This window comes from Nyctereutes procyonoides, unplaced genomic scaffold, assembly GCF_905146905.1.
Source record: "Nyctereutes procyonoides isolate TBG_1078 unplaced genomic scaffold, NYPRO_anot_genome, whole genome shotgun sequence".
Taxonomy (NCBI): Eukaryota; Metazoa; Chordata; class Mammalia; order Carnivora; family Canidae; genus Nyctereutes; species Nyctereutes procyonoides.
In genome coordinates this window covers 24,771,795-24,892,253 of record NW_026575120.1, presented here as the reverse complement: position 1 = coordinate 24,892,253, position 120,459 = coordinate 24,771,795, and the positions used below count along the sequence as shown (strand labels likewise).

General features: G+C 43.5%; 1 protein-coding gene and 1 non-coding gene across 6 annotated transcripts; both read left to right on the top strand.

The window, feature by feature from the left end:
- Positions 1–28,518: 28,518 nt before the first annotated feature.
- ACTR3B (actin related protein 3B) lies at positions 28,519–113,576 on the top strand. 5 transcript variants are annotated; one of them, XM_055335053.1, is made up of 12 exons: positions 28,519–28,658; positions 46,268–46,323; positions 61,470–61,594; positions 62,461–62,571; positions 73,089–73,184; positions 74,738–74,845; positions 77,513–77,656; positions 80,772–80,945; positions 82,678–82,770; positions 110,590–110,715; positions 112,020–112,103; positions 112,669–113,576. In XM_055335053.1, exons 1-12 carry the CDS (start codon positions 28,615–28,617, stop codon positions 112,762–112,764), a joined length of 1,257 nt encoding a protein of 418 aa, XP_055191028.1. In that variant the 5' UTR covers positions 28,519–28,614; the 3' UTR covers positions 112,765–113,576. The 5 variants fall into 5 exon arrangements, with proteins under 5 accessions (XP_055191028.1, XP_055191032.1, XP_055191030.1 ...); XM_055335057.1 differs by lacking the exon at positions 46,268–46,323; XM_055335055.1 differs by lacking the exons at positions 46,268–46,323; positions 61,470–61,594; positions 62,461–62,571 and having other exon boundaries at positions 28,549–28,658.
- Positions 65,718–65,822, top strand: LOC129516239 (U6 spliceosomal RNA). The gene has a single exon (XR_008665721.1). It is a non-coding gene; the product is annotated as a U6 spliceosomal RNA (small nuclear RNA).
- Positions 113,577–120,459: the final 6,883 nt, after the last annotated feature.

Here is a 120,459-nt window from a genome sequence, read left to right as displayed (position 1 = left end):
TGTAGTGTTAGGTTGAATGATTTATGTTCCAGTTAACCCGGGCACCCTGCAGCCAAAATTACCTTTACATTTTTCTTTTGCGGGTCCCTGCATAAAGCTCATACATTTCCACTGCTGTGAGGTAGACAATTAAGACAGTCCCCTCACTTCTTTAAGATAAAGATTCAAAGTCCTTTAGCAAATGGAACTAAGAGGGGAAAAAAAAAAATCCTCATAGTGCAGCCTACAGACAACTAGACAACACTGCCTCCTAGTGTCGAATACAGACACTGCTGGATGTGTGGACAGGCGGCCTCGGTCAGTTTGGAGAGGAAGTTTTCCCAGCAGGACTGAGTGTGGATTTACCCGCCAACATAAACACTATGGAGGTAAGTGCTTCATCAAAAATGGATCCCAAAACAAGGGACTTTTGACTTTTCATGATCAGGATTCAAACCAGGTCCACCAACTCATATGCCTCCATGACCCTGGCAGGTTGTTGTTGGATCACAGGAGCAAAGGCATGTCCCTTATAATGGCATCATCCTCTTTCCTTGAGTTTTAGAATGTTGTAGGAGCCCCCAAAACACCTCCAAGGGCTGCATCAGTTTGCATTGAAAGGATTCTAAATGGGACAGAAGAGAATATATTTTCCTTTTTATTCTAAGAGATTGCCAGAGCTGTGAACTGAGCTACAGAGTTTGCAAATATAGGCCAGTGTGTGTGTACCAGGGCACGATGGGTGATACCTGGGTGGGTCTCACTGGCGCATGACCTGTGCACACGGGGCTCCACTCTGAGGACGGGCCCGGCCTTGGTAAGACACTACTGACATGTGCTTGACATTCCTAATACTTTTTGAACCAGGGCCCCGTGTTTTCATTTTGCACTGAGATCTGAAAACTATGTAGCTGGTCCTTCCTTCAATAGAATTTGCCTCTTTTCTCTTCCCCCCATTTCCTGGCCAATTGTGTATTCTTGGAGCCATGCGAGGCCCCAGCATTGAGACTAAGAGTGTGTGTCTTCTTTTGAGAAGAGTCTTCAGTGGTCATCATTGCACCAACCCACAACCTGGGTGGCAAGGCTCAAGCATTATCGTGCTTTGTCTTATTTATCACCACTTACTGTATCCTGTGTAGTAACCAGGTTTATTCTTGCTCCCCAGATTTATTTTTTTTTTTTTTAAGATTTTATTTGAGAGACAGAGAGAGCCCATGTATGAGCAGGAGGACGGGCAGAGGGAGAAGGAGAGAGAGAGAGAATCTCAAGCACACTCCCCGCCGAGCACAGAGCCAGATGCAGGGATTGATCCCAGGGCCCTGAGACCATGACCTGAGCTGAAATCAAGAGTCAGACCTTTAACCCACTTAGCCACCCAGGTGCCCCTCCCCAGCTACATCTTTAAACAGTTACTCTGCTGGCAAAGCCAGTTGCCAGGTACAAAAGCACCTTAGGCTGATCGCTCTTTGGACCAGGGAGCTATTGTGCTCCATCTTCTTTACATCACAGATTTCCTTGTGCTTCTTGTCATCTCTTGTCTCCCTGCCCACGACTAGTGGGTTTGTGTCTGCCTCTGTGACTGTCTACCCAGCCACCTGTCATCTTACCTACCTGCCATCCTGTCCTCTTCCTGCCTACCCAACTTGAGGATCACACTCGGAGCTCCAGCTACATACCAGGCTCTCTTAGGAGGCTCTATACACTCATACCCTTTACTCTTTAAGGTAAGTAGGTTATTTCTTCATTTTCCACCTGAGAAAATGGAAGCTTCCAGGGAAGCTAGGTGAGGCAACCGAGCTGGAACCTGGCATCATGTTTTTCTGAATCCAAAGCCCATCTGTACTGCTTTCTGTACACCAGCAGTTTACAAAGGGTGGAACGCAGGCCAGCACGTCAGAACTGGTTAGAAATGCGAATTCTAGGCTCCCTGTCCAGACCTGCTGAATCAGGGACTCTGAGGCAGAGCCCTGTCCTGTGTGTGAATCAGCCCTTAGGGGACGTGCTCACGCAGGCCGTCGGGACCTGCTGTCCTACACCACAATGCGCCCCCTCTCAGTCTGCCTTCCCCTCTCTCTCCATCCTCGAGCTGGTGACCCAGATTTTGGGCCATCTTGTGGTCCCTCCTTGAATCATGGCCTCTTTCCTCCTGCTCCATCAGCAGGTGTCCACACAGAGGGCGGATTGACCTGGCTCCAGGTCCCTGCCTTCTGGTCTTCTCTCTACCTAGGAATCTGTGCTGCTCCAGGTTGGCACATCCCAAACCCAAATCATCCTTTCCTACCTCAACCATGCTGTTCCCCTCCTTTGTTTGGGTGAATTGTTTCCCATCTTTCCTGTGTACTCAGACTGGAAGCCAAAGTTCTCTGAGCCTCTTTGCTGTGCAGAAGCTCTTTTTCATCCACTCCTGCTCTTCTGGCTCTAACCCAGTTCTCGCAGATTCTCACCACTTCCAGCCCTCTACCTCTGCCCCTCTGTCCTGTGAATGGCTGTAAGAGTCATCTTTCTAAAGAGCTGAGCCCACCAATTAGATATAAAAAATGTCAGACCTTTGGTCTTCCCCTCCCCCCCACCCCCAGCTCTTTATGCTCCTTTTATGGCCTCTTCTTTGAATTGTAATAATTTGTGTCCCTGTCTGATGTGATGGCACAGTAAGAAAATGAGACTGGTTTCCAGAAGCCATTCAATATAATCAGCTTTAGTGCTTTTTTTTTTCTTTTAGTCACATCAACTGACTGATTAGACATCTGCTATTGGAAGAGAACTTGATGGGCATTACCAACATTTTTGCAGACCAATAACGAACATTCCCAATGACCCAGAACAAACTCTCAGTAACCCAGAAACCACTTTTCAGTGACTTTCAAAAAGAAAAGCTCTACTCGTTGAAAGCAGAAAGCTTTTTTAATGACCAAAGAACCACCTTTGGAAAAGTTGCCCTAGGGCCAATATAAGAAGTAGACAGATTCTCAGTATTAAGGCCTTAATGACACAATTACCACCACCCTCCTTGTTTCCTCTGATTCATTAAGCCCTTGGTTTCCATTAACTGAATCCAGTCCTTTTGTTTCTGGTTGAGGTAATAAAGAGTGAATGGCACCTTTCTCCAGCCACCCATTTGATTAGCTTAAAATGACCTCATACTAGTTTTACATACTAGCATGACTCAGCCTGATGTCATATAATCCCGCTAAATGACTGTTACTGCTTCCCCAGGCAATCAGCACCTTCCCAAAAGCTTTATTGGAGAAGATTCTTAAAAGCCTGCTTCTCCAACTCTTTTTTTTTTTTTTTTGGATGTTGTATAATAGGCTTTAGCATTGAGTTAATTGTCTCTGTTGACATATCAAGTCTTTAATTTATGGTGTCTTACGTACAAACAACTTGTTGAGAATGAGCCACCCTTACTCATCCAGTTTTAGTAAAAACTATGGTCCCATTAGAGTAAATGGAATAAAAAAAACTCCAAGAACCAATTTCCTCTGGTTAGGGAGTGTAAATCAGCATTTCAGTTTATGAATTATTAATAATAACACCTGACATTTGTATCACTCTTCTCGATTCATCAGAGCACTTTCACATTTATTATCTCACCTGACCTTCCCATAGTCCTTTCTGGTATATGGGGAAGGCATCATTAGCTACCCTTGTTGACAGCAAGGATGAGTGAGTTGACCAGGGTCAATTAGCTAGTAATGGCAGAAATTTCAGTCTTATGGTCCATGTAAGAAAGAAGTGGATACTAAGTTTTTCTAATTATTAATAAAGTAACACCTTAAAACTTTTTTCAGTGGACTGGTGACCTCAGAAATTAGAAGAGATAAGAGGAGGACAGATGAGGGAGAGAGAGTAACGTGGGAAAATGTCAACGGACATCAAATCTTAACTGTGCAAACCCGCGGAGAAATATATTAGCTTTACAAAATTAATGAGCATCAGTGGTTTCAAATTCACAACCTCCTCTTGTTACAGTAAAGTTCTAGATTTTTTTAACTTTATTTTTTTTTTGAGACTTTTATAATTGCTGCATCCAACATGGGGCTCGAACTCACAACCCTAAGATCAAATGTTGCATGCTCTACCAACTGAGCCAGCAGGTACCCCTCAATTTCTGAATTTTTTTAATATTACCATAGAGAACAGCTAGAGTTTAAATGGTGGGGATATTTTAAAAATTAAGCACTGTGAGCTCAATGAGAAAAAAGCATGCAACATGGGGAGAGAGTATTTCTGTATAGCAGCCAGAGTCCAGCTGACTTTAAGGAAGAAAAGGGCTTCTACTCTGTAAGGCCACAGCAGAACACTCTGCAGTACCCCCAGTGGCTCCCATCTCCTTCTCCAGGTTGTCAACCGGCTGTCGGGTGGTAAGCACCCACACATAGCTGTTCGTTATTCCTCTGACTTCCCCCTGCCCATGCTGGCCCATTACCCAGTTACTCTCATGTAAAAACTGTAAGGTTGAGTTGGAAACCTAGCAAGATTGACAATTTGGCATTGGTGTTGACAATCACGTGTTTTTGTTTTTTAAAGATTTTATTTATTTACTCATGAGAAACAGAGACAGAGAGGCAGAGACACAGGCAGAGGGAGAAGCAGGCTCCACGCAGGGAGCTGGACATGGGACTCAATCCCAGGTCTCCAGGATCATGCCCTGGGCCGAAGGCAGTGCTAAACCGCTGAGCTACCAGGCTGCCCATTAATCATGTGTTTTAAAATAATTTGCACTGGGGGTGCCCGGCTGACTCAGTTGGTAGAGCATGCAACTCTTGATCTCAGAGTTGTGAGTTCAAGCCCCACATTGGTTGTGGAAACTACTTAAAAAAAAAAAAAAAGATTTATGCTGAATATGCATCTTTTTGGGGATTTCTGAAGCAGCCTGGCTGGCTGGTGAATAATGATCAGTCATTCAACTGTTCAATGCACATTTATTTAGTGGCACCAGTAGTAAAAGCTTACATGTGGCAAGTGCATCACTCATTTCTAAAGCTTGTTCATAATTATTTCTAACTTCATTGCATAACCACTGACATAGGCCGACATCATAGGTATTATTCTTTTCAGCATGTGAATGAAGGGACTTGGCTAATGTCTCCATTTACCAGTTAATGATGAAGATATGCCAGGATGTGACTATTTTTACTGAATTCCATTGTCTGGGTGTGTCACTGTGAAAGGTGATTTTTTGTTTTGATTTGTTAATCATGGACTCTTTAAGGTAGGGAAGAAGCTGCAGACTTGTTTAGAGTGAAAGATAAGACAAATGCAACCAAACTTTAACCCAATTTGTAGACTAGTTTGTAGGGTAAATATGAAATGCTAATAAAAAAAAATGAGTAGGGGCATCTGACTGGCTCAGTTGGAGCATGTGACTCTTGATACTGGGTTGCAAGTTCAAGCCCCCTGTAGGTGTAGAGGTGTATTTTTACTTAAAAATAAAATCTTGAAAAAAATTAAAAATTTTTAAATTTTTTAAATTAAAAATTTTTTAAAAGAGAAATGAGTAAGAGTACCTTAGCATGGTAACTAAGGATTGGAAATGTGGTGTTTAAATTTTATCACTTTTTAATCTATCCTATATTACTGGGATATGACATACATTCAGTATACACAGTTCAGTGAATTTGTTCATATGTACTGTGATGTAATCACCCTCCAGAACAGGATCTAGACTATTTCCAGCACTTGAGAATGTTGTCCCATGTTCCTTCCCAGTCCATACCCACCTCCTCTAGCTGTAGTTAGGAGCTGTTCAGAATTCTATAACCATCACTTTGCCTATTCTTAATCTTCATATAAATGGAACCGTACTTTTTTATGATTGGCTTCTTTTGCTCAGCATGTCTGTGAGAGTCATTTATGTTGATGTGTTGTAGTGAGTTGAATGAAATGTTTGACAAGGATTCCTTTTACAGTTACATGCAAGTTGTGATTTTATTTTTTTTAAAATTGTTCACTAGTTGAACTAGATGCATGACTTTGGGTATCTGACTTCAGTGTCAAGGCGGACAGTAGTAATTTCCCACAGAGGGAAGACTGAGTTTGTTGGCAAAGATAATCATTTATCTCTCTAGATGTGCTTGAACTGGAGCTGCCCTTGGGGCACCCAGACAGGAGAGGAAAGAAGTAGGGGTGAGGCAGTGGCAATTTTGGACTTGGAAGCTCTAAACGAGTGACTGAGCATGATGAGCAGCACACAGAGGCAGGGCAAAGCAAGCACTAATTGGAAATGTTTCCTGCCTGGAATAGAGTGCTCCTCAAGCTTTGTACAACTGAGATGGAGAATCTTCCAAGTAATTTTAAAATCAACTTAAACAGCAGAATAATTACTTTCTACCTATGGATATTTGGGGAGTTGCACTTGACAGATTAATATAACCCTCTGCTGCAACTGTGTAATAATCAGATTAAACATAAGGAGACCAGCCTTTTCTTGTCACCAAAATAAATAACAGAACACTAATCTGCCAGTATTATTTGTCAGGGGGGAGGAGACTATTTAAAATCTTTTCTGGGGTGCGTGGTTGGCTCAGTGTCTGACTCTTGGTTTCAGCTCAGGTCATGATCTCAGGACCCTACCTCAGTGGGCTCTACCCTCAGTGAGGAGTCTGCTGGAGGTTCTTGCTCTCCCTCTGCCCCTCCTCCACCTGCTTGCACACTCTATCTCTCTCAAATAAGTAAGTAAATAAATAAATCTTTTTAAAAAATTAAAAATTGGGCAGCCCCGGTGGCTCAGCGGTTTGGCCCTGCCTTCAGCCCAGGGCGTGATCCTGGAGACCCTGGATTGAGTCCCACATTGGGCTCCCCACATGGAGCCTGCTTCTCCCTCTGCCTGTGTCTCTGCCTCTCTCTCTCTCTCTGTGTCTCTCACAAATAAATAAATAAAAATCTTTAAAAAAATTTAAAAATTATCCAAAACTTGAAAATAGCATCCAAAAGTGAGTGGCATGTCCTTTCAAAGGCATAAAGGTGTGAGAGCTCACCCAGGGTTTATCCAGGGCTATGCACTCTGGCTCAGGCTTTACTTCTCAGTACTCTAGGATAAGGCTCTAGCATAAGTGCTTGGCACTTTGCAGGAATATGCACTGTAAATTTTTCTTCAGTTATAAGGGTTTTTTTCTTCACTCATTAAATTTTCTAAATGTGGGATCCCTGGGTGGCGCAGCGGTTTGGCACCTGCCTTTGGCCCAGGGCGCGATCCTGGAGACCCGGGATCGAATCCCACGTCGGGCTCCCGGTGCATGGAGCCTGCTTCTCCCTCTGCCTGTGTCTCTGCTTCTCTCTCTCTCTCCCTCTCTCTCTGACTATCATAAATAAATAAAAATTAAAAAAAATAAATTTTCTAAATGTTATTTAAACCAGTTTTTCCCCCACAAAAAGCTCTTGTAAATTGAGGGTGTACCTTGTGATTAAGGAAATATTGTACTATTTCACTTGAATTTTACTTATCTCCTTGTAAGTAATCATATTAACTAATTCAATGTTCTAATTTTCCATTTATCCATCAAAGACATTGACCGACAGTAGAATGATATCAATGACTGACAGCAATCAATCAATCAATTATACAGCACAATTATGAGAACAAGGCTTGTCAGTGGATTTTAATTCTCTTCTCCAATGGAGTGACTGTTTTGATTGCTAGGTATCATGAGCAAAAGATACACACAATATTTGATTTTGATGGAGCATTTAAGTTCCATATTTTGAATAACACAGTAGCAACTATAAATTAAAAAACAGATATTAAATTTAAATGCCTTTGGATCCATGCTATTGTTCTAGATATGATGTCATAAAGTAAGAGGAGCAAATGGTTTCTTGCTAGTTACATGTCTTGATTTTGAGACTAATTCTGGCTTCTTGTTTCTCTTCCTCTTAAGAGCCAGTGGGATGAGAGTTTAAAGTTATTAGGATTTCCACTTGAAGGTGGGCTGAGAATAGACAATAAAAGTAACTGAAAATTAACATTGCTGCTTTTTAGCATTTCTGAGAACAGATGGTTATAATAGTCAGTGAAAATACATGTTTCTCCCCCATTTCATGTCAACAATGGAAAGCAAACTGAAATACACATGAACATGTTCTGAGTAAAAGGGAATATTTGAGCAAAGACTTGCAATTTCTTGTCTACTGTTTACAGGTAGTAATGAAATCAGAAACTACGGGAAGGTTTCCTTCAGGAGAAGAGAATAGGATGCTTCTTGAATATCTTTGTCCACATTTTTTCCAGACTGTTTTTATTCCTTTGGAGTGAGATGCCCATACTTGCTATTGATATGGCGAGTGTCTGTGGCAGCTCTGGTTTAACTCGGTGTCAGTTATTAGGAGTCCAAAGCAGGAAGAGTTGGTGCTGATAGACAAATTCAGCGCCTGGATTTAGAAAGTGAGGAAAAAGAATACAATTACAGATTCCAATCCAGTCCACTGAATTGCAATTCCAAAAATGTTCAGAAAGCCACTTGCAAAAATCTCAAATGTTGAGAAACAGTAAGTGTTGGTGAGCATGTGGAGAAAGGGGAAACCCTTTTGCACTGTTGGTGCAAATGGAAACTGATGCAGCCACTCTAGAAACAGTATGGAGGTTCAACAAAAACTTAAAAATAGAACTACCCTATGACCCAGCAATTGCACTACTAGTTACCTAAAGGATACAGAAATGCTGATTTGAAGGGGCGCCTGCTCCATTGTTTATAGCAGCATTATCAACAATAGACAAATTACAGAAAGAACCCAAGTGTCCGATTAATGAATAGAGGAAGAAGAGGTGGTGTATATACACAATGGAATGTTACTCAGCCATCAAAAGGAATGAAATCTTGCTATTGCAACAATGTGGATGGAACTATTATGGTATTATGCCAAGTGAAACAAGTCTGTCAGAGAAAGACAAATGTCATATGATTTCACTTATATGTAGAATTTAAGAAACAAAACAGATGAACATGGAGGGAAGGAAAAATAAGATAAAAACAGAGAGGGAGGCAAGTCATAAGAGACTTAACTCTAGAGAACAAACTGAGGGTTGCTGGAGGGAATGAGGGTGGGGGATGTGTTAAACGGGGGATGGGCATTAAAGAGGGCAGTTATTTGGATGAGACTGGGTGTTACATGTAAGTGATGAATCACTAAATTCTACTCCTGAAACTAATAGTACATTATATGTGTTAACTAACTTGAATTTAAATAAAAATAATTTTTTGAACTTGTACTATAGATTTATTTTGTGTATATGCCCTATACACACATACATTGTTGCACATATATGCTACTGTGTTAATATTATTGTAAAACATTCACAAAAAACAGAAATATAAAAGAATGAAATAATTTTTAAAAATATTTTATTTATTTATTTGACAGAGAGATAGAACACAAGCAGGGGGAGTGGCAGGCAGAGGCAGAGGGAGAAGCAGATTCCCCTCGGAGCAGGGAGCCAGATGTGGGGCTTGATCCCAAGACCCTGAGATCATGACCTGAGCTGAAGGCAGATGCTTAACTGAGTCACCCAGGTACCCCTGAAATAATATCTTTAAATAATTCATATTTAATTTCATCTATTAATGGAACAAAAAGCATTTTACTTTGTGATCGATTATGCTTCACTATTTCACAAGATCTTTATTTAACACTATGATAATTATTCAAAGTCTGGCATCAAATTTGGTTTCCTTCTGTGCTTGTTTTCATTACCGAAACTTGCCTGCCTTGCTGAAAAAGATATTTTTCACAAAAATGGAGAAATGAATGGCTTGTCTTTAAGCTCAAAGATTCTTTGAAGTACTCTACAATGAAATATCCACTGGGCCTATGTGCAGTACAAAATATTTTCAGGGCCGTTCTGCATCTCATCACAAAACTTCTGTGACGAGTCACACAATTTAAAATAGTGCCATCCATAGACCCCATGAATGCAAACAGGGGACTTCACAAGGGCTGCTGTCAGCTCCTGCAAATGCCCACTCTTCTTCCACTTTCCATCTGGGACACACGGCCAGCTAAGGCATCGGCATCGGCCTGTGTCCACCAAGCTATTAGATATTAGCAAAATTGTGTTTTGTTTCTGTTTATATAAAAATAGGGACAATCAGATTTCTTTATATTTCCCTTCAACCTCATAGATTTACTGACCTATATCACAGTTTGGAGACCAATGCTCCAGTAAAAGGGAGGTGGTCAAACACTCAATAGGTTGTAAAGGGTCCATGCACCAAGCTGGTCCATGCACCAAGCTTCGGGCGTGTAACCCACCATGATGATGGTAGCTCGGCAGGCTGCCAAACCCCAAGCCATAATGCAGTGTGCGTCAGGTCCCAGGAGGGAGGGCAAGTGAACAAATTCCTCACCCACCCACCTGGGATGAATGGAACTCTAATAGTTTTTAGTTTTTTTCCCTCATGAATTTAGGGATTAGGCAGGACCAAATTTAATGGTCACAGATCAATTCTGCACTTGGACAAAGCTATTGATGAGACGTTCAGTTCTTCACTTGGACAAAGCTAATAATAATAAGTCAAGAGAAAATAATTTTGAATGTCCTTTATCAGTTTCAAAATATGAGACGTTAAGCAAAGCACATAGCCTCCTTAGGTCTCAGCTTCCTTGTTTGCAAAGCGAAGGGGTTAGAAGAGGCAATCCTGCTCAAAGAAATCCCTTAATTCTACAAAATGAAAAGATAGTCTATGTTAACTACTTCTGCAAATTTAGTTCCATTCATAAATGCTATCTGTCCCTTCTTAATCCTTTATTTCAAACACTGCAAAGAGAAAATATCTAATACCTTTCTACAATCCTTTATCCATACCCTGTCATAGAAGCTGTATCTCAGAATTCAGAACTGTTTGGACATAAAAATGGTGCACATATTGGCCATTATGTAACAGCAGCAGGGTCTGGAGCAGACCCGGTAATCATTTACGCTAATATTTCTGCAGCAAAACATGTATTTTTTTACACTAAGTAGGATAAAGCTTAAAAACAGGTCACGTTTTACAGCCAAAAAGTTTGCCAGGGGGCAGAGTGGGGCCTGGAAACCCAGCTTTACCAGCTGGTTTGGGCACCTGCAGAAATCTCTATTCTTCGTAAGACTGAATACCAGTTTCTAGAACATTTCATACTCTTTTATATTTTTGCCTTTATAGTCCTGTACCTTCTATTCCCCAGACAAATAGCAAAGCCAAATACAAGGGGTAGCTGTTTTTCCACCTAGCAACTCATTTCTCTGACCCAACCGATTTAGCCTGAGAACATGGACTGTGTTTGCCTTTTGCCAACTGTGGGTAATCCCAGTGAAGGCTGTAGATGCAACTGAATTATTGTGAAGAAGGCTACTGCTGTTGGCGGGGTGTAAATGCTTCTGGTGACCCGTCTGCCTGTGTGCTGCTTGTGGGGAAATTCTAGGTAACCTGTATGATAAACTTCCTAAGAATGGAGAGAAGAACAAGAAGGAATTATCTGACTTGACAATTCTGGCAGAATCCTTGGTCCTCACTGCTGAGCGGAGACTTGTGCCACCAGAGTAGGGGTGGCGGGCAGAGGGGTTATTGCTATTTATTGAATGCGTAGCCAATGCAGGCACACGTGTGTTCTCCTTAACTTCCCATTTTTTAAAAAGGATGTTATTTATTTATTCATGAGAGACACAGAAAGAGAGGCAGAGACACAGGCAGAAGGAGAGAAGCAGGTTCCCTGCGGGGAGCCCGATGTGGAACTCTATCCCAGGACCCTGGGATCATGACCTGAGCGGAAGGCAGATGCTCAACTGCTGAGCCACCCAGGTGCCCTGACTTCCCATTATTTCCCCATTTTACAGGTGAAGGTATTACATTTCAGAGACAACGAGAAGCTTGCCCAGGGTAACTTAGATTGTAAGTGGCAGAGTCAGAACTCAAACCCACACCCCTATCCTTAATCATGCCTCATACCACCACCTGTGAAGACAGCACCCAGAAATGCCTTGTGGATTGACCATCTCCTCTCCATCCGGGAATGGAAACAAGTGAATACAAGTATCCTGCCCAGGGAGTGTGCTGTTTGGAGTCTGATCACTGTATTTGAACCTCAGATCCACCACAGCTTCTGTGTCTGTAAAGTGAACATCACAACGAAGCATCGATCTCACAGAGCCGCGGTGGGGATGGAATGGAATCACCCACGGAAAGCATTTAGTGCAGTGACGTATTTAAAAGTGTTCGCTGTTTTTATTATTAGACAGCTGCCAACTGACACATGGATTGAGCTCCAAAGGCTCATTTTCCATTTAGCTCTTTGAACTCAGAACGTATTTGCCCACGTAAAGAGTATTGAGCATTTGATGTGATGACCCATGAATACTACCTAGTGTGGCTGATGGAGCATCAGCCTGGATTTGCATCCAGAAGCAGGGGTGGGGGTGGGTGGGGCTGCTGCAGCATGGGAAGGTACGTACCCCAGGGATGTCCTCCTCAGGGTGCTGAGTGCAAGAGCCCTCACGCCGCCTCCAGCTCCTGCTCTCCTGCAGGTTTTCTGCCTCAATATGATTTCCTTCCTGCCGGGGTAATGAAATATTCAGGGCCTCTGGCAGTTGGCCAGACCTTAAAAAAAATAAACACCCCTTTCCTTCCCATCACCTTTCCCCTCTGCGCCCCATGGCTGGGGATCTCATTTCCTTGGTAGCTGGCTTAGGGAGGCAACCAGTAATTTATGGTGATAGGTGAATGCCCCCAGTCCCTTCCCCTTCCCAAAGTTGTTGACATTTTTAAAGAAATGGAATCTAGAATTTCAGGTGGTGACACAGAGAGCGAGCCCAGAATCTGTGTCACTGGGACACTTAGCATGCCCTTCCTACAACATTGTTTTGCGGCCCCTCTGACAGGATCAACTTGATCCTCACCTCCGTTTACTTCATGACACCTTGGCCGATGCTACCTGGAAGCTGACCAGCTGGCCCCTGAGGATCGTCTCCCCTGAGCAGGCCTCACTGTCCTCTTCACCTCTTTCCTTCTCCCATTCCCCTTTTTTTTTTAAGATTTTTATTTATTTATTTATCCATGAGAGACACACTCAGAGAGAGGCAAAGACGCAGCAGAGGGAGAAGTAGGGTCCTTGCGGGGACCCTGATGTGGGACTCGATCCCAGGACCCCGGGATCACACCCTGACCTGAAGGCAGATGCTCAGCCGCTGAGCCACCCAGGTGCCCCTCTCCCATTCCTTAAAGCAGTTTTCCCAGAGCCCCTGCAGTTTTTCAGATTGCTGCAAGGTGGAAAGACTCTGGCAGACCCTGGGACCCCTGACGGGGTCTGTGCATCATCAGTGGCTGAGCCCGGGATTGCCCATTATTTGTGGGACACAGGAGTACATTCAAGCCAGTGACAGAATGTGTGGGTTATGGATAACTGATGACTTGGGTACTTGTATTGTCTAAGCCCCGAATTGGGACATGCAATCTGACAAGAACAAATAAATTTATGGGGACAATGGGGCCGAATCATTGAAACTGGGATACGGGCCAAAGAGATGGCAGCTGAAAGAGCTGGGCGATGGTTGGCAAGGGCGGGTGGCAGCGCAGTGGGCAGGACTCTGACATTTCTGATCCCACGTCTAGACAGACACAGGGATGGGCGACCCAGCCATGCCTCGTGCCCCTTCCAAACATAACAGAGAATTAGTTCGTCTTTTTAATGGTGGTGGAGCTGTGATTGGTGCGTGGTCCTCTCTGATTAGCTCCTGGCCAATCTTTCTAACTGCTTCTTGAGCATGTTTCCCCGGACGTCCTAGAAGTGCCTCAACATGATCCTGCTCATCCTTCTCTGGGTTCAGGTCATGGCTTCACCATGCGCAGAGCCATCTGAGCTAAAAATAGCAATGAATTTCATCTTCCTCCTCCTCACTTATTATTATTATATTATTTTTAACCTAATTATTATTCCCTGAGACCTTTTGTTTCTACCTCAGAAATATCTCGTTTATCCCTTAGTGCCATAAAGATCCTCTATTGAGACTACCTTGGTGGTTTCCTTTTTTTCTTTTTTTTTTTTAAGATTTATTTATTTATTTGAGAGAGAGAGAGAGAAAGAGATAGTGAGAGCACAAGTGAGGAAGAGAGGGAGAAGCAGGCTCCCTACTGAGCAGGGAGCTGGACATGGGGCTCAATCCCAGGACCCTAAGATCATGACTTGAGCTGAAGGCAGATGCTTAACCAACTGAGCCACCCAGGCATCCCCCCTCCGTGGTTTCATAAATAATTTCCTCTTTTCCCCACCTCTTTGAGCCACGCACATATCCCTCCCTCCTAAAAAACCTTTGCCTGTTCATTGTCTAGAATAAAGTACACGTGTCATAGGATAGCATCGAAGATTTTTCCCAACATGGTTTCAAACCTTCTTTCCAATTTCGTCTCAGTCAATGCATCCTGTGATCCCTCACCCTGGACTACTAGCCATTTCCTGAAATAAGCTTCTCTGCCTCTGCAAATGCTACTCTTCTTTTCCCAGTTTCGTTATTTTATTTTTAATTATTTCTCCCTCAGTGGAGCTCATCCTAGTTCTTCTAAGCAGTGTTAACTGTTCTCAGGGCACCTGGGTGGCTCAGTGGTTGAGCACATGTCTCCCTTGGGCTCAGGGCATCGTCCCAGGGTCTGGGATCAAGTCCTGCATTGGGCTCCCTGCAGAGAGCCTGTTTCTCCCTCTACCTGTGTCTCTTCCTCTCTGTGTGTGTCTCTTGTGAATAAATAAATCTTTTTTTAAAAAAGAATTGTTCTGTCCCTGTTGCTCCCTAAAATGTCCCCCCTCTGTCCTCTCATGTTAACAGACCCACTTGTGCACACATCATCCTCTATGCACCCTTGTGGCTGTTCATCTTTAGACCCCAATCCCAGCATTTAAAAGGGACTTAATAAATGTCTATAAAATGTGTTGAAAATCTTTTACTTTGGCAGAGAGCAACTGCATCTTGGGGACACCTTCTTTCATATCTGTGAAGTTTGGGCCAGAATCTGCCACCCCCAAAATATGCCACGTTGGCTTACAATTATTTTGAGCTGAAGGTGATTAGGCAGCAGCTGCAGTAGGAACTCTTTGCTATCTCCCTTTCTGCTTAAAAGCAGGACATAAATTTCCTTCTGTGCAGGTGTTCCCCCTACCTGCCCCCCACCCCTCTCCTGAGTCAAGAGGAATGGAGCAACCTAATCCCAGGAGACAGAAAGTCAGCACTGAGATGAGTCTGCCTAAACAAACCTTACTAAATAATCCTTGTTTTCCATTAATTTCCCGGGATATTTACCTTCCCATAATTGACTGCCCAGAGAGGCCCAAACCTCTTTTATTCATCTTGTCACTTTCCCCCATTTATTGCCTTCTGTTAACATGGTATATAAGCTCTCAGTCCTAATTGGTTTTTAGGGTTTTCACTTCTTTTTTTGGTGAGGCTCCTTGTGTGTATATGAAACAAACCTTTCTCCTGTTCATCTGTCTTCTGTCCATTTAATTCATGTGTCTCAGTCACAAACCTAAGAGGGTGGAGGAACCATTTTTTTCTCTCCCCTACACTTCCAGCCGGGCAAACAAATGTTGACATACACGGTTCTCTTGTCCCTCACTTCCTGTCTCAGGGTACAATCCTCCCTTCTAGCCATGTGGCCCTTTTTAATGCCTGGTTGGGGGGCAGCTCCTTGGGGCTCCAAACTCTCCAGTGTGGGCCCCATGTCCTCTCACTTGCCCTTCACTGTGTTCTGACCATTGTCTCTCAAAGATGATTCACTTCGTGCTGATTCCTACTCAGCAATTATGGATAATAGGTTGATCTCAAGATAACTGCATTGCCATGGTGGGCTCTTGGAGAACTCATTTCTTGACTAAAACCTGCAAAGAATGGTGACGCTGGAGCGCTATGGCCAGGCTAGAGGACCAGATTGTCTGCATTTGGGAGGGGAGAGATAAGGGTGAGTTCAGGGGCAAGAGAGATGAGGGACAGAGTGGTGGTCCTCAGGGAGGCTCAGGCAAGTCAACCAGCAACCACAAAGGTGAGCTGCGGGGAGTCCAGCCTGGAAGCTTTGCCAAGTGAGTCTTGAAGGTGGAAACTGGGGAGGGACTCTTGAAGCAGAAGCTCAGGAAACTGTCTGTAGTGGGAGAGAGTATGTCCTGTTGGGCCGAGTATGTCGGGTCTGTGCGGATGGTGCATGGTAGAAGGGGGTGCGGGGTGCATCTGTTCTCCAAGTGGGTGGCTGCCTTCAGGCCAGTCGGTACACAAATCCATGAAGTGGCCAAATACTGGCCAGTTAAATGGGCTTGTTAAGGGGAAATTCACTCCGTATCCACGAGGAGGTGACTCTCATTTGAGTAGACACTGTCAGGTTTGGTTATGGTTCTCAGGCAGAAGATCCCTGCCCCTCCTTCACTTCATGTAACAAAAAGTGAGTTATTTTTCTTTTGGGGAGTGTTTAGTGAAAATGGTGCTTGAGTGAGGGGGTGCCTGGGTGGCTCAGTCGCTTAAGTGTGTGATCTCAGTTTTGGCTCAAGCTCAGTTTGGGATCAAGCTCTGAGCACAGTGCGGAGTCTACTTGGGATTCTTTTCCCCTCCCCCCTCTCTCCCCCTCTGGTCTCCTGTCCCTCTCCTTCTGCTCAAGCTCTCTCTAAGCTAACTAAATAAATAAAATCTAAAAAAAAAAAAAATGGTGCTTGAGTGAATCCTATAGTCCTTTCCTTCTATTCTCTCACTCCCCCACCTCCTTCCCTCCACAAAGAGTTCTTGGTTTGCATCATGTGCCAGGCCCCTGCTGGGTGCTGGGGATTGATTCAGAGCCAGGCAGGGTAGGATCCCTGTGTCCAGCAGCCTGACCTCCATTTCTCCCATGCCAGCTAGGGATGGAAATCAGGGTGACTGTCCTGGAAGCTTACCACGGTGACACCAGGTGCTAGGGCCAGCCAGCAGAATGGAAGAGCCAGGCCCTTTGTTAAAAAGATTATTAAGAATTTTGGGTTGGGGGCAGCCCCGGTGGCACAGCGGTTTGGCGCTGCCTGCAGCCCAGGGCGTGATCCTGGGGACCCTGGATCTAGTCCCACAGAAGGCTCCCTGCATGGAGCCTGCTTCTCCCTCTGCCTGTCTCTCTCTCTGTGTGTCTCTATGAATAAATAAATAAAATCTTAAAAAAAAAAAAGAATTTTGGGACGGTTGCAGCAGTGGAGTCTTAAACTGCTGCTTAAGAGCGTGGGGCCCTTCAGAGGGTGGCCAACACAGCCAGCCCTGCTGTGCACTGTGTTCCTGCCCAGTGACCCCAGGGGCAGAAGGGAGTGGGGAGGCAAGAGAGAGGCTGTAACAAAAGGAGGGGGAGAAGAAGGTAGCTGAAACCCTTCTCGGCTTCCATCCACACTAACCACCCACAAAAGGCCCATTGTCTTTTTTCTTACAGTAAGTGTCCTGATCCCTTGGTTATTTGCAGAATCACATCTCCACAGGGCCTTCTGTTGTCATCCTTCCAGTTTTTTATCATTTCATATAGGGGAGGACACTGTCTTCTGATTTCTATGCACCAAAGCTGGGTCAGGAGAAGGGAGCGCGTGGGGAGGGGTGTGAGGAAGGGGAGAAAGTTCTGATACTTGACTGAAGATGACATTTTCCAAAACTGGCCAGTGAGAATTTGATTGGCAGCAGTTCTGTTAGTTGACTGAGTGCTGAATGGAGCTGTGTATTCAGCTGTGAGATGGATGTCCCTACACGGGTGACAGGGTTCACTGTTAATAGACCAGAGGTGACCAGCTCCTGTGGTAGGCAGGTTTGTGGGAACCACAATCTGATTTTGTGAACTTGAATATCCAGACACTTCAAAAGTGTAAAACTGCAGTTGGACTAACTCCTGAGTGATAGAGAAATCTGTATCATGATGGCATCAATATTCATATTTATATATGAACTGTGGGAGAGAGAGAACATGAGCAACCTCCTCTTTGCCCAATAAGGAGAGTGTTGGGGAGGATTTCAGCTGAGACTAGTCTGAGCTACTGCTATTAATAACCATTTTCTTCTGGAAGCAAGACCTACAGAGGGGAACAGAAAAGATGAAACTTACTACAGTCTCTGTTCTAAAGTTAATTTTATGTGGGGTGCTGGCTCAGCCGGTAGAGCATCCGACTCTTGATCACAGGGTCTTGAATTCAAGGCCCACATTGGGCTTAGGGCCTACTAATAACAAAAAGAGTTAAATCTATTTTGTCTGATATAAGTATGGCGACTCCAGCTTTCTTTTGACAGGCATGATAAGTATCTCTCCATGCTCTCACTTTCAATCTGCAGGTGTCTTTAGGTCTAAAATGAGTCTTTTGCAGGTACCATATAGATAGGTCTTGTTTTGTTTTGTTTTTTTTTTTTAATTTTTATTTATTTATGATAGTCACACACACACACAGAGAGAGGCAGAGACACAGGCAGAGGGAGAAGCAGGCTCCATGCACCCGGAGCCCGACGTGGGATTCGATCCCGGGTCTCCAGGATAGCGCCCCGGGCCAAAGGCAGGCGCTAAACCGCTGCACCACCCAGGGATCCCCCCTGTTTTTTTTTTTTTTTTAATCCATGCTGTCACCCTATGGCTTTTGATGGAGCATTTAGTCCATTTAAGTTCAAAGTAATTATTGATAGATATGTATTTATTGCCATTTTATTATTTGTTTTAGGGAGAAAAGACAAAACTCAAGAACTAGATGGGTGAATTTTGCAAGGACAAAGTTACTGATGGGAGAAATGAGTAGTGATAGGTCTGTGTGGGCTGAACTGGAGCTGTGGGGTGGCAGACTGTGAGAATGAGCTGGTGGGAGGGGCTTTGGGCCAGTCTGCAGGGTGGGGTCCTGCAGGCCCTCACGCCCATCCCCCTCTTTCCTGTTTGCTTAGGAGGTCGCCACTTGCTTTAGGCTCTAAGTGATTTAGATGCCTGACCAAGGCTCCTCTGGAGGGGACTGCTTCCTAGGTGAGCACAAGTAAGCCCCACAGCCTTTTGCACGTTACGAGTGTAGAGCAACACACAGCTTTCCATGGGTGCTAAGTGCTTTTAAGTAGAGCTTACTTTCTTTTTCAAAGCAGAAATGAGGTATTCAGCTTGGAATGACTGAGAAATTTTCCACTGGATGGGTTGAAAACTAAGTACTGGGGCGCCTGGGTGGTTCAGTTGGTTAAGTGTCCAACTGTTGATTCTGGTTCAAGTCATGATCTCAGGGTTGTGAGATCCAGCCTCTTGAAACATGCTCCATCCTTGGTACATAGGCTGCTTAATATCCTCTCTCTGCCTCTCCATCTCCAGCTCCCCACCCCCATCCCTGTGCCTGCATGCGTGTGCACACTTTCTCAAAAACAAAAAAACCCAGGGGCACCTGGGTGGCTCAGTGATTGAGCATCTGTTTTCGGTTCAGGTCGTGATCCCCAGGCCTTGGGATCGAGTCTTGCATAGGCCTCCTTGCATGGAGCCTGCTTCTCCCTCTGCCTGTGTCTCTGCCTCTCTCTCTTGATCTCTGTCTCTCATGAATGAATAAATAAAATCTTAAACAAAAACAACAACAAAAAACTCCAAGTACTAATGAGGTCAACCTGAAATACTTGATTCCCATATAGCAATAGTAATTATAGCATTATAATGATAATAATTATCATTTATTTAATACCTGTCAGGTACCAGGCACCATTGTAAGCGTTTTACATAAATTATCTCTTTATTCTTCACACCAGCCCTCAGGAAGCAGGTGATATTATTTCCTTAATTTTACCAAGATGGAAATTGAGGCACAGAGAGATTAAATAACTTGCCTAAGGTCATAGATGTGTAAAATCAGTGCTGAAATTCAAACTCAGGCCATTTGACTTCAGAGCCTATACCTTTTACCATTATAAACTATTTAGCTCTGAATTAGACAAGCTTTAGCATCATGAGAATTAGGTGACCTCGGTCATAGGGAGAGCTAGTGAGAGGACACAAATGACTCAACACAGCTCATGTCTTATGAATGGCAAAATGTCTCAAATCTTAATAGTGAGGATCAGTTCATTTCAATGATTTTTAATACCTTAGTTATCATCCAAATAACCAGAATAGAGGTCATAGATTGTGGGCACATAAATCTAAGAATATGAGAATCACTGATCAGAGGGGAGCCAGGACAGTGAGGACAGTGTAATGGTGCTTGGCATTTTTGTAAACTCACCATGTGGCTCAGAAAAACCCTTCCTTACCAATAAGGAAATGAAAGCTCGGAGATAGTAAATAACTCATGCAGAAAACATATTTAAGTTTCTGAGATGGCATTTGAACACACCCACAAAGACTTCAAAAGCTGGGCTCTGTCCATACTCTAAGAAGTTAAAGCTAATTTTATACATTTTTTACTGGTATAAAGTAATATAACTGAAAATGTCTGGATTAAGAATACAGCATGATTTTTATGTTAACTGATGGCTATTTGTTATCAGTTACATGTACCAGGAACACGGTGACTCTTTTTTTGCAAACTGTTCTTGCTTAGAATTCATCTTGCACCTAAGGCCAGCACAAGGAATAGTAAGATAAGACATAGTTCAGATATGCATTGTTGTAACCAGAATTTTGGCTGATGCAAAGGCTTAGCTCGCCGGGGTCTCACTCCCTATCCTCCCACCTGCCACTGCTCGGTGCTCCACATCATTCACTATGACCTCTTTGAGTTTTCCTGCACAACATCTCCGGCCCAAAAGGACCAAGTTAACCTGTGGTGAAGATATTTTGAAGTGGCACAGTCTTGCTTTGTTCACTCTAGTCACATAAGAGACCCTGCTGTGTTGCTTCTAAAACAATGTTCTAGAATGAGCATCAATAAGAAGAGAGGCCCCTGGGCAACCGACTCCTCCAAAACCTGTTGCTTGCGAGGTTGCACAACTGCAAGAGACATTTGGACTTTGCTGTTGGCGGTACGCTCAGTCCAGAGTGCTTGGTGTCCAATTACACTGCTCAGCAGTTTTATTCCTATTGGTAAAAGAATTAGGTTTTTATTGGATGCTACTCAGTCTTTAAACATATAGTGATTGCCTAATGGAAACCCGTGGGCAATTGCTACTGGAAATAGAAAATATTCAAGGTGAAGAGCTCAAAATTTTCAAAATGTGTTTGGAATGTTCAAAGGACCAGGTCAGTCTGAAGGGCAGGCTGTTGGGATCCTTCCTGGCTCCCATACACATATTCTCTCTGTGCTTCCCAGATACTGGCATTGTGACGTGTTAGCATTTCCCTTTTTTCTCAAGAGGGCCGAAAGAAGGTGCCCAGAACAAAACTGAGTCTTTGATATATCCTAATTTGAAAAGTATAAGCCTCAGTTTTCTTATTTGATTAAAAGAGGTATTCATGGGATGTTGTACTGAAAATGCTTTGTAAACCAATATATTATCGTTATTCAGTTCACTATAGGAGTTGAATAGGACATTGTCACAAATGAAATTATAATAGTATTTGGTAGAACAGAGGGCCTTATTAATATGCACCTCTATAGATGGTTTCTAGAGTCTGACTGCCATCATAGAACTAGTGATTGATCTGATTAGAGACGTAAAGACGTACTCGCCCTATTTGACAAATAAAGGAAGTAGTTTCTAATTGAAATTGAAGGATGGGTGAACTTTAAATGGAGTCTTGGCAGATAAAGAGGCTAGGTAGGAGAAGAAGAATGTTCTAGACGGACCTGATGATACAGTGTTTGGTGTGTGGTCTGGTGTGCCCTAATGTGTTAAGGGCATAATGTGAGATGAAATTAGAAAGGTAACCCAGGAGCAGATGGTGGAGGACCTTGAATGCCACAGTCAGGATTTGTGTCAAATTCCCTGGTAATTCATAGGGATTTACCGAAGGCTGTGGAGAAATGTACAAGTCTTCTGTATTTTGCCATGATGCCTCTCATGTCAAAATAACTTGCCCAAGAGATGTCTTAGACAGGCAAAGCATGGAGACAGGGTGGCTCATGGGAAGCCACTGAATAGTGCTGCAAGATGAATTCTAAGCAAGAATAGTTTGCAAAAAAAAAAAAAACAAAACAAACAAACAAACAAACAAACAAAAAAAAACAGAAGCAGAGGAGAACTTCCAGTCTGGAGGTGGGAACACAGCAGAGTTTGTCCGAATACACCCATGTCGTAGGTGATTTCCTTATCGGTCCCATGGCTGGGGGCTGTTATCAACTCTCTGACACACTCAATGCATGCTGTGGCCAGTCAGCTCTGGTTTGGCCCATTTTCTCCAGCTGTTGCCAAGACCTCCAGGAAGCCCATTGAGTGCAGTGACAGGCCCTTCCTCTTAAAGGAGAATGCCAGCTACTTTCAAAGGAATGGGTACTGATTTTTTGGTACTCTTCTCTATTTGTGATCTCATGGCAACAGAGAACACACAGATCACTCCTGCTTAGAGTTCCGCGATTTAAGATTCACAGAGCAGTTGGGTGGGCAGTTTTTGAAGACAGCCTTTGGTTTTTGTGTTCTTTTTCCTTCTTGGCCCAGCACAACTAGTTGAATACAGGAAATTAAGATCACATTGTCTGGTTGCTCACTGATTAAACTGCATTAGATTGACAATCTTTAAGCCCTGATTATTTTGTTTTAAAATCATCTTCATGTGCATAAATATGCATCATTCCTAGCCTCAAAAGGTGTTTGTTAAAAGTTCTTTTGAAAGTAGTCCTGGGGCGCCTGTGTGACACGTCAGTTGAGCCACCAACTCTTGGTTTTGGCTCAGGTCCTGATCTCAGGATCCTAAGATCAACCCCCGCATTGGACTCTGCGCTCCGCGTGGAGTTTGCTGCTTATGATTCTTTCTCCCTCTCCCCCTGCTGCTCCTGCTCGTGCTCTCTCTCTCTCTCTCAAACGAATACATCTTAAAAAAAAAAAAAAAAGAAAGAAAGTAGTCCTGAGTTATTCAGGATTCAGAGTAGTAGTTGTAAAAATAGTCACATTATGTGCCGTAAAAGAGATGCTGAACTCTATACAGGAAGTGTCCTGGCTTCCACATTTCTGCCTGTTGGGAGAAAGTGGAGCAGGAGCCCTCGTTGGGGAGAAACATAATAAAGATATGCCTCTCTCTGCTTAAGAAAGCCAACCACAAATAGAATGAGTATAATTTTGCAAAGTATGTTGGAAGGAATAAACCTCTTTAGCAATATAATTAGTAGATATTGTACTCAAAGCATTCCTTGCAGAACATGAGGTTTGTTTCTCTGTGGGTATTTTGTTCTACCACTGTCAAAAGTGATGCTATTGGTCTCTGATGTATAGTTTATAGCCTAAGAAGAATAACACAGAAGGACATGTTATAATATATGGGGAAAACAGCAAAAGTACAAACATAGAAATTACGTTTAATGTTTGCTTTCATTTTTCATCAATGTTGCCTTTTTTTAAAAAAATTATTTATTTATGAAAGACACACACAGAGAGAGGCAGAGACATAGGCAGAGGGAGAAGCAAGCTCCATGTAGGAAGCCTGACGTGGGACTCAATCCCGGAACTCCAGGATCATGCCCTGAGCCAAAGGAAGACGCTCAACTGCTAAGTCACCCAGGTGTCCCTGTTGCTTTTGATGACAACAAAAAAGTAAATAAAAGCAAATATTATGTGTAATTGAGCTTTAAACATTTCCTGATGGCTTTTACTTATTCAATAATCATTCATTGATAGTGGCTACAGGATGCTAGGTAGTGTCTAACGAATTGGAGATAGAAGTATATAGACATGGCCAACATGCACATGAGAAAATGCTCTGCATCACTTGCCATCAGGGAAATACAAATCAAAACCACAATGAGATACCACCTCACACCCGTGAGAATGGGGAAAATTAACAAGGCAGGAAACCACAAATGTTGGAGAGGATGCGGAGAAAAGGGAACCCTCTTACACTGTTGGTGGGAATGTGAACTGGTGCAGCCACTCTGGAAAACTGTGTGGAGGTTCCTCAAAGAGTTAAAAATAGAACTGCCCTACGACCCAGCAATTGCGCTGTTGGGGATTTACCCCAAAGATACAGATGCAATGACACGCTGGGACACCTGCACCCCGATGTTTCTAGCAGCAATGTCCACAATAGCCAAACTGTGGAAGGGGCCTCGGTGTCCATCGAAAGATGAATGGATAAAGAAGATGTGGTCTATGTATACAATGGAATATTACTCAGCCATTAGAAACGACAAATACCCACCATTTGCTTCAACGTGGATGAAACTGGAGGGTATTAGCTGAGTGAAGTAAGTCAATCGGAGAAGGACAAACATTATATGTTCTCATTCTTTTGGGGAATATAAATAATAGTGAAAGGGAATATAAGGGAAGGGAGAAGAAATGGGTAGGAAATATCAGAAAGGGAGACAGAACACAAAGACTCCTAACTCTGGGAAACGAACTAGGGGTGGTGGAAGGGGAGGAGGGTGGGGGGGTGGGGGTGAATGGGTGACAGGCACTGAGGGGGGCACTTGATGGGATGAGCACTGGGTGTTATTCTGTATCTTGGTAAATTGAACACCAATAAAAAATAAATTTATTAAAAAAAAGAAGTATATAAAAGACTTCAACTACCAGGGAGCTCCAGTGTATGGGAGTGATGGAAGTGTAGCTATCACATCATGATGCCACCAAATACGGCAAAGGTGGAAGGGCACACTAGGCTCTTTGGGAGCACAGAGAAGAGAGTGATGAGCAGAGGGAAAGCTTCATGGAGGTGGCACAGCTTGAGCTTGGTCAACACAGATGACTTGTTTCAGTGACAGTTCCAAGCAGAGGCTAGAGGGGTGAAAAGGCATAGAATGAGTGAGAATATATGGTTTAACTGGGAAAATTATGAGCAAGGCAGCAATTATTGATTGCCATTCCCCTTCTTGTTGTTCAAACCCAATTCCAGCTAGGTATTGGCAGCCACAAGGTTCAGAGATGCAAGGTCCCTTTAATAGTGTAAGCCCATTGCAGTACATCAGTTCCCCTTACCGATGATCTGCTTTCAGTGTAGGCTGCTGTTATGAGTTGAACTGTGTCCCTAAAAAGACATGCTGGAGTCCTAACTCCTAGTACCTGTGAATGTGATCTTATTTGGAAAGAAGGCCTTGGTAGATGTCATCAAGTTAAGATGATGTCAATAAAGTGGGCCTTAATCCAATATGACTGGTATCCTTCTAAGAAGAGGAGAGTGCCATGTGATGATGCAGACACACGGGGAGAACACTATGTGAAAGGTAGAGGCAGAGATTGGAGTGATGCATCTAATAAGCCAAGGAATACCAAGGATTGCTGGTAACACTAGAAACAGAGAAATGCATGGAACAGATTCTCCCCTAGAGTCTTCAGAGAGGGTACAGGGTTGCCAACACCTGATTTTAACCTTCTTTACTCTGGAGATAATAATTTTTAAAAATATTTAATTTTTTTATTCATGAAAGACACACACAGAGAGAGGCAAAGAGACACAGGCAGAGGGAGAAGCAGGCTCCATGCAGGACACCCAGGACTCTGGGATCACATTCTGAACCAAAAGCAGATGCTCAACCGTTGAGTCACCCAGGCATCCCTGGAGATAATAATTTTTTAAAAAATTATTTATTTATTTAGAAAGTGTGAATGGGGGGAAGGGCAGAGGGAGAGGGAAGGAGAGTACATCAAGCAGACTCCCAGCTGAACACCAAGCCTGATGTGGGGCTTTATCTCATGATCCTGAGATCATGACCTGAGCTGAAATCAGGAGTCAGACACTTAGCTGACCAGGCCATCCAGGTGCCCCAAATGTTTGTTGTTTTAAGCACCCCAGTTTGTGGGCTTTGTTACCGTAGCCCCAGGAAACTAATTGAGTTGGGTTAATGAGACACAAGGGGAAGCAGCTAGGGAATTCCTGGAAGGCATTTCTTCCCTCTCCCTCTTAGAAAGAAATGACATTTGGGGGGATTTCCCCTGTCTTTCCATTACAGTTACTGGGTATGGAGCTGTTCCAGCCATCTCTGAACAGCAAGGGGATAAATCTGAGGACAAAGGCCATGTACAGAGCCTGGTAGGATGAGAATGTGCAGGCCTACTATGTCATTGAGTGGTGGAATTATCCTAGAGTTTCTGGATTTCGTATTGTATGAAATAAAATTGCTCATTCCTTGTACCACCTTAAGTTTTCTGTTATCTGCATATGAAAACATCTTAGCTAATAATGAAGGGTTAGTGGTATCTAGAGGAAATAATTGGGGCCAGGAAATCTTTATTTCCTACCAGCTGCTGACCATGGCCACCGTTCCCAATCAGTCTTAATGATTTATTTATTTATTTTAGAGAGAGAGCACAGGAGGAAGGGGCAGAGGGAGAGAGAGTCTTTTTTTTTTAATTTTTAGATTTTATTTGAGAGAGAGAGATAAAAAGCATGCCCGCACACAGAGGGAGAAGGAGAAGCAGACTCTACACTGAGCTGGGAGCCTGACAGGAAATACAAGATTTCAGGATCTTGACCTGAGCCAAAGGCCGACCGACCTACTGAGCCACCTGGGTGCCTCCCCATCCCCAATTAGTCTTATGCAGAAGGGACACTCCCTACAAAGGCACATGCTTTATTACTAGCTAGTCCCAGTTCCATGAAGGCTTCTTCCCCAGCAAAGCAAAGTAGGCTATATATGAGCCTTGAGGGTTTTGTACATATTTCCCACCCCACATGCAGCTACTCTCCACTCACCCTCTGGATTTCAGCTTAGATACCGTTGCTTTGAGAAGACTTCATTGGATCCCAAATTTGGGTTAGGTGCCCTGTTAATGGCTTTCTGGGCACCCTGGACTTGCCTCACCTTAGCATTTACCACACTGTGGTGTGGTTGCCTGTTTACTGTCTCTATCTCTCACTAGACTGTAAAGTTTGGAGGCAAATACCGTGAGTCCCTGCTTCCTGTTTCATGCCCAATATAATACAAAGCCTGCCTCGCAGTAGGCACTTGATAAATATGTACTAAGTGAATGAAAATAAGAGACATGGCAGTTTGCAATCCAGAGTTTACCTACAACATTCTGACTAGGGCCTCGAAACGCAGGAGCTGGGCAGGCCGTTAGCAAAACAAGTGAGAAAGTTAGTGTTTGTCCCTGGCTTTGGGGTCCTATTCTGAGATTCTTTCACCTTTCTGACTTATCATTTCCCTTCCATCTTCTACTCCTCTCTCCAATTGCCTTGGGGAGGAGGATGGAGAGGAATGATCATGGGTTACCTAGAATGACTAATCTATTACTACTTCTGGGGGAACACATTGCTTTAAATATTAAACTACATGGAACTAGGTCTCCAGAAAGCTCCTAAAAACTTAATGTCAAGAATTTATGATAGAGCAAGGAGCCAGAAGCAAGTGGGTAGGTGCTTGCCTACTTTGGGCTCCTCCCCCACTTTTTAAAAAAAATTATTTTTTAAAGTAATCTCTACACTCCATGAGGGACTTGAACTCAGGATCTGGAGATCAAGAGCCACAAGCTCTAGGGACTGAGCCAGGCAGGGGCCTCTGTCCCTGGTTTCAGTAAGAACTTTGGGAAAATCATGTTTGATCCTTAAAAACATTTCCCGTGATGATTTTTTTTTTTCCCCACGATGATCTTGCTGTGGTGTTACCTCCATCTAAGGTCACTGATTACATGGGTTTCCACCGTATTTGTTTCATCTTTACGGTGAAGGTTATTCATTCACTCAACAAAGATCGGATGCCCCGCCACGTACGCACCACATATGGTGCTGAGCACCAGGTCATCCTGGTGGAGCCTACAATCCGGTGGGGGCAGCTCTGGGCGAAAACACAAATCAATTAGTATTTATTTATTTTTAAGATTTTATTTATTTATTTATTTATTTATTTATTTATTTATTTATTTATTTATTTATTTATTTACTCGTGAGAGACACAGAGAGGCAGAGACATAGGCAGAGGGAGAAGCAGGCTCCATGCAGGGAACCCGATGTGGGGCTCCATCCCGGGTCTCCAGGATCACGACTTGAGCCAAAGGCAGACGCTCAACCGCTGAGCCACCCAGGTGCGCCAATCAATTAGTATTAAAATCTATTCCAAGCGCTGTCAATGAGAGCAAGATAGAGAAAGGTGCAGGGATCCCTGGGTGGCGCAGCGGTTTGGCCCCTGCCTTTGGCCCAGGGCGCGATCCTGGAGACCCGGGATCGAATCCCGCGTCGGGCTCCCGGTGCGTGGAGCCTGCTTCTCCCTCTGCCTGTGTCTCTGCCTCTCTCTCTCTCTCTGTGTGAACTATCATAATAAAAAAAAAAAAAAGAGAGAAAGGTGCAGGGAGGGGACCCAGTCAGGGTGGTTAGGGACGACTTCCGGAGAAGGTGACGTTCTAGCCGAGATTTAAAGGATGAGAAGGCTCCAGGCCCCGGAAACGGTGTCGAGTTTACCATAAGGCAGTTAAAAATAGCCCCCTACCGCTCCGGCAGCCTTATTGGACGACCGCGCTAGGCGGCGTCGCCGCCAGCAGTAAAGATGGCCGGCGGGCGGCGGGGCGGGGCGGGACGTGCCTGCGGCCTGATTGGCCGGCCGGGCAGCGTCACGTGGGCGGCCGCCGAGCATCCGGGCTCCCGGCGGCGGCGCTGCGGAGGCTCCCGGGAGCGGGCGGCGCGGCGAGCGGACGGCGGCGGCGCCTCCCGGGCCGCCCGCGTGGGCCAAGCGGCACGCGTGCCGAGCATGGCGGGCTCCCTGCCTCCCTGCGTGGTCGACTGCGGCACCGGGTAAGAGCCGCCGGCGCCCGCCCCGCTTCCGCGCGGCCTGCCCCCGCCCTGGCGCCGAGCACCTGCTCCGCGGCCCGCCCCGGCTCACCTGGCGGCCGCAGAGCGCCCCTCGCGGGGCCGAGCCCGGCCGGGCTCTGCGCTGGCCACCTGTGCGCCCCGCCCCCTCCTCTCGGCCCCGGGCCGCGCGCCGCCGCCGCTCACCTGGCCGGGCGCGGCGCTCGGCATCGGCACGCGCACCTGGCCTGGCCTTCCTCCCGCGCGCGGGCCCAGGCGGACCTTCCACCTGCCCGGCCGTGGCCCGACCTGTGTCCCCCAGTGCATGGCCTTTCTTGCTCGTCCTTCTTGACCACTTGTGGAGGTTTTCACGTCGCTCTACCGACTTGACACCTCGTGTGCAGCATGCTTTGCTGCCTCCAAGTGTTGAATGCCTCGCTCGGCTGAGCTCTTGCTTCAGTTTGCGTGCACTTGCCTTCTCGCTTAAAAAACACGTTAAAAAGGCTCCATTTTGAAAAACAAAGTCTAAATTTGGGAAAGCCTCTTTGTGGTGTAGTTTTTTTTTTTTTCTTCTTCTTCTTTACTTTTTGGTTGAGATGGTGTCTTTTGATGTTACATCGTGCAGAAGAGCTAGCTACCTTAGGAAATCTCCGGTTCAGTGGTCCAAGCTCAGCTGATTGTAGGAACGTGAATCCGTCTAGCTGGTAGTTGGGAAATTCAGGCATGCCTCCTTGCTTTGTAGATGAAGTACTCAATGAAATAACTCCTGAAGATTTTCCTACACGGGTTTTTTACAAATTTTTGTCAGAAAATCTTCCATGGCATGTTCACCTTAGCCTTGATTCTTTTCTGTAGAAAAATGCACTGGGTTTGGTTTCCTTGACAACCTTGTGGGGGTGTCTCTAATTTGTTACAGTCCATCTCCTACTGATCATGCTTTCCTTTTGCTGCTGAAGCCTGTACTATTGGTTCCAGGCTGGAAAAAGCTGCCTCTTGGCCTGTGCTAGTGTTTTTTGAGATAAGTGTTGTATCAGAAGTTTTGTGGCTCTTTATTTTAGAAGTTGTTTTGCTGCGGAGAACACAAGCCAAAATCAAAATTGATGTGGGAACCTGCCCCCTGCCCCTGAGTTTTTGGCTCCTTATGCATTCCCTCATCCCCTGGTAGGGGTCTTCATCCCATGCCCTCCTGATGTCTGGTTGTATCTACAGGGAAAGCAGCAGGTGAACCTGTTTTTTCCACATGTGCATGTGAAATTTTTGCTTTTGTATTTTTCAGTCTTGTAAACCTATTGAAATCTAAAGCATTTTTGGTAGTAGCACTAGGTAATGCCCGCAGAGTTTGTCAGTACCTTTAATATTAGTAAGCTGGAGGCTTCACTCCTTGTTCTTGCTCTGTCTAAAATGTGGTGCTGTTTTGACCTTTTGAGGTAAGTGGGAATGTACGTGGCTTACGTGGAGATACAACTTCATTATATCAATGTTTTATGACCCCCAAATCAATGCTTTTTTTTTTTTTTTTTTTTTTTTTGGTCTGGTGTGGGCTTTGGCAGTCTGTGGTAGACAGTGGCAGGGAATCTTCCCACTATGTTTCACGTGGATGTGTTCTGTTGTGGAAGCGACTGTGATTTACCTTGAATATCCAGGGTCCAATATTTGGTCAGAAGGAGCAGCCTGGGAGGTCATATCATCAATACTTCTTAGTTCTTATATTTCTCAGACAGTGGAAATTGTTTTTGGATTAACTTTTATGTCAAAATAGGATTCAAAAAGGGTAAAATAGATGTAAAAATAACTAGGACCAAGAAAAAGACCTAGGTAGTCATCCTAAACTGTAGACCACTGGTTGCTGTAGATGGGTCTCACATTTGGCCTTTGTCTGCCTGTCTGACAAAATTGTTGTCATCATTGTCGGTTATGCAGTTCTTGTCATCAAGGAGAAAGAGAAATAGCCTTCTTGGGTGAAAAGACTTTTTGTCTAGCACTAAATTCTAACAGAAAATTCACGTGGAACTATACATAGTGAATAGTAGTTATTTAGTAGACCATGTACCAAATGGTATTTTTTTAATAGTAAATAAATTTATTTCATCCTTGTAGCCATGCATGCTCCTCTGATAGTTGCTGAAACCAATTCAGTGACTGCAAGTGTGCCAGGGGCCAGGATAGTGTGGACCAAGGTGCCTGTTTGATCCAAAGATAAAGCTTTGTTTATTTAAAAGGATTACTATGGGCTGCATAGTTTTCAGAGAATTTTCCACAAATTCTAGTTTCACTTCTCTTGTCTTTTTTTTGCATTTTTTTTAAAAGTTTTTTTTTTTTTTTTTTTAAGCAATCTCTACACCCATTACAGGGCTTGAACCCATAATCCTGACATCAAGAGCTGAATGCTCCACTGACTAAGCTGGCCAGGTGCCCCTTTTCTTGCATTTTTAGACTTATTTTGAAAAAATTTCAGATCTGAAAAACTTCAAGAACAGTACCAAAAAACCTACTATATATGTATATATATTTTTTCTTTTTTTGGGGGGGGTGGGGAGTGGAGAGAGAGAATCTTAAATAGTTCCACACTGAGTGTGGAGCCTGACGTGAGCCTGGATCTCACACTCCTGAGATCATGAAGTGAGCTGAAATCAAGAGTCGAATGCTTACCCAACTGAGCCACCCAGGCCCCCCCTCTACTATATATTCTTCATCCTGTTTCACCAGCTATTAACATTTGCTTTATCATTCTCTGGATAGTCTATGCATATTATTTTTCTGCACTGTTTGAGAGTAAGTTGCAGGTATTGTGCCCTTTTGTATCAAAATACTTTAGCGCATACTGAGAAGAGGGGTTTCCTTTTATCCAATCACAGGCCAGTGACTAAAGTAAAAACGTCTGACATTTATGTGGTGGTGTTCTCTAATATGCTAAGACTCCCATGAATGGTCTAATTTATGTCTTGTGGACTCTTCTTCCCCTTTCTTGTCCAGCACTGCCTCTTGTTTGGTTGTCAGCCAGTCTTTTAGGTCTCATCCAACTGGACTGGTCCCTTAGCCTTTCTCTAGTTTTCAGGATGCTGACATTATTGGGAGCCAGTTGCTATGTATATTGTCCCTCAGTATCAGCTTGTCTGGTGTTTCCTCATGATAGATACAGGTTATGCATTTTGTCAGGAATACCACAGAAGTGACACCAGTATTTCTTAGTGCATCCCACCAGAATCTTCCCACCCCCAGCATGACTGAGATTTAATTGACATCTAATATTGTGTGAGTTTAAGGTATACAACATTTTGATTTGATATATTTATATATTGCAAAATATATAAATGTATAGCTTTAGCTCACATCTCCCTCACATCGCATAGTTGCCATTTCTTTTTTGTGGTGAGAACATCTAAGTTCTATTCTCTTAGGAACTTTAAGGTTTATAATACAGTATTATTGACTGTAGTCACTGTACTGTACATGAGATCCCTCTAGTTGAAAGGCCTAAAATAATGGTATGCCTCCTTTTTGATGTTCACTTGAATTATTTGGATAGGGTGATGGCCATTAGATTTCTCCACTGCATAGTTTTTCTCTAATAATGTCATTTACGGAGAATTGTTTTGAGCTTATGTAAAATACCTGTTCTTCCGTAAACTTTCACCCAGTAGTTTTAGTATTGATTGGTGATTTTTGCTGTAATTGATAATTGCCATGATGGTTGCCAAATTGTGATTATTTAACTCCAGTGATGTATCTACATTTCTTAGTTAATGTTTTACTATAAGGGCATACTTTTCCATTCTTCTCATCTATTTATTTATCATTTGTGTGGGTTATTACTTTACTCAAAAGGTTATAATCCATTATGTCATTCTTACTATATTCAACGGGTTATTATCAGTTATTGCCATTATTTGTTTTGAATGCTTAAATTGTTTGAGATTTGACCAATAAGAGCCCATTCAAACTGTTTTCTGGCATTCCTTGGGCATGTCCCTATATTTTTTTGAGCATGTTGTTATTATTAGTAGACTGCAATGATAGTCTTGTGCATGTGTACACTTTTTTGTATTTTTTGCTGGGTGTCTCTGGGAATGTGTTCTAGAAGTGGGATTTCTGGGTCAAAGAGCAATTGCATATATAATTTTGCTAGTCCGTGAAATCCCACTCAGCAGTGTGTATCCTTACCAGCAATGTATGAAAAGTACTTGTGTCTTCTTACAGACTCACTAACAGTATATTGTCAAAATTTATTTTTATTTTTATCAATCTAGAGAGTAAGAAATGATACTATAGTTTTAATTTGAATTTCTTCTTATGTGGGAAGATGGGCATCTTTTCTTTTGGTTAAGAGGCATTTACATTTCTGTGTTCTGTCTCGTCATTTCTCTAGCCCATTTTCCTGTGTGTTTTTTGCCTTGTGCTTTGATTTTGGAAGCTCTTCATGTATTAGGGTGTGTTGGAGATTCCGCAGACCGCTTCAGTGATTTGCTAGGATTGGTTCCAGGACTGTAGTGAAAATCAGCCAAGGGAAAAGGCGCATGAGGCCGAGTAAGGAGGAAACCAGGAGCAAGCTTCCAGAGTCCTCTCGCACTGGAGCCATGTAGACGCGTTTAATCAGCATTTGGTTCTGACAACACACCACAGAAGCTCAGTGAAGACCTGGTGCCGAGTTATCAGGCTGGCCATGGCACCCCTGTTGGGCGCAAACCAAAATTTTAGAGCCCCAGAAGGAAAGCAGATGTTCAGCTTAAACTATTGTTTGCATGGTTTAGGCACAGCGAATACCATTTAGGGAATGGTAGGAACCCTCCTGAAACCGGGGTTTCCAGGTGCCAGCCAGAAGGCCAAGCTTGCAAGCAGGACTTTCTAAAGAGAGCAGTCTTGGGCCTGTTAACTCTTTTCTGCATGTTGGGGCATTAGCTCTTTATGATGTAAGTCACAAATGCATTTTCTCTGTGTATCATTTGTCTTTTGCCATGCAAGGTTTTTTTTTTTTTTTTTTTTTTTTTTTTTGAAGAACCAAATTCATTTGCTTTTTCCTTTTTGTTTCTAGATTTTGAGTCATAGTTAAGCAAGTCCTGTCCCCCTCCATTCCCAAGCTATATGGTGTTTTTTTCTAATGGTTTCATTTTGCCCTCTGTATTTAAATCTTTAATACATTTGGAATGTTTTCTGGGATATGATAGGAGGGAAGGACCCAGTTGGAACTATTTCTGTCTTTTCCTTCTGGCTATCCCATTTATCTCAACATCATTTATGAAAAAAAAAAAAAACCTCTGTGCTTGAAGATGCTGCCTTTATTATATACTAAATTTGTCTGTGCACTTGTGTTTATTTCTAGATTTTGTTTTGAGTTGCATTAATCTATTCACACACCAGCACCACCACAGAGTTTTAATTACTGAGGCTTTAGAATGATTTTATACCTGGTGGGGCTGGCCTCTCCTACACATCTCTTTCTTTATTTAGGGCTTTCCAGTAAATTTTTGCTTGTTCCTCCAAATGGGCTAATAGCTTCTCTAGTTCCAGAGGGAGAATGCCTGATGGCATTTTTATTTGGATTCTATTTAATTTAATTTAGTGAGGGCCATTGTCTCTGTGATGAGTGACTCCTCCCGTGGAAGAACATGCATCTCTGTCCACTAGATCAGTCTGTGTTGTGTCTTTTAGGATACTGTGTTTCCCTCAGGTAGATTTCTTGTTAAGTTTATGCCTAGGTATTTGATTTCTGCTTTGCTATCATAAATGATGTCTTCTTTTTCATTATGTTTTCTGTTTTTCTTGAATAAAGGGTTTTAGTTTTTTTGTGTTAATTTTGTAAACTGCTATTTTACAAAATACTGTTGGGTTGTATGATTTTTCCCTAGATCTTTAGGGTTTTCCAGATATGAAATCTTTGGCAAACAGAGAAGGTTTTACCCCTTTCTTTCTGTTGGTAGGGACTCTATTTTTTTTTTTTGACACACTATAGTGACCATTACTTCCAAAATAATATTAAATAGGAATGGAGTTAGTGGACATTATTCTTTTGTTCTTTATTTTAGTGGAGCAGCTTCTGGTGTTTCTAAAATAAGATACTGACCTATGGAATGGGAGAAGATATTTGCAAATGACATGTTGCGAATATCTACAAAGAATTTATCAAACTCAACGCCCAAAAATCCAGTCAAGAAATGGTTAGAAGACATGAACAGACATTTCTCCAAAGAAGATCTACAAATGGCCAACAGACACATGAAAAAAATGCCTCCACATCACTCAGCATCAGGGAAATACAAATCAAAACCACAATGAGATACCACCTCACACCAGTCAGAATGGCTAAAATGAACAAGTCAGGAAATGACAGATGTTGGCGAGGATGCAGAGTAAGGGGAACCCTCGTACACTCTTGGTAGGAATGCAAATTGGTGCAGCCACTGTGGAAGACAGTGTGGAGGTTCCTCAAAAAGTTGAAAATAGAGCTACCCTACAACCCTACAATTACACTTCTAGGTATTTATTCAAGGGATACAAAATATATATAATGGAATATTATTCAGCCATCAAAAAATGAAATCTTGCCATTTGCAATGACAGATGGGACTAAAGGGTATTATGCTCAGTGAAATAAGTCAATCAGGGAAAGATAAATAACCATATGAGTTTACTCATATGTGGGAGTTAAGAAACAAAACAGATGAACATAGGAGAAGGAAAGGAAAAATAAGACAAAATCAGAGAGGGAGACAAACCAGAATAGACTCTTTTTTTTTTTTTTAAAAAGATTTTATTTATTTATTCATGAGAGATAGAGAGAGAGGTAGAGATATAGGCAGAGGGAGAAGCAGACTCCATGCGGGGAGCCTGATGTGGGACTCGATCCTGAGACTCATGCCCTGAACCAAAGGCAAACGCTCAACCACTGAGCCACACCCAGGCATCCCCAGTATAGACTCTTAACTCTGGGGAACAAACAGGGTCCCTGGAGGGGAGATGGATGGGGTAACTGAGTGATGGGCATGAAGGAGGCACAGGATGTGATGAGCACTGGGTGTTCTATGCAATGGATGAATCACTGAATTATACCCCTGAAACTAGATGATAAGCTATATGTTAATTAAATTGAATTAAAAAAAATAAGATGCTGGCTTTTGGGCTAGTGTGTGTGTATGTCTGCATGCACACATGCACACACATATGTATAATGTTAGTCTGTTTCTATTTTTTGGAATGTTCGTATGGGTGTTGGACATTGTCAGAAACCTTTATCATAAATGGAATGTGTAGTTTTTTTCCTAAGCCAGTTATGATGATGGGTTATGTTAATGGATTTCCTCATAGTGAACCACTACTGTGTTCTGGCATAATCCTCATTTGATTATGATGTATTTTTAAAAATTTTTTAAAAAGATTTTATTTATTTATTCATGAGAGACACACACACAGAGAGAGGGGTAGAGACACAGGCAGAGGGAGAAGCAGGCTCCATGCAGGGAGCCCAATGTGGGACTCCATCTCAGGACTCCAGGATCATGCCCTGAGCCGAAGGCAGGCGCTAAACCACTGAGCCACCCAGGGATCCCCTGTTGTATTATTTTTTGATGTGTAGGTAAATTGTCAATATTTTATTTAGATTTTTGCATGAAATAGAAGTGAGAGAATTTTGGCTGTTACATCTTAAGCTGTATCTTTCCTTTAGATTTAGATACATTTTTTTTCATTATAAATTTCAAGAGATTTCTATATTTTTGTTTTGAGTTTCCCCCATAACTCAGTATTTCTATGGTAGCATGTTTTAAAATGTTCAGGTGTAAGGGCCTGTTTCTTTTCTTTTTTAAATTTTGGTTTTAATCTCTAGTGTTACTGTGTTATGTTCAGAGAATGCTGTTTGCTTTATTTCTATTCTTTGGACTTCATGGCGGCTAAGGCCTGATCAGTTTTTTGCATGTTCTGCACTACGTGAAAATCTGTTCTGTATTAGTATGTCCAGAGGTCGACGTCTATCTATGTACGTGAGCTACCTTATTAATGATTTTATTTAGGTCTTCTGTTTTTTTCCCCCATCTTCCTCTGTGTTGGATTGAGCAGGGTGTGTTAAGTCTTCCATTATTACTTCCCCTTGTTTTATGAAAGGGACTGTTGCCTCGTTGAGTGCCTGTGTGTTAATATTTGTGTCTCCCTGAGCTGTTGCTCTAGTGTGGTATTCTGTTTCCAGGGGAGCCTTTCAGTGCCCTGAAAGTCTGAGATCTACTTTGTAAAGGATGGTTGAAAACATACCAAACAAACGCAAACTAACAGAACGCAGGTGTATTACATAAACACAATGTAAAAAGTTTTAGATGAAGCAGGTAGTTCATTTATTTATTTTGGGGTTCACATAATAAAATTTTGATTTTATCATAGTATGCACATTAATTAAGAAACTCAAAAGGTGCTCGGAAGCTAATGTGAAAACACATGGAGTGTTGTTCTGCCTACTATTCTGTCTTTGCCCAGAAACAGCTGCTTTCAGCTTTTAATTCTGTATCTTCCAGCCTTTATGGATTTCCATGTTTCTAAATAGAGTGCACTTCAATCTATCAGTTATCAATTTTTTACATCGTCTGTTGATTTAATGTTGTTAGATGATGGTTTAATTCTCTCATCCTGCTTTTGCCTTCTGTTTCTCCTTCCCTGTGCTCCCAATCGAAATGTATTATTGCATTTTCCAGTTGATTTGTGATCAGAGTTTACATTACTGTGCCTATGCAAACCTGTCCTCATTCATGGAAGTGTACTGTGTTTTTTCTCTTCAATTTTGTTTTTATGGAAGTTAATGATTGCCTTCCTTGTTTTATTTTCCTTATATCCACTGCCCACTATTTTCCACGTTTTCAGGTAGCCTGTGTCTCAGTGCTGTTTTCCATAAGGTTAATCACATTGCAGATCCAGTTGGTTTTTGCGGACTTCCGTCTTTTGCAGCCCTCTGTCTTTGTCTCTGGGGTGGTTGCTTCCCAGGGCTGCCAGTCTGGGACTATGCTTAGAACCTTGTAGGCCTTTCCTTTACCTTTCTCTTGGATTGAATCTGTTTCTCACGTCCATTCCTTCCTGCTGTCTGCTTTGGTCCCTGCTGGTGGTCCTTCAGTAGCCAACTTTGTGAGGCTGGGAAGGTAACCCAGCGGGGCAGTGGTTCTTGGTGGCTGCCTTTGATGTGCCTGTGTCCTGAGTCTCGCCTCTGCTCATCTGACTGGTGCACATTTGTCGTCCTGGCATCTTCTACCATCATTCCAGGCGTTCACAAACCTCTCTCTTGGGCGTTCTCTTCCAGGTCTTCTTTTTTGGTTTTCTCCTTCATTTTGGTAGAGAGCATCCTCCAGTAGCTTTCTGAGAAATGATGTGTGGGAGGTAAATTTTTAAAATGTCTTGCTTTTCTGAAATGTTTTATCTCTAATCCCTCACTTGGTTGAATTGTTGGGTGTAGTATTCCACGTTGGAAATAATTTTCCTTCAGAATTTTTAAGACACTGATTCTTTGTTTTCTTGCTTCTGGTTTTGCTGCTGAGAAGTTAGAAGACTTTGTAAATGACTTTGATTCTCCCGTTCTCCTTTCTGGGAGCTTTTAGAATTTCACAACAATGTGCCTTGAAGTGGGTTTGTCTTCATTGTGCTGGGTGTTTTGTGAGCTCCTCTAGTCTGGAGACTAGCCTCTCTGAATTATGGGTAATACTTCTAGATTATTTCTTCCTCCGTGGTAATACTTCTAGGTTATTTCTTCCTCCGCCAAGTGTGTGTGTCTGCATGTGCTTGTGGGCATGCTGTGTAACCTCTGGTTCCCGTGTTGAATTCTTGGGCTGTTTCTCTGATTTTCTTGTCTTTTCTCTCGTTTTCCATCGTCTGATCTCAGTTCTTTGTTTCTAGGATATGCCTCACCTTGTCTTCTAGCCCTTCTCTTCCATTTATGCTCTTATTTTCAATTTCCAAGAATTCTTTTTGTTTTCTAAATGTTCTTTTACTAGTATCCTCTTGTTTTGTTTCTTGGTAGTGGTATCTAATCATAGAAGTTTGAGGATGGTGTTTTTTTTGGTGGTTGTGCTGGTGAGGTCTTTCCCTATGTAAGTTTTGTTTAAGTTTTTTTTTTTTTAAGACACTTAAAAATTTTTTTTAAAAAAATTTATTTATGATAGTCACAGAGAGAGAGGGGGGAGGGGCAGAGACACAGGCAGAGGGAGAAGCAGGCTCCATGTAGGGAGCCTGACATGGGACTCAATCCAGGGTCTCCAGGATCACGCCCTGGGCTGCAGGCGACGCTAAACCGCTGCGCCACCGGGGCTGCCCTTTTAAGTTGGTTTTTGATTTGTGTGTTTTCATCTACTTTGTGGTAGAGGCTTTCCTCAGATGTTGGTAGTTTCTGGCTGTCTGCTCATGATGAAAAGTCAGAAAATTAAAAAGCTCATTGGTAAAAAAAAAAAAATAAAATAAAATAAATTTAAAAAAAAAGCTCATTGGACTCTCTGAATGTGTAGTTTGACTTACTGATTTTGAGCTTCACCATGGGTGATATAGGCAGGTCATTTACGGGGGTCTCCTGGTTTTAGGATCTTCCAGTTTTTTCTTTTGAACTGCTCATTTCTCCAGAGACTGTACTTGGGCTCCTTTGCCTGGAGGGCTGGGTCTGGGTGCTGGTGTTCTGAGAGCTGAAAGGGGGAGAGAGGAGGAGATGGGACAGGGTGTCTGAGCCATCACTGTTTATTATGGATGCAGTTGGGAAAACCTTTGTTGTCAGGATGCTGATGGTTTCACCCATGCCCAGTGATTTTGAGTCCAGAGACCCTCCTCCAGAGAGTGCTGGAGTCAGGGAGGAGCCATGGCCCCCAGCAGGGGAGGGACGCTCACTGGGTCCCGTGTGTGGACCCTTCATTTTCACTTCCACAGGCTGCCGTGCAGCTACCAGTTTTGGAGCCTTTTCAGATGCAGGTGCGTGTGTTGGGCTGGTTTGCAGCTTTTGCCTCTGTTTTCTTCTCCCAAAGCCAGTTAACACTGATCCTTGGCTCTCCAGGACCATATCTTTGGTTTTGCCTCCTCTTCTTTTCTTCTTATTGTTATGGCTTCATATATAAAAAAAAAATCATTTTGAGTTTGATCATATATTAATTTACAGTGTACAGTGTAGAGAGGGTATATGTTCTTTAGAAACTATAATTGAGATCTGGGGATATTTTTAGTTTTATCAGAACCATATTCAAGGCAGTTATAGTCACTTTTTTTTTTTAACTGAAAACCTTAGGAAGGAGTAGAGCTGTTTTGGCTGAAGTTTGGGGTTTGAGACTGGACTTCATAAGGGGTCTCAGTCAAAAGAACCTTCCTACAGGATACAGTTTGAAAAACACTGTTCTAGGATGTGACATTTCCACTTTTAAACATAGATTAATTGAGCTTAAGTTGTCACCTTCTGCTCTAGACACATGGTTGTAGGAGGAATTTTAACTATATATAAATATGTTGAGTTGACAGTAGTCAGATTAATTCTCTTGACGGCAGAATTGAAAAGTCTGTGTGTTACTGCTGTGGAAAAATAGTGGCGTTTAACAGAAGAGTGAAAGAAGCTTTGCACAAGGGCTGTTTAAAACGTTTGGGGCAAATGAGGATATATTTTATTTACAGAAAGAGACTTTGGAAGGATACATAAGAATAGGAGGTGGTGTAAGGCAGGAGTGGGGTGGACGGTATAGGATTGGGAGTGAGACTTCTGAATGGGTACCTTTTTAGGGTGTTTCGAAGTTTGAACTATGAGAACATACTCATTTAAAAGGCAGAATTGTAACTTGGTATTGCTTTATGCAGCTATTCACTCTGTTGCCATGTGGGAAAGGGTCTCAGGCCAGGGGTCTCACAGAGGTACTGAGTTTGAGAATGTGTTTTTAAGAATGATTGCCTACCTTTACTGTGCTGGCTATCCTTTTGGAAGATAGTGTTCAAACAAACAAAAATCAAAGGCTTTTACCATAAAAACTGTTGGTTTTGATTCCTTATGTACACATTTGGGAGAATTTGATTGACATGGCTCTTCCCTTTTGGATGAAAAGATATACATAGAACTGGAAGAGAAACAATATGAAATTTTAGTATAGCAAGAGGCTTTCACAGTGAAAACTACACAGGAAGTTGTTCAGGAAGATAATTGGTAGATTTGATCATCTAAACTGTCAACAGTTATATTCCAGGAAATGTGTAACTGGGAAAAATTGGTAATGTGTAAGAGCAAGGATTTGTATCCTTGGTACATGAGGGTTTGCGCAAATTGGTAAGATACTAAGGTCCTAGTAGAAAATTATCTAAAGATAGTATGTGGAAAAATATAGATGGCTCATATACCTCAAATAACATTTAAAAAATTATTTATTTAGAGAGAATATGTTTGTGTGTGCACGCATGTGTGAGCAGGGGGAGGGGCAGAGGGAGAGAAACTCAAGCAGACTCTGCCAGGACTGTGGAGCTCGTGTTGGGGCTCAGTCTCACGACCCTGAGATCATGACCTGAACTGAAATCAAGAGTTGGATGCTGAACCCACTAAGCAACCCAGGTGCCTCTCAAAAAACATTTAACAGTAAAGAGAATTATCAAATAATGGATCCTTTTACTTTTTGAATTATTTTGAAGTATTTTCTGGAAATGGTAGTATTTAATATTAGATAGGGATTATTGTGATTAACCTTTTATGGTTGAAGAAACTGAAGTATGGAGGGATTAATTTACTTGCCTAAAGTCACATAGTGCTGTGTTTTGAACTCAACACTGCAAGCCCCATTAAACTCCCTCATATCATAAATATATGCTATTTCAAGCAGTATAGAATGCCTATCTGTGTATGGCCATCAATCTGCCTCATTTTTTATGGTTATATAGCATTTTATGGAATAATCATTTACCTACTATGTCCTCTGTTGACGCATTTGGGTGTTTCCAGTGTTTTGTTGTTTTGCTGTTGTACTGCAGCAGTGGATGGTTTCTCTTCCTATCTTTGCCTACATCTGAGAGTGCTTTTGCGGGTAAAGTCCCAGAAATGTGCCATTTGGACAATGGGGTATATGCATTTAAAATTCTCATAGGTAATGTGAAGCTTCCCTGTAAAATGACTCTTCAGCCTTTTACTACCACCCACATATAATTTACTGCCACCTTCTTGAGTATTGGCCCAGATCTTGAGTGTTGGCCCAAATTTATGGGTGAATTTAATGATATTTGATGTTTCTTAAAAAAATATTCTTCTTATGTGAGAGTAAGGCCTGTCTCAATTTATTTGCCCGCACATATATCGATTGTTCTTGGCATACATCTCTCTACCCATGTCCATATCTCTCTCTGTGTAGTTTAGTCTTGAAGGTAGCATGATTCTGTGTTGTTGCCATTGTGAATGGGATCCTTCTATCCCATGTGTATTCTCACTTCTTGTCAGGAAAGTTGTTAATTTTTGTCTTTTATTTAGCAACTGGCCGTCTTACTGGATTTCCTGTTTCCTTTAATATTCTACTGAATTTCCTCAGACTGTCCAGGTCTGCAATGATCATGTACAAATAAATTTTTGTCTCTTCCTTCCCAGTGTGACTCCTTTTATTCTTTGTGATTCATATTATCTAGTGATTTCTAAGCACGTTGACCGTCAGAACCATGGGGTTGGGACAGGAGATGTAAAACATGCAAGTGCCCAGGTTCCTTGTCTGGAGATTTCCCATCAGTGATTCTAGGACAGGTACTAGAAATAGGTATTTTAGAAGTTTCCCTGGTGATCTGTTCAGGTTTGGTACATTTTTTCTGGAAGCCTACCCAGGTGATCTTAAACTTACTTGCTTGCCAGAGAAAGTAGACCATACTGCAATAAAAAAAAAAATCAATTTTAAATCTTCTTTCTAATAGGTAAACATTTTGACGAGTACTTTGAGGATTGGGGCCCTCCTTTCTTAGTATCCTCATAGTATGCCTGCTATATGTTTCTAGCTAGTAAACTACTTGGGATAAAAAAATGCTTCATTTCCATAAATGATGTCTTGAACACAGTCCATATTTAATAATTATGTTTTGCTTGTTGATTTTTTTTTTTTTTTTGGTTTTGCCCCTAAATGGTTGAGCCTCTAAGATTGCCTCTTAGATTGTCTCTAAGGGGGCATGCCAGTTAGCATTGGATTGTCCTCCTAGGAGAGGATTTTAGGATGAGCACTTTTTTTTTTTTTAAGATTTTATTTATTCATTCACTCATGAGAGACACAGAGAGAGAGGCAGAGGGACACAGGCAGAGGGAGAAGCAGGCTCCATGCAGTGAGCCCAACGTGGGACTCAATCCCAGGTCTCCAGGACCACGCCCTGGGCCAAAGGCGGCACTAAACTGCTGAGCCACCCGGGCTGCCCAGGATGAGCACTTGTTAGATTACATTGACAGTGTTATATTTAATGTGTTCTCATTGAAGTTTGGTAAGAGCCTGGGTTGATGAACATTTTATTAAAATTTTGAATGTCTTTTTTAAAAAAATCTTGTTAGACATTCATTACATTGTGATTATTCAAACTAACAACCTTAAGTATATTTGATCCTCTGTAAGGAGTTGCACAGAAAAATCTAAAGATATGAAGTTACCATAAGTGATCTGAATAGCTTATGCTTTTGCCACTATTTTTAATGGTTTCAGTTTTGATAGGGCGATAGGGGAGGATTTCATAGTAATTTGTTTATACATAAAAACATTAATATATCTTAATGTTAGTTTCCCTCACTCATGAAAATCGTTGTTTGCTTATTGTTGTCAATGCTTCGTTATCTGTGTGACTCTGTGACAGAGGCATCCCTTGAGGGCTGTCTGAGAACACTGTGCCTTCAGGGTCTCAACATTCCAGCACCTGCTGGCAAGTGGCACCTGGTGATGGTGACATCATCAGTATCCAGTTGAATTTTGGAGCTGTGGGTCTAAATGTGCACCAGCCCATTTCTGTGGTCTGACCTTTGCTGCTCTGGGCCATAGTTCATGATTTCGGGGGACAGTTGCGGAAGGATATCTGGGGATGTGCAGGGTTTACCTTTGTGCATTTTATTTCCACCACAACTTAAGGTAGTGTGTCTGTGGTGTGTAGAGTTGTGTACACCAGAAAGACGGAACGTGGCCACAGAGCATACTACGTGTGTGTTTTCTGAGCTTTTCAAAATTTTAAATTAGGAAATATTTCAAACGTACAGAAAAGTAATAATAGTAAAAAACCAAAACTTATGTAGATATAGCACTGTTCTAGTGCTTTCTCTGTTTCCCTATTTATTTATCAAGCTCATCCTGTGAAATAGGTTGTATTATTATCTCCGTTTTACAGATGGAGAAACTGAGATACAGATAGGTAAAGTAAAGTCACACATTTGGTAAATAACAGAGCTGGACTTGAACCCGAGCAGTCTGGTGCCAGAGTGCATGCCTGGTCTTAGCCAATACAATACATTCTTGACTTTCAGAAATATAAAAAAAATATAGAAATGATACTTAGTACCTGATATTAATAAATGTTAATATTTTACTGTATTCCAGGTTTTTTTCTTTTTTGGAAATAATTTCATCACACAAACAAGTATTTTGGCATCTAAAATGAAAGATTGTGCTAGATGATGGGTCTGGCCTTTTGTGGTTCCCTCCCCTTGTTTCTGACTTTTAGCATCCCCCCTCCCACTCCGTTCCTTTCCCCAGCAGTTAGACAGCAAGTATCTTTCCTTACGTTGGTAAGAACTCATTCAGCAGATATTTATGGAGTGCCTGGCACCATGCCAAGGGTGGAGGTACATCATACAACTTGTAATCTAACAATGTGGGAAGACAGATTTTTTTAAGTCCAAATTGCATATTTTTTAGAGGGGAGTGATGTGGCCTTTTAAAAAATACAGTCTTTATTATTTATTTTTATTGATGAGTAGTTAATTTTTTTTGTTATTTTTATAAATTTATTTTTTATTGGTGTTCAATTTGCCAACATATAGAATAACACCCAGTGCTCATCCCGTCAAGTGCCCACCTCAGTGCCTGTCACCCAGTCACCCCCACTCCCAGCCCACCTCCCAAAATACAGTCTTTAATTTGAGGAGTTTAGTGATTTCTGACCTACTTGTTTCTGTAGCCTTGGGTCAGCAGTTCAGTTTATTTATATTTATTGTCTGGAATATACTTTCAGAATGGTGATTGAATTGGAAATTTTAAAAAATTGAGTGTATATTGCCTTCCTCCTGGAAAGTCCCTGGGCCTGGGTCAACCTTGAAACCTCCCTTTGGGTCTGGTGAGCCCTGGAGTGGGGTCCACTTGGTTTGTGTGTCAGGTAACTTGTGGGACTTGGGGGCCCTCAGGTGGGTCTCAGAAACTTCTTGTAGGGTCCAGTGGGTTTCAGAGCTCTGCCCTGCCTAGATTCTTATGGCACCAAGACGTCGGATCCTTGGAGACTGAACAGTAGGGCGTAATTTAAATGGAGCTTACTTGCCATTTTTGGCTCACCAAAGCTCATTCATTCACTATGTGTTCAAAATTAGTAAAATTAGCATGTGGTAAAATACATAGAAAAATCATAAAAATGATTTATTAAATTTGAAATGCAATACTGCATCAAAAATTTTTAGTATTGAGCATCTTGAAAGAATTTATAAACTAGAATAAGTTAATAGAGCTACTTTCCACACCGCTGAGCAGTGTTTTTCTTCATTATAGGCATTACTGCAGGACGATGGCTCAGTTGTCCAGACTTTACTATTCATTACAGTAGCCTAATAAAGGAGGAGCTGATGAGTCTTTTCAGTTTTCAATTTTTTATTTCCAGCAGATGGTTCTCAGTGGCGGTCTCCCCCCTGCTACTTTTCTTTCTTTTTCTTTTATATATATATATATATATATTTTTTTTTTTTTTTTAAGAGATTTAGCAAATGCTTTTGGAACAGATAGTAGTATTTTGGCATTTGTTTTAGTTAAGACTTTTGGAATCCATCACACAGAGTATCTTGACAGAAAATGGGCTCCTTCTGAAATGAGATGATAAGAGATGCTCCTGTCATATATTCTCAGGAGGTGGCAGTAGCTGTTTCTAGACATATGCCATGACATTTTAAGAAAATTATATAATCATTTTTAAGCCCCCCTCCCCCCAAAAGTTCATGAAGTTTGAGAAGTACACTTCTTTGAGAGCCAACTCTGAGATTTAGCCTGCATATTTAGATTGTTTTTTTTTTTTCTCCTTTTTTTTTTTTTTTTTTTTTTCTGTTCACCAGCTGCTTGGCTTTGGGCAGCCGAATTAACTTCCCAGTACCTCAGTGTTCTCATCTGCAAAATAGGGATAATATTTACTTTCTTGACAGGATTTTTGTCAAAAAAGTAAAAGAGTGTAAAAGCACTTGTAAAGTTGGTAGGAATACACAAATATAACATGTGTTAATGCATGTGTGCAAGATTTTTCCCAATAGAAACAAGCATAACATTTTATGTTTTGATAACAGCTTGCTTGTCTGAAATGAGTGATTTGCAGTCATCATAAGCTTTATTTATTTATTTATTAAATTTCAATTGGATATTCTGAGGCTTGATATTTTAGGACTTGGAGAGCTTATAATTAAAGACGCTAATGGGATACAGGGGAGAGTATTATTATCTAAACCTGTGTTGATGACTTTGTGCTTTTAGGTATACCAAGCTTGGCTACGCAGGCAACACTGAGCCACAGTTCATTATTCCTTCATGTAAGTACAGCTCCACCCTCGCATTTCTAAAGGATTGGGGTTCTCAACATTCTGATTGTTTTTCCAGGCATATTAACTGACTTGCCATCTGCTTTTAGAAGACTGTTGTGGTGACTGGGGAGGGTTATTAATGTTGACACCTGGTTGCTGAATATGCTGTGGACTGTAGCTGTACCCTAACCCCCCGGCCCCAACTTTCTGACACTTTGTCTTCTGTTAAGCCCCTTGTCCCTGTCATTAGAGTTTCTGCTTTGGTGGTTGGCAGGGACTTTTCATTCAGCCATAAATGTCTGAGCTACTTTGAAGAGGTATATCTAGTCCTTTAAGGTTAATTTGTAATTTTAAGTAAGTGCAGTTTTTTTTTTAAGATTTTATTTATTCATGAGGGACACACACACACACACACACACACACACACACACACAGGCAGAGGCAGAGGCAGAGGCAGAGGGAGAAGTAGGCTCCATGTAGGGAGCCCGATGTGGGACTCAATCCCGGTCTCTAGGATCACGCCCTGGGCTGAAGATGGCGCTAAACTGCTGAGCCACTGGGGCTGCCCTAAGTGCAGTTTTATTAGCAACTCCATGGACTGAATATCCATTGTACTGTACTATTCACTTTATTGAAAGATCTTTTTTTTTTTTTTTTGAAATGAGAGGGCTGATGACTGTTTTATTGTGTTCAGAGTGTCTGCTTTTTTTTTTTTTTTTTTAATTTTTTCTTTATTTATTTATGATAGTCACAGAGAGAGAGAGAGAGAGAAGCAGAGACACAGGCAGAGGGAGAAGCAGGCTCCATGCACCGGGAGCCCGATGTGGGATTCGATCCCGGGTCTCCAGGATCGCGCCCTGGGCCAAAGGCAGGCGCCAAACCGCTGCGCCACCCAGGGATCCCAGAGTGTCTGCCTTTGATCAAATTTTAGTCGCTAAAGAATGATAAACTTAAAAGAAGAAATGTACTCACATTTTGGCAGGAGTGCCCCCTACCCACTCTTTGTTTCCCATGGCAGCTTCCAGGGTCAGGTCAGTTGTCTATAGGGCAGAATTTTTTCCTGAAACTATTTAAATTCCGAATTATTATTTGGAGGCAGTTGACCAGAGTAACGTATATCCATCCAGAGTGAAGGGAAACTCTGTCTCCTAAATGTACCTCTTGTGAGATGAGTTGTGATCTTAGAAATTGAGTTGTTACAGGGTCAGTGACGTTGTAATGACAGGCTCTTGTGAGCAGTATGGACCATGGAAAGCTTTGGAGAGCTGGAGACAAGGATCTTAGCATTTATTCAAGGGAAGACTAAAGCCTCTGTCGGGTTTCTTGAGCACATTTCATTTACCTCATTCTACATCCTTCCTTACTGGATGAAGTTAATCATGAATTTGATTTCTAGGTTTGAATACCTTGGTACCATGATGGGGTGTCCTCAATAAGAGGCATGATTCGTCTGCTGTATCTTTATTCACAATTCATAATTTAGTGTAATCATTCGCTAGGGCTGCCATTACAAAATACCATTACAGAAATATATTTGATCACAGAATGGAGGCTTAAAGTCTGAGATCAAGGTATGGTCAGGATTGGCTTCTGGTGAGGCCTCCCTCCTTGGTCTGCAGATGACACCTTCTCACTGTGTCCTCACATGGCCTCCCCCTCCCCCCCCTTTTTTTAAAGAAGAGTTTAATTTTATTTAATATTATATGTTCCCCAAGTTTTCTTTCTGTACAACACCACTTTTGGGACAATGTATGGCTAAAAAATAATATTCCACAATTTGTTAGATTCTACTCTAGATCATCTTAAAAAAAAAAAGGGAACAACACGAAGTCTCTAGAAGTTCAAAGACTGGTTGTTGACGTCCTCTCCCAACAGATGAGGAAGCTGGTCGTAATTTTCTTCTGTTAGCAGATTCTCTGATTTCAGCTGGGCCTTCCTGGTGCTGTCCAAGTTCAGGTGTTGGTGTTTTCTTTTAAAAAAGCCACACTTGAATAGGATGACTGTGATCATAATCAAAGCCAAAGAGAGGGCAGCCCTGGTGGCTCAGCAGTTTAGTGCTGCCTTCAGTCTAGGGTATGATCCTGGGGTCCTAGGATCGAGTCCCACGTTGGGCTCCCTGAATGGAGCCTGCTTCCCTCTGCCTGTGTCTCTGCCTCTCTCTGTGTGTCTCTCATGAATAAATAAATAAAATCTTAAAAAAAAAATTGTCAAAAGGCCTTTAAAAAAAAAAAAAGCCAGAGAGATCTCTGTTGTTTCTTCCTCTTCTTATAAGGCAACAGTTCATTTAAGTTAAGGCCCCACTTTATGACCTCAGTTAGCTTTGATTACCATAGTCTCCATCTTATAGTTTCCATCTCCAAATGCAGTCACACTGAGGGTAAGGGCTTCAACATAGGAGTTTGAGGGGACACAGTGAAGTCACAGTTGGCACTTTGTAGGCTAGATCGGTCTTCTGTGAATTTTATTATCACGAATGCCCTGGAACTTGATCATTCCATGCTGGATTGATAAATTGGACTTTCTGACTTCTCAGAGCACATTGGATTTTAACCTTGTTAAATGCCACAGCGCGAAAAGGCTGACCTTGCACCTTTTGCTTTAATGTGCTGCCATTTAAAACTGCCAGCAGCATTCAGCTGGCTGGCCCATTTAACCTGTCATCATTAACAGGGAGGAGAACTGAAGTCACTTATTAGCAGGATTTCATTCACTGTCAGACAGCAAGGCAGCTCTCAGATTGGTGCTGTCAACCTTCACAGTAGCAGAAGCTAGAAAGAGCATAAAAATGTCAGAGGTAGGAGTAAGAGTTATATTGTTGGCTACATTTGTTGCAAGGGATGGAGAAAGCCCCAGGAGGCGAGGTGAGAAGATGTTTGGGCAGAAGTGATGATGTTGGACTAGGTAGAGGGCTTGGTTACTGCAGGCTGTTGGCTTCACTGCTTGCCTTAGTTCTGGAAGCTGAATCATGTTTCTGGCTCTAGAGGCTCTGTTTACAAGGTGAAGTTCAAGTCACACATGCTGAGGTGGCACCCACAGAGTAAAGGTGGAGCTTGTGTGGATGTGTGGTAAGGCTCTCTGATGCTGCTGGACATGGAGGCGATACACATGGGGCATGTGAAGAATAGTGTTCCGCTGGTGTTGGAAGTCCCGGCTCTGAACAGACAGTGGCAGGAAACGTGGTTGGAAATGTGGAGGAGGGCCAGATCATGAAAGACTTTGTCCTCTTAAGGAATTTTAATTTTATTTTGCCTCTGGGAATTTTTAGATTGTTCCTTGAGGGGCTCCCCTGGGCCTGGCCCCCTGGGCTGGAGAGGTACTGAGCCCCGTTTCGTCTTGTACCTGATTTGTTTGCACTTGTGTGCAGGATTTTCTTGATTTTTTGAAAGGTTTTCCCTACCTTTTTTTTTGTCTTTACGTTGTTGGAGTATATTGAGAGTCGTTGAAAAGTTTTCTGCAGAGGGATAAGTATATGTGGTGATCACATCTATGGAAGGAGCACGTGGGAGGTGCAATGAGGGATCAGGGGAAAGTAAGTACATTTTAGACATTCTGTGTTTGAAGAGTTCAGTTGTAAAGGTACTATAGGCATCAGGTGAAAGGTGTCATGCTCAGGGGAAGGTCTAGACCGAAGATGGAGACTGAGCCCAGAGATGTTTTCATTTTTTTTTTTTAATTGAAGAGTTCTTTAAAATTTTTATTTCAGCCAAAAAGTTTTGCAGAAGATGATATTGCATAGACCCATATACCCATCACCCTGAATGAACAAATGCTGACCTGATTTCATCCTGTACATATGTAGTAAACACACGCATCAGAGTGGGTGTGGTCCTCTTCCTCTGCCTCCAGCCCATCCCCTTCCTTTCAATCCCTGCTCTGCCAGGTACTTCCTGTGGCCGGTATGTTCTACCCTGACCTTCTAGGTGCAGAGCTTCTTAGCTGTACGTAGCATTGGTCTGTCGTTTAAATATTTCCAAATGATACCGTACTGTAAACCACTTTCTGCATTGTCCTTTAAAAAGAAATCCCTCAATAATGTGTTTTTAAGATTTATCAGTGTTAATATCCTCAGTTCTCCATCAGAGTTCTAGCATTTGAACCTCAACAATTTTTTTTTTCACCTGGGCATTTTCTAGTTTTCTCTATTATACAAAATGGTGCAATAAACCTCTCTTTATCCACATGTGCTAGTTTCCCAAGAGAAAATAATGCACATGTTGTCCGGGTGTGCATCTCTTCAGCCTTATCAGCTGTTGCCAGACTGTGCTTGTTGTGTTGATTTAAACTCCCATCACCGGTGGCAGAAGGTTTCTGTTTCTGCACAGCTTTGACAATAGTTGATGTTGGTAGACTTAAATTTTCACCAGTCTCATGAATGTGCATTTGTCTGATGACTAGGTTTTATAAATTTGCATTTATAACGTCCACTTCTCTAATGACTAGTAAGGTTGAACACCTTTCATTGCCTGTTCACATCTTTGCCCATTTTTCTGTTGCATTTTTTGGTCTTTTTTATGGAGTTTTATGGGGCTGTATTTGTATACTTTGAATATTAATTTGTTGCAAATATTGTCTCCTACTTTATGACATCTTTTTAAATGATTTTTTAAATGTAGAAATTTAAAATTTTGATATAGTTAAAATATTCAGTATTTTCTATTTATAATTTCCATTTAAAAAATACATTTCTGTTCCAAAGTCATAAAGATTTTCTAAATTTTCTTCTGATAAAATTTTGAGTTTATTTTTTGAATATAGTGTGGGATACTTCTTTTACTTATTTTCCAAATGGAAAGATACTTGTCCCAGCACCATTTATTAAAGAGTGAATTTTAATTTGTCATTCCTTTTCAATCATAGGTACCATATATGCTTGGTAATATTTCTGGTCTTTTATTTTGTTTCATGCATACATTTGTTTATTTCTGCTCCAAATTCATGCTATCTTAAATACTTTTATTTTAGCAAGTGTCTCGATATCTGGTAGGTGTGGTTCTTCCTTCTTTTTCTTTCTCAGAATAACCTTGGCTATTCTTAGACCCTTACTCTATATAATAGATTTTAAAATCAGTTTAAGCTCCATGAAAAATTGTAATGGAGTTTTGATTAGAGACACATTCAGTTCATAGATTAATTTGGGAAAAATTTGGTATCTTTATAAGTTGAGTTTTTCTATCTATGAATATGGTATATATGTTGTATTGTTTATTCATGATTCTCATGTTTTTCAGTAATGTTTTATAATTTCATAAAGCTCAAACTTTTTTTTGAAAAAGATTTATTTATTTGTTTCAGAGAGAGAGAGAGAGAGAGAGAGAGAGAGCATGTGCCAGCAGAGGGAGGGTCAGAGAGGGAGAGAGAGAATCCCCAGGCATACTCCCCACTGAGCAGAGAGCCCAGTGAGGCAGCCCCATTCCCTTGAGATCATGACCTGAGCCAAAACCAAGAGTCAGCTGCTTAACCAACTGAGCCACCTAGGCACCCCAAGCTCATATACTTTTTGCTAGATTTAATTTTAGGTACCTTTATGCGTTTGTTCCTGTTGTGAATTTTCTAAAAATACATTTTCTATTTAGTTATTGCTAGCATATAAGAATGCTATTGAGTTTTTTTTTTTTTGTGTGTGTGTGTGTTTCAATCCAACAACTTCTCTTATTCTATTAGCTTGCAGATTTCTTGTAAGTTTTCTATGCAGACTGTTAATTGCAAATTATGGTTATTTGTTTCAATTCTAGTATTTCCTATTTTTTTTTCTTGGTATTTTGTACTGGCTAGAACTTTTCTGCCATAGTGACTAGAACTGGAGGTTCTAGTGGGTGTTTTTGTCTTTCTGATTTAATTTTTAATTTTTAAAAAACTTTTGTTTTCAAAGGTTTATTTATTTGAGAGAGAGAGAGAGAGAGTGCATGTGTGTGTGTGAGTGTGGAGTAGGGGGTTGGGAGGGGGAGAGGGAGGAGGAGAGAATCTCAAGCAGACTCCCTGCTAGGCTGAATGCAGAGCCCATTGTGGAGCTGGATCTTATGACCCTGAGATCATGACCTGAGCCCAAATCAAGAATTGGATGCTCAGCAGACTAAACCACCCACATGCCTGTCTTTCTGATTCTAAAAGCAATGATATTAGTGGGACACTAGTGATTACTCTTGGGTTTGTGGAAATGTTCTTTTCAGTACCCTTTCTATTCCTAGTTTACTAAGAGTTAAAATGAAAAAAAAATTGTGGATGGATATTAACATTTAAGGCTTTTTGTGTATCTATTGAGATGATCATATGGTTTTGGACATTTAAGCTTCTAATATGATGAATTATATATGAATATATATATGAATTACATTAATATATTTTCATACATTAAACAGTCTTTTATTTCATTCTTGAGATAAGTTCTACTTGGTTATGAAATACCACTACATGCTGGATTGTATTTGCCAATATTTATTTGGGTTTTTGCATCAATGTTCAAAAGTGAGGTTGGTGTATGATTTTCCTTTCCTGTACTTTTTTTATTTGGTTTGAAAATCAAAATTATATTGGCCTTAAAAAATGAGTTTTTCAGCTTTCTTTTCTGTTCTTTGGAATAATTTATGTAAGATAGGAATTATTTATTCCTTGAAGGCTTAGTCAAATATATGACATTCTTTTGGGAAATGTACTGTATATATTAATTACTGTTGTCTGGTAATTATGTAGCAAGTGTTTCTAAGATAGGGAATTTATATCTATCTCTTTAGATGCACTCTGCCTTAAACACACTTTTCTGATAATCTTTCTTAAATTACCCTCAGATGACTTTTTGGCATTGGGAAAATAATCCATCTCTTCTGGTTACCCTCATTCTGTACTCATACAATTTTTAAAAACCTGCATAGCATTTACATTTTTCTTTATTAAGTTTAATTTTATGAGTTTTGGTTCATCATGACACTAATGACACTAACTAGGGGTTTTATTTTTTAATTTCTTTAAATAGTTTACAAATTATATTTTATTTGTCTTCAGATATGTTATTTTGAAATAATTACAGACTCACAGGTAGTGTAAAAAACAGTTTGGGGAGGTCTCATGTACCTTCTCCCTGTTTCATCCCTGGCTACATCTTACATGATTATAGTACAGCATTTTTTTTTTTTCCTTCCGACTGCTATAGCACAGCATTAACATCAGGGACCAGACATGAATCCAATGTGTGTGCAATTCTGTCATTTTATCCCATGTAGATTCCTATAATCACCACTACAGTCAAGATGTAGAACTATCACATGACCATAATAATCTCTTCAGTGCTATTTCTTTATAATTACACTTGTCTTCCCCTCCACCATTCCTAAACTTTGACATCTGCTAATCTCTTTCTATAATTCTGTTTTTTGAGAATGTTTTATAACTGGAATCATACAGTATGTGTCCTTTTGAGACTGACTTTTTCACTTGGCATAATGCCCTTGAGATCCATCCAAATTGTTGTATGTATCAGTAGATGGTACTTTTTTTTTTAATCTGAGTAGTGCTTCAGTGTATGAATGTACCACAGTGTTTAAACATCCATCTACTAAGGGACATCTTGTTATTTCCAATTTTCAGCTATTAAAAATAAAGCTGCTATGCAAATCGTATAAAAGAAAGAATATTGTATACAGGTTTTTGTGTGGACATAATATTTCATTTCCCTAGATAAATGCTGTGTAGTGTAATTGCTGCATTGTATGACAAGTTTATGTTTATTATTATTAAGAAACTGCCAAACTCTTTCCCATAGTGGCTATACCATTTTGCATTTCTGCCAGCTGCGTATGAGAGCCAGCTTCACTGCATCCTTGCCAGCATTTGGTATTATTACAGTTTTTTATTTTAGCTGTTCTCATAAGTGTGTAGTGATATATTATCATGGTCTTAATCTTCATTTCTCTAATGACTGGTGGTGGTGAATATCTCATGTGCTTATTTTCCATCTGAGTATCCTCTTCCATTAAATGTCACTTCATATCTTTTGGTCATTTTCTAACTGCCTTGCTTATATTTTTACTGTGAGGTTTTGAGAGTTCTTTATATATGCTAGATATGAGTCCTTTGTCAGATATGTGGTTTCCAAATAATTTCTCCCATTGTGTAGCTTCTCTTTCCATCTTCCCAGGGTTTTCTGCAAAGCAGAAGGCTTAACTTTTGATACACCAGCTTTTGGATTCATTGGTTTCTCTCTGTTTTTCTGTTTTAAATTTCATTGATTTCTTTTTTTTTTTTTTTTTTATTTCATTGATTTCTGTTCTTACCCACATTTCTTTCCTTTTTCTTGCTTTGGATTTATTTTGTTCTTTTTCTAGTTTTTTTTTTTTTTCTAGGTTTTTAAGTTGCGACCTTAGGATTATTGATTTGAGACTTTTTCTCTTTCCTGATGTCAGCATTTAGTGTTTAAATTTTCCCAGTTAGCATTGCTTTTGCTGTGTCCAACACATTTTTATATTTTGCATTTTTGTTTCCATTCCATTCATGTAGTTTTTAGTCTCCCTGACATTTTCTCTTTAACCCATTAAGAACTATGTGGTTTCATTTCCAACTGTTGGGGGGAGGGGAGTTTCTTGTTATCTTTCTGTTATTGATTTTTGAGTTTATTCCATTGTAGTCAGAAAGCATGTTCTGTATGACTTTAATTCTTATAAAATTATTAAGGTTTCTTTTATGGCCTAGCTAAGGTTTATTTTGGTTCCATGGGCACTTGTAAACTGTATATATTCTGTTCTTACTGGGTGGAGTGTTCTGTATATGTTGCTTAGCTTTTGTAGGTTGATGGTATTGTTGAGTTCTTCTGTCCTTGTTCTATCAATTGTTGAGAGAGAGGTATTGAAGTTTACAAGTATAATTGTGAATCTGTTTCTCCCAGCAATTTTGAAATTAAAACAATTTTTTAAAAATTGAGAGAGAGAGAGATTGAGAGAAGGAGCAGGGGGAGGGGCAGAAGGAGAGAAAGAACCAGACTTCTTGCTTGGGCAGGGAGCCTGACAGGCTGGATTCTGGGACTCCAGGATCATGACCTGAGCTGAAGGCAGGTGCTTCATTGAGCCATCCAGACACCCCTCCCATCAGTTTTTGTCTCACGTGCTTTACATTTCCTTTTTTTTTTTTTTTAAAGATTTTACTTACTTATTCATGAGAGACATAGAGAAAGAGGCAGAGACATAGGCAGAAGGAGAAGGAGAGGCAGGCTCCCAAGAGGGAGCCTGATGGGGGATTCAATACCAGGACCCCAGGATCATGACTTGAGCCATAGGCAGACCCTCACCCACTGAGCCACCCAGGTACCCCCTTATTTTATATTTCCATTCTTTGTTTCATTCACATTTAAGATTGCTATTTCTTTCTTTTTTCTTTTTTAACGATTTTTATTTATTTATTCATGAGAGAGGCAGAGACATAGGCAGAGGGAGAAGGAGAGGCAGGCTTCCCACAGGGAGCCCGATGCGGGTCTCTACCCTGGAGCTCCAGGACCACAACGTGAGCTGAAGGCGGACGCTCAAATGCTGAACCACCCAGATGTCCTGTGTCTTCTTGATGGACTGACCCTTTTTTTTTTTTAATGTTCTTCTCTATCTTCTCTTTCTTTGCTATAAAGTTTACTTTTTCTGAAGCAATATAGCCACTCATGCTTTCTTTGATTAACGTTTGTGTAAATATCTTTTCCTGTCCTTCTACTTTTATCCTGCATATAGCCTTACAATTGAAGAGAGTTTCTCGTAGACAGCATAAAATATAGTCAGGTTTTTTTAAATTACCTCTGCCAATATCTTTTAATTGATGTAGTTAGACCACTTACATTTATTGTAATTATTGATTAGTGCTTTTCCTGTTTGTTCTTTCTGTTTTTTGTTTCTTTGTTTTACCTAAGTTTCTGGAGATTATTTGAACATTTTTAGAATTTTATCTTGATTTATGTATTTTTAAAAAAGATTTTATTTATTTATTCATGAAAGACACAGAGAGAAGCAGAGACATAGGCAGAGGGAGAAGCAAGCTCCATGCAGGGAGCCCGATGTGGGATTCGATCCCAGGACTCCAGGATCATGCCCTGGGCTGAATGTGGGCACTAAACCGCTGAGCCACCCAGGCATCCCTATGTATTGGTTTTTTGAGTGCATCTGTTTGTATAGCTTTTTAAGTGGCTGGTCTATTACATTATCTATACATAACTTTCCTAATTCTACTGGTGTCAACACCTTACCTGAGTGAAAGGCCCTTTATCTTCCCATATTTCTAATATAATTGTCTCAAATAATTCTTCATACATTGAGAAGGACATCAATGTTATAATTTTTGCTTTAACTGCCAAACATAATTTAGAAAAACTCGAGAGGAGAAGAAAAGTAATGCTTATTTTTGCTCTTTCCATTTTTCTTTCCTCCTGATGTTCCAAGATTCTCATTTCCTCTCTGTTTAGAGAACTTTCTTGAGCCATTCTTTCCAAGTAGGTATGCTGACGACAAATTCTGTTGGCTTTTGTTTATCTGAGAATGTCTTGATTTGCCCTGCATTTTTGAGGGATATTTTGGCTGAATATAGAATTCTGAGTGGACAGTTCTCTCAGCAAGTGAAAAATACGCCATTTTTTTCTGGGTGCCCCAATTTCTGATGTGAAATTTGTTGGAGGCTTTCAGAATTTTTTCTTCAGTCTTCAGTTTTTAGAAGTTTGGCTGTAATATGTCTTGGCATGGCTTTCTTTGGGTTTATCCTGTTTGGGGTTTGTTCAGTGTTGAATCTGTAGGCTTATGTCTTTTCTTAGTCAAATTTGGCAGATTTTTAGCTATTATTTCTTTGAGTACGTTTCCAGCCCCACCTCCTTTTTCTTCTCCTTTTGGGACTTGGAATGTACGAATGCTCATGCTTTATTATATATCTTACATGTTCCTGAGACCCAGTTCATTTGCTTTTTAGTCTGTTTTCTTTGTTGTTCAGATTGGGTAATTTCTATTATATCTTTGAGATCAGTGATTGTTTTCTCTATCCTTTTCTTTTTTTTTTTTTAAGATTTTATTTATTTATTTATTCATGAGGGACACACACATACAGAGAGAGAGAGAGAGAGACAGAGACACAGGCAGAGGAAGAAGCAGGCTCCATGCAGGGAGCCTCATGCGGGACTTGATCCCGGGACTCCAGGATCACACCCTGAGCCAATGGCAGGCGCTAAACCACTGAGCCACCCAGGGATCCCCTCCTCTATCCTTTTCTGCTGTTGAATTCATCCACTGAGATATTTATTACAGGTATTGTGTTTTTTTAGTTCCAAGATTTCTGTGCAGTTTTGTCTCTGTCTTATATCTTTGCTTTTCATGTTGTGTTTCTTTGCTGAGACTTCCTTGTATTTCCATTGTTTCAAATGTGTTTGTAATTGCTTATTGAGGCGTTGTAAGATGGCTCCTGAAATCTTGTTTAATAATTCCTTTTTCTGTGTCATCTTGGTGTTGGTATCTGTTGATTGTCTTTTTTCATTTCAGCTGAGATGTTTCTTGTTCTCGCTATGGTGAGGATTATTTTTATTGAAACATGGAAATTTAAGATATATTCTGAGATTCTGGGTCTTGTTTAAATCTGACATTTTAGCAGGTCATTTCTGATACTGCTCCAGCAAGGAAAGGGGGATGCCCCATGTGGATGCCAGTTTGGGGTTGAAGCTCAGGATCTTCTCTTGGCCTCTGTTGACACACTGTGGGAGAGGGCTCCTTGTTACTGCTCACTGAAGATGGGAGCTCAGCCTCCACACTCGGCCTCAGCAGGTAGTATCCTGGCCAGGAGGGACGGGGGCACATGGTGATGGAAGTCTTGACTTTCTACTAGGCCTTCTCTGAAGAAACTCAAGCATGGAAGCAGAGGGATGGGTTGATTCTGCTGAGTAGGATGGAAGGCCAGCTTCCCCATGTAGCATCTGTGCTATGGTGTTTGACTAGAGTCAAGCAGATATTGTTTAGAAGTTTGTTTTTTTTTAAATCTTTTTAGATTGCCCCTTTTATCTTCTTTGGCTGGAGATAGGCTTTTTTGGAGGTACCTTTTTTGTTTATTTTTATTTATTTTTTATTTTTATTTTTATTTTTTTTTCCTTTTTTGTTTTGAACTCATTGGTGGTCCTGGGTTGCCAGCTTCCCCAGCACCCAGTATGGACCATATGAGATGAAAAGAAGACCCAGGAAACTCACCACTGTGTTGGTCCTGGCGTCCTACAAGTCCCCAGCCAGTCAGCCTGCTCTTCACTCTTCAGCCTCTATGTTTCTTTTGTACATAAAGTCCAGGGATTCCGGCTGTATTTAGTGAAAGCAGCAGAAAAATATGTTAACTCTATCCTTGCAGAAGCAGAATTCCAAGTTGAATTAATTTTGTAGATAATATATTCATATACCATGAAAGTTAAATGGTATAACAGGATACACACAGAAAATTAACGTCTCCCACTAACTTTCCCTCTTAGATAACAATGGTCATTTCTGGTTTCTTGTGTGTTCTTCCTGAGATAATCTGCACATATCAGCAGGTATACACAGACATCTTTCATGCATATCCACTGTTTTGCACCTTGTGTTTTTTCTCATAACACCACACCTTAGTGATCCTTTTAAAATAAATATATGAAGACCTGCTTCATTTTTTTCCATGGCTGTATTATATTCCATTGTGTGGAGAGGCCACCTATGTGTAACCAGTTGACTCCATTATTTGTTATATTCATTGTCTTCCAATCTCAGAGTCTTCCCTACTCACACCTGAGTCAGGGTCTATTACCATATGTTGCGGAAGGCTGGAGATTGCTGCTGGGGTGACGTGGCCTTACTCTGCAATGAGTCACACAATCTGAATACTCATAGATAGTCCTTGATAGCTACTCTCTTAGACACAGTTCTCTGTCATGTTCATAAGGACTGTTTGGACCACATCTAGCTTTTCATGGGCATAAACAAAAGATGCTGAATATAAGCTCTATATACCTTTATTCTGTTTCATGGATTCAGTTGCTTCATGTATAATAGTTAATAATGTTTAAAAGAAGTATACTTTATGGTTTTTAAAATTTTTCTTATTTCTGATGGCCACTAAAACATAGATCTGCTATGATTTGGGGCCAGAGTACTTTGTTGTTGTTGTTGTTGTTTTTAAAGATTTTATTTATTTATTCATGAGAGACACACAGAGAGAGGCAGAGACATAGGCAGAGGGAGAAGCAGGCTCCCCGTGGGGAGCCCAGTGTGGGACTCAATCCCAGAACCCCGGGATCACGACCTGAGCCGATGGCAGATGCTCAACTGCTGAGCCACTTACTTAGGCATCCCTAGGGCCAGAGTACTTTGATTGCCTTTTTCGGAGGGATAAGATTTACCTTGTTTTCATTTAGGTTTTTGAGTGTGGTAGTGTCACCTCACAAAGTTTGGCATTTTTTCCCTCAAGGTGGTGATTTTTTTTTTGTGGTTAATATATTGCCCCCAAATTCTTGGTAAATTTGAATGATGTCATGAATTGCAGAATCTTTTTGCCCTTGTCTCTTCACAATTTTTTATTTTGACTTGGCAGTTTAATTCTAAATTCATGCATAATTAAGTTTGATCTTGCCCAGAGGATAGAATCTGTCACTTGTACTGGCACACTGCATGAAGACTTTGAGGTCTGCTTCAAGCCATCTTGCTAGGGGCCCTTTGTAATACATGATGTGCGCATCAGATGGTTCTTTTTTTTGGGGGGGGGGGGCATCAGATGGTTCTGTGTGAGGTCTGTCCCTGTGCCATTGAGTGGCGTGGTCAGTTTTTGGAGGTTGTTTTGTTTGTTTCTACAGATCGCCTCAGTCAGGTAGGGCCCATCAGACTTTTCTGCCCTATTGCCAGCCTCAGGGCTCTGGACATGCTCACCGGTTCTGACATGAACACACTCACTAGGCTCTGCCCCTGGCATTTTCACACCACACCTGCTTCTTCAGTCTTGCAGAAATCCTGTCCCTTACATTTGTGCCCCCGTTTGTAACTCAGAAGCTTTGAGTCCAAACGTGGCAGTGAGTTGGAGTGAGGAAAGGAGGTAGGAAGAGTGGTTTCTTTCCTGGACCTTTTCCTTTTCACCTCTTCCACCTGTTACTGCAAACAATGCCTTTCTGAGGAAAATAATTCAAATTCACTTGTATATCTTTATTGTGATTCTTCATTTGTAATAAATTGGGGATTTCAGATAGTCTGCTTTAAAAATAATTTGGAATAAATTTGATGAAGATGAGTTAATGGGAGCTCAGCGGTTAGACCAGAGGTTAGGAATTTATTTATTTGAGATAGTGAGAGTGAGCACAAACAGGGAGAGGGGCAGAGGGAAAGGGACGCAGACTCCATGCTGAGCAGGAAGCTCAATCCCAGGACGCTGGGATCATGACCTGAGCTGAAAATAGACACTTAACCAATTGAGCCACCCAGGTGCCCAGGGGTTAGGAATTTAAATGGAGAATTGAATCTTTGTGAAGCTTCCACATTTCATTAGATGTTAAATTCTAGAGTGGAGTCCTGTGTGTTTATTTACTAAGTATATTCCCAAATGTCAAGGTTAACCTCTTATTACAATAATGTATCATAAAAGCATTGATACGTTTACCTAATACAGCTGTTTGATTATTATACTTTTCACAATGGATATTCACCACCAATCTCTATTTTCCTCCTAATGTAATCAGTTATCTTTCTATAATAAGATTAAAAATACATATTTTAAATCTGTCTGATACAGAATTTTGGTAAAATGACTTGAGAGTGTATAGGTATTATTTTTCAGTTTTCTCTTTTTATCATATATTTAACTTTGTCTACTTCTGTATTGTGTTTTAAAATTTGGAGCCTATAATACAGTCCATGGGCATTTCATTTACTATCTTGAAGGATTTCTCTAGGTGAAAGTAAGAGATTTAGTGATGTCATTTCTGTCTGATTAAAGGCAGATCCGCTAAGTTCCTTTGTACCATTTTAAAAATAACACTGCAACATAAAACTCATTCCTGTATTTTATGTACTCATTGATATTGTCTTTTCTGTGAGCTGCCTCCACCCCCAATAAAACCCTAACATTGAAAATGTGCTTGTACATACATGGGGATTATATTATCCTTTAATGTGAATAGTGATGGAAGTCTTTGTGCTTTTTTTTTTTTTTTTTTTTTTAAGGTATTGCCATCAGAGAGTCGGCAAAGGTAGTTGATCAAGCCCAGAGGAGGGTGTTGAGGGGAGTCGACGACCTGGACTTTTTCATAGGGGATGAGGCCATAGATAAGCCCACGTATGCCACGAAGGTGAGCTCCTCAGAGGAATTTACTTCTTTAACTGTGTAGCCAAGAGCAGAGCAGTAGAATGAATAATGCAGAATGGCAGATTATCTAGAAATTGTACTTTATGGGCTATGGGTATATTTTTATTTTTTATTTTTTTAAAGACTTTATTTATTCATGAGAGAGATACACAGAGAGAGAGAGAGGCAGAGACACAGGCAGAGGGAGAAGCAGTCTCCAAGTAGGGAGCCTGATGTGGGACTTGATCCCAGGTCTCCAGGATCACACTCTGGGCTGAAGGCAGCGCTAAACCGCTGAGCCACCCAGGCTGCCCTATATTTTTTATTCTTATGTTTTAAAAGAAGGTTTGTTGTTTTTGAATGGGGTATTTTTGATGCAGGGAATCCAGTGAACTTACAGAACTCTGGATGGTAGAACTGACACAGGCAGTGCTGGGTTACACGCGAAAGCAAGATCTGCTCCTGTGGAAAATTTCAGGTTGATTAATTAACCTGTCAGATATGGGAAGTTACAGATTGATTAATTTAGGGAAAAAAAAAAAAAGGACAAAAATTAAGTAGACATTTGTTCTAGAAAAAAAAAAAAAGCTCCAGATTGAAGTGCGCAGTGGATGGTGTGCACTTTTCCATCTGTTACCCACAGTAAAGATGGTTCTTCATGCTTAGAGGTGGGCACAGTAGAGTATCAACTGTAGTATGGTGAATGTTTCTGCTAATGTGCTTCTTGTTTCTTCCCACGAATGAGCATCAGTGCCTGTGCACCAGGCCGTGCTGCCTACCAGGCCAGCCTGTCCTGGGCCAGCCTTGTTGGGCTCCTGCTCTTATTGCTGTGAGCTCAAGCTTGACGTGTTCTGCTCTCTCTTGCCATAGTGGCCAATAAGACATGGAATTATTGAGGACTGGGATCTTATGGAAAGGTTCATGGAACAAGTGATTTTTAAGTATCTTCGAGCTGAGCCTGAGGATCATTACTTTTTAATGGTGAGTAACTGCAGCTAAGAGGACTATATCCCTCAATATTCCATGTTACTTAGATTTTATTTTTTCAGATTACTTAGATTGTATTTTTTATTCTTATTTATTTTTTTAAATTTTTAAAGATTTTATTATTTGAGAGAGTGAGAAGGATAGAGCGAGCATGAGCAGGGGAGAGGGGCAGAGGGAGAAGCAGGCTCCCGTTGAGTAGGGAGCCCCATGCAGGACTGGATCCAAGGACCCCGGGATCATGACCTGAGCCAAAGGCAGACGCTCAACCACTGAGCCATCTTAGATTTTAAACTCAAGATATGCTTCTCTGGAGAGTTTTTAATTCTTGTTAAATCTATTTGTATGAATTGGGTGCTTTTTTGGCAAGTAACAGAAGGCTCAACAGAAGTGTCTAAAATCTGAGGGGGCTCATTGTCTCTCAGCACAGGAAGGCCAGAGTGGGGTGGTTCCCAGGCTGGGTACCCTAGGGCTCCAGTGGGGCTTCTTGTGTTGGTTTTCTGCAGGCCCCCAGGGTGACCACCCAAGCCCCCTTGTGCCACCTCTTGGTTTATATACTTTCAGAGGTTGAAGCACTTCATAAGAATTAGGAGTCCCTTTTAGTTTATTTAATTTGTTTATTCTTAAGTAATCTCTATACTCTGTGGGGCTTGAACTCATGACTTTCGAGATCAAGAGGCTCATGCTCTTCCAACTGAGCCAGCCAGGTGCCTCAGGGTTTAAATCTTACTATAAAATAAAGTTGAGCTGAGTTATGGGCCCTGATTACGGTACTTAATTGGTCTTGTTCAAATAAAACATTGCAGAGAAATGAGAAATGTCTCTTGGTTATAGAATCTTTTCTAGTTCTACTCAACATTATGTGTTTCCTCCCATGAAATGTTCTTTTTAAGTTAAAATTAATTACATGTTCATAATACTTGCTTTAATATATATAAAGAGCAGTTGCATGTAACAGAAGCTGCATATTAAAACATACGTAATTTAGCTTTGGATTTTTTCCATGCAAGTATATTGTCGTCAAATGGTCCTAGATCCAATTACGTAATTCTTCCTAATGTTAAATATGGAGTGTTCTTTAGAATCATCAGACTTAAAATGTGGTAGCTATAAGGCTATTATGGTAGTTAGTGGAATCCGTATATTTAATATCTATTTTAAAGCAAGTTCTTGAAAGTAGAAAGTGCTCTGATCTTTTTTCTGCTTGTACCTTCACAACTGGGAATTGCCAACTATGGGTCCTGTGTTTTACAGGCCATTGTACATTTTCTACACTCTGTGTCTATAGTGGTTTATGTAAGATATTGGAGCCAGGAAACTGGCAGTGTCTGAGTGGCTTTGTCTTTATAGCCAAAACAAATCACAGATTCCCACCTGTCATATTTGGCATTTTTCCTTCTCCTGCACATCACATAACTACCTGTTGGATAGGATTTTAGGGCCAGGCATTGTGCCCAGCTGCTTCCTTCTGTCTGCCCTGGCTTGCTATGCTAGGAGCCATCCCTCTCACTCTAGGCAGAGCAGGCCTGTGGAGCAAACATGTACCACCAGGACGTAGCCACACAGGAAGTTTTTCCTAAAAGAAATTTTTTTCTGATTTAGCTGGCATAGATATAGGCCAGTAAGGTAAAAAAAACCACTCGCCAGGAAGGAAATGGAGGTGTTTGCATATGGAAAAGCAAACTTTTGCCAAAAATGAGTATCTGTAATGAATGTTAAAAAAAAAATCAAGTTTATTAAATTGAAGATAAGAAAATATTATACTCTGTTCATTGTGCTTTCAATTCTGCAAGTCCATTTGTTGCAGGAGGTGCTTGAGGAAGTGGTGAGAATGGTAAATTTCTTTCAGGTTTATACCCTTAATCATCAGTTAATGGGACAGTTAAAGGGAAGTAAAGCAAGAATAGAGATTTATGGCCAAGTCACAGAAGTTAATTGAAGACATTTACTGAACCGCTACATCAGATGAGAGGTTTTTGGTGTTAGGGAGTCTCAGAGGTATAGATTATAGGTCCCTCAGTAGATCACAGAATTGTTCTTTCTGACTGCAGTGAGCAGACATCTGAACATACAGGGTGAGGATGAGCTCATTACAGCTTATATTTTTCAAGAAGTTTCAGAGACTCAAGTCAAATTGGTCATGTGGAATGAGCAGATAGCAAATGGGAACTGTACTCTTTTCAATACTGAGTTGCCCAGAGTTCAAAATAGAATCGTGTATTTTAAAGAATTGCAGTGCTTTTGAGTAGAAATTGAGTTATAACTTCAGAAGAGATTTGCAAATTTTTTGAATATGAATCAAGCAAGAATGAGCAAGCAGCACATGCTGCTCAAGAAGCCTGAGAAAAAGGAGCTCCAGTGTCCAAGAGCAGGGAGGATGGACATCCCAACTGAGAGGGTGGGGAGAGGGAGGGAGAGGCAGGGGGAGAGAGGTAAGGTGGGAAGGAGGAGGGAGAGAGAGAGAATCACCCATCTTCTGTCTTTTTGTTCTATTCTGGTTGCATACACATTATTGAGGACAGATCTGAGTTGGCTGAATGCTAATCTCCTGCAGAAACAGCCTCATAGCACGCCCAGAGATATTGTTTAAACCAGCTCTCTGTGCATCCTTAGACCAGTGAAGTTGAGACATAAAATTAATGGTCACACATGGTACTCCTGACTTGTTATAATAGTCTCCTTCCTGGTTCTCAGGATGATTTGGACCTGCTCGTCCAGTACAGTAGCCACCAGCCAGTGCAGAGCTTGACTTACTTGGGTTTGCTGAGTTAGTCACCACTGGCCATGTGCTTTCCAGATTCCAGTGTATTTTCCTCTCCCACTCTCCCTTTCTTGAGGATTTATATTTTTAGAAAGGTTTCTTTATTGCCGTTATAGAGGCATATGGCAGTGGAGCAATATTAGGTACATGTGTTTATTTTGCTATCTTTATCTAGAAATATGGGTTAATTTTTATGGTACTGATTAATTATTCATTTCTAAATAAATACCAGATTATATTTTACCATTGTTATGGATAAAAACATTTATTCGTGTGATGTTTTAATCATATGCTTCAGTATTTAAAGATAATAAAAACAATACTTGTATTTTAGATCTTGTTCTACATAATGTTGGGAAAGTTGTATTTTAAATTGATCTGTGCTAGCTTTGGCAGAGTGTACACTAATGTGGTAATGATACAGAGAAGATTAGCATGGCCCCTGTGCAGGGATGACATGCAAATTTGTGAAATGTTCCTATTTAAAATAAATAAATTGATCTCTTAAAGGAATAGCTACTGGTAGGAAGCATAGGAGAAATGGAGGATTGAGGAAGAAATGAATTTGTGATTATGTTTCTCAGAACCCTTGAGGATGTTGCCCTTAATGCTGAATTTGATTCAAGAACCAGGTGAACCTAATTATACTATAAACATTCCCTTAAATGGAAATGCATAGATTTTAGTGTAAATTCTTCACAGGTGGTGAATTGTTTGGCAGCAAGTAATAGAAGTGTAAAAAACATTCATTTAAACAAGTTAGGGGTTTTATTTTTCTTTGATAGAAATAGTAGGGAGGCCAGTGCTGGTATGGTAGTTCTCTGGTATTATTGGACATCTCTGGGCTTCAGTATCTTGAGCATATGGCTTCTATTCTAAGGATGCCTCTTGATCACAAGTTGGCTACTGCAGCTCCAGTCATCACATCTGTATTCCAGGAGAGAAGGAGGGGTTAAGGGTAAGGAGGAGTCTACTCCTCAAGTCCTAACTTTATAAGGAGCTTTCCTAGAAGCCATGCACTATCAGCTATTGCTTCTTATTGGCCTGAACTTGCTCACTTGGTCACCCCTGTCCACAAGGACGTGTAGGAAATGCTTTTCCTGTGGGCTTGTGGCCACCTCCTATCTATGAGTGATTTCCTGTTTCGTCAGTGTGGCGGTGGGGAGAATGGAGATAACGTGACCACAGGTGTGAGCATGGTGGCAAAGGTAGCAAAACAAGAATCTAGCTGTTTCTGAAACCTTGGCTGGATGCTGCCTGTGCAGAGAGCGCCACCTGCCCTGGGGAGCCCACAGTCCTCCTGTGCGGTGCGCTGTCCTGCCTCTGTTGCGTCTCCCCCGGGTGTAGATCTAGCAGCAGTCAGGAGGTTGTCTTGGGAGTTTCACTGAAACTCCCCCCCCCCCCCCCAGGCTTCACCTGCTGTGGCAAGATTTTCTTCCTTTACAGAATTGTGGGCAGGACAATGTTCGGAGGCGCTCTCTGGGACGCTGCTTGGAATTCTTAACACCTGCCATCTTTCCATGTAACCCTTGCGCTCCCATGTGCAGATGATGCACACGCAGCACATGCCCCATCTCTCCCCCTCCCTGCAAGGCTTCCATCTGTCTAGGGGAGGCTTCGTGTCTGAGTCTGGTGAGCGGTTCTGCTCTTTGTAGATGTTTACTATGTTTCCAATTTCTTGATTTTTACCAGAAACTATCTTGGCACATACAGTTTCTACATTTAGAACATTTTTTTTCTTTAACTCTGTGTTTGATTTTGGGGTCTAGAAGTATTAATACCGTATGAGTCTTCAGCTTACCATCTCATGCTCTATCTGCAGTGTACAGAGGCCACTGTGCGCACCTGTCAGTGTTGGTTGGTACCATTTTTCATTATTTGATGTGATAAAGATTCAATTTGTTTTTAATTTGCATTTTTTGAGAACTTGGACCACAAACATTTTTTCATGCATGTATTAGTTTTATTTCCTCCCATGAGTCGCCAATCATGTTTTGTGCTCTTGTGCATTTCAGCATCGCTGTTGCTTCTCTCACAGTTGATTCCAATGAACTTTTTTCTTAGAATTCTTTTTTTGTGATAGAAGGTACACACTGTAAATTTTATCATTGTAACCATTTTGGAATGTACAGTTTGGGGCATTAAGTACATTCACACTGTTGTGCAACCATCATTACCATCTCATCCAGAACTTCTCATCGTCCCAAACTGAAATGGTCCCATTAAACACTCATCCCTGTCGCCATCTGCCAGCCCCTGGCCCTCACCCTGCTACCCTCCGTATCTGTGAAATCTGACCGCTCCAGGGCCCTCACATACATGGAATCACATAGGGTTTGTCCTTCTGTCACTGGCTTCTGCCTCTCAGCCTGATGTCCTCCATGTTATAGCTGGTATCTGCATATTCTTCCTTTTTGGGACTGAGTAAGATCCCATTGTATGCATGTTTTGTTTGTCCTCTGAGCTCTTGCATATAGTAGGAAGCTTTTGTCAGCACCAGATGTGTTTTTCTCAGTTGATTTTTTTTTCTTGCCTTTGTAGGCTATGTTTTTTTGAACATCTATCACTTTAATATATATTAAACACAAATCTTTATCCATTTGGGGTTTATTTGGAACATGATTTGACACTGGACTTAAAACCCAGGAAAGATCTTGGGAGCCAGAGTTGATCTGTAGGCTCACCTTTTGCTCCAGACCACATAGGGAGCTCTTTCTTACCTGGTGGGCAGGAAGCACTCCCTGACCTATGTGACCTGTGCTCATGCTCTTCAGACCTTTTAAACCTTTTCTCTCCCAATGCTGTCTCTCTTTCATTAAATGCCGCCACCCCGTTTTTTTTTTTTTTTTTAACAAATTTATTATTACAAGTGCTTAGATTCCTGTTCCAGGTGAGAAAAAAAGTATAGAAAAAAAGTATAGATCTCTCTAGTCTATGTTATTTCTGCTAGTATGAATAGCATTTTTTGACACTTATAGGTGAATTTCTTGAGTATGTGCTGAGTGCCCAGGCTTCACCCTCCAGTGTTTACACATATTAACTCATTTATTTAATTCCACCAACAACCTTGAGGTAGGTACATATTAGGCCCATTTTTCAGGTGGATAGGAGGTTCCTTAAGCAAGAGATATTACAGTCAATATTGTTGGACTGCTGCCATTGATCATGTGCTTTAAATGAAAGAAATCTATAACAATAAACACTAACATTTATAGCATTAACCATGTGCTGGATACTTTACAGGTATTAACAAACTTACTCTCCACCCTTTGAGGTGGGCACTTCACATATGTAGTACAGTGTTTTTTTTTTTATTTTTAAATATTTTTTTAAATTTTTATTTATTTATGATAGGCACACAGTGAGAGAGAGAGAGGCAGAGACACAAGGCAGAGGGAGAAGCAGGCTCCATGCACTGGGAGCCCGACGTGGGATTTGATCCCGGGTCTCCAGGATCGCGCCCTGGGCCAAAGGCAGGCGCCAAACCACTGCGCCACCCAGGGATCCCTGTAGTACAGTGTTGAGATACTTTCACTTGATCTTAGCCAAAAGGCCCAGAAGTGATTGTTGAGTGATTTTCAGATTCCTTATTTACAACCTGCTTCTGTGTATGATTTCATTATTTCTCTCCTGTGCTTTAAGATCGCTTTCTCTTTCCCTTCCAGGGAATACATTGATTCTAATTACAGTGATTAAAACTTCTTTGTGGCAGTGTGTTTGAGCTTTGTACCAGTTGCTGTGCAGGAGTCTACACCAGAGCAGGCAGTTGGTGGGTTGCTAGATTTGTTTGATGAGGTAATACATGCATAGAGCATAGAATTCAAAAGATGCAGAAGGATTTCCAGTGTAAATTATGTCCCTGTCTCACCTCTGTTCTGGTTCCCAGACCCTCTTCCAAGAGGAAACCACCTTTTTCCATTCTTAATCAGTTGTTTATCTTTCCAGAGGTAGTTGTATGCAGGCATATGGATTACACACAAACTCTTGTTTTATACGAATGATAACAAAATATACAACTTGTGCACCTTGTTTCCTTTCTTCCTTCCTCCCTTCCTTCCTTCCTTCCTTCCTTCCTTCCTTCCTTCCTTCCTTCCTTCCTTCCTTCCTTCCTTCCTTCCAAGATTTGTATTTATTTATTCATGAGAGACAGGGAGAGAGAGAGAGGCAGAGACATAGGCAGAGGGAGAAGCAGGCTCCATGCTGGGAGCTCGATGTGGGACTCGATCCTGGGACTCTGGGATCATGCCCTGAGCCAAAGGCAGATGCTCAGTCACTGAGCCACCCAGGCGTCCCTTGTTTTCTTTTTATTTAAGAAAATAAATATGTGACAAAAATGTTTTTAATGTGAAATTTACTCTCCTGATTTTTTTTTCACTTAATTTTATTTATTTGAGAGAGAGAGCGAGAGAGAGCATGAACGAGGGGGGGGGCAGAGGGGAAGGAGACCCCCGGCTGAGCAGGGAGCCCGATTGGGGGGGGGTCTTCCATCCCAGAACCCTGAGGTCACAACTTTTTTTTTTTTTTTAGATTTTATTTATTTATTCATGAGAGACACAGAGAAAGAGGGGCAGAGACACAGGCAGAGGGAGAAGCAGGCTCCATGCAGGGAGCCTGACGTGGGATTTGATCCTGGGACTCTAGGATCACACCCTGGGCTGAAGGCAGGCGCTAAACTGCTGAGCCACCCAGGGATCCCGTGAGATCACAACTTGAGCGGAAGGCAGATGCTTAACTGACTGAGCCACCCAGGCACCTCTCCCCTATCATTTTTAAACTTGTCTTTTGATAGTGTTAACTGTTCACATTGTTGTGAAGCAGAACTCTGGCCCTTGTCTGCTTTTGCAGAGCATCCGAGCCTGTGGAATTCCCTGTTTCCCTCCCCAAACTCTGTTTTCTGAAGTTTTCATTAAAAAATCACGGACACTGAAGAACACTTAAGAATGTAGACTACATGGAGACGCCTTTGTCTTTTCTGTAGCAGTTTATCATGGATTGTTTTGTAACAGTGCAGATAGAGCTCATTCTTCCTAATTGCTGCACAGTGTTCTACATTATGGACATGGCATAAGTTACTTAATTGTTTCCTTCACAACGGCATTTAGGTTGTTTTTCATCCCCTAATATGCACAGTGCTGACCTTTGACCTCTCTGGAGCATCTTGCTGTAGATGGCTCTCTTACCTGCGGAATGTAATTTGATTTTGTTTCATGGTCTTAGCTGAGAGACTTTTTTTCTTTTTAGTAGGTGAGTTTCTCACTTGTGTGTGCTGAAGATTTTATTTTAGTAATAATAACTCACTTTCATTGAGCACAGTCCACATGCCAGGAGTTGATGTAAGCAGTTTGCTTTGACTCCATCTTTCCACCTCTATGAGGTAGGTGCTAATTTCGCACAGAAAGAGAAAATCACTTTCCAAACAGTAAAATCGAGGGCTGGGGTTTAACCTAACTGCCAGGACTTCAGAGCTCTTGTTTGAACTCCATAGATCTGGCGTGCTGCTCTGTGACAGACATGTTTGCTCTTTGATGAGCTATTTTACACTATGTTATACTTTCTGTGTTTAAAGTGTTTTATTTATGTATTAATTTTTTAAAACTCTGGCTTGGTTTTCTCTTTGTAGTGAGTATGTATGCTTTATAACAATTTGGTATTTTTTAAAACATTTTTCAGTGTAACTATGATTGTATATACTTACCCTGTATTTGTTTAGGGGTGATTAACTATTCCTGCTGTGATTAATGAGCAGTTTGGTACATTTCCAAAATATGGACATATGGAAATATGAATTTCCATATTTTGGAAATGTACCAAATTTCCATATTTGGTACATATTCCATATTCCTTTCTTCTACCTTCTGCTTTTGGTTGGAGCTTGTTTTGATATCGACATTTATAATGTTATGTGTACTAATGCCTCTGATACCTAATCAGTCTAAAACAGTGTGTTTGATTCCATGATAAGAGGGTATCATTGTTTTTATATTCTCTCCTGTTACACCTTTCAGCTTGATATTATTTCTGCTGTTTTAATTTATAACATTTACATTCTGTTCTATAAATCCCAGAAAAGAGCAGTCTTTAGGTCTACATCCTAAATGGACTAATTGCTCACTGTAAGTCTTTGGCTGTAGTTTGTGCATTCTTCTTGTTTGACTGAACTTTATCATCTAATAGAGTTAATTCACCAAGGGGTTCTCCAAGTTCTTGTATGTTTAAGGATGGTTTTCTTTTTGTAATGTGCTTGATTGGCAGTGTGGCCAGTTGTAGAATTCTTGGATCAAAAGACTGTAAGTATGACCCCAAGTGTTACATGAAGTCATGCCAGTGGCTGAAAGCTGTACTTTCCTCATTTGAAAGGTATCAAAGTCTGTGCAGACTGCTGTAACAAAATACCACAGGGTGGGTGTCTTAACAGGCATTTGTGTTCTCACGGTTCTGGAGGCTTTAGGTCCAAGATCCCAGCGTTGTCAGGGTTGTGTCTGGTGAGGGCTCTCTTCCTGACTTGCAGGTGGCCACCTTCTCGCTGTGCACATGAGGTCTTTCCTCTGTGTTGATACGCAGAAACAGAGCTCTCAGGTATCTCTTCCTTGTCTCAGGAAGGCATTGGTGCTCTACTCTTACGCCCTCATGAAACCATGGTCACCTCCCGAGAGGCCATGTCTCCAAATATGGTCACTTTGGGGGTTGGCTTCAACATGAATTTTGGGGACACAGTTCAGTCTATAATAAAGGGTAATGTGGACTTTTTTGCCAAAAGGCCCAGAGAATTTTCATTTATTCTTCTTTTTTTCTTTTTGCAGCATTAAGTATGTGATGTATGTCCGTATTTATTGACATGGAAAAATGTTCACACCGTATTGCTGAATGACAAAAAGCAGGTTTATTTATTCTTTTTATCTTTCTATAATCCTCCTATTTGATTATGGGGATGATGATTTCAAAATAGATATTTGAAGTTTTCGAGCTGTTCTTGGTCTTGATTTGTATCTGCTTTGCTTTGTCTTTATGTCTTTCTGGGCATGTGTGTTTTGTCTGCCGTTCGTTTTTCCTATTTTCTCTTTCCCCTCTCATTTCCTTTTAGCATTTCCATACGGTGTCTGGCTGGTTTCTGCGCACCCTTTCCTCACCTCTGAAGGGGAACAGTTCTTCCTGGACTCACTGTGTGTATGAGTTCAGGCTGGTTTGGGGACCGGGAGACCTCTGGGTGAAGCTCCTTTGCCTGCACTTTCCTGCCTCCTGCACTGAGGGCAGGTGGGGTTTGGGAGGCTCCTCAGGCTCTTCTTTTCAAACTGACCTTCTTGTTCCAAGCCAGGGCTGGCTGCTTTTGCTCCTCTGTGGAGAGCTCTATTCTTCGCCTGGGACTCAAGAGTCACTCGTGTTCCCTTTTAGTGTCTGTCTTCGCTTGTCTCGGTTGAGTTTTTTTCTGCCATTGGCAGCTTACTGCTGGTCTTTTCCATTTCAGGGTGTCGTAGGTGTTATGTTATTGAAGAAGGAATTTCCTTTTCTGTGACTTGTTCTTGTTTTGGGGTGGTTAATAAGAGCAGAAATGTTTAGAGAGGTCTTTGCCATCTTAAAGCTTTTAAGACCTGCAGGCAGATTTCTTTAATTAATCACTGTAAATGTACTCTATCTGTAAAATTAGGGAGTTGTACAGCATCCTAATTAACATGCTTTTAGGTTAATTTTTTTATGTCTCTGATGTAATTACAGGAAATTTGGGTGAACACTAAATATAGCAAATGTTTTCTTACAGACAGAGCCTCCACTGAACACGCCAGAAAACAGAGAATATCTTGCTGAAATTATGTTTGAATCATTTAATGTACCAGGACTCTACATTGCGGTTCAGGTAAAAACAACGTTATTTTTACAATTCCCAGCACACCTTAGCTGTCTTATAGTGGAAGAAACAAACTGTGATTCCAAGGGCTCTTCATGGGAGAGTTGGGCTGTGTGTGCTTTCTTCTCCCGCTCCCTCCACTCACACCCCACCCCATTTGGGTTTGAACTCAAACGCTGTAGAGAACATGTTCTGTGGTTTATGTTTTTATGTTTACACTGTCCATACAGGACTTACCTGGCTGCTTTCACATGCATTAAAATCTAATGTGTTTCCCTTTAGGTGACAAGATTGGGATGTAGATGTGTTTGTTTTTTTTTTTTTTTTTTTTTTTTTTGCTCTTTTCACTCCTGATCATAATAGAGGAAAGATACTAAGGAGTCTATTTAAAAAGAAAATAAATGCCTTTAGGGGTTTATACTTGTAGGCCCCCCCCCCGCCCCCATGGGTTTTGGGCTCCTATGGTTCCACGAACTTAAAGAACTTCCTTTGAAGTTACTTGTTCACAGTGTGGGGGTTTTTGTTGGTTTTGGCCGTGGTTATTTGTCTGTGATCCTATATAAAGGAATTGGCCAAAATTTGGGGGAATAATGAGATAGGTGCTTCCCAAAATGTGTTCTGCATCATACTAATTCCTTTTAAAGAAAAAGGAAGAGGAGTTGCATAGGAAAATAATTTGGGAGATCCCATGCATGGTAGCCTGCACGTGGTGATTCTTAGTGAGTAGCATTAGTAAAGGCCCTGAGAATGCCTGCATTGAAGAAATCTGTTTATTCCAACACTTCCAAATTTATTTAACCAGAAATCTCCTCTTCCCCTAGGTTATTTACATTGCCAAGGAGTAGGGAGATACTTTAGAAAACACTGAACCACAGCCAAGTGCATCAAGGCTGCCTGGAGAGTGTTTTATATAAGTAAAGATTCTCAGGCTTCATCTCAGACCAGGGTTTCCGGAACAGGCAGTTCTCTGTGATGGAGGCTGTCCTGTGTGTTGCAAGATGTTTAACATTTCTGGCCTCTACCCCCTAGAAGAAGCACTACCACAAGCCTCCCCTTCCCTAAGTGACAGTCCAGACTGGTTCGAGACATCACCAAAGATTCCCCGGGGGACAACATTGCCCCTGGCTGAGAATCGCTGCCTTAGTCTTACCAAATTAGAGTTTCTGGGTGTGAGGCCTTGTAATCTGTTTTATTTGTTTGTTTTTTAATAAATTCCACAAGTGATCTTCTTACTGCAGCCCATCTGTGGACCCACACTGGGAATGTTCCTGGTGGTTTACACATTAAAATCTTCTTACTCTGTAGTGAAAGTTCCATTTTCATGGGCTTTCCTTTGTAAAAATTTGATTTATTTTATTGGAAACTTGACCCGTCCAGTTTCGGTAGACTAATTTGTGGGTTGTACAATTTGGAATTTGAATTTGGGGAGGGCAGAGATGGAGGGTTGGGATGGTTGAGAGTTACTTGGACTGAGTAAGGAAGAACTATGGATGAGCCTGAGAAGCAGCAGCAGACTTGGGAAATTTCTCTGTGTGCTAACGGTTTCTGGGTCTTCAATCCAGGCAGTGCTGGCCTTGGCTGCATCGTGGACATCTCGACAAGTTGGTGAACGTACATTAACCGGGATCGTCATTGACAGTGGGGATGGGGTCACTCACGCTATCCCAGTGGTAAGCAGGACATTCAATGCTTCACTCTCTGTAGGCCTCACCTAATTTTGAGGTAAGGGAAGAAATTAAAGAAAAAAACTCCTGTAATTAAATGCTTTAAATGTCATGGCTGTACTCAGAAAAGGTAATAAGTTTTAAACCCAGGTAGATGAGAAAAGACAGATGCCCTTTAACTGTGGCATTGGCAGTTTTAAATTTGTGGTGGCAAATGTCTGCAGGCAGGATGCCGGCTGTGGTTTGGACTCCGTGGCCTCTGCTTGCTTCTCCAGGGGTAGCGTCACCCGTGGAATTTTCCTGGCTTATATGCCGAACTGCTGGGGTCAACATTATCTGGGATCTTAGCTTGTTGGTGTGATGCACGATCATGTGAAGGATTCTCGCTGTGTTCTGTGACAGGATATGTATGGTTTTGACCACCTTATGCTTTAGAGGAATTACTTCTTGTTTTTTTAAAAATGTATTCAAGAACAAAGAAGGAGAGACTGTACATTTTGACTTGCAGAATGCTCTGCAGTGTCACTTTTTGGTTTTAATTTTCAAAACATTATAGAAGTGATTCCTAATTCAGGCTTCAAGAGATATTTGTAGTCAGGAAGAAGAAAAACCACATTGTCCCATGCTCCCTCCTGGGGCCCCTGCGGGAGAGAGTTAGGGTGAGACAGGGGCAGGAGCCGATGACACCTGCAAATCTGAGCTGGGAGCACCTTCAGTCCCCTCTCAGCACACTTCCTCCTTTTCTGGGTCATTGTGAAGTGTTAGTGCCACTTGATGTGTGATGCTGACTGGGAAATCCTGGGATCGGCCTTTGCTCTGAGGTTGTGCCCTCAAAGCTTAGTGCAGACCAAGCCCTGGGGGTACATGCTGGAGGGCCTGTTGCTTGGCTCATCCCATGTCTTAAATGAGGAGAAGATAACAAAACAGCTTTCACACCGTGTACAGGCCCACAGAGGAAGTGGTCCTAAAATTTTATCTGTTGTCTTTTTATCAGTTTTTTTCTGATTATAAAAGTTACATTTGTTGTACAAAATTTGTATAAAACAGAGAAATGTGGAGAAGAAAATGATATGATCCATAAACCTGCCCAGAGAACCATACTATGCTTTTGTTTGGAGCGCTTTCCTGATTCTATTAGGTGCACACATAAGCACATTTTAGGCAAAATTGGAATATTCTAAGTCTACTTTTGTTTCCTAATTGTGTAATATGATCTTGAAATCATATTTTGCTTATTGACTTATCCCTAATGTTTTTTCTTATGGTTAAATATTCTGTAAAGAAATATTTAATAATTGCATGATAGCCCATCATATAGGTATGGGGTGTAATTCACTCATTTGTTTTCCTATTGTTGGACATGTAGGGTTGTTTTTTTTTTAAATGTTTTTAATGCTGTGATGAAACCAATACTTAATACTGGTTGACTTCATTTTAGAAAACGTTACATGTAATGCATAGAAAATAATAATTGTGAGTAGTTTGTGTTAGCTAGTATTCTTGTGAGTTTAAGTTGATCATTTTATTTTAATAATTTGTGCATATCTTCTGTGTCCATCTTAAAATATTTCACAAATATCTTGGACTCTGTGGAGAGGCCCAATCTTTTACTTCTAGAGTTCAGGTACATCAGAAAACACATGAGAGGATTTCAGGCACCTGTCCTGACAGCTTAACTGCTGACTGTGTTGTGTCTAGTGCTGGCATCATTAGCTCCGATCTGCCTGTGTGGTGAGGTGAGCTGGCAGCACAGAAGCCAGTGCTGTGATGTGGAACCTGGGGTGTCCCCTCTTTCTGCTGGACCCGAGGGAGGAAGCCCTCCACTCTGGCTACCAGCCCCCGGAGAGCGAGTGGGGTGTGGGCCCAAGCCTTGGCTTCCAAGCTGTGTGCCCTCAGGGCTGATGAGGGCTGGACTGGGGCAGCCTGTGCGTGAACTCCTGGCTGCAGTTCCCCTGCTGGCACCCTAGACGTGCAGCCGAGCCAGAGGGTCCCAACCCTTGACCAACACTGGCCTCAGCACAGGGCTTAGGGTAACTTAGCAGAGTTATGCCTCACGAGTGCACCTCTTCGTGCACTAAATGGGACCGCATAGCAAGTACCGAGTACATGCTCCCGGATGGTGCTACGTGCCTGCCTTACTCTTTCATTACATCCCCCTTGTAAAGCACGTGCAGGACTATTTGCCCATATTGTGGGTGAAAGCCTTGGGTGACCTGGCTGACCCACTTGTCCATGGTCACTCAGTCGTGGGACCAGGATTTGAACTCGGTTGTCTGAGTCTCATCCCTATGAACTTAACCAAATTGTTGACTGTTAAACAGAAGTAGGTTTATAGTTGGTTTAATAGTTTATAGGTAAAGCTTTTTCCTTTTTGTTAGAGGAACATAAAACTCTCCTGCTCTGACAATATGACTTTTTGGAAATGAACTGGTTTTTCCTCTTTTCGTTCCTGATGTAACCATTTCAGGCCTTATGGAGAGTCTCAGGTTGTGTTCACAGAATGGTGTGGGCAGTTATTTGAAACAACCTCTGGCCCTGAGCACTGCTGCCCAGAGGCCCAGGGTGGGATTCCGTAAATGCTTGTTGTACCATGAGGGCTGGGAACCAGAGCCCTGGGAGCTCTTCCCTGCTGGAGTTACTCATTCCCATTGTTCTGCCTTCCTTCCTCCCCAGGCAGAAGGTTATGTCATTGGAAGCTGCATCAAACACATCCCGATTGCAGGTAGAGATATTACGTATTTCATTCAGCAGCTGCTAAGGGAGAGGGAGGTGGGAATCCCTCCTGAGCAATCACTGGAGACTGCAAAAGCCATTAAGGTAAAAACAGATGGGAAATGGGCCGGTTTGGGGGTGAGAGAGAAATGTTGTTTGGACATTTCCCCTTGCTACTGTCACCCCTGCTCCCACCTGCCCTCCCCTTCCCTCCCCTCCCCTTCCACGACTTGAGTTAAGGGGCTGAAAGCCTCAAAGCTTAGCCTTTTCCTGTAAATGTAAACACTGTGGAAGTTCCAGCTGTGAGGACAGCTTGGTAGCTGGCGTTGAGCACAGGTGCACGGAGTAGGGCATCATTTAATTGGATGGAACATTCAGGTAGTGGAGGGCACTTTCCCTCTGGGCTTCACATCTGGACTAAGGAGCCAGCACCAGCACCAGCAGTATTGGGAGTTCTGCAGAGTCAGCCAGTACCCAGGCTGTGGTCTAGCACCTGTTGTGTGAGGTTCTGTGCCCTGAGAATTACAGGGGAGAGTGATACTGTTCTTAAATCTGAAGTTGTTAAACAAAAACCATCTGTATTTCCTAGACTCTGGTTATTCAGCTGGAGAAGTTACAGGAAGTTTTAGAATTTAAATCCGTACGATTAGAAGAAAAATGGCTCATTGGTTCTTATTTAAAAGGTCTATTTGACCTGACCCATCGGTTTAGTCTTTTTTTTTTTTTTTAATTTTTATTTTTGAGAGAGAGAGAGAGAGCAAGAGAGAGCACAAGCAGGGGTAAGAGGGAGAAGCAGACTCCTTGCTGAGCAGGGAGCTGGATATGGGCCTTGGTTCCAGGACTCTGAGGTCATGACCTGAGCCAAAGGCAGGTGCTTAACCGATGCCATCCAGGTATCCCCTGATGGACCCTTTTTGAAGTAACTTCTCTTTCTAGGTTTCAAAATCAGGACAAATTATTTTTTTAGCCAAAATGCAAGAGATTTTTAGTAATGCAAGAATAATTATCATGGGCATGAAGAGGAGGAGAGGGTCTTGTTTGTTTTTAGAGAGAAATGTAATTGTGAGGTGTGACATGTGATCATGAGCATCTCCCATGTCATGAAGACATGCTTGCTGAGCACAGTGGAATTTAAGGGGAGGCCAGCCTGAACCCCCTTCCCTCCCATTGAAGTACCAGTGATAGGCAAGTTGGAAGAAAGTCACCAGAGAGGACTCCCATGTTTTGCATGCCACTCTTGGTAAAAACAGTGGTACTTTTAGGACAGGGTCACTAGGATAGGCCAGGGCTCCTGCTAGTAGGGTGGCCAGCTGCCCCAGTGTCCCTGGGACTGGAGTGTCCAGTCTTCCAGGGCTAGAACAGTTTGCCCTGAGCAAACCTGAGGGCAGAGTTTAACAGAAGTATTATAAGACTTTGTTTTGAGACCAAAATTTTTCCCAAGATTTTCCCTTTTTCCGTGCCTTTCTTCAATGAAAGAGATTTGGATATTTGACCCATGTTCCTTCATCACCTGTATCTATTACTGATGTGAATCAAGATCAGACTTCTTTCCCTGACATTCAGGGGCCAGTCTGGTGAGCATGAGAGTTCCATTTTTAGTCAAGATTTCTGAGTGAAATGACTTGTGCATCCTGGTCCCTGTGACAGTATTTACTTTACTCACAGGCTGTCCGGGGTCCAGTTGTGATTCTGAAATTGCCATTTAGGTTATGACCACGTCCTGCTCAGGTGTGAAGTCTGGGAGTCTTCCCATACCCTCCAGATGAGCTATGCTGGCCCGGTTGTGTGGATTAGCCCAGCGTTTGTTGTCGCCTCTCAGCTTCCTGTAAGGAAGAGATCCTGGAAAGAGGATGGTACCCCAGTGCTGTGTGGCTACTGTGGCCATCTCCCATGCTCATGGGCAGGCCTGAGGCTGTGGAGCTCATGGCACACCATCCTTGCAGCATGAGTCCAGAATTTAAGACTCACACTGCCACACCGCACCTGGCTTTCCTACGGCATTTCATGCCATCGGTTGAGCAGTTGAGATGCCATGAGGAACCGACCAGGCCTCTGACGGCTGAACGTCCTTGTCTCCAGCTTGGTAGATTTAACGTTGTATTGACTGATTCACTGTCTCTAGCATCAGGGAACCCAACATGGTAACATACCTTGCCTTCTGGTCGTCTAATTCTGCTAGAGTATATTAAGGATGGTATTAGAATATGTTTCAGGGATTCTAAAACACTTTGAACTTAATATGAGGAAAACACCTGCTGAGGAACTTCCAAAATGTGTAATGAGCACCAGCTGTGTGCCTGACACCATGCCAGGTGTTGAACAGCCCACGTGGCTCTGCCCACAGGAAGCTTACTTTCAGAAGCTGGTACCCAAGTGCCACCTGTTGGTTTGCTGAGGTTAGCTGTGAGGACAAATGGCACACCTGGAGATTCCCAACTGAGCATTACCAGACGCTGAGGGAATGCTGTGTACGTTTCAGGTTGGCTGCTAATGCCAGGATGAAGATTATCCACAGGTTCTCTCTCTCTCTGTTGCAGCAGCATATAGGACCCCCAGTCCTCCTGGCTACATCTGACTTTACTATTTTTTCAGTGGCATCTATCACCTTATACTGTGTCATTTACTTATTTATTATGGCCGTTGCTTATTGTTCAGCTCTCAGAGTGTGTGCTCCTGGGGTCAGGAATTTGTGTGTATGCTTGTCCCTTTGAACCTCCCGTGTGCCTAGGCACCCAGTAAATACTTGTCACAGAGCCCATGGCTGTGCCGTGTCAGATTGCATGGCAGGTTAACAGTCGCATCATTGATGGTGGTGGGCATCAGGATTAGTCTACTGCACTCAGCGCGGGTCTGCGGGTCCAGAGGGGGACAGCAGTGAGTGCCTGGGTCAGCACCATGGGGGACCCCAGAGGAGTAAGGAAAGATGACAGGAGACAGGACACTTGGTAGACATGTTTAGACATTGTTTCAGATGAAATGCCAACAAAATCTAATAGAGGAAGGCTGAGATTTCTAGCTGAGTTGCAAAGAAAACAGACTTGCATGTCCAGAATCAAAGCCCAGTCCTGTCTGCTGTGAAAGACAACAGAGTGGGAGGCCTGATAACGTGTCCACACTGGAGTTCTGGTGTGTTTAATGCTTGGGGTCACTGGGTATTTGTTGGAGGGACGGCACTCTGCCTCATTAATCCTTGGTGACGTCTTTTTGTTCCTGGCTGCAGGAGAAATACTGTTATATTTGCCCTGACATAGTCAAGGAATTTGCCAAGTATGATGTGGATCCCCGGAAGTGGATCAAGCAATATACGGGTATCAATGCGATCAACCAGAAGAAATTCATTATAGATGTTGGCTATGAAAGATTCCTGGGGCCTGAAATTTTCTTTCACCCAGAGGTAAGAGGTTTGCCTTTTGAATTTGCCAAATTAAGGCATGCGTGGAGCAATACTGCCACCTCATGTGCGTTGAGATCAGCGCTGGGTGCAGGCCTGTCCTGAGGAAGACTGGCGTGCGGGTGGGTGCTGTGCGAGCAACATGGCGCCCTCGTGTGGTCTGTCTGTCTGGCTGTTACAGTTTGCATTTGCACAGACACACCTGATAGTTAAATAGTGATCCATCATACATACCATGGGTGGTTGGGAAGAGTAATAGAAGGTAATGGAATTACAATCAGTCTCACATGAATATGAAAATTAGTTGGTCTCAGGGACCAAATGAAAGTTGCCTCATTCTTAAAAAGTGGGGTCACATAGAATCTTTCCCTCTTTTGTGACCATCCTTTCTAATGCCAATTTCTAACCCAGGACAGTTGGTCCTGCAGGGCAGTTAGAGCTTCTGTCGGAGGAGGACCAGCCTTTCCACTAGTTACATTATCTCCAAGAATTACAGATGTCATCATTTTGACTATCAGTCACGAAGAATGATTACTTTTGCAGGAGCAGTAATTATGAGGCAACATTTTAAGTTTTATTTGTATTCTGGTGGAAGTGGCACAAATGTCTGAGTTACTGTAATCTAATAACATGCTCGTTCACCCGTGCCTTTGGTGATACTGACTTAAAACAGACATAAAACTGACGGTGTCTGGTGAACAGCCAGAGAGTAACTAAATGTTACCTTCCTCCCTTGAGACTAAAGTACCTTAAAGCTTTTCTTGATTTTTAACATGTGCTTAAAGTATAATTGAATTGTTTATACTTTAGCATATTCAGCTTATAGAATTAAGTATAAGGCTGTTCACTCAGTAGCTTGATCATGACCATGTCCGTTGCCTCATTTTAAAGCTTTTGTCATCAGGTCGGGGGCACCTGGGTGGCTCAGTTGGTTGTGTCTAACTCTTGATCTCAGCTTAGGTCTTGATCTCAGGGTCATAAGTTCTGAGGTCAGGTCGTGAGCTGGGTGTGGAGCCTGCTTTTTTTTTTTTTTTTTTTTTAAAAGCCACCATCATCAGATATGACACCCCTCCTCTGATCTCCTCTGATCTCCTAGCCCACCACACTGATCTTTCATTGACTGTGGTTTTTGTTTTTGTTGTTGTTATATCTTGGCTAATTTTTTTTAAGATTTTATTTATTTATTTATTCATGAGAGACACACACACAGAGAGAGAGAGAGGCAGAGACACAGGCAGAGGGAGAAGCAGGCTCCGTACAGGGAGCCCAATGTGGGACTCGATCCCGGGTCTCCAGGATCATGCCCTGGGCTGAAGGCGGCGCTAAACCACTGAGCCACCCGGGCTATCCTAATTTTTTTTTCATAATGTGTATATTCATAAGCATTATTCTCATTATGTACTCATGGTGTTTCTCCTTATATATGCACACCATGCACAGGCTTTTAGAGTCTCTTATCAGCATGATACACCATGTATTCCTAATGCAGGGCTGGTCTCTTTGTTCAGTTTGATGATTTCCCTTCACTAAACCCACCCATCTCCTCTCTCGAGGGGATGTCTTCATCCTTAGACACAGTCACATTTAATTCATTTGACATATTATACATTCCAGTGTGAAGTTTTTAGGGGTATGGTAGATTCTGTGTCTGTTAAAGTTACTTTTTCAAAGAATTTTTCTTTTGTCCTATTGAGAGAAATGTATAATGTTTCTTTTGTATTTATATAAAATTTAGTTTGCCAACCCAGATTTTATGGAGTCCATCTCAGATGTCGTTGATGAAGTAATACAGAACTGCCCCATCGATGTGCGGCGTCCGCTCTATAAGGTATAAGCTGCCTGGGTAAGGTGCTTTGATTCACTTTAGCATTAAAGACTATCAGACATTTATGCAGACATTCCTATTGCACTCTTGTTTGATAGGCTTTGTTAAAGGCCAGTGTGAAGGTAAGATATTTTTCTTAGAGTGAGGACCTAAATATTTGGATGTATGACTCAGTTAACTGGAAATATTTACATAGTTTAGTATTTTCTACTCTTACCTGGCAAGCTGTATTTTCCCTTGGACAACTTGACCATGTCTGTTAATTGAAAGATAAGAGTGATACTTCCCTCTCATGCTTTCCGTGAAATCCACTGGTCCTGTTTCTTGCATATTTAGGTTTGGTGCCAAGTGTGGTGTTGCCAGAAGAAGTTAGAGCCTGAGATGAAACAGTCAAAGAGAAAATGCTTATGTAATATTTTCTCCAAAATTCTTTGATTGCAAAGAATTTTGGAACTTGAAATGAAAAGAAGCCCATGTAATTATAGGATAAAAGGAAATATTGCTGAGCCACATATTGAGAGCAGAACGTGGAGGTCTGTTGGCCTTTGTCGTGAACTGACTTCTCCCTGAGTGTGTCCCACTGTCTGCCAGGGACCCCGGCTCCAGCCTACCTTACCCATGCCCCAGGCGTGGCATGTGACAGGACAGAGAATCTGGCTCAGTGATTCTTGTTTCATGTGTTACAGTGGTTTTTGAGGAGAGTGAGGTAGATCAGGCTAAGTTCAAATGGAGTGATGTCTACAGTGTGTATTGTTCAGTGAGAAAGCACGTTACAAAATTTACACGTGGTATTACCATGTGGTATAGAGTTTGTGTGTGCTCATAAGAAAATGATTTGAATGATTGTGCAGGATCTTTGGGGGTGAGGAATGGATAGCTTTTACTTTCTACCTTTTGTATTTTAAAATTATTAGAAATTTTATAGTTAGACAAGCTGTATTTTTATGATTGGAAAAAATTCACTATGTAGAGAACTTTTTATAGGTGAAAACAAAGTATAATTCCTTTTTTATTTGTTGCATATTCTTTTTTTTTACTTTTTTTATTTATGATAGTCACAGAGAGAGAGAGAGAGAGAGAGAGAGAGGGAGAGGCAGAGACATAGGCAGAAGGAGAAGCAGGCTCCATACACTGGGAGCCCGACATGGGATTCGATCCCAGGTCTCCAGGATCGCGCCCTGGGCCAAAGGCAGGCGCCAAACCGCTGTGCCGCCCAGGGTTCCCTATTTGTTGCATATTCTTAACATCTTTCTCCTCCAGTGAAAAGTGCAAGGAAGGGGAACTGAAGGCAGACCAGGGGATTAAGGCTTCCTGTTTTTACTGTGAGCATCACCCAGGCTGTTCCCCCTCCTTAACTCCCACTAGATGCTGCCGGCTGTGCCATCTCCTCCCCGAAGGCGAGGAGCACGTGTGCACCATGTGCGAGTGTGAGCAGCTTCTGCCAGTTGCTGCGGATTGCTCCTCATGGGGTTACATTTCTCAGGACAGTTTAGTTCATGAGCAGTGGATTTCTAGGCTTCTTGAAGAAGAGATGGCCTCAGAGACTGTGTGGACCAGGCCCCAGAGGTGGGCCAAGTGGAGCAGATGGTGCTCAGGCTTTCTTTGGCTCCACTTGACATCTCCTGTCATAGGACAGGTGCTGTAGCCCCAGTGACTGGGACTGTAAGGTTGAGCAGTGGGACAGTCTCTGCTGCTTAGAAAAGATGCGACCATCTTTCCTTTTCCCTGGGGTCACCTGGAGGAGTCGGCCTCTCGTCTCTTTCCTTGTGGGGCGCCTGCTGCTTCCTGTGACCAGTAATTACACTGGGACGCCGTTTCCAGGTGCAGAATCTTTAAGTTGCTAACAACAGTGTGCTAATAACAGAGTCATCAGAGAGAAGGATTACAAGTGGGAGAGAGTATGACTTATAAAGTGGAGGAGGGAAAAGGAGTTTTGGGGGTTGGGAGTGAGAAAGTCTTCTGCAGAGGCTGTTCAGATCCGGATACTTTGTCTCCTCACCACTCAGGGGATCTAGCTTCCAATTCTGTCTGCTTTTTAGACATTTCCAGGTGACTTCCCCATAGCTGCCACAGAAGCTACAATGTGTAGTCCCTGCTTACATTTTGTCTCCTAAATTGCTAAGTTGACCTCCCTGTCATCACCTGACAGAAAGGTTGGGCTGTATCACCAGCAGCCCCAGGCTGGTCAGACCTGGTGACTCTCATGGAGTAAAAGTGAGGAGATACCAGCTAGTCACTTCGCTTCACTTCATGGTCATCCGCCTAGGGGGTGTGGGGTGAAGGTGGGTGAGAAGTGTGGGGAGACCTTCCCTTGGTGCTGGTGGCTGTGCCCATGGCTGGGCTGGGGGCTGGGGGTGGTGAGCATAGAGCCTGTGTAGAGGGTCGGGCAATGGGATGCAGAGGTCGCTGTGCAGTGTGGTTGGGGGACAGTCAGGACCGGCAGTGACACTAATGCAAGAACATTAACCCTATTAGTATTTCTCAATTTATTATTATTTTTTAAGATTTTGTTTACATATTTATTTACAGAGAGAGAATGAGTTGAGGGAAGGGCATACAGAGAGAGAATCTCCAGCAGATACCATGCTGAGCATGGAGCTGACTGTGGGGTTGGATCTCATGACCCTAAGATCATGTCCTGAGCCAAAACCAAGAGCCGGTTGCTTAACTGACCGAGCCCCCCAGGGACCCCATACCAACAGATTCAGATTTCTATCAGTGCTGTGCTCAGGAAGTTGGAGAAAGTGCTTGAGCTTCTAAGTGTAATTTTTTTAAATGGTAGGAAATTTCAGATTTGTTTTGTGCCTAATTGGTATCTGGGTGCCCCTTACCTTGTTCAGAAACAACCTTGAGCATCTCCATCTGTGAACAGATTTCTCTTGAAGAAATTACATTATTTGCATTTAGTAAATAGTGATACGAGCTGAGAACTGGATGAAACATGTTCCTCACAGCCTTGTTGTGAGGTAGCTGTGGTTTCTCTTCCCGTGAGGTGGCCGCTGGTGCCTGGCAGCCCTGCTGTGTCCCAGAGGCCTGTCACGTGCAGGGACTTGGTCTTTTATTCCTCACATACGTGTTGAGGACGATGATCTTATTTACAGATCAGAAGATTGAGCTTTGAGAGGAGTTAAGTGCAGGAGAGTCATGTAGCCACTTAGTGGTGCAGCTGGATTTTGAGACCAGGCCGCATCCCACATCTTTGAAAACTCATCTGTGTTTCACCACGTGACACTGAAAATTATGTCAAATGTGGGAGGGGGATGAGTCTCCAAAGACAGAAGCCCTGTCCCTGACCACCCTTAGGACTGCCGTCTCCCCGTGGCTTGGGAGGGGCCACAGTTATTGTGTTGGTGCTGAGTCAGACTTGTGCACCCTCAGCCACCCGAGTTTTTCTGTGGTGGCCTCTGCAGGGTTATCACAGCCTTGCAGGTGGCCTAGAATTCAAGTAGGGTTGATTGGGGGCAGGAGGCACTGACCGTGCTTTTCTCCTTTGTCATGTGGCCAGGCTCTGTGCCCTGTGGGGAGAGGAGGACACAGAGGGCACCGCACCCCTTTGCTGCTTTCATGAGATACCAGAGTAGATTAGAATGCATCACAGGGAACCCTGCCCCTGAGATCCTGTGCTCAGCAGTAAAGGTTTCTGTGTTTGCTCAAGGGACACATCGTGTGGGGTGGCACCACCTAGAGCATTGCCTTACTGGGCACCTGCGCAGCGCTGGCAGGCCACTTCGGCTGTTCTCCGTGGCATCCCTGGGCTTGGGCGGTGGGGAGGGGTGACTGAATGTCCGCTGGGCACCCCAGCTCTACCTGGCCACCACAGAAGAGACTTGTTTCCAGAACACGGGGCTTGCTGGGTGCGTCGAAGTTTAATAGAGAAGCCTCCAGACACCTGCCAGGTAGTGGCTGTCACAGCGCATTCTCCTCAGGGTGATTTTCCTGCAAAAGGCCAGATGGTAGAGGTTTCCAGCTTCCAGACCATCCATTCTGCTGCGTTTACTCAGCTCTGCCAAAGCTGCTGGGATGATGTGCGGCTGGCCGGAGGTGCTGTTCCCAGGAACTTGATGGAAATGGTCAGCCTGTTGGAGAGAGAATTGCTTCTGAAAGCCCAGCATCAGGACGCCTTCCCGACGAGGTCTCACAGGCTGGATGTCAGGTGTGGCCTTGGTGGGCCACCCTGAGGAAGGATGTCGTAAACAGTTCCTAGCAGGCTCCTTTCGCTTCCAGGCACTCGGGGCTCCCACCAGCAAAGGACAGAGTGGACTCAGTTTCCTGAGCTGCCCCTGCATGGTGTCATGAAGGGGTTCTCCTGGGGCTTCATGGTTTAGACTCATTCTGTTCTTTTGGTCCCGCTTTCCTCCCTCCCCTCCTGCTAAGTGTGGACTTGGCTTTGTCACGGAGCCTTTTAGCTAAGCTTCTGTGTTCGTGAAATGCACAGATGTGTGCGTTTGTGGGTTTGAACAACTAGATCTAAGATAGATACTGTTAGTTGGAAGATGCACTATAGACACTGGAGCAGAACAGGCAGTGGCCCTGCTCAAGTGCCATGAGGCGGCGTCCTTCCAGCTCAGTCTTCCTGCTCTGCCACTCTCTTCCCATCACCGCTGCTGCTTCCCACCTGCTGGGCCTCCTTGTCAGTGGCCTCAGCACCTGCCACGAGCTCCAGCGGTGTTGGGGAGACCTGGTCCTCACCTACAGAAGCTCATGACTGGAAAGAGGAAGTATCCCATGTGCTGAGCCCTGAGGCACAAGTTGCCTAGGTGGGTACCCCCCAGGTGTAGGTGTGGGCTCCTGACCTCACAGCCACTGTGTGCCGTCCCCACCGTTCCCACAGCCTCACTTGGGCCTCTGTGGTGGCCAACACGGTGGCAGTAGGGCCCTAGAGACCTAGCAGAAAGGAGCACTGAGCCAGCCCTCGGCTTTAGGGGAAGTGGCCTTCCCTTTGGCCAGCTTGGTCCTGGTGCTGCTGTCCAGCCCAGCCGGGCCAGGACTTCTGATGTTTACCAGATGCAGTCTTGGTGACCTCAGGGGGTTTCTTGGAGGAAGGGAGTGGGGGAGGCCTGCTTTAGGCTCTGTGGAGACACCTGAGACATTCCTGGTCCTTGCATCGGCACCTCATGCAGGCCCGTAGACAAGAAAGAGGTGGTGGATGAGTCAGAATAAGAGGTGGCTGTAAAAATTTAGAGTCTATAGAAACAAAACAGATTTTCATTTTTACCTTTATTTGCCTTTTTAAAAGATTTTTATTCTTAAGTAATCTCTACACCCAACGTGGGGCTTGAACTCAAAACCCCGAGATCAAGAGTTGCATGTTCCACTGACTGAGCCAGTCAGAAGCCCCATAATTTTTTAGACAAAAGTAATCATAATCTAATTTTTTTTCGTCCTGGCCTGTAGAGTAAAAGGATAGGTGTTCACACGCCCCCATTCTGTGTTCAGCTGCTATATTATGGAGGTGGGGGCCTGGCGGTGGGGTCTCCCATGAGGGCCCAGGCTTGCTTGGGCCTGTGGTTTCCCCAAAAGGCCAAGTCATTACAAGGAGTGGGTGCTTCTGGAAACCAGAAGTGCTCATCCCTGGCTGCCTGTGGCCAGCACCTGGAGTGCTAACATATCCACTTGCCCGGGTCCCACCCTGGAGATTCTGATAGAACTAGGCTGGGCCTGGGCATTGGGAATTTAAAATCTTCCCAGATGATTCTAATGTACAGCTGAATTGAGAACCACTGTTAGTGACTCGTTCATTCCTGGATTCGTCAGTGTTTAGTGACTTTTATGCTTTACTTGAGGGCAAAGCCAAGCTTGAGTTCTTTATAGTGTAACTGGATGTCTTCTATTTCTGCTCTGTTTGTCAGCTGAGTGCACCACTCAATACAAGACCCTACTGTTGCTAAACTAGAAGATGTGAGTGTGTCTGAGAGGTGGTTCTTGTCTTCAAGAGCTTATAAAAAAGCTACAAATAATACTGAAATGATTCTAATGGAACCACTACAAGCTAAATGTCATTAAAATGAGTCATGCAAATTATGGTAATTGAGAGAAGGGACCGATTGCATTTAATTAGAGGGAATCCTGAAAGGCTGCAGAGGTGGCAGTTGAGCAGTGTCTGAGGGCTCGGCCTGAGGGGTGGTGGGGGTGAGTCAGGAGACAGCACTTTACAGGTAGCAGTGGGAGGGAAAGCAGGGCAGGTGTTTCAGAAACCTGTTTTGGGTGGATTCTAAGGAGGCACTGATGGTAGTCAGAAACAGATCTAGTCAGAAACAAATCTGGCAAGGCCAGCGATAAAATACTGGTAAATGCTTTAGCAGTGGGTTGGGAGTTGTTAAGTCTTATTCAATATGTTTGTCAAGCAGATGTGAATATATCTCGATATAGGTCAAGGAACAATTTTTCTGTAACAAATACCTTGAGTTGGGTATATATATTTTAATTATGGTAATGTCTCTTAAATCAGAGAAGTATGTTGCAAAGTAAATGAATTATGTTTATTATTTTCATTCTTTTTTTTTTTAAGAATTTGTCTTTTTTTTTTTAAGATTTTATTTATTCATGAGAGAGAGAGAGAGACAGAGACACAGGCAGAGGGAGAAGCAGGCTCCACGCAGGGAGCCCGACGCAGGACTGGATCCTGGGTCTCCAGGATCACACCCTGGGCTGAAGGCGGCGCTAAACCACTGAGCTACATGGGCTGCCCTATTATTTTCATTCTTAATGTTGAAGAAGTTCAAATATCTTTAGTATTTAAGAGAGAAAAAAATATATTTTAAGGTATTATTTTTTCCATCCCTTTTCAAAATAGGCCTTTCAGAATAGTCAGATGAGATCCTGATTCAAGTCTGACATGTGAACGGATATGAGGGAAGCTGCTCTGTTTGGGGAAAGGAAGTGGGCAGAGAAGGTTCCAGAGCTCTGCTGGTTCAGCCCTGGCTTTATGCCTGTGTACCCCGTATCTCTTTGTGGTACATCCTGCTGATGTGGCCAGAGCTGCACAGTTCTCATGTGTCTGGGGAGGAGCAGTGAAACCCACCACTGGATATTGACTTGCCAAGCTGAGGACTTTCGGAAGCTCATTTTACCCGAGTGGTGAAGGAATCAGTGATGTGTCCACTGTTCTGACATCTGAGTAGATGTGCACTGAGCACCTGGAGAAGGCCAGATGATCTGTGAGGGCGCAGAAGGGGATGCTCACTCACTCCGACAGAGGGTGAGGGAGAGCTCCTGGTGAGCGGCGTCTGAACCCACACACTCTTGACGCACTTTTCTGCGATGGTGGACACGGTCTATGTCTGTGTGGTTTAATATAGTTGCCACTAGCCACGTGTGGCAAGATGAGGGTGGAGAGGCGAGCAGCCTGGAAGGAGTTGGGCAGGAGTCAGATTACAGCAGTCACAGGCAGGAAAGGGGTCACAAGGGAGAGAGAGGGTGTGCAGACATTCTTGGGAGACCTTGTTTGGAGTTGTTCATCCCCCGGGTCAGGCTGCTGTTCACAGCCAGCCCTGGAGATTCACTTGGATTTTCTGTAGGACACTGGGTGGCATCCTGTGGCCCACGGTTTAGAAATAGGCTCGTTCAGACTTTGCTGGGATTGCAGGTTCCGCCCGAGAGTCAAGAAGCTCTTGTCCCTAAGGAGGGGCATTCTTTCAAGAATACAGTGCAGGTTGGTTCCCAGGGGCTCCTGACGGTGCTTCTGCCTCACCTGCAGTGAGCAGCTGTGAACACTCCTCTGCAGTGCAGCGAGCGGGTTAGACTTACACAGCATGGTGGGTAGGTGGCAGTGTCTGTCTGTCAAACTGGGTGAAAATAAGAAGAGTCTCTAGCCTAGAATCTGCTTAGCATTACAGGAATGTGAGTTTTTGTCATTTTTAATGCCATATTAGGTCTTAAATGAATTTCCTGGTAATACATACTTGATTTCAAGTCTTTCTGACTTAGGCTTCAGGTGGCAAGCAGGGTATGTGTAGTGTTTATTTATTTTTTATTTTTTATTTCTTTTTAAAGATTTTATTTATTCATTCATGAGAGACACAGAGAGAGGCACAGAAACACAGGCAGAGGGAGAAGCAGGCTCCATGCAGGGAGCCTGATGCAGGACTGGATCCCAGGTCTCCAGGATCAGGCCCTCGGCTGCAGGCGGCGCCAAACCACTGTGCCACAGGGGCTGCCCATGTGTAGTGTTTATAATGGCATCTGCTGCCATGGTCTTTACCAGCAGAGAGGCAGGACCCTTCTGTTTCTGGAGGTGTGTTATTTTATTTTTTTAAGGATTTTATTTATTCATTTGGGAGAGAGAGTGAGAGAGAACAAGCAGGGTGAGGGGCAGAGGGAGAAGCAGATTCCCTGCCAAGTGGGGAACACGATGCAAGGCTCCATCCTGGGACCCCAGGACCACAACTCAAGCCGAAGGCAGATGCTTAACTGACTGAGCCACCCAGGTGCCTCATGTGGAGGTGTTTTATAATTGAGACTTTTATTTGACATGAAACAAACACTTGTGCAGCCAAGTAAGGTATTATTATGATTGCTGAGGGCTACTGAAAAATCCAGCCACCACAGCGACCTGAATAAACAGATGGTACAGTCACATGAAGTGTGAGAATTTGAGCCATCTAGCAAGTCAGAGGACTGCACGGTAAGATACAACTTTAGTCTAGAAAGCTTAGACTCTTTAGATGAGCAAAGATTATTATTTCCAACTTAAAATGCATTTAGAAAATTTGAGAAATATTGAAATCTTTCATAAAGAAAACAGAATCACTTCTCATTGCTTATCATTACTTTGACTACCTTCCTTATTCATGTTTGTGAAACATGAATAATAGGTAGATATATCATGCTACATGTATATTTTGTATCCTGTATATTAACTTAGCACTATGTTGTGAACATTTTCTTAAGTACTCAGCATTCTTCAAAAACATTATTTTAGTGGGCTCTAAGGCTCTGTCCTGTGTCAGTTTCTGTATCCAACTCTTTTCTTACATTAAAGGTTTTAGGGTTTTGATATTTTGTAGCTTGGGTCAAGATCTCTTTCTTTCCAGGACGTAATGTGACATTTACAGCGGCATGTCATTAGTGATGCTTTCTGAGCTGGCTGGTTCTGATGGGAGAATTTGTGGACAGGAGCCCAACAGGTGCTTGTCTGGGTCAGTGGGTCTTTGATCACTGGTGGATTTCTAGTCAAAATCCCAGTGGGCTTGCAGGAGGTATACTGTCGGGTACTGATTGGGAAGGTGACTGTCTAGAGTGTCCTGACTGCTGGCACCCAGGAAATTGTTGCTTTCTCTGTGGTGGAGGATCACCTGGTCTGTTTTCTAAATTAAACTGCCTTTAGAATGAATCACATCGAATGTTGGCTTTTGTATGACATTTCTGGAAAAGTATGCTTAAGAGTGTAGGCTCCAGGGATGCCTGGGTGGCTCAGTCTGTTAAGCAGCTGCCTTTGGCTCAGGTCATGATCCTGGGGTCCTCGGATCCAGCTCCCTGCTCAGCAGGAAGCTTGCTTCTCCCTCTCCCTCTTCCCCTTCCCTAAGCTTGTGCTCTTTCTATCTTTCTCTCAAATAAAGAAAGAAAATACTAAAAAAAAAGAAAGAGTGTAGGCTCCAGAGCCAAACTGCTGTGTTACCATTTTGCCTGAGCCACTTGGAAGCATCATGACAGGGCAGCGATTATTCTGGCTCTCCCAGCCTCTGCTTCCTCTGCTGTAGGATGGGCATAATTAATATGACTGTCTCATGGAATTACCATGAGGATGCGCTGAGATAATCCTGACAAATGATAAAGCGCAGTACATACTACAGTTAATACTAAGTAAATATTATTATTTTATCATATTCTGTTATTCTATGGGCTTTGGAGTCAGATGTGCAACTTACTAGCTGTGTGGCTTTGGGCCAGTTATTTGACTACTTTAATCTGTAAGGGTAAATAAATAATAAACTGATATGTACTTAATGTTGTTATGAGGCTTGGATGGGGCAGTTCCTGCTGTAGCATGGTAACTGCCCTCTGCTGAGTGCATGAATGTTGATTACTGTTCATAGTGGGGCAGACCGGGAATTGGATATGACAGGTTATTGATGTGGGTTTAGTTCAGAGGAAATGCTGCAGTTTTGTTTTATTCCAGTAAAGTAGTTGTATGAAATATGCATTTTTCTATTTGAATTGACTGAGTTACGAGGGAAGGGAGGGATCCTGTGACTTAGTAAATCAGCAGTCAGACTTGATAGGACTTTCAGCAGATTAGTGCATTTTGAGTTTTTCTTCTTGGCCTTAGTAAAGACTATGCAGTAAGAACATACAAGGGGGAGAGATTTCTCCTCAGCTGAAGCCGAGTGATTGACAGTCCAGGGCAGGAGAGCCTTTCACCAGTGGGAGAAGGGGTGGCTGAGGCAAGGGGAGGCTCTGAGTGATCACCCCTCAGCATGGGCCCTACATGGTCCCTCAGTTCACATACTCATTGAGCAGTACTTGTGGGGAACCCGCTGTGTGCTGGTCATTGTTCTGGGTCCTGTGGGGTCAGCTGTGACCAAAACAGGGGAAAAAAATCCCTGCCATTGTGATGGTTACACTCTTGTGGGGGTATTCGACACAAATCAGTATGTGGGTAAAATACGGAAGTGCTCAGGAAGCTGGAGCAGCAGAGGATGCTCCAAGGGTGGCGGGCTTGGGGCATGGCCAAGTTAGTCTCCAAGTAGTGGGTGACACGGACTTGCAATTTCCATGTGTCATGAAGTATTATTCTTGTGCTCCCCCCCTTTATAAATGCAAAAGCCATTCTGAGCTCCTAAGCTGTACTAGAACAGTTACTGGCCCAGTGTGGGTTCATGAGTGGAGTTGCCAACCCTTGGTCTAAGTGAATGGCAGCCCTGGAATTATGCAGTGCACAATCTGCATAGTGGCCGTGGGTCTTGTGAACTGTTGGAAGGGCTTTTTCTTAACCCCCAAGAGAGCTGAGAAGGCCCTGGAGGGGTCTAAGTATGGCAGTGACCTGATACGACATGTTCTGACACAACAGTCGTGGCTGCCATGTTGGAAGTAGAATGTAGGCTCAGGACTGAAGGCGCGAACAAGCTGGTAGGTTACCCCCACTGCCCAGAAGACGTAGTTATGGAGGTATTGTGGAATGGTCAGATTTGAGTCCTGTTTTGGGGTTAGAACCAACAGGATTTTCAGAAGTAGATGTGCAGCGTGAGAAGCAGAAGGAATCATCACTAGCTAGATGTCGTGCCTGTGGTGTCATGCCACATTCCAGCTGTGGTGGCTAATACTGTCACCTGTTGTTTTGAGCACATCACTTCTTCAGGAAACCTGCTGCTAGCTCTTGTTGCTCAGTGAGAAGCGCATAAATCACAGTCACGCATTAGAAAGTTCTCTTGATATTTTTGATTTTTGATAATTGTTTTTCAGCATAATTGTTTTCCTTGGTGATCCTACATATTTTATTTTATGCATTTAAGAGCATTATTGTGGGGAGGGGTCTATGGCCCCCGAAGATCCACACCTTCTGCCTTAGCAGCCCCTCCCATTCTCACCTGCGGCCCCTCCCCTCTAGAAACTTGAGGATGCTTCTCCCTGAACGTCACTCCTATGGTCGCCCCTTGCCCTGGGGCTCCTTCCAGTCAGCTTGGAATAGGCCATGACTTCTTGAAGCTGTCTTAGCCCTCTGCACCTGCCCCCCCCCCCACGCTTCTTGTGCAGCAGAAGCCCTGGGAAGCTTTTCTGTGCACTTGTCCTCACATTTCTTTCCTTGGCATATTCCAGACGTGACTTCACCCTCATGGCTCTCCCCGCGCTGCTCCTGCATGGGCACTGTGACCTCCATGTGTTAGCGAGGGCACCTGGGAGCACCCCCCACCCCCCGCACACCTTCCTGCCCTGCTGGTCCCCACACGGGGCTCCTGGGCCCTTCTCTTTGTGGCTCTGTCCACTCCCTTGTTGTGCTGTACTGTTCGTCCTCTGATGCCTCCAGACTCGGGGCCCGCAGCCCAGACTGCAGGCTTGTCTATCAGCTGTCATCTTCCACCCCCACGGGCGTCTGGCAGACCCTGAGCTGAGTTCTCCATCTTCCCCTCAAACCCCTTCCACCTGTGGTTAGTGGTAGCTCCACCCTTCCAGTGAGGTTTTAGGCCAGAAACTTTGGAAATTGTCTTCTTGACTCCTTTTATCTCTCGTACTGCACATTACCCCTCATCAGGTTCTATTATGTTCTCAGGCCATGTGCAAACTAAGCATCTCTCACTGCCAAGTGTGCTGCTACCCCGGTGCCAGCCACTGTCATCTCTGGCCAGCTAGATTAGCGTCCTTTACTGGGCTCCCTTCTGACTCAGCCTCAGTGCAGGGCAAGACAGGTACTGTTAACATCTAAGTCAGATCAGGCCCTGTGACAAAGACCTTCCAGAGCCTTCTTGGCTCTCTCAGAGCCCAAGCTGGTCCTGTAAGGACTACACAGCTCCCTGTGACCTGGTCTGTTAATTTAGAAGCCCACGTCATGCTCTTCCTGTCTGCCTCACTTCACTCTGTCTGGACTCCTCTGTTCCCTTCTTGCTGTTTCACAAACACACCAAACATGCTTCCACCACAGGGCCTTTGTACCTGCTGCTCCTTTTGTCTGGGAAATTCTTCCAGGTATCTACCTGACTTCCTCAATACCTTCCACTCCTTGTTCAAATGTCATCTTCTAACGAGGCTTCTGACCATGCTGAAAGTAGCATGTCTGCCCTGCTCCTACACCTATTTCACCCTCCCTTGCCCTGCACAGCCCTTATCTCTGGTGTCTTCCCCAGGTTTTGACCTGTTAGCTTCAGCCCTGACCAACAGTTTCTGGTGCACAGTAGGCTGTCAGTAGGTATTGCTGGACAAATGCATGGAGTATGGAGAGCTTTGTGAGCTCAGAGATGGCCACCTTTGCTGCTTGGGCAGAAGGTGGGAGGGAGGTATTGTGAGTCCTGAAGAGGTGATGAGCACTGGCTTTCTGGGACAGGTGCCATGGTGCACAGCCACGGAGGCCAGGTGGGCGTGGCCATGAGACAGCTGGGCTCTAGACTCCAGCGAGGTCAGGACGGCCTTTGTAGGGGCGCCTGGGGGGCTCAGGGTCATGGTCCCAATGTCCTGGCATCGAGCCCCGTGTCGGGCTCCTGCTCAATGGGTAGCTGGCTTCTCCCTCTCCCTCTGCCGCCTCCCCATCTGCTCAGGTGCTCTCTCTCAAGTAAATCTTAAAATAAAAGGGGGGGGGGCCTTTATATGTGCTCCTATGGAGTTTGGGCTTAATTAAGACCAAATCTAGAATCTTGGTGAAAAACATGTTTCGAAAACCAGGCCCAGTAAAGAGCTGTTAAAATAAATGTTGAGTTCAACATCTTACCTTAAGGGGTCATGTTGACCTGTGCTTTGCAGACAGTGAAAGTAGTGATAGACACTGTTTTTTTCCTGTAACTTTGCAAGTGATGTTAGATAAGTTGGGCATGTTAAGTGCTTTCTCTGTGCTGGGTGCTTGCTATGAGCTCTCTGTCTCCTTCATGGGTCTGTTTTTTTTTTCTGTAAGTAAGGGGGTTGATTTGAGAATATGAAAATTTCATTATTTGTGGTAACCTGTGGACATAATGGAGGATGTTTACTTTACTCCTCTGTGTGGGAATGGATCGGGAACACCATGCGGCGTTGCTCATGCTCTGAGCACAGAACCATCACTGTGAGTGCTGTCACTGTGGCCTCTGCAGTGAGATGGCGAGGATGCGTTTATTGGTCCTTCCACCGATTCCTCTCTGTTCCTGCTGCCCCCACCACCCCCACCTCGCTATGAAAGTGAAACTGGCAGTAAACTGAACAGGTGCTGCCTAAAAGCAAAACTGAAATGTCGGGATAGCTCTCTGAACACTCACTTGGGTTGAAAATAGCAAGTTCAGGTAATCTTTTACTGCTCCTGAGGCACTACTTAGGAAACCAGCTTGTTTGCTCCCAGGCCGCAGGTGGCAGGTGGGAAGTGCTGGGGGTATCCAGGCAGAGGGCACTGCCTCCTTGTGGCTGCCTGCTTCTCCTGGGAATGGCTTCTGTCTGTCCTGTCTGTCCCATTCTTAGGAACCCCCGGGATATGTGTCAAGCGCGAAGGGCCAACTCTTAGCCGTGCCGTTTCTTGGCGGAGTGGGTGGTCCATTGGTGAGAACGACGCAGTTCACACTGCGGAGTGGCCCGGGGCCAGCGTGGCCGAGGGGCTCAGGATGGGCTCCTTGGGCTCCTTGTGTGATTTGTTTCTGGTGTCATCATGCACGGGAGCAGCACGATGACAGGTGACAGCTGGCTGGCCTAAAGGCTGGCTGGCGAGGTGAGGTCTGCCTTCTTGTCTTTGTAGAAAAGAACTCTTCCACTCAAAGTTTGGTTGGGGTGGGGGCAAAGGTACATTTTTATAGTTGAATGTTGAGATGAGAAAGCTTTTTCTTGGTTAGTAGAGGAAAAAAATCAATTTTTGATTTCCTGTTTGTAATGTCCAGCCGGTCGACGATTGTGAGAATTCATCCGTCCTCTTTCCTCCGGACGGGCCTGAGTTACTGTGTCCTCTAATCCCTGCTGCTTTGGCTGTGGTGGCTGTGTATCCACGGTGAGCGTTTTGCTCTTAGGAGGTGGTAGGTCAGTTGGCTTTGGCTGCCCCAGGCCGGACTTGCTTTCCCCTCTACAGTTGTAATTTTCGTGGCTGTGCCCGCCCCATTATGCTATGCTGTGCTGTGCTGTGTGCGGGTGGAGGTGGGGGCGCTGTGCAGGAGGCTTGCTGCCCGGCTTGATAGCGTGTGCCGGGGGCACCCAGTTTTGGACAGGTTCTGTGGAGCTGCTCTTGGAGAGAGGTTGAGAGTCCTGTGGGACTTGAGAAGGAAGGTGGTGAGGAGCCCTGAGGGCAGTTTGGTTGAATGGGGTGGGCAGTGGTGTAGGTGGCCAGACCCAGTGCATTGGCAGGTGGGCCTCAGCTCCTGGTCCGTCTGGTGCAGCAGGTCCACGTGCCCTGTCACTGGAGGGATGCCGCGAGCACTGGGGTCTGGGCCTCAGGGTTTGTTCAGTTAGGTGACCTGGGCAGCTGCTTGACCTCTCCGGGCCTTGGTGTCCTTAACCAGCAGGTCTGGCAGGCTGGTCCCCACCTTGTGCCGCTGTTGGGAAGGTGTGTGAGTTGGGATGTGGAAGTGCTTTCGCCAGCACCAGGCCGTCAGCACCCTTGCCGTGTTCTGTTGAATGACCGCCGGCAATGTTCCAGATGCCCCTGCACCCGGGCCAGGTGGATGGGTCTTCAGTGTCCATGCAGGGCTCCAGCTAATGGACTTTTCTATTTTTCAAATTCCCAGGGATTTTCCTAGTTTCCTTGGCTCTCTCTTTGCAGCAGCTGCTGTTTTGGGGATGGTTGTTCAACTGGGATTAGCTGCAGAGTGGGCACCCCTTCCCTGATGCCCCCTGGCTTTGCTGCTATGCAGGTCTCTTTGGTTTTGTTGCTTAGCACCGGAGCAGAGTTTCCTAGCCTTGGTGCTCTGGACTTTTGGGCCAGATCCTCTCCTGTGGGCTGCCCTATGTACGCTGAGAGGGTCCACAGCCTGCCTGGCGTGTACCTGCTGGGTGCCAGGAGCATCGCAGCTTCCACCCTGACTATCACAGATGTCTCCAGACAGTCCTGAATGCCCCCTGGGGGTAATCTCATCCTGTGCCTTGGGGAGGAGTTTGAAGATTACTGAGGTTCAACAACGCAGTAGAGACCATCAGTTATTCTTAACTGTGGCTCCTGATTTACTTGCTGGAGTCCGTTCTCTTCCCTTTCTCCCTTTATTCCAGAGTTCAGTAAAGCAAACACCCCTCACCCTTGGGCCCCTCCACTCAACCACAAATGTTTTGTTCAGGACCTGCTGTGCCCTGTGCCGAGTGATGGAGTGCAGAGAGTGTAGATGGATCTCGGGGGCTGGACAGATGTGTACTGCTCAGTCCTGAGTGTGGCCCAGGGTGGGTGACAGTCCCACCAGTGTTGGGAGGCATGAGTGCCCCTGCTCTGGACCAGCCCCGTGCCAGGTGCTGCTCACACATCACCTCCTGTAGTTTTCTTAACAACCCTGTGGGCTACATGGTCATGTTATTTTGCAGATGAGGAAATTGAAGTCTGGAGAGGTGAGCCCTTTGGTCTCAGAACGAGTGGAGGAGAGGGTGAGCCCCATATAGACAGGAGTGTCATTCTTGGCGCTTGTGGAGTAAGACAGGGATTGGGGTTCAGGCTGGGAAGAGCTTGGAATGCCTGTCGGGAACACAGCATCACTCAGATCCGTGTTTGCTCATTTTGTAGAATGCAGTTCTCTAGTCGTTTCCTTGCTCTTGCCACATATTCCTTTCAGGCAGAAGGATTTCATAGCCTAGCTTTCTGCTGTATGTAGTATCAACAGTAAGCATATCTTCCTTTAGACTCTGTCCCCCTCCATTCTGTGTGGTGGGCTCCCTGTGCCCTGAGAACCGCTGCCAGGCTGCGGGGCCAGGGAAGCAGTTGTGTCAGGGTCAGCAAGAAGGGTGCTGTGGGTGGGTGTTGCGCCCTGGCTGCCCAGGGGCAGTGAAGCCTTTATCAGTGGGATGCTCCTGCCAGGCAGCTCTGTTCTTATCAGCCTTCCATGGGACTTGTCACCGTAGTCTGTGCCACATGGGGACCTCTCTGGCTTGGAGGCTCGAGTTCTTGTGCAAAATAGAGCTTAAGTCCAAGGGAAAGCCTGCATTTTAGATAGAAGTGCAGCATGATGGCAAGGAGAGAATTTAGCAGCAGTCGCTGAGTGGAGGAACCCGAGCTGGGTCCAGGATTATGGGAGAGTGGGCTGGGATCAAGGGTTGGTTCACCATAAGTCCATTGAGGTTACTGGGTCATGTTAGAATTTCTCAGCTCAGAGCAAGGCTTGGAGCTGGGGTGAGGCCTGGAGCTTGCTCCTGGGTGGGCCTGAGCCACAAGGCCTGTTTTTCCATTGTGCACAGCAGCGCATGGGAGTCAGTGTTTAGTACACTTGGATTGGACTGTGTGCTTCATTCCTCACATAGCAGATAGTAATGCAGGGAGGAGCCAGAGACCAGGGAGCCTCAGGCTTCTTGCTGCCGTGTGCCTCAGGGCGGGGGCCACCCCTTGGGTGAGTCCTCCATTCACCACAATCCTTCCTCCATCACTTTCTATTACATTGCCCTATTTGTAAAAATTCAACTTTGAATTCACCTGGACGAGGTCCCCGTCCCCACCCTCAGCCTAGTGCTGCAGAGCCCTGACCTGCTCCTTGTCACTGCAGGTCAGATTTGACTTTCTGGGGTTGCATGCCAGTAGAATCATACAGGTGTCCTCTGTTTCTGGTACTTAGTGCTTTGGGCCATAAACATACCACTTAGCACCTGCTGTATGATACCTCACAATGTATCTTCCCCACTGGTATGTTATTTGGCTTGTTTCCAGTTTTTGGCTACCACATAAAAATCTGCTCTGAACATTTGGGTTCAAGTCTGTGTGGATATATGTTTTGTTTTCCTTGGGCAAATACCCAGGACTGCAATTGCTTTGTCATACGGTAAGTGTATGTCTAACTTTGTAAAGACCAGCAGATTTTCCCCCAAGTGGCTGTGCACTTTACGCTTCCACTGACAACGTGTAAGAGTTTTGTTTGTTCCTATTTTAACCTGAACTTGGTGTGTAGTGGATTTGATTAGTATGATCCTGATTCCAGATGCTGTTGACTGTCTTTTCATGTCCTTATTGGTCATTTGTATACCTTCTTCTAGGAAATGTTTAACCTTTTTGCCTATTTTATTATTTGTTTTATTGAGTTATAAGAGTTATTTTTTAAAAGATTTTATTTATTTAATCATGAGAGAGACAGAGAGAGAGGCAGAGGCAGAGGCACAGGCCAAGGGAGAAGCAGGCTCCATGCAGGGAGCCTGACGTGGGACTCAATCCCGGGACTCCAGGATTGCGCCCTGGGCTGAAGATGGCGCTAAACCACTGAGCCACTCGGGCTGCGCGAGAGTTATTTTTTTATTCTGGATAGAAGTCCTTTGCCAGATATGTGTATTGCAAATATTTTTTTCCTAGTCTCTGGCTTGTCTCTTCATTTTCTTAGTGATATCTTTTGTTCATCTGTTTGTGTATTTATTTATTTACTTGTAATCTCTATCCTCAACGTGGGGCTTGAACTCATGGCCTAAGATCAGGAATCGCTTACTCCACTAACTGAGCGAGTCAGGGCCCCAGTTTTGTGGTGATATCTTTTGAAGAACCGAAATTTTTCATTTTATGAAGTCTGATTTATCCATTTTTATCTTTTATGGTTAATGCTTTTTTAATGTGCCATCAAGGAAATTTTTTGCCTACATCAAAGTAGAAAACATTTAACATTTAATCTATATCAAGATTAGAAAACATTTTCTTCTAGAGATTCTATAGTTCTAGCTTTTTCATTCAAGACTAATCCATTCTGAATTACATTGTGTACATGAAGTACCTGGTGAATGAGTGTTCACATCCTCTCATGGGTATCAGTTATTCTAGCCTCATTTGTTGAAAAAGAGGGTTCCTTCTCTCTCTTTTTTTTAATAAATTAATTTTTATTGGTGTTCAATTTACCAACATACAGAATAACACCCAGTGCTCATCCCGTCACCCATTCACCCCCGCCCTCCTCCCCTTGGGTTCCTTCTCTATTGAAGTACTTTGGCAACTTTGTCTAAAATCATTTGGCTGCATGTATACAGTACCACTTTTATTGCATGAATGGAAAAATAGATCTTACATATTCTTTCTCTGAAGGCAACTCAAGATCTTGCAGTGTTTCTAAAGTATCATAATGAACATCCATGTTCATACTCTGGTGAATTATTTCTTAATTAAAAAATCTGTTACAGAGATATGACAAATAATTGCAATAACCCTAGACCGGATCCTGGACTGGAGAAATAAAAATGCTATAAAGACTATTAATTAGGTCAAGTGACAAAACCGGAATAAGGATAATAGATTGGACACAAGTTTTGTGTTCATATAAGTTTACAAAGTTAATAGTTGTGCTGTGGTAACGTAAGAATGTCTCTATTTTTATTTTATTTAGTTTTTATTTTTAAGATTTTATTTATTTGTTCATGAGAGACACATAGAGGCAGAGACATAGACAGAGGGAGAAGCAAGCTTCTCACAGGGAGCTCGATGTGGGACTCGATCCCTGGACCCGGGATCACACCCTGAGCTGAAGGTAGATGTTCAATCTCTGCGCCACCCAGGTGTCCCTCTATTTTTATTTTATTTTACTTTATTTTGTATTATTTTTTATAAGTTTATTTTTTATTGGTGTTCAATTTGCCAACATACAGAATAACACCCAGTGCTCATCCCGTCAAGTGCCCCCCTCAGTGCCTGTCACCCATTCACCCCCACCCCCCGCCCTCCTCCCCTTCCACCACCCCTAGTTTGTTTCCCAGAGTTAGGGGTCTTTATGTTCTGTCTCCCTTTCTGATATTTCCTACCCATTTCTTCTCCCTTCCCTTATATTCCCTTTCACTATTATTTATATTCCCCAAATGAATGAGAACATATAATGTTTGTCCTTCTCTGATTGACTTACTTCACTCAGCATAATACCCTCCATGTCCATCCACGTTGAAGCAAATGGTGGGTATTTGTCGTTTCTAATGGCTCAGTAATATTCCATTGTATACATAAACCACATCTTCTTTATCCATCATCTTTCGATGGACACCGAGGCTTCTTCCACAGTTTGGCTATTGTGGACATGGCTGCTAGAAACATCGGGGTGCAGGTGTCCCGGCATTTCATTGCATCTGTATCTTTGGGGTAAATCCCCAACAGTGCAATTGCTGGGTCGTAGGGCAGATCTATTTTTAACTCTTTGAGGAACCTCCACACAGTTTTCCAGAGTGGCTGCACCAGTTCACATTCCCACCAACAGTGTAAGAGGGTTCCCTTTTCTCCGCATCCTCTCCAACATATGTGGTTTCCTGCCTTGTTAGTTTTCCCCATTCCCACTGGTGTGAGGTGGTATCTCATTGTGGTTTTGATTTGTATTTCCCTGATGGCAAGTGATGCAGAGCATTTTCTCATGTGCGTGTTGGCCATGTCCATGTCTTCCTCTGTGAGATTTCTCTTCATGTCTTTTGCCCATTTCATGATTGGATTGTTTGTTTCTTTGGTGTTGAGTTTAATAAGTTCTTTATAGATCTTGGAAACTAGCCCTTTATCTGATACGTCATTTGCAAATATCTTCTCCCATTCTGTAGGTTGTCTTTGAGTTTTGTTGACTGTATCCTTTGCTGTGCAGAAGCTTCTTATCTTGATGAAGTCCCAATAGTTCATTTTTGTTTTTGTTTCTTTTGCCTTCGAGGATGTATCTTGCAAGAAGTTACTGTGGCTGAGTTCAAAAAGGGTGTTGCCTGTGTTCTCCTCTAGGATTTTGATGGACTCTTGTCTCACATTAGATCTTTCATCCATTTTGAGTTTATCTTTGTGTCTGGTGCAAGAGAGTGGTCTACTTTCATTCTTCTGCATGTGGATGTCCAATTTTCCCAGCACCATTTATTGAAGAGACTGTCTTTCTTCCAGTGGATAGTCTTTCCTCCTTTATCGAATATTAGTTGACCATAAAGTTGAGGGTCCACTTCTGGGTTCTCTATTCTGTTCCATTGACCTATGTGTCTGTTTTTGTGCCAGTACCACACTGTCTTGATGACCACAGCTTTGTAGTACAACCTGAAATCTGGCATTGTGATGCCCCCAGCTATGGTTTTCTTTTTTAAAATTCCCCTGGCTATTCGGGGTCTTTTCTGATTCCACACAAATCTTAAAATAATGTGTTCTAACTCTCTGAAGAAAGTCCATGGTATTTTGATAGGGATTGCATTAAACATGTAAATTGCCCTGGGTAACATTGACATTTTCACAATATTAATTCTGCCAATCCATGAGCGTGGAATATTTTTCCATCTCTTTGCGTCTTCCTCAATTTCTTTCAGAAGTGTTCTATAGTTTTTAGGGTATAGATCCTTTACCTCTTTGGTTAGGTTTATTCCTAGGTATCTTATGCTTTTGGGTGCAATTGTAAATGGGATTGACTCCTTAATTTCTCTTTCTTCAGTCTTATTGTTAGTGTATAGAAATGCCACTGATTTCTGGGCATTGATTTTGTATCCTGCCACGCTACCAAATTGCTGTATGAGTTCTAGCAATCTTGGGGTGGAGGCTTTTGGGTTTTCTAGGTAGAGTATCATGTCATCGGCGAAGAGGTAGAGTTTGACTTCTTCTTTGCCAATTTGAATGCCTTTAATGTCTTTTTGTTGTCTGATTGCTGAGGCTAGGACTTCCAGTACTATGTTGAATAGCAGTGGTGAGAGTGGACATCCCTATCTTGTTCCTGATCTTAGGGGAAAGGCTCCCAGTGCTTCCCCACTGAGAATGATATTTGCTGTGGGCTTTTCGTAGATGGCTTTTAAGATGTCGAGGAAAGTTCCCTCTATCCCTACACTCTGAAGAGTTTTGATCAGGGATGGATGCTGTATTTTGTCAAATGCTTTCTCTGCATCTAATGAGAGGATCATATGGTTCTTGGTTTTTTTCTTGCTGATATGATGAATCACACTGATTTTTTTTTTTTTTACGAGTGTTGAACCAGCCTTGTGTCCTGGGGATAAATCCTACTTGGTCATGGTGAATAATTTTCTTAATGTATGTTGGATCCTATTGGCTAGTACCTTGTTGAGAATTTTTGCATCCATGTTCATCAGGGATATTGGTCTGTAATTCTCCTTTTTGTTGGGGTCTTTGTTGGTTTTGGAATTAAGGTGATGCTGGCCTCATTTTTATTTTTTTTTTAAGATTTTATTTACTTATTTGAGAGAAAGAGAGAAAAAAGCACAAGCAGAGGTGAGGGGGAGAAGGAACGGGAGAAGCAGATTCCTTGCTGAGCCGGTAGCGTGATACGAGACTCTATCCCAGGACCCTAGGATTGTGACCTGAGCCAAAGGCAGACACTTAACCAACTGAGCCACCCAGTCTCCCTGAGAATGTCCCTATTTTTAATAGATACACACCAAAGTATTCAGGAATAAAGGACCATAATACATATAACTTACTCTCAAACGATTAAGAAAGTGTGTGTGTGTGTGTGTGTTTGTGTGTGTGTGTGTGTAGAAAAATGCAAATGATGGAGCAGATGTGGTAAAGTGTTATTAGCAGCAGGTAAATCTGAATAAAGGGTGTGTACCACTTTCGCTACCTTGAAATTATTTATTTCCAAATGAAGTTTTTTCAAATAAAAAGTAAAAAAAAAATCCATTATATCAACTTGTCTTTTCCAAAAAAGTAGGATCAAATATATTAAAATAACCATTAACAGTGATTTTTTTAAAGCTAGTTTACTGTGCTTATCTTGTTGAAATGTAAGTAGAAATTTACTTGAAAAATAAATGGTCATTCTAGATGAAGTACTAGTTTGATTGATCTGATTATTTAAAATTATTAAGAGCCCTGTGCACAGATCCCTGTGTATACCTTAGTCAAGAAGATAGAATCATTGTTAAGTTCAGGCATCACTCCTGGGACTTAATGTCAACCTAGCTGTGTTTTACCAAGTACTGTATTTTGTATTTAATCTATTTTCTGCCACAACAAAATCAACAGAAGAAGCCTTATAATCTGCTAGATACAGATGATCTATTCTAGGGCAGAAATGGGGAAAGATTTAGAGTGAAATCACAATAGCCAGTAAGGTCTCATAAAGTGATACTTAGTTGACCTGGTGAATGAGAGCCATCCTCAGTCATTACTGTGGTCAGTGAGAGCCAGCTTGTCCACTTACAATGGTCGATGAGAACTATATTGTCCACCTGTCCTGGTCAATGAAAACCATCTTGTCTATTTACTCTGGTCACCGAGGGCCATCCTGTCCATTTACCATGGTCAATGAGAGCCATGTTGTCCATTTACTATAGTCAGTGGGATCCACTCTGTCCACTTACCATGGTCAGTGAGGGTCATCCTGTCCATTTACTATAGTCAGTGAGAGCTATCCTGTCCATTTACCATGGTCAATGAGAGCCATCTTGTCCAGTAACCATGGTCCGTGGAATTCATCTTGTCCATTGCCATGATCAACAAGAGCCACCCTGGGGGGACACCTGGGTGGCTCAGTGTTGAGTGTCTGCCTTCGTCTCAGGTCATGATCCTGGGGTCCTGGGATCGAGTCCCACATCGGGCTCCCTGCATGGAGCCTGCTTCTCCCTCTGCCTGTGTCTCTGCCTCTCTCTCTCTGTGTCTCTCATGAATAAATAACTAAAATCTTAAAAAACAAAAAAACCAAGAGATATCCTGTCCACTTATCATGGTCAGCGAGAGCCATCCTGCCCACTTCCCATGGTCAGTGAGAGTCATCCTGTCCACAAGGGGGACCTATTGGTGGTTTGTCTTACCACTTGTCCCTTTGAGTGTCTTAACTGACTTAGTTCAGGGACTTGCTTTTCTTCATCTCTGGTCGTACGGTGAACTTTAAATATACATTGGCACAGAGCGTTCTATGTAAGTAAATCTCAGTACAACCTGAGTTCAGACCACCCCTAATTCAGTCTTTTTAGTTCTGCTCCTTTGCTATGTGTCCTATTCCACATTCCTATCATTTGCTGAGTACTTTCTGCGCTTATAACATTATTTTCTGAATTTTCTGACTTCTCCCGAATCTTCCTGATGGATAGGGCTATCCTGATCTTGTCGGCATTCACGCTGGTATTCTCTTCAGGTTTCCCTGTGTTGTGTGGTGTCTGAGTTCACCGACTTTTACCATAGTAACTGTGACAGAGTATAATAATGGTGTGGATGGAGCTCCAGCCCATTATGAAATGAGGACGAAATAATTCCAGATAACAAGCAGAGCAGTGGAAAAGGGGCTTGTCTGTCTTTTACCTGTCATTGGGTGTGACCTGGCCTTATGGATCCTCTTGAGATGGACGCCTGCTCCCAAAATGTCTCATCTCTCTTTCAGGGGCCTGTTGGGTGGGTGCACATATGTAGCTCCCGTTAGCGGTGGTGGGCGGGTGCTTGGGGGGAGTGCCGCTAGGTGCAGGGACCCTGCTCGTGGGGCCACATCACTGCCGGTTGAGTGCATCCACAGCTTGACCTCGCGGGGACTTTCCTGGGCGCCTCAGGCAATAACAAAGATTCAGTCACAGAGCAGTTTCTTATGTCAGAAACAAACAGTTCCTTTTTAGAGAAAAATCTGAAATGAACAGTTTTAAGATGCTTTCAAGAGATGTAAAATATTAACTTTTTAAAATGTAAATCTCCACAGTGATAGGAAGTTGCGTTTTAAAGTTTCATCTTTTACGTCTTCTCGCTTTTTTGAGATCTCAGGCCCCTTTGAGAATCTCTAGATTCCAGAGATTCGGACACCTTCTTCCAGCCTGTGAATGAATCTCCACCGAGTTACAGTTTCTGCTCCATGAGGTATTCTCGTTGGCCCCTGTGAGAACAGGTGTGCATGGAAGAGCGTAGGAGGCCCCTGATGCTTACAGCCGACTCCAGGCTGTCGAGGTTGGTTATGCCGGGAAGGGAGGAAGGAAAGAAGGAATTCAAAGTAAGATGAGGCATTCTTTTGTAACCTCATCTTGTCTGGCTATTTGCCCCATTCTCTGTGCTTCAGCTTCCCTGTGTTTGCCCCCCCAGCAGCTTGCCACCCGCCCACCCCTCAGCCAGCAGAGTTTGAGGGCAGATGTATCCAGTGGAAGAGCAGTAGGGTGAGGGAAGATGGGGCTCACCGAGTAGCACAGCAGGGTGGGACAAGGACAGAGTGGACATAGCATGCTTCTGTCTACACATCAGGGAAGGCCTGTCACTGGAGCACAGGGCCTCTGAGGCATGTGGTCAAAGCCAGTAAGTTTCCCTGACCCTGAGACCCAAGAGAAGCTGCCTTAGGCCTTCACGGACTACCTTATGCGCCGTCTCCATGAGGCCCCGTCCCTGGCCCGTTCTGAAGGTGGGGAACCTGACTGATAGTCGTCTGGGCGGACAGAAGCGGGAAGGCCCTACATGTCCTTCATGTTCCCCCTCAGAAGAACAGCCACTGATTTAGAGATTGGGTTGATATCAACTCATATCAACCTTCTTGGCCGATACTAGTGGGTGTTTGGTTAAAAGCAGTTCCGTATCTTTGATAGTCATTCAAGGGCTGTATAAACTCACAGAGGGGCCACTGTGGCCTCTTGCCCACACCAAGGCGGGTCGGTGGGGTGCTCACAGACAGCCTGGGCGACCTCAGGAACCCTTGGGCCACCGCATGCCCCGTGGTTGCTTTGAGCTCTCTGCCGCAGAGCAGGCCTGTAGGAGTCGTAGCCTGGAAAGGTTTTAGAGGAGTTGTCTGTGGTGGGATTTAAAAATAAAAGTAACTGGAAAACAATAGCAAAAAACTAATCGCTAAAGGCACACTTAGAATTGTCACTTGTTGGGCATATGCTGTCCCTGCCCCTCCCCCAGTTCTTGCTTAATTCTTCCTTGATGTCAGCTGAGGGCTTTCCTTCCAGAAGGTGGCCAGCCGGACTGACCAGTGTTTAGAAAGCAGGACCATTGCCAGTTGAGGCTTGTTCTGGCGTCTGATGACCAAAATATTAAGAGTGCTTTCAAGTTGTGATTGTTTACGGCAAACAGATAAGTGGTTTGTGTCACCAGGTGACAACACCTCTCTGACAGGAGATGGGGTCAGAAGACCGTCATTCTGCTTTATTTGGGATTGCCCTGTCAGGGACTTGGTCCTGCGGACCTCACCTCTTGGGGTGTAGGACATAAGCGTCAGCACCTGGGTGACCCCAAGTCTGTGTATCCGTAGCTGCAGCTGTGGTGGCTGCCTCTGGACTCTGACAGGAACCAGACCGTCTCCTGTTGTTCCTGACACAGTTTTCCCCAAGGAGATGGAGTGTGACAGTGATTCTTCATGACATGGATCGTGGGGCAGGATGTTGCTTGAGACATCAGGGTTTGCAACTTGTGGGGAACAGACAGGTGCCTGAGTCTGTGTGTCTGTGGGGGGGGGGGGTGGCAGTGGTTTCAGTGGACGAGTGCCCCTCACGATACGGAAGAGGCAGCAGGCTGGGCTCCCTGGGCGTGGAGCCCACGGTTTTCTGAGAGCAAACAAGTTTACGCACACTGATGTGCACGGGTGAAGGCTGGCTGTGTGCGCACAATTCTGGGGGGCAAGGAGCCCTTACCGGTGCTTCATGTGGTGTGTTTGTTACTGGGTGTTCTTTGGGGAGGGCCCCCCAGCTCAGTGGTCTGCCGAGGGCAGCATCATTTTCCTTTCAGTAGGAGGTTGGAAGGAGGGGGTGCAAGGGCCACACGCTGGTGTTGCTTAGGGCCTGGGCTCCTATTGGGCTGCTCCTGGGGAGGGCTGTGCACGCCTTAGCTCAGAATCACCCCTCATTCCTGGCCGTAAAGGCCACGCTCAGGTTCTCTTTCTCTTCTTAAGATTTATTTACTTGACAGAGAAAAGAGAGAGAGAGAGAGCGGGGTGCGTGAACAGGGGGTGGGGCAGAGAGAGAGAGAGAGAGAGAGAGAGAGACTCTTGAGCTGACTCCACTGCGCAGTGCAGAGCCCGAAACAGAGCTGGATCTTACAACCCTGAGACCCTGACCTGAGCTGAAATCAAGAGTTGGACCCTCACCCCCCTGAGCTGCCCAGGCGCCCATGGATCCTCTCTTAAAAGTAGGTGAGGCTTTGAAGGTGTGAGAACATGTTGGTTCAGTTTTGTGGCTGCCCCCTGAGTTTCCCTGGCCTGTCCCCAGCTAAGGCGGCTGGCAGCCTTGGCCTGGTGACCGCAGGGCGTGTGCTGGTGGACGGGCAGGCCGCTGAGGGGTCATGATGGTGCCACCTCTGTGGCGCAGACCCTCAGGCAGGAGACGCAGCCCTGAGCCTCCGCAGGGTCTAGGGTGGCCCACTTGTGAGTCAGCAACACGGGGCAGTCTTGGTCCCCTCAGCACTGGCTCAGGAGTGCGGTGTTGTCCTGTCACCTGTGACCAGGTCAGCAGGGATGGGAGGGGAGGCTCCCCATTCCTTTTCCATGACAGCTGGGGAGGCAAGCTCCCCAAGGAGTCCTGCCATCACCCCAGTGCTCGGGGCGTGACCTTGGGGGGAGCCGGGCAGCTCTCCTGCGTTCAGTGGGCATGCAGGATCTTCAGCTAGGGCTTCCTGGCTCCAGGAAGGGTCGCTTCATTTTCCATGTATACAGCTTTCTCAAGTGATGTTTTCTGTTTTTTAAAAAAAAAAAAAAGGTGGTCAGATATACTCACTTTTGTTTTCGTGTCCTAAACAATATCCTGTAGCCCAAGAGCACGTGACGTTTATGTCCTGGAAATCTGATAGGGGATGTCACGAGCCCCCCTTCTCCTCCCGCCCAGGCTACTGTTTGGCCACTGAGCAGCCTGTGGGAGGAGGCCAGTGGGCAGCCCCCAAGGCACCTTTGTCCCCAGCTCTAAGCCAGTTCATATAGTAAATGAAAACCCACCCTCCCCCCAGTAATTATTAAGGCAAAATAACTGAAGAGACTGCTAATGTGGCCTTAGGTCTTCATAGCAAGTCGGTGTGTTAGTCACAGTTTGGCCCAGTGCTGGTGACACTCTTGTCCAGCGAGTGTGTGGAGAACCACCCTAGGCCACTGCTGGGTGATGGGTGCCAAGAGCACCTGCACCCTGCTTGCCTAGGCTTTGCTCCGACCGCCACCTTAGCATGGTTGCGGTGTGGTGTTGGGAGCAGTGGGGCGGGTGCCAGGCCAGAGTGGGGGTGATGTCATCAAAGGAAACCCCTCTGCTTGTGTCTTTTAGAATGTCGTTCTTTCAGGAGGCTCCACGATGTTCAGGGACTTTGGTCGGAGGCTGCAGAGAGATCTGAAGCGAGTGGTGGATGCCAGGCTGAGACTCAGTGAGGAGCTGAGCGGGGGCCGAATCAAGGTAGGAGGGGGACGGGGCCTGAGACCTGACTGGCCTCTCTCCCAGGGCCCTCCCTCCCTTTCTTTCTCTTAGGCCTGCTCACCCTCCCTCCTCCCTCCCTGCCTCCTTTTCTCCTGGGCCTGATCACCCTCCCTGCCTCCCAGACTCTTCCTCCTTCCCTTCCTCTCTCCCTCCCTTCCTCCCTCCCTCTCTGCCAGGCTCTTCTCCCTCCCTCCCTCCTTCCTTCCCTCCTGGGCCTGCTTACCCACCCCTCCCCCCTCCCTCTCAGGCTCTCCTTCCTTCCCTCCCAGGCCCTCCCTGCCTCCCCTCTTCCTCCCAGGCTTTCCCTCCCTCCTTCCTTCCCCCCCAGGCGCTAGCTCTCCCTCTCACAGAGTACCAGCAGGGCCCCCTGTCTATGGCCTAAAGTAGGCACAGGTTCATCAGTCTTTCAGCGGCACTATGAATTACAGTCAGAGATTTGTTACCTGAAGGGCTACCAGGAGTGTAGCCTACCAGGAGTGTAAGAGCTAAGGCTGGTGGACCTGCTGGGCTGGCTGCAGCCACCTTGTGGCCAAGCTGACCCCCGTGTGTGTCACTGTCCTGCCTGTAGAGTTTCTTTGTATTGCAGGGGATCAGGCCTGTTGTGTGATGAGGGGCATCTAGGGAGAGGGGATCAGTTTACAGGGAGGGTCTTTGATGTGCTTCAGAAATGTTCTCATTAAACAGAGATAACTGACAGTAGCAGGGCCATAGCATGTGTGTTCCTCTAAGATAATCACCCTTAGTGAGCTGGATTGGGCTTTGGTATGGGGTCGGGAGAGCAAATGCACACTCTTGACAAAGGCATTTCTCACAGTAGTTTTGAGACACTTGATGATATTTGGGATTGGCTCTGTGATCCTAACATATCTTGTTTGTTTAGTAAAAAAAACAAATCAGGTTAATGGCTTGGATTTTTTGCTGTTTAAAATGCCTTCAGCATGGTGAAAGATAAGCCCTCTTTGACTTTTGTGCTATGTTCTCTGCAGCACCCAGGCTGGGGGTTGGGGGCTGGGGGTTGGGCGGTGTAGGGGAGCTGGGGTCAGGGTTGGGGGTGGGCTGGGGGCCTGGGGCCTGGGGGCTGGGCAGAGTCACAGCAGGAGCTGCTCAGAGCTTTTCTCAGAGGCCACATGTGGCTGAACATAAGGGATGGGCCTCGTGCCACGGGTTGGGCAGAGGCCCCACATTGGTTGGCACTTGAGCACAGCGTTCTCTTTCTGCTGATAGGCTATTAGGGGACCTGTCACCTGCCTTGGCAGGTAACTGTTCATTACTCTACTTTCTAGCCCAAGCCTGTGGAGGTTCAGGTGATAACACATCATATGCAGCGCTATGCAGTGTGGTTTGGAGGCTCAATGCTGGCCTCAACTGTAAGTCCTTTTCTAGATCATTCTGTATTTTCATTTCTGCGTTCTTTGTTGAGTTTGAATAAATATTGTTCTGTGAAGGTTAAATAAATAGCGTGTGTTCTAATTGTGTATGGCTCTCAACAGTGGCACTTGTAGTTCTAAGAGACATAAAACATAGTGGTGATTCCCACTGCACAGTAGGATTTGTCCTTGCTAATTAGGGGTTACAGGTAATATGGATAAGTGAATTCCAGAAATAACCTCAGATGTCTTGCATTAATCATTAATTGCAGTGACTTTTTAAAGCAATTATTCCTTTTTCTCCTCAAATTTGTGAATAACTAGTAAATTGCTCATTAGGGTGAGCATGTAGTTGATCCCAAGTGGAAGTTGGATATATTTTAAAGAAATGAAATAAACTCCAGCACTGTAGCCTAGGCCCTCAGAGGGGCACAAGCCTTCCCACAGTGCTCTGGCCGTGGAGCAGGGGTGTCAGGTCAGGAGAGTCCCTTGCTTGTGGCATGGTTTATGAGTCTTACCTGTTCCTGGAAGGCCTCTCTATTTGCTAATCACTGCCCCCCTCCAGCCCGAGTTCTTTCAGGTGTGCCACACCAAGAAGGACTACGAGGAGTATGGCCCCAGCATCTGCCGTCACAATCCTGTCTTTGGAGTCATGTCTTAGCGTTACCTCGACACGGTCACCTGGTCCCGTTGTGCTGGTGAGCAGGTTCCGTCAGAGCCCGGACAAGACCGCAGCTCCTGTAAATAATGGCGTCTGGTGTCGATGTCGAGAAGCGTGCTTGCGTCGCCAAGTGCATGAGGCAGTTCAGTGCACGCCATCCGTGTGCCCGCTGTCCGACGGCCGTCCCCTCCTGCCACTCCTCTGCCCGCCCCCCTCCCCACCTCCCCGCCTCCCCAGCTTCTAGTTGGTGAATTGAATTCTGAAGGAATTCACCTTCGACTTTCAAAATTGTAAGGAAATAAAAAAACTCAGAAGATGACGCAAAATAGTCCCCCCAGGAGAGAATATGGGGCTGCAGACCCTTCCCCCCCGCCGGCCTATTTTTGTAAATAAAATGTTATAAACTTGAAATACAAATTGATGTTTATATTTCCTATCATTTTGTATTTTCGGTATTTGGTACAACTGGCTGATCCTAAGCACGAATAGATATTGGTGTCATGGAGTGCCGTAAAAAAACGTTTTTAATTGTGAGGCATGTTCTGATATGTGTGTAGGCAAACAAAATAAAACAGCGAACTTTTTTTGCCACATGTTTGCTAGACACTGACTATACTTTATTGGAGTGACATGAAGTTTCAACACTAAACACTGTTGTATGAGAATCATTACAGATAATGTATCTTTTCATCTTCCTGTTTGAACTTTCTGGAACTGTTTTATAGAAGATGCCGGTTTGCTGTTGGTGACTGTTGGATGAAATGCTGCCTTGCACCATTGTAATAAAAGCGGTTAGACTCTTTATAAAGATTTACTGTTGTGCTGTGCCCGTCTTTTGGTTTTCCCTTTTGTGTCCTTACTTCTTTTAAAGAATGACCTCACCTCACAGGAGGATCTCGTGATAGGTACCAAGTTTGGGGAAGGAAATTTCCCAAAGTGACAAGGACAGCCCATCCTCAGCCACCACCGTGTCCCCGGAAGCACTGTGGATGCCCACATGATGGGCGCCCCTGTGGATTTCCAGTGCCTCTTCCTGGTAATTCACAGTCATTGCTAAGCTGCTAGTAGCTGTTCTGACGTTTGCTGAGTTGGTCGCTGGCTTGAAAGATCCTTTGCTAAATTGAGAGTTAGTGTTGCTCCATTCTTCATGTCATACTGATGTTACTTTACAAACTGTGACTTACGCTATTTCTTCCAAGTCATGAAGTAGGTTTTATTCTCTGAAAATTTGCCCTCATAAAGAAACATTTAGTTCTATTATTTAAGTTTAGAAACAAGTGTGAGAATAATAATGTAAATTCTCTGGCCCAGCCTGGTGAGATCTGAGTTTCCCATGCAGTTGGCAGTCCCTGCTGCTTATTCTTGATTGATGGTCAGTGACCCCAGACTCTCTGTCTTCCCACTGGAGAGTCTCAGACCCCTTGGTTCTTACTTTGTCTGAACCGTTTCTCTGTTTCCCCCTGGGCTTTGCTGCTTCTCAGGATCACCGGACTGTCTTGGTTTCTCATGGTTTCTCCAGTGTCTTGATCACACCGAGTTCGGGCTGCTCTCTGCCTTCAGACACGCATGTGCATGTGACACATGGTAGCAAGAGCACTGTGCGAGGTGGGACTTTGCTAAGTGCAGACTACACATGACCTAATTCAGTTTTAACAGCCCTAGGACATCAGAATTATATGATCCCCATTTTCTAGGTAGAAAACCATGGCTGAAAAATTCAGTACATGCTCATGAGCCCAGCTAGGAAGCAGAGAAGTGATTGCTCCGTCTGTTCTAAAGTGTGCTTTCATAACCATCTTAGTAAAAGTGCAAGGATAACCCCAACCAGGTGGGGGCGGGGCAGTCAGACCCAGTGGCATGGGTCTCTCGAATGATTCCCATAAGATACTGGAATAAAAAGAGATTGGAAATGGCCACGGGGAGCTATCAAATATTCCCCGTCTAATCCAAACCCCTTGGTGAGGAATGTGTTCTAGGAAGCTATCATAAAGGACATTTGATGTTGAGTTATTTTCATTTTTGTTCATAATGCTTTGCCAATGTATGTTTGGTCATGTGCATTGACTTTGTTGTATTTCACAAGGCAAGTAAGATAAAAAGAGTTGTTGGAGCACTTAGAGCCACAATGGGCCCGTAGTAAGTATTCAATAAATTTCAGCCATTGTTATTCTGTTATAAAGCAATTATTGTGTCCTGAGAACCCTACTCATCACAACTGCGTTAAAAAATAGTTTTGGTAGGAGAAAAGAATTTTAGGTTCCTGTGCTAAATGGCCTTTAGAACTTTCAGTAGGAAAATATTTCTTAAAAAGCCCTCTGTATGGAGTCGTAGGATCTAAACATTACCTGGCCTTTTCTTAAGATCACATTGTTGATGTAATTGAATCACTTTTATTATCCACCTAAAAGCCACCCTGTGCCGCCTGTTCAGCAGCTGTCTTCCCACCCAGCTCTGTGCTGCGAGCCATCCTTTTACAACCAACACGAGGATGTCTTTGGTCTGGGTCATGCATGTTCTGCAGGTGAGCTTTAGTTGAATGCACTGAGATTCGGTACCACTGATGGTGCCAGCGTCCTGGAACCACCGGCTCCCAGAAGGGTTCCCTTTCTCAGGAGGGCCCCAGCATCCCTTCTGGACGAAGCTGCCTTTGACCTCTCCTATCAAGCCAGCTTCTCCTTGTCCATGCACCAGAGATGCCCTACCTCCCTGCCCAGACTGAGGTTCTTGAAATCGGGGGACTGACCTTTGTGCCCCCGGAACCTTCCACTGCCTAGCACATGGTAAGTGCACAGTAAATACTGAACTGGATTCCTGTTCACACAGACACTCCCTCCCTGGTTTTCCCAGGCTGTGTGTGCTCTCCACTGAGAAGCATTATGTGTTTGGGTAACTTTATGTGAAAGCTGGTTTTTGAGTGGGACACTATCATCACCTCAAGACTTCTAATAAAATCTCAGTCTAAAACGTAGCTCTGGTAGGTGTTCTGTGTAGCAAGAAGGTGGACGTGTGATGCTGTAGCAGGTCTCGGGGTGCAGGCTCCCCTCCACGGCAGTCATTGTTGGCGCCGTCACCCAAGAAGCCAGTGGAAGAAACTGCCCTGCAGAAATCTGGAAGGTCTGGGTGTGTTTTATGGTAGCAATAGCCAGTTCATTATCCAACTTAACTAATATGAACAAAGAGCTCTCATGTGACTGAAGTACCGATCATTCTGTGATTAATTCGTTCTTTATGATCCCTCCATTCTATCTCATTTGTAAAAATTACGGTTGTGCCAAACAAGCTTGTGAGGTTAATCAAGTGCACAGCTTATTTAAAACCACAAGAGAGCCCCATTAAGAATATTTATCTGTTAAATAATTCTTAACTTAATTGAAGAATATTTCATGATGTTTCTCTTAAAAGTTGCTGTCAGGCATGTTAAGTAGAAATATAAATTGATTGGCAAAATAATTGTGGGGGTCTCTAATTGGCAATTACATCAATTTCACATGGTCAGAGGGAAATAAATCTTTTTAAAAAGGAGAGAAGAAACTATAGCTTGATATTGGTATGGAAGGAGTTTTCTCATGTTGAAATGCCAGTTCTTTCTACCCTGTGTTACATCTCAAAAGTAAGCTCTTTATCCCCTGGTTGATTTCTCAGGTGTTTACCCTTTGGTTTTTAGCTTGGGCTTCTATGGAAGACTTCTAATTATGTGTGCGTGGGCACAAATAAATATATATTACTTTAGTAGGATTTGCTACCAAAAGTTTCAGAATTTTTAATTGATAAAAAGGAATATGATTTTAAATTGTTAAAAAGTTAGTAATTAGAAACCTAAGGGTTTATGATGTCAAAAACCTAAATGATAGGCCCTGGCTATGTTTTCAATATTAAGGGGTCAGATCAGCTGTAATAATTGATCAGAGCTCCACTTAATGTACCCTTGGCTACATTAGCACTTACTGCAGATAAATGCTGAATAGTTTACCACCAGGTGTACTTTGGTCTCGAATATAATCTTTTTTTTCCTGCTTCTGCTTTGTGTTTGGCAGCTGTGCCTGCGCCCTGATGATGAAGTGTTTGAGGAGGGGTGCTCTGTGTTACTAGTGCAGTGTTGCTGGGGGCATGGAGCAGAGAACAGGTCGTCTGAAATCCTGAGTTCACAGCCCCAGGCTCTTGGTCCCATTGACACCAGGTCACTTTTGTCTCCATCTACCCTCCCCCTTACCTGGTGAGCTGGTGACCTGGCCAGAGGGGTCTCTGGTCCCCGCTCCCAGAAGAGGAGTTTGGTGGAAAGAAGAGATGTGGGACGCCTGGGTGGCTCAGTGGTGGAGCATCTGCCTTTGGCTCAGGGCTTGATCCTGGGGTCCAGGATCAAGTCCTGCATCGGGATCCCTGCAAGGAACCTGCTTCTCCCTCTGCCTGTGTCTCTGCCTCTTTCTGTGTGTCTCTCATGAATAAATAAATAAAATATTTAAAAAAAAGAAATAAGCTAGCTAGAGAAATAAGCTAGAAAGGTGCAGGTGACTTGTGATATTCTGTTGACGGGTCTCGTCTCAGTTGGGCTAGTTTATGAACTTGGGTTTTGGATTGTGTGGTTGTCTTCTTGAGCTGAATTAGTACATTTTGACGTTTATGCATTAGGTGTTATGTCCATAGTAAATTAAACTTTATAGGTAATCGAAACAAAATTGCATGATAGAATTGCAGGTCTCCGAGAGTTGAGGATGTTATTATTGCAGTAGGACACACGACTTAAATGGCTCCTAATGGTGGAGATGAGCAGCATTATAAACTTTCTAGAAAAATGCAGCTCATGTCCTGGTTGTTGAGTAACTTTTTAAAATTAAGGGTTTTGTTTTTTTTTTTTAAGATTTTATCATTTTGTGGGATGCTTGTGGCTCAGCAGTTGAGGATCTGCCTTTGGCTCAGGTCGTGATCGGGGGTCCTGGGATCAAGTCCCTCATCGGACTCCCCGCAGGGAGCCGGTTTCTTCCTCTGCTTATGTCTCTGCCTCTCTTTGTCTCTCATGAGTAAATAAAATCTCAAAAAATTGTTTTGTTATTTTTTTATATTTTTTTTCTACACCCAAAGTAGGGCTTGAACTCACAACCACGAGATCAGGCATTGCACACTCTTCAGACTGAGCCAGTCAGGAGCCCCTTTTTAATTAAGTCTTAATTTTAATTCCCGTGTAGTTAACATACAGGGTTGTATTAGTTTCAGGTGTACAATATAGTGATTCAACAACTCAGCACAGTACTCAATGCTTATCGTGATGAGTGTGCTCTGTAATCCCTGCTCTCACCTCCCCCCCACCTTGCGACCCATTTCTTGGCTTGTCTTTTTTTTTTTTTTTAAGATTTTTATTTTTATTTATTCATGAGAGAGAGAGAGAGAGAGAGAGGCAGAGGGAGAAGCAAGCTCCATCCATGCAGGGAGCCTGATGTGGAACTTGACCCCAGGACCCAGGACCATGCCCTGGACCGAAGGCAGGCACCAAACCATTGAGCCACCCAGGGATCCCGGCTTGTCCGCCCCCCCCCCCCCCCCACCCCATTTGTTTCTTAAATTCCATACTGAAATCACCTGGTATTTGTCTTTCTCCGATTGGCTTATTTCGACAATTGAGCAGCTTTTAAAGAGCCAACAGCACCTGCCCAGAGACTTTATCGACAGCGTTGTTTCCAGGTGGGAGTGTGCGCTGAGGTGCGGCCACCAAACCGAGCGCTGGGATGTGTGGGATGAGTTTGCAGCGCCAGTGCCCTGAGAGCACACTCGGGTCCCACCACAGCTCTGTCCGTGACGCCGTATTTTGCCAAAAGATGAACCTCACGGGCTGTCTGGCATTGCTTGCAGTTTCTCAGGTCTCGTGCTCGTATTCACCTGAGATAACGCGGACTCGATCTTACTGTCTTCAGACCACACTAAGGCCGACATTCGTTCCTTAAGGTCGTCATTTCCATTTGTTGGAATTCTGTTTCAAATACACGCAAAATGCCCCAAAGGGACAGGATTTAGAGGTGCCAGCGATTCCTATGGTATCAGCCAGGTGGTAATCGCTGTGACGTCTAATTTCTATTTTTTGCTGAAAACAACCCCCTTTCATGAGCAGGATAAGGATGACGTGATGCTGTGCTGAATCACCTTTGGTCCCTGAGTGAGAGCCCTGGTTTTCTCTACATTAAGTTGTCGAATATTTGGGGAATATTCTTAAGGAGGAAAATTTATTTATTTATGGCAGCATCTGGAGAATGTGGAGGAAAATTTAAAATGAAAACTGCTCTCCTTTTAATTCTGGGAGAAATCATTTGTGGTAAAGAAGGCAGAGCTTTGTGGGGTGGAAACCAAGGAAGAACTGTATGAGAACAGTCACGGCTGTTTTATTCAGAGGGTGTCAGCGGTCATCGCAAGTGCCCGGGGGGGGGGACGCGGAGGCAGGCCCAGGGCTGGGACGGCCCCCCAGTTAGGAGGGCTCAGGTGTGCCCTGATGGGGGCCGTGGGCACAGGGACACGGGGGGGCCAACTGGAAGCAGGGCTTAGTTTGACTTTTTTTAAAATCATTTTTTAAAAGATTTATTTATTCATGAGAGACACAGAGGGAGGCAGAGACATAGGCAGAGGGAGAAGCAGGCTCCATCCCAGAACCCCGGGATTATGACCTGAGCCAAAGGCAGATGCTCAACTGCTGAGCCACCGAGGTGCCCCCTTAGTTTGACTTTTAAAGGAAATAAAGCTGCTGCCTCTATGAGCAGCTCCTACATGTAAATAGAACCAGTTAAAAAGTTGTCTCTTGACTTTTCATGCACATCCTGGGGTACGTTTTGCCCCCAGCTGGGCTTCAGTCTCGGTGTGTACACATATCGTCAGCCCTGAGCAATGACTTGGCTTCTGCCATGATTTGCTTTTGGTACTGACTGGGCCACAGGCATGTTGCAGCTTTCTTTTTTCCTTAGGTGAAAACTATAACCACCTGTGGGGCTCTTTCTGGAATCACTCGTTTATTAAAACATATTTAGTGTTTGTTCATGATGTACAAATTCCCATGGCATCTGGAGAGGTGTAGAGTACATAGTCCCTGTTCTCTAGAACCATAATCAAAAAAAAATTTTTTTTAAAGATTTGTCAGAGGGAGAGGGAGAAGCTGACTCCCTGATGAGCAGGGAGCCCGACTTGGGGTTTGATCCCAGGATCCTGACCTGAGACCAAGGCCGATGCTTAGCCCACTGAGCCACTCAGATGCCCCTAGAATCACAATCATTGAAAAAAAAAAATCTTTTAGGGGCTCCTGGGTGGCTCAGTGGTTGAGTGTCTGCCTTTGACTCAGATCATAATCCCGGGGTCCTGGGGTTGAGTCCCATATTGGGCTCCCTGCATGGAGCCTGCTTCTCCCTTTGCCTATGTCTCTGCCTCTCTCTCTGTGTCTCTCGTGAATAAATAAAATCTTAAAAAAAAAAAAAACAAACTTTATCTTAATTCCAATGAGTTAACATCATTACTGTTAACTTGCTAGCAGCGTTACTAGCTTCAGGTGATTCACCCTTCCCTAAGACACCTGTGGCTCCTTGCAGCACGTGCACTCTTCATCCCCATCACCTGCTTATTCCTCCCCCACTCTACCTCCCCGCAGGTGAGCAGCAGTGTGTTCTCAGAGTTCACTGTTAGAATCCTAATTTTCAGCCAGGGTGGAGATTAAAGGGGAGGGCAGACCAT

Bases quoted from the DNA above. Each gene is read 5' to 3' on its own strand.
- ACTR3B (XM_055335053.1), top strand. From the start codon at position 28,615: ATGGCGGGCTCCCTGCCTCCCTGCGTGGTCGACTGCGGCACCGG. The intron at 46,324-61,469 runs GTAAGTACAGCT...TTTTTTTTTAAG, and splicing joins ACAGTTCATTATTCCTTCAT to GTATTGCCATCAGAGAGTCG. The intron at 61,595-62,460 runs GTGAGCTCCTCA...CTCTTGCCATAG, and splicing joins AGCCCACGTATGCCACGAAG to TGGCCAATAAGACATGGAAT.